General features: G+C 42.4%; 11 protein-coding genes and 1 long non-coding RNA gene across 16 annotated transcripts; 6 read left to right on the top strand and 6 right to left on the bottom strand.

Moving 5' to 3' along the window:
* Positions 1-29474: 29474 nt before the first annotated feature.
* Positions 29475-31340, bottom strand: LOC135494019 (uncharacterized). The gene is made up of 2 exons (XM_064781759.1): positions 30658-31340; positions 29475-30046 (listed from the first exon to the last, which is right to left on the bottom strand). The coding sequence occupies exons 1-2, from the start codon at positions 31241-31243 to the stop codon at positions 29718-29720; spliced, it is 915 nt and encodes a 304-aa protein (XP_064637829.1). The 5' UTR covers positions 31244-31340; the 3' UTR covers positions 29475-29717.
* Positions 31341-31670: 330 nt separating this feature from the next.
* On the bottom strand, positions 31671-33805 carry LOC135493976 (uncharacterized). Its single transcript, XM_064781683.1, has 3 exons — positions 33658-33805; positions 33340-33515; positions 31671-32455 (listed from the first exon to the last, which is right to left on the bottom strand). Exons 1-3 carry the CDS (start codon positions 33767-33769, stop codon positions 31895-31897), a joined length of 849 nt encoding a protein of 282 aa, XP_064637753.1. The 5' UTR covers positions 33770-33805; the 3' UTR covers positions 31671-31894.
* Positions 33806-38471: 4666 nt separating this feature from the next.
* Positions 38472-44613, top strand: LOC135493812 (uncharacterized). Its single transcript, XM_064781392.1, has 3 exons — positions 38472-38976; positions 39291-40010; positions 44158-44613. The coding sequence occupies exons 1-3, from the start codon at positions 38880-38882 to the stop codon at positions 44397-44399; spliced, it is 1059 nt and encodes a 352-aa protein (XP_064637462.1). The 5' UTR covers positions 38472-38879; the 3' UTR covers positions 44400-44613.
* Positions 44614-45019: 406 nt separating this feature from the next.
* Positions 45020-50677, bottom strand: LOC135493941 (uncharacterized). 2 transcript variants are annotated; one of them, XM_064781622.1, is made up of 6 exons: positions 50247-50677; positions 49222-49822; positions 48493-48627; positions 47872-47992; positions 46985-47284; positions 45020-45845 (listed from the first exon to the last, which is right to left on the bottom strand). In XM_064781622.1, the coding sequence occupies exons 2-6, from the start codon at positions 49758-49760 to the stop codon at positions 45603-45605; spliced, it is 1338 nt and encodes a 445-aa protein (XP_064637692.1). In that variant the 5' UTR covers positions 49761-49822; positions 50247-50677; the 3' UTR covers positions 45020-45602. The 2 variants fall into 2 exon arrangements, with proteins under 2 accessions (XP_064637692.1, XP_064637690.1); XM_064781620.1 differs by having other exon boundaries at positions 50355-50677.
* A 1571-nt stretch (positions 50678-52248) lies between these two features.
* Positions 52249-53729, top strand: LOC135493709 (uncharacterized). Its single transcript, XM_064781237.1, has one exon. The coding sequence runs from the start codon at positions 52316-52318 to the stop codon at positions 53468-53470; it is 1155 nt and encodes a 384-aa protein (XP_064637307.1). The 5' UTR covers positions 52249-52315; the 3' UTR covers positions 53471-53729.
* A 257-nt stretch (positions 53730-53986) lies between these two features.
* On the top strand, positions 53987-55410 carry LOC135493736 (uncharacterized). Its single transcript, XM_064781278.1, has one exon. It carries the CDS (start codon positions 54247-54249, stop codon positions 55375-55377), a length of 1131 nt encoding a protein of 376 aa, XP_064637348.1. The 5' UTR covers positions 53987-54246; the 3' UTR covers positions 55378-55410.
* A 3720-nt stretch (positions 55411-59130) lies between these two features.
* Positions 59131-87506, bottom strand: LOC135493876 (glycine receptor subunit alpha-2-like). Of its 3 annotated transcripts, none has more exons than XM_064781511.1 (10): positions 87129-87506; positions 80372-80469; positions 80045-80112; positions 78510-78527; positions 74371-74588; positions 74050-74132; positions 61825-61956; positions 60997-61197; positions 60592-60782; positions 59131-59726 (listed from the first exon to the last, which is right to left on the bottom strand). In XM_064781511.1, exons 1-10 carry the CDS (start codon positions 87269-87271, stop codon positions 59451-59453), a joined length of 1428 nt encoding a protein of 475 aa, XP_064637581.1. In that variant the 5' UTR covers positions 87272-87506; the 3' UTR covers positions 59131-59450. The 3 variants fall into 3 exon arrangements, with proteins under 3 accessions (XP_064637581.1, XP_064637582.1, XP_064637584.1); XM_064781512.1 differs by having other exon boundaries at positions 60601-60782; XM_064781514.1 differs by lacking the exon at positions 78510-78527.
* On the top strand, positions 62681-74024 carry LOC135493875 (uncharacterized). 2 transcript variants are annotated; one of them, XM_064781509.1, is made up of 2 exons: positions 62681-62784; positions 71728-74024. In XM_064781509.1, the coding sequence occupies exons 1-2, from the start codon at positions 62743-62745 to the stop codon at positions 73717-73719; spliced, it is 2034 nt and encodes a 677-aa protein (XP_064637579.1). In that variant the 5' UTR covers positions 62681-62742; the 3' UTR covers positions 73720-74024. The 2 variants fall into 2 exon arrangements, with proteins under 2 accessions (XP_064637579.1, XP_064637580.1); XM_064781510.1 differs by lacking the exon at positions 62681-62784 and adding an exon at positions 69801-69895.
* A 5779-nt stretch (positions 87507-93285) lies between the features above and the next one.
* On the top strand, positions 93286-101965 carry LOC135493469 (uncharacterized). The gene is made up of 3 exons (XR_010448249.1): positions 93286-93370; positions 99174-101340; positions 101895-101965. It is a non-coding gene; the product is annotated as an uncharacterized LOC135493469 (long non-coding RNA).
* Positions 101966-102018: 53 nt separating this feature from the next.
* On the bottom strand, positions 102019-111257 carry LOC135493468 (uncharacterized). The gene is made up of 6 exons (XM_064780831.1): positions 111019-111257; positions 110262-110331; positions 105813-105893; positions 105159-105191; positions 103847-104713; positions 102019-103411 (listed from the first exon to the last, which is right to left on the bottom strand). The coding sequence occupies exons 2-6, from the start codon at positions 110319-110321 to the stop codon at positions 102140-102142; spliced, it is 2313 nt and encodes a 770-aa protein (XP_064636901.1). The 5' UTR covers positions 110322-110331; positions 111019-111257; the 3' UTR covers positions 102019-102139.
* Positions 111258-114696: 3439 nt separating this feature from the next.
* Positions 114697-119016, bottom strand: LOC135493536 (uncharacterized). The gene is made up of 7 exons (XM_064780936.1): positions 118249-119016; positions 117754-118063; positions 117123-117236; positions 116744-116947; positions 116018-116260; positions 115251-115683; positions 114697-114853 (listed from the first exon to the last, which is right to left on the bottom strand). The coding sequence occupies exons 1-7, from the start codon at positions 118948-118950 to the stop codon at positions 114697-114699; spliced, it is 2163 nt and encodes a 720-aa protein (XP_064637006.1). The 5' UTR covers positions 118951-119016.
* Positions 119017-120351: 1335 nt separating this feature from the next.
* LOC135493782 (centrosomal protein of 44 kDa-like) lies at positions 120352-126948 on the top strand. Its single transcript, XM_064781348.1, has 11 exons — positions 120352-120567; positions 120971-121074; positions 121291-121438; positions 122221-122385; positions 122614-122701; positions 123371-123565; positions 124073-124233; positions 124667-124900; positions 125268-125358; positions 125670-125931; positions 126430-126948. The coding sequence occupies exons 2-11, from the start codon at positions 120986-120988 to the stop codon at positions 126488-126490; spliced, it is 1494 nt and encodes a 497-aa protein (XP_064637418.1). The 5' UTR covers positions 120352-120567; positions 120971-120985; the 3' UTR covers positions 126491-126948.
* Positions 126949-127438: the final 490 nt, after the last annotated feature.

The following is a 127438-nucleotide window of genomic DNA, read 5'->3' as shown; positions in this document are numbered from 1 at the left end:
CTTTAAGAAAAACAAATACGTTTTTCCAGCTTAAAACCACACTGACGACTAAGTTATATTGGTCTACCGCCCAAATCTGAAGTATCAAATTGAATCACAAACTAGAACTAGCTCTATTTAGCTATAGTTGCGTGAAAAATTCGGGTGAGCGACGTACATTCTGTACCCTAGCGGCCAATAATTAAACTACTTTCAGCCGTCTGCTCCGGTCTACCTAATGCGCGTCCGGAACAATCTGTGCGTCCGGAGCGCGTCCGGAAGAGAAAGTGCGCGTCCGGAACAATTTCCTTTGTAAATATGAACCTAATGTTGCATTTGATGGCTTAAATAGCATTTTAATTCCATGTAGAGAAAATAAAATTGGAAAAAATCTCCTTGGCATGCTTGGTGACTTTGTATTTTACAATTTTCAGCGGGGTGATTTGGGTGTTACACAGCCATCAAATCCCAGACAAACTCATACCGACTTAGACGACCACAACAGGAGAAGGCGCGTAAGGAAGTTGGGATATGAGTATGGCATTAGTAATTAACCACCTTGCTGAAAATTGTAAAATACAAAGTCACCAAAAATATTTTTTTCAATTTTATTTTCTCTACATGGAATTAAAATGCTATTTAAGCCATCTAATGCAACAATAGGTTCATATTTACAAAGGAAATTGTTAACATCTATTTTAAAATGCGTTTCGAAAGTGAATGCATGAGGACAACCCATTTGTGTCGTATATCACTGGAAACGCCCGATTCCCGTGAATAAGGTCAATCACAATGTATTACATTACCAAAACAAAAATGTGTCGGAAGGAACTATATGGATGGTCCCATCGCTCCAGCGGTATGACACAGAAGGGCTAGTTGACTGTCCACCGGGGGGGGGGGGGGGGGGTTGGGGGGAGCTTCCCCCCAACGCACTGGTAAAAACCTATGTCGACGGAGGGGGGGTTGGGGGGTGTCCCCCCATTGTAACAGCTGTAGTTGTTAGAGCTTACACTTAACATATGCTCGTAGGGGGGTTCGGGGGAGCTCCCCCGACCTAAAGGGGGGCTCACTAAGTTCTTGACTTTACACATTAAGCCCCCCTTTAGGAGGGGCTCTTAAGATACACGTGTGTGTGGGAGTATATACTGATTTTATGAGAAATAAAGAGAGTAAATATTGTATATCCTACAAACAATTTTTTTTGGTATTTTTCTGAATTAACTCCGTTGAGTTTACCGATTTCTCCGCGATCTTCCGGTGGTGGTTGCTATCCCATTGATTGAAATTAATTTAAATTAATTTAAATCTTCATGGGAATTCGCTACATCATATGCCTAAGAAATTGGCCAATTATATTAATATTTTTATTAGAGAAATATCCGTCCTGAATAATGACAGAAAAGGGTGGTTTATTTCAATTTTGTGTCGACATGATCGAGGTCACGTGACATAAAAACAAAACAATCGCACACACCCGTCCAAAAAAGGCACTTTAAGAAAAACAAATACGTTTTTCCAGCTTAAAACCACACTGACGACTAAGTTATATTGGTCTTCTGCCCAAATCTGAAGTATCAAAATGAATCACAAACTAGAACTAGCTCTATTTAGCAAAAGTTGCGTGAAAAATTCGGGTGAGCGACATTCTGCACCCTAGCGGCCAATAATTAAACTACTTTCAGCCGTCTGCTCCGGTCTCGTTAGGGAGTTTTTCCCAAATGTACGCGATGATGACGTGCCCCATTAACAGGACGTAACATCTATTTTAAAATGCGTTTCCAAAGTGAATGCATGAGGACAACCTATTTGTGTCGTATATCACTGGAAACGCCCGATTCCCGTGAATAAGGACAATCACAATGTATTACATTACCAAAACAAAAATGTGTCGGAAGGAACTATATGGATGGTCCCATCGCACCCCCCCCCCCCCCTCCAGCAGTATGACACAGAAGGGCTAGTTGACTGTCCACCGGGGGGGTTTGGGGGGGAGCTTCCCCCCAACGCACTGGTAAAAACCTATGTCGACGGAGGGGGGTTTGGGGGGTGTCCCCCCATTGTAACAGCTGTAGTTGTTAGAGCTTGCACTTAACATATGCTCGTAGGGGGGTTCGGGGGAGCTCCCCCGACCTAAAGGGGGGCTCACTAAGTCCTTGACTTTACATATTACTTCAGATTTGGGCAGTAGACCAATATAACTTAGTCGTCAGTGTGGTTTTAAGCTGGAAAAACGTATTTGTTTTTCTTAAAGTGCCTTTTTGGACGGGTGTGTCACTGTGTGCGATTGTTTTGTTTTTATGTCACGTGACCTCGATCATGTCGACACAAAATTGAAATAAACCACCCTTTTCTGTCATTATTTAGGACGGATATTTCTCTGATAAAAATATTAATATAATTGGCCAATTTCTTAGGCATATGATGTAGCGAATTCCCATGAAGATTTAAATTAATTTAAATTAATTTCAAGCAATGGGATAGCAACCACCACCGGAAGATCGCGGAGAAATCGGTAAACTCAACGGAGTTAATTCAGAAAAATACCAAAAAAAATTGTTTGTAGGATATACAATCAATAGTTACTCTCTTTATTTCTCATCATTCATTTACATTATCTACTGCCGCACACACGTGTATCTTAAGAGCCCCTCCTAAAGGGGGGCTTAATATGTAAAGAGAAAGCTCTAGTGAACTCACGCAACTGTATGTCATAGATCTCATTAGGGAGTTTTTTTTGTATTCATGCGTGGCCCCCCCTCACCGTAGTTCCTAAAATCATTGATTCCTCGGTCCTCACAGTACGTCAGTGTTGATTCAGCAATTGTTTTGGCAAAGACATATTATTTTTGAGTTTCCGAAACCTCAAGCGCTACTCAATAGGCGGCTAACAAGAAACTACGCATTTACTGTTGTTGCTAACGTATGTGTACACTAAACTTGGAATGTGCGTCGGCCCCGTGTTGAAATGCCGTTCAGTGCCAGTTGGTGCGTTTTTCGCTGATTTGTGCAAAATTCAACATATCTCAAAAGTTCAATGGTTGACCCTCGTTTTTTTTTTTATTTTTGTGTAGCGTAACCAACTGTCTTTCACGGGAGAATGGTCACTGTAAGAATTATTTAGGAAGAAATGTATAATATTTGGGGTTTTTCGTGATTGTCCGGCCCAATTGGCAATATTGCCATTTGGGATGGTGAACAGAGCTAGGAGCAAATGCGATGCTTATGATTTATTTAAAGAAATAAAATGCCCGATTTAACATCCTGCAGAATCAGGGGAATCGGGTGTTTCCAGTGATATACGACACAAATGGGTGTCCTCATGCATTCACTTTGGAAACGCATTTTAAAATACAGTAGATGTTACGTCCTGTTGTTGGGGCACGTCATCATCGCGTACATTTGGGAAAAACTCCCTAACGAGACCCTAGCAGACGATTTTTAAATACATGATGTCCCACACCCGCACTTCAGTGGTGCCGGTGTAATGTTTTTGAGTGTTTCTGTTTTTGAGTGTTTCCCCTCATTGTTTGGGAACGCTCAAAAATAGATTGACAAGTTTTTCTGTGTATCCCCCCTATTGAAAAGTCATGGTCTCTCTAGCTGCCTATTGTTTGGAAACACTGACACATGGGAAACAACCACAGATGTTACACCGGTGTGAATAAATCTACTTGTAAGAATGGTCAATGGCTCATGACGTCATGAAATAATTGCGTCACGAGGAAGGAAACAATGGGATTCACGGCGCCGAGTTCATGAACAACAACAAGGTGATGATCGGCGACTTTACCCATCGGTGTAGTGTTTACTCTCTGGTAATACTGCCACCTTCCGTAGAAAATCTGCTTCAAGTTGCGATGGGTGCTGTCAATGTCCCATGCGTCTGTCCTCCTGTTCCATAAACGCCCGGTGAACACCAGCCCCAGGACCAAATGCACCAGGCCCAGTATCATTGTATAGTCTTGCCCCGGTCTGAGTGCGCCATGTTTCTACAGGGTGGTAGGAAAATGAGAGACTAGGCATGATGCCACGCGGAGCCTAATGGTATCAGGCTAAGTAGCTTCGCGCGATATGCACCATTCTGGGAAAACTCAATGTGGAAGTTTACTCATTAGCATGATCGATTCTTAGCTCCAGCTCGAGGTAATCTTGCGCAGTGTTTCTTCGGCCCAGATCGATACACTGTGGTGGAAAACGTCTAGGTCTATTCCACGAACGCCTGGCTTGCGCCAGACTGGTAAGCGAAGAAGGTCTGCCTGCGCATGACTACTGTGATAAAAATGACCATTGCAGCGACACTGTGACGTAGGCAAATACTTTTTACAATTAAAACTTCTCTCAAAGGACGATAAGGAATGATCATTTGATAACATTTCCTGAACTATATACCTTCCAATTATCACTTTACATAAATAGGTTGGCATTAGGTCGCGTGCTTTTCTTTCCTCGTGACAATATACAGCAAAATAGTTACAACCCCACAATCGCGCTAATATGTAAAGAGCAATCTCTGGTGAACTCACACAACTGTTTGACATGGGGAGCCCCCCCCCCCCCAACCCCCGTCCTTCTGACATATATAGCCAGTACATTGGGGGATGAGTCCCCCAAACCCCCTCCCTCGTTCTCTGAAAGTGACAGGTTTTAGTCAGTTCATTGGGGGAAGGCCCCCCCCCAACCCCCCCCCCATTGGACTCTAAAAATAGAATTCCTTGGAGACGCTGAACAATAAGGCCCCATAAAGAAATAGTCCCCGCCCCGGTAGCTGTCTCATATCTGCTGAAAGAAGCAGCTCTTTGTGGTGAAATAATAATTGAATGCATGTCATGACACCAAGGAGCTTTTTCTCATTTCTGAAACAGTTGCATGGTTGGAATGAATTGCCAAATCAGTCCGTCAAATCTCTATGCAATGAAAATTGAAATGTCACAACTGTATCCACCGACGTTGTCCTGTATGTCCTAGCAGACGATTTTTAAATAAATGATGTGATTGATATACCATTGGAATGAGTTATTTTTTCAATGATATGAAAGTTGAAAACCCTCTGACATGTCCGAGTACAAAAATGCAGAGGCAAGACACATCATGCATGTCATGACACCCAGGAGCTTTTTCTCATTTCTGAAACAGTTGCATGGTTGGAATGAATTTCCAAATCAGTCCGTCAAATCTCTATCCAAATGGAACTTTAAGACCACTCTATAATTGTGCAGTAGTGTTAAAACTGACTTTTTTGAAGTAAAGTACGTAAATCGAGAAGAAGAGGACGTTTGCTTTGGTCTGCAATAAAATGTCACATCTGTCTCCGCCGACGTTGTCCTGTACATATGTCCTAGCAGACGATTTTTAAAATCATGATGTCCCACACCCGCACTTCAGTGGCGCCGGTGTGAATAAATCTACTTGCGTGAATGGTCAATGGCTCATGACGTCATGAAATAATTGCGTCACGAGGAAGGAAACAATGGGAATCATGGTAACTTGCATGGTAACTGTGGTTGCGGTGCGTCGTGAAAGCAGGATCGGCAAGCGCGGCCCGTATGGAATGCAACAAACTGTACCGGAACCGGAACTGTCATGGGTCTGCACAAATTTTTTCAGATTCGATGGACATGATGGATATAGGATATATGAATTTTGTTTACACTTTATACAAACACGTAACCATTACACTCACTACGTTGTGTGAGTTACAAGTAATATTATCCGTGCAGTGCCCTAGTAAGCGCGCAGCGCCTTTAGGTTGGGGGGAAACCCCCCAAACCCCCTGGTTGGGACCCTGCTATAGTTCCTTCCGCCAATTTTCTGTTTTGATAGACAGTTTTCTCCGTGTATCGCTTTAGCAGTAACTCAACTCCATCATCATTAATATCCGGCAAAGAAAGCCCCCCCCCCCCCCACCCCCGTCCTTCCGACATGTTTTAGCTAGTGCATTGGGGGAAAGGCCCCTCAACCCCCCTATTGGCATGGCCTCTCAATAAGTCCTTCTGAGCTGCTTACCCCGGGGCGCTTGAGTGGAACCTCCAAACCTTGATGATGGTGCAGTCCTTTGACACGTTTAACCCAGAGCGAGGAAGAGGTACTCATTTGATGGTACCCTTACTGCAACCCTCAACCATCATTACCCTTCCTTTTCACTGGCATGATATTGGCAAGACTACCAAGAGGTCGTACTGGTGGCTTCCTTGAGTCAATTGCTTGTGGTCGTAATATATTCAAGGGGTCAAGGATCAGGTTTTTCCCGCACCAACATGTTGCCGAATGGTTGATGCATAAAAAATTGGTTGGAAAGGGTTTTTGCAGGCCATAAGACTGGAAGACACTTGACTCTTGAGGAACACCAGACTGATGAACAAAAAACCTGAGGAACATAGAACCCTCTTCATACCTGGGAGCATAAAAAGCCTGCTAGCGAATATTGATTATTCTTTAGAAAAAAACAGAAGATCTGCAAAACCAATGGTACCCCATAAAAACATACATTCCTCCTTAAGGTGTCTTCGGATCCCACCACGGCCCATGTGGAATTCGTTCAAAAGGTTTATTGAAATCTCAAAATAAAATTTTTTTTCCGAAACGCCTGCCCGTCTTTTGCTTCATTATTTCGGGATTATATCCATTTTAAGCATCTTTTGGATATCATTACTAAAGTATCAAAAATCAAAACACATATGTCGGGGGGTAAACCCCCTGAAATTGAAGTGTGATTAAAAAACAGTGTGAATATTCATGTGGTTCTCTCTCGGAGCTCAGAATAGTCGAGTTGCTTCATTCGCGCGTTTATCTCTTCTGGCGGCCATTTTAAGTCAAATTTAAGCCATTTGAAACGAATCCATGGACTTGAGAAACATTGTTTACATTGGATACGTCGTATGCACGTTAACCATAGTAGCGCTTCGCAGAAAAGCCTTCGGCTTTTCTGCTGCGCGCTTATTAGTCCGTAATAAGGCCACGGTGACCCGTTATAAATGTTTCGCCGGCTTCGCTATTTTGCCGTTACGGGGCGCGTTGGGTCCTTGCGTCAAGTTCATATCACTATACTTGTATGTTGCCAAGACGAGGCAGTAAGATTTCTTCAAGGGAGTCGTTTGTGATATGTCTTGATATCAAGGCTTATTTGTTAGTTTGACTTGTTCTGAAATAGCAAGTCAAACCGACAATTTATTCGCTATACTCATACCCGGTGTGCAGGCAAGATTTCCGTGTGGCAAACTTGTATGAGGAATGTGAGGTTTCCCATATATATAGGTACATCTCTACTGGCCTCGCTTCCTATTCTTGAATAAGGCTTACTACGGGATGACCTCGTATCTTGTAGTTGGAGGCTGCAATTGCGCATCTCGAACCTCGATCATTTCCGAAGAAAGTGGCCGCGATTGTGCCGCGGCATCTGTTGGCCTCATTTCCAAGGTACCAGGCTGCAACTGCATGAGCCTTACATTTATAAATGCAATTTCCCTTCGGTCTCTCTTTCGATGCTCCAATATGCGTATGTGTATACGTTCAAGGTCATCACAGACTTTGTCAATGCCATATCATCCCACATCGCCTGGTTTTTTCAATTTTCCATTTGTTGTGACATGATATTACACTGCCAAGGTAGGAAGTTGGCCGGTTGCTGCCAAGCTCATAAATGAGAGGAATCCCACACTATTTCTCCAATGCGATAGATATCAAAGTCGAAATTTCAACTTCGAAATTTGTGTTGAATTTTGAAGTTAAGTTTTGAATTTCGAATGAGTAATCTTCATGACGAAAATGAAACGATCAATATGATCCTCTCTTACCAAAGTCACATTTTGATCTTTCTCTGAAGAGTCTTTATTCAGTTCACAAACACCAGAAAAGGTATTGAAAATAAAATCCGTACATATTGCACCAGTGTGTCGGCACCTCGCTCCTTGTAGAAAGGTGGCGCACTCTAATCTCGCTGCTTGTAAAAAGGTGGCACACTCTAAACTCGAGCGTGTAGATAATGTGGTGTACCTCGTGCCCATGACAACTATTGATTTGGACGTTCGATGGAGGTTTATGGGTTTCGTTAGGACTAAAAAAGGATGTTAAAGTAAGAATTTGAAGTGCAGATTGTATTGAAGAAACTTCTGCAGCCTTTTCGCTAGCAATGTCCGTGTATATAACAAAACTCCCACTGTAGGTACAATGTATATTTTCCTGATCGTAAAAAAATATAGGGGCGCACCTAGCTTTCTGGTCGGGGGGGGGGGGGGCAAAATGACACTTTTTGAAGTGTGCACTGTAGACCGTTCATGACCAGCTATACTTACATGCGCGTATTTGATTAGAGAGACCCTTCACCAACTCCTCTCCCGTCATGAGATGAGAATATACGGCCACATTCGCGATTGGTCCAGTAAAAGTCAAATCCCGCGTCTCATAACTTCCAAAATATATCTTCTCAACCCTTGGGTCCTCAAACGTCTGTCTATCATAGGGCGACAACGTCAGCCCTAGACCATTTAAAAACAAAGTTGCTTTATTCTGATTAAAGTCATAAGCAGCCGCAAAGCTTTGCCATCCAATTTTCTTGAAGATGTCCGCGGTTGGGTGATGAAAAAACATAGACGTTCCGATCACCGTAAATGAATTCCATTTGCCTTGTCTGCTTATTGACGAGAACTTGAATATTCCTGTTTTTTGAGCGAAGAGAGAATATATTTACCCAGTCGTAGGTGATGCTGCCTTTGGTAATTTTGGCGTAGACTACGATGGTGAAACGTTTTCGGTCAAACACTGAACTGGTGGCCGGCGTCGTGGCACAACCTGTGCGATCGCGAAGCTGAAGAACGCGGCCAAATTCTGACGATATGACGTAACCGGCGTTACCAGATATTCTGGAAATGCATTGAAACATATATCCAAGTATAAGCTATTTTCATCAGTCTGTTTTAACTTGGAGTGTGTTCGATTATACTTGAACTCACACCGCACTTCCACTGACACCTAAGAAAAAGCAAGGCCGCGCGCAGTATGGGCGACTTTAAAAACAATGCTGCGCCTACCTGTGTAATGAATTTATGCAGTTATTGGAAGCAAACCTACAATCTTCAACTCACTTTATTCTTCTGTCCCTTCCATCAAGGTGCCATTGCTCAATCGCTGTAAACCACAAGTCGCGTTAGTGGCATCATAGAGATTTTCCGATTTTGATACGACGAGAACGAGGTGGTTTCTGGTTGATTTCAAGTTAATAGTTTTGCAGTATTGGTCCGAGGCATATACCAGACGTACACTCCGGACGCAGTGGACCGGCCTCGTTCCTCGGCCCTAACGAGACCAAATTAATCATGCTGACGCGATGGGCTGACAAGGTTAAACACACACAGTTTCATTGCATTTCTGACAGCAGGGAAAGCGATATCCGTCGTCAAAATGCATCCTGTTCACGTCCTCGTTCTCAGATCAAAATCTAAACCTCTCTATTGTCCTGACATCCTCACTATCAGTATCAAGAACGTGAACAGCTAACATTGTCTTAAGAAAATAATAACGGAGAAGAAGGACTGGAGAACTATCTTCTCAGAAGTTACTGACTCCTTTGCATTATAAGTTGAGTCCCGTTAGAGCATAAAAAGACCTGCATATTTTCTGACAAAAAGGAAAAAGAAAATTGAAGAATTCTTGAAGACAATGGAAACCACTTCATCCTTTCAGTTATGGTCACTGAGAGATTTCGTGGTCGTTTGATATTTTTACACCCCAAGTTTGTCTCACGAAGACAAAGTCATAACCAGAACACTGGGGGAGGTCACACAACACTATGCGGCCTCGTCCTGTCACGACGAAATGGACTGCCCTGGGAATCCTCTGGATGACGAGCTAATTCTGCAGCAATTGGAAACTTACCTTCAAAACGTGATGTACTCTCGACGTAATAATATGTGAAAAGGAAGGAGAAAAGCAAAATCATAGCGGCTCCGATTGGATATACTCCGGACGCAGTGGACAGGCCACGTCCTGTCGCCCGGTAAAAAGACTAGGAAAGAAGATCAGGGATGACGCAATTGACTGCATAGGAGTTTAATTAGGGCCTACTTGTTAGTATAGACAACGACTCGCACATTAGCTGCTCCTAAGCAATACGTTGTTCGATGGCCAGGAGATCTAGATACACTCTTAAAGCAGTGGCGACGTTTACTAAAACGCAGGTCCTTCCTCAAGCTGATTTTTACATCTCATACATGTCAAAACCTCTCAGACATAACTATATAAGCACTGCGCATGGTGTAGCCAGGAGGTTGACTGATATTCGTGAGACAGATTCAACTCCCGGCCAGAAGTATTCAATCCGTATATTTCACTCCGCACATGCGAATATGCATGAAATCCGATCGAGACACCGGCATATACAGTGGAGTCCAAAACTTGAGGACGACCAGGATGGGGAGACCATGAATTTACGAAAGCTGTTGATGAACGAGTGTTGAGTATTGCAAACCAGATTAACCCATGGAGGAAATGTTCCAGCGCTCCTCGTCTAGGAAATCCAGTTTCCAGCACAGTAGCAACGGTTCTACCTCGTTCTTTTGTTCTGGGGGAAACCGTCTCCGGCCTTAGCCATTTCATTATCAACCAGCAGTCTGTGTGATAAAGCAATGGCATTCCCATACTCGCATATCAGGGTTAGTTGTATGCTCCTATGCCATCGTCGGGCACTGGACGAGGATGGGACTGAGGACCGAATGGAAGAGCTCAGTGAGAAACCCCAATGTTACGTTTTTGAGTGATTCCGTTTTACAACTTTTCCCCTTATTTGGGAATGATGCTAAAAAAATGATCGACACGGTTTTATGTGAAAAGTCATGGCCTCTCTAGCTGTCTACGGAAAGACTGCAGTATGGGGAACAAAAACAGATATTACACCAGAGTTGACAAATTTAAAATGCTTTATTAACGAGCATCCCAGCCAGCGCTTAATAGCCAGGTTTCGATAGCCTATTGCGAAGAATGTCAATGTATTTCATCAACGATTTATTATGAAGATTTGATCCGATTCCTCCTATTACTAACTTGAGAAGATTGCCCTTCGGGTTGAGTGTCGCGTAGTAAATGAATTAGAACAGGACAGATGATGACACCAGTGTGCATGCCTTTCGTAGTTCGTCTTACGTGCGGATTGCGAAACCTGCCTCATGCCATAGTGTCAATTCCCTTCCGAAACCGAGACTTTAAAATTTCTGAGGCGTCCATGCTATGGTTTACTATAAATGCGAGTGATGCGTTCGATTTGTTTCGGCCTTTTGCTTGATCGTACGAAAGAGGTGTCGTCTATGGCAGTTTCAGTAAAAATAATAATGCTGATCGATGGATAAAAACGTCACCATTGGTTGAATTAGTCGCTTTGATAGTATTCTTCTTGGCAATACATGCAGATTGGCCTCCGGCATCGAATCGCACTCAATTGTCCACAAAATATATTTGTTTGAATTTTTAGGCTAGACCACGACAAAAGATCTGCATCATATTATTGGATTTTGCATTTGAATGAATGGTCTTTTAGTGACAATTATATTCTTATGAACAGATATCATTCTGCTTTCGGCTTTTTGTTATCATGAAATGCCTGTGTTAGCACTATCAATGTTGGTGGCACAAGATAAAAGTTGTAAAGACACGTACTTACATTACAAATTGATTGTGTAGATGTTGATGGTGGTAGATTACGGTGGCTGGGAAAGGATATCACATGATTTTTTTTTCAACATTCTTTTTTTAGGAAATATCTTTGGGTGGCATGTTGCTGGAAGCAGTTTTGATATATATATGTACTGATATTAAAGTAGTACTTCAGTCAGCGAATACCCACCTCCCATGACGTCCAATACAACAAACAACTCGAATTTTTACTCCCAGCCTCACCCGCAATCAACTCCATTTTCCACCTTTGTTCATTTTAAAATGACGATGGCGAGATCCAAGGAGAAAGTGGTTGGTGTGAGGTGATAGGGGGCATCCTGGACTAACATGGCATACCAGTTGCTACAATAAACGACTCGAATTTTTAGTTCTGGCCTCACCCGAAATCCACCCCATTTTCCATCTTTGTAGCGACTGGTATTGCAAGTAGAGGCGAGACCCTATTAGCAATTTGAAGTAACTATATTTTGCCTATACCTGCCTATCTTGGCTGCTGCATTTAGTCTCGCTTTATATGTCAGATAAAACTGGCTTGATTTTTCAATAAACCAGTCCGGAGTAATTCCAAAATGTTTTAATCCAGTGCGGTCAAATAGCAGGTCTGGATTAAATCTATACTTGCTAGTACTAGCAGTGCCAAGAAGGCTTACTTGGATTATTTGGTAGTACGCATGTCAATGAGAATGCGGCATCGAATGGACAAATGAGCCAGAGAGACATTTGTGCAGGACACATTGACCAGTCGGGCAAAGTTCCCCCGTTGTCGCCAATTCGGGGAGTTGGTTGTCGCCCGACCTTTATTAATCAAAACTCTCCGCGATTCGACTGTGACACGCGCGATCCACGGTGTATATACATGTATAGCTACATGTAGATCGAGGATTTCCACGGAAATCGCCAGGAGACCTATAGTTTTAACTCACAAAACGGGGATCCTTCTCGTCACATTTCTTCTAAATATAAACACAACGGGTGCGAGCTTTATTTATTTCAATGATTTAGTATTTGACCATTAGGTGTCAAAGTAAGTGATGGCTATTAGTGAAAGCAACCACCTGATAAATGTTGTGCTTGGTTTCTATAGCCATACAACTTAAAATTCTTCGAAGTTAAACATTTCTGATAGACACTATTATAAGTGACTGGTTCCTGGCTGACATCCAGAAGTATTAAGGTAGCAGGAAGGGTTGGGCGTTTGTGGTTTCTGAGTCTGAGGGGGTTGGTGTCTGTTGACTGTGCTTTAAGAGAGACCAGGCATGGCGCCAGTCTCTCTTAAAGCACAGTCAACAGGCATTTGGTCTCAGTATTTGGGTTTTGATTGCCATGACTGTACCCCTGTAAAAGTCCGAGGAGGAGAAGTTTGGAATGATGAAAGCATTGAAGAAGAAGAAATGTTATTATTGAGGAAAGCAAAATTTATTATGAGACTAGAAGGCAGTGTCCTGACTTGATTATTTTGAAAATGGCGGTCTGAACACATTAAAAGGTGGAACATGGCATTTTATCGACTTTGAAGTGTTCCGCAGTTAAAGGGAGACTATAGGCAGCAGCTAGGTAGGCAAGATAAAGTCATACAAATTTGCCAATAGGGGTCAGTCATATCTCTAGGCATGGCACCAGTCTCTCTTAAAGGACAGTCAACAGGCGTTTGGTCTTAGTATTTGGGTAAGTACAGAATCAAGGCAGCTCAGAGAGCAATGATTGAACGATGCTGTGGACAAGTCCAAGGATACTGCATCAGTCACGACCAACTTCTCATCAGAAAGCGTCACCACCAGCATATTCAATGTTCAATTCCAACCTGTACCAGTCCAATGCACGCCTGTCATGGTCAGCAGTGGTCAGCTTAGCGCGATATGGAACATTCTTCCGAAACTCAAGCGAGGGAAGTCTGCTCATTAGCCTATCTCGCGCACAGCTCCTTCTTGTCAAACATCGTAGTGAAATCGTGGTACAGTGGGGCGTCCTCGAGGATTGCAGCTGGTCGGACAGACGTGAGGTGGAATGTGGGCGGCTGCACTTCTTCGTTGATGTGCGATGGCAGATAGCACAGTTGTTGCGGTGCATGACAGCTGAAAGTGAATGTGATATCATAGAACTGAGGCGTTTGCAATGAGACTATAGGTGAAGTAGAAGGAAGGAGTGAAATGGGCCATCTTCCAGTGACTAATATACAGAGTAAGGGCACTGGGTGTTGTTAGATTCAGCATTGAATGTATTCCTCGTACAAGCGTGAATAGTGTGGACATACAGTGAGAGGTGAGAGACCCCAATTGACTACTTCTTGTAACTTTATCTTGGATAGTGCCCCTTTATCAAGACTGAAACCCACTGTGCGGGGCTAAGAAATTACCTTTATAATCCTAGTTGGATAACCACTGTGTAGATGATTTGAAGAGTGCTCTGTGGATGTCTGCCTGTAATGTCAATGAAAGTATGATGAGGTGATGACGATAGTGGAATGACGAAATATTGGAAAGAGATCTATTCCTAGAAGAACATATGTCCTGTTTTGACTAGGTGGCGCATTCTAGAATCAGCAGTGAGCACTGTGTGTAACATGGTGGAGGCAGCGGAGATAATAACTGTGCCGAAAGTATTGTTATAGGGCCTTCCCTAGGCCCATGGGGTTAAATTTACAATCCACGATTGAAAAGACGTAGTTTGATCGCATTCAACTATAAATCCATTGAACAGTTGTGTTCCTTTAGTCAACCGATGACCTTTTGTTGGGCCATGATCGGGGATTGTAAACTGTAAATGTATTATGGACTGGGAGACGGGGGAAACACAAGTGAAACTGAAATAGACCAAAACAAGTGATTTTGGGGCTTTGGTTTAGACGCATGCCCCACATGCGCCATGCGGGATTATACGGTTCATGTGAACTTGTTGACATCTACATGATCTAGTGCCGTTATTGGTCATGGTACATGGTAGGCCTAATCATCATGGCTATATGTTTCAGGAAAAGCTCGGAGTAAAATGAACTGCCGATGAATAATGATGTTGTTCATGTTTACCATGTTTGCTAGTACATAGCCATAGGGTATGCACTGGCCAGTGCACTTTCTGCACGTCGTCATGGTCATGTACGTGATTACCTTGCATATTTTGTTTTTTGAATGCGCATGCTTTTTGGGCAAAATCACTTGTACCAACACTAATGAATAATGTCTTCTTATCCCTATGACTCCATACACAGTGAGGGCATTGTCCATTCCCATCAAATGGTAACTTATTGTACCGTATTAGGGTGGAAGTTGGGGAGCAGATACCTACCGTTGCACGCCTGTCATAATCAGTAATGATGAGCTTAGCGCGATATGGAACATTCTTCAGAAACTCAAGCGAGGGAAGTCTGCTCATTAGCATATCTCGCGCACTGCTCCTTCTTGTCAAACATCGTAGTGAAATCGTAATGGAAAACGTCTGGCTTTGCGCCAGACGTTGAGACTAATAAGTGAAGAACTAACAGGTAAAGAACTTCTACTTGCGCGAGACTGATCTGATAAAATTATCATTGCAGAGACTACGGTGACGTACACATATATTTTTTACAATCAAAAATGCCCTCAAAAGACGAAATGGAATGATTATTTTATTGATATTTCCTACTATATACCTTCCGATTATCACTTTATACAAATAGATCGGCGTTAGGTCGCATGCTTTTCTTTCCTGGTGACACTATAAAGCAAAATAGTTGCAACCCCGTAAATGCGCTATAAGTCCAATAATAAGTGACGGTGACCCGTTATAAATGTTTCGCCAGCTTCGCATTTTTGCCGCTACGCGGCGCGTTGGGCCCTTGCGTCCAGAAGTATTAAGGTAGCAGGAAGGGTTGGGCGTTTGTGGTTTCTGAGTCTGAGGGGGTTGGTGTCTGTTGACTGTGCTTTAAGAGAGACCAGGCATGGCGCCAGTCTCTCTTAAAGCACAGTCAACAGGCATTTGGTCTCAGTATTTGGGTAAATACAGAATCAAGGCAGCTCAGAGAGCAATGATTGAAAGATGCTGTGGACAAGTCCAAGGATACTGCATCAGTCACGACCAACTTCTCTTCAGAAAGCGTCACCACCAGCATATTCAATGTTCAGTTCCAACCTGTACCAGTCCAATGCACGCCTGTCATGGTCAGCAGTGGTCAGCTTAAGCTTGCAGCACACTGGACGCCAACTCCGGCGGCAAGGCGCGTTTTTTGCCGCAAGAGTTATGAACGCCTGAAAAATCCGTAGTGTGCTACGGACGGCGTCAGGCAAACGCCACTTGCCGCCACTTGCCGCCACTTGCCGCCACTTGCCGCCACTTGCCGCCAGATATCTAGCATGTTTGATTTTTGACGCCTGTAGCGGCGTCTGAACGCCAGTGAACGCAAGAAGAATCCAGGTGTGCTACGGATCGCCGCCAGAGTTGGCGTCAACCAGCGTCAACAGCGAGGCTTTGGCCAATCAGCTTGCGTCTTGACGTCACATGATATCAAAATGGCAGCCCCCACGATTCTTGGAAGTGGCGGAAAAGACGCTACTGGACGCCAATTCTGAGTAGGTGTGCTATGAGCGCGATCCACTGCCGCCAACTCTGGCGTCGAGCGGCGTTCAGTCGCGTTCAGTCTGACGCGCCTTGCCGCCGAAGTTGGCGTCCAGTGTGCTGCAAGCTTTAGCGCGATATGGAACATTCTTCCGAAACTCAAGCGAGGGAAGTCTGCTCATTAGCATATCTCGCGCACTGCTCCTCCTTGTCAAACATCGTAGTGAAATCGTAATGGACAACGTCTGGCTTTGCGCCAGACATTGAGACTAATAAGTGAAGAACTAATAGGTAAAGAACTTCTACTTGCGCGAGACTGCTGTGATAAAATTATAATTGCAGAGACTCCGGTGACGTACACATATATTTTTTACAATCAAAAATGCCCTCAAAAGACGACATGGAATGATTATTTTATTGATATTTCCTACTATATACCTTCCAATTATCACTGTATACAAATAGATCGGCGATAGGTCGCATGCTTTTCTTTCCTGGTGACACTATAAAGCAAAATAGTTGCAACCCCGTAAATGCGCTATAAGTCCAATAATAAGTGACGGTGACCCGTTATAAATGTTTCGCCAGCTTCCTTTTTTTGCCGCTACGCGGCGCTTTGGGCCCTTGCGTCCAGAAGTATTAAGGTAGCAGGAAGGGGTGGGTGTTTGTGGTTTCGTAGTGTGAGGGGGTAGAGTGCTTTAAGAGAGACTATGCATGATGCCAGTCTCTCTTAAAGCACAGTCAACAGACATGTGGTTTCAGTATTAGGTCTTTCATTGTAGCAATGCGAAAATGTAAGCAGTTTTGGTTAGGTCCGTCATAACATAGAGTGACTCAACCACTCTCTTGATTACAGCGGCCGCCTCAGCGCCACTATGCGGGGCCTATTGGAATCAGGCTAAGTAGCTTCGCACGATATGCACCATTCTGGGAAAACTCAATGTGGAAGTATGCTCATTAGCATAATCTATTCTTAGCTCAAGCTCGAGGTAATCTTGCGCAGTGTTTCTTCGGCCCAGACACATTGTGGTAGAAAACGTCTAGGTCTAGGACAATGAACGCCTGGCTTGACCATTAGGTGTCAAATTAAGTGATGGCTATTAGTGAAAGCATCCGCCTGATAAATGTTAAATGTCTAACCCAGAAGTATTAGGGTAGCAGGAAGGGTTGGGCGTTTGTGGTTTCTGAGTCTGAGGGGGTTGATGTCTGTTGACTGTGCTTTAAGAGAGACTAGGCATGGCGCCAGTCTCTCTTAAAGCACAGTCAACAGGCATTTGGTCTCAGTATTTGGGTTTTGATTGCCATGACTGTACCCCTGTAAAAGTCAGAGGAGGAGAAGTTTGGAATGATGAAAGCATTGAAGAAGAAGAAATGTTATTATATATTGAGGAAAGCAAAATTTATTTTGAGACTAGAAGGCAGTGTCCTGACTTGATTATTTTGAAAATGGCAGTCTGAACACATTAAAAGGTGGAACATGGCATTTTATCGACTTTGAAGTGTTCTGCAGTTAAAGGGAGACTATAGGCAGCAGCTAGGTAGGCAAGATAAAGTCATACAAATTTGCCAATAGGGGTCAGTCATATCTCTAGGCATGGCGCCAGTCTCTCTTAAAGCACAGTCAACAGGCATTTGGTCTTAGTATTTGGGTACAGAATCAAGGCAGAATCAAGGCAGCTCAGAGAGCAATGATTGAACGATGCTGTGGACAAGTCCAAGGATACTGCATCAGTCACGACCAACTTCTCATCAGAAAGCGTCACCACCAGCATATTCAATGTTCAGTTCCAACCTGTACCAGTCCAATGCACGCCTGTCATGGTCAGCAGTGGTCAGCTTAGCGCGATATGGAACATTCTTCCGAAACTCAAGCGAGGGAAGTCTGCTCATTAGCCTATCTCGCGCACTGCTCCTTCTTGTCAAACATAGTAGTGAAATCGTAGTACAGTGGGGCGTCCTCGAGGATTGCAGCTGGTCGGACAGACGTGAGGTGGAATGTGGGCGGCTGCACTTCTTCGTTGATGTGCGATGTCAGATAGCACAGTTGTTGCGTTGCATGACAGCTGAAAGTGAATGTGATATCATAGAACTGAGGCGTTTGCAATGAGACTATAGGTGAAGTAGAAGCAAGGAGTGAAATGGGCCATCTTCCAGTGACTAATATACAGAGTAAGGGCACTGGGTGTTGTTAGATTCAGCATTGAATGTATTCCTCGTACAAGCGTGAATAGTGTGGACATACAGTGAGAGGTGAGAGGCCCCTATTGACTACTTCTTGTAACTTTATCTTGGATATTATATTAGTATTGAACTTCTAGCCATGGATTATGAAGAAATTGAAGTTGTAGGCATGGAATATGAAAAATTATTCAACGTTGAAAGACATTATTCCATGAGGCTTTGCCGTGATCGCAAAGGACGCGACGCGATTGGTTCACATGCTAATGAGGTATGATAATGATAATTACCTCTATAATGCTACTTGGATAGCGACTGTGTCGTTGATTGCAACAGTGGTCTATGTCAATGTGTGCCTGTAATGTCAATGAAGTATGATGAGGTGATGACGATAGTGCAATTGACTAGGTGGCGCATTTTAGAATCAGCAGTGAGCACTGTGTGTAACATGGTGGAGACAGCGGAGATAATAACTGTGTCGAAAGTATTGTTATAGGGCCTTCCCTAGGCCCATGGGGTTAAATTTACAATCCACGATTGAAAAGACGTAGTTTGGTCGCATTCAACTATAAATCCATTGAACAGTTGTGTTCCTTGGCTTTAGTCAACCGATGACCTTTTGTTGGGCCATGATCGGGGATTGTAAACTGTAAATGTATTATGGACTGGGAGACGGGGGGATTATGCGGGATTATACGGTTCATGTGAACTTGTTGACATCTACATGATCTCGTGCCGTTATTGGTCATGGTACATGGTAGGCCTAATCATCATGGCAATAAGTTTCAGGAAAAGCTCGGAGTAAAATGAACTGCCGATGAATAATGATGTTGTTCATGTTTACCATGTTTACTATACATAGCCATAGGGTATGCACTGGCCAGTGCACTTTCTGCACGTCGTCATGGTCATGTACGTGATACCTTGCATATTTTGTTTTTTGAATGCGCATGCTTTTTGGGCAAAATCACTTGTACCAACACAAATGAATAATGTCTTCTTATCCCTATATGACTCCATACACAGTGAGGGCATTGTCCCATTTTCATCAAATGGTAACTTATTGTACCGTATTAGGGTGGAAGTTGGGGAGCAGATACCTACCGCTGCACGCCTGTCATAATCAGCAGTGATGAGCTTAGCGCGATATGGAACATTCTTCAGAAACTCAAGCGAGGGAAGTCTGCTCATTAGCATATCTCGCGCACTGCTCCTTATTGTCAAACATCGTAGTGAAATCGTAATGGAAAACGTCTGGCTTTGCGCGAGACTGCTCTGATAAAATTATCATTGCAGAGACTACGGTGACGTACACATATATTTTTTACAATCAAAAATGCCCTCAAAAGACGACATGGAATGATTATTTTATTGATATTTCCTACTATATACCTTCCAATTATCACTTTATACAAATAGATCGGCGTTAGGTCGCATGCTTTTCTTTCCTGGTGACACTATAAAGCAAAATAGTTGCAACCCAGTAAATGCGCTATAAGTCCAATAATAAGTGACGGTGACCCGTTATAAATGTTTCGCCAGCTTCGCTTTTTTGCCGCTACGCGGCGCGTTGGGCCCTTGCGTCTAGTGCTTGGTTTCTATAGCCATACAACTTAAAATTCTTCGAAGGTAAACATTTCTGATAGACACTATTATAAGTGACTGATTCTTGGCTGACATCAGGTTCATATCGCTACTTGTATGTTACCGAGACGAGGCAGTGAGATTTCTTCAAGGGAGTCGTATGTCATAATATCAAGGCTTTTGTCAGTTTGACTTGTTCCGAAATAGCAAGTCAAACCGACTATTCATTCGCTATATTCATACCTGGTGTGCAGGCAAGATTTCCGTGTGCCAAACTTGTATGAGGAATGTGAGGTTTCCCCTATATATAGGTACATCTCTGCTGGCCTCGCTTCCTATTCTTGAATATGAGGCTTACTACGGCCGAATCGGTAGATGTCGTCCTGGGTACCCCTAAAAGTTACCCAGGACGATCCTGGGTACCTTTTAGGACACTAAAAGTTACCCAGTTTGAAATTCGCGCACTTTAGAAACCTGCCGACGAGGTTCTTGAAAACGGTACTTTAGCGTTTTGCCGTCCACGACCTCAATTATATTCTTCTTAATCTCCCTTCCCTTTGAAACAAATTTCCCATCTCTAAACGACGTTATTGATTGTAAATAGCCATCTAAATCATCGGCAATAACTCGCATTTTGACAACGTGTATTTTGACAGGTGTCAAAAATTCCAATGAATTCGTGCACTGCAAAACGCTAAAGTACCGTTTTCAAGAACCTCGTCGGCAGTAGTTGGAGGCTGCGATTGCGCATCTCGAACCTCGATCATTTCCGAAGAAAGTGGCCGCGATTTTGCCGCGGCATCTGTTGGCCTCATTTCCAAGGTACCAGGCTGCAACTGCATGAGCCTTACATTTGTAAATGCAATTTCCCTTCGCTTTCTGTTTCGATGCTCCAATATGCGTACACGTATACGTTCAAGGTCATCACAGACTTTGTCAATGCCATATCATCCCACATCACCTCATTTTTTCAATTTTTCCATTTGTTGTGACCTGATATTACACTGCCAAAGTAGGAAGTTGGCCGGTTGCTGCCAAGCTCACAAATGAGAGGAATCCCACACTATTTCTCCTATGCCTTAGATATCAAAGTCGAAATTTCAACTCAGAAATTTGTTTTGAATTTTGAAGTTAAGTTTTGAATTTCGAATGATTAATCTTCATGACGAAAATGAAACGATCAATATGATCCTCTCTTACCAAAGTCACATTTTGCTCTTTCTCTGAAGAGTCTTTATTCAGTTCACAAACACCAGAAAAGGTATTGAAAATAAAATCCGTACATATTGCACCAGTGTGTCGGCACCTCGCTCCTTGTAGAAAGGTGGCGCACTCTAATCTCGCTGCTTGTAAAAAGGTGGCGCACTCTAAACTCGAGCGTGGAGATAATGTGGTGAACTTCGTGCCCATGACAACTGTTGATTTGGACGTTCGATGGAGGTTTATGGGTTTCGTTAGGACTAAAAAAGGATGTTAAATAAGAATTTGAAGTGCAGATTGGATTAAGAAACTTCTGCAGCCTTTTAGCTAGCAATGTCCGTGTATACAACAAAACTTCCACTGTAGGTACAATATACATGTATGTTTTTCTGATCGTAAACAAATACAGGGGCGTACCTAGCTTTCTGGTCGGGGGGGGGGGGGGACAATGACACTTTTTGAAGTCTGCACTGTAGACTGTTCTTGACCAGCTATACTTACATGCGCGTATTTGATTAGAGAGACCCTTCACCAACTCCTCTCCCGTCATAAGATGAGAATATACGGCCACATTCGCGATTGGTCCAGTAAAAATCAAATCCCGTGTCTCATAACTTCCAAAATACATCTTCTCAACCCTTGGGTCATTATACGTCTGTCTACCATAGGTCGACAACCTCACCCCTAGACCATTTACAAACAAAGTTGCTTTATTCTGATTAAAGTCATAAGCAGCCGCAAAGATTTGCCATCCATTTTTCTTGAAGATGTCCGCGGTTGGATGTTGAAAAACATAGACGTTCCGATCACCGTAAATGAATTCCATTTGCCTTGTCTTCTTATTGACGATAACTTGAATATTTCTGTTTTTTGAGCGAAGAGAGAATATATCTACCCAGTCGTAGGTGATGCTGCCTTTGGTAATTTTGGCGTAGACTACGATGGTGAAACGTTTTCGGTCAAACACTGAACTGGTGGCCGGCGTCGTGGCACAACCTGTGCGATCGCGAAGCTGAAGAACGCGGCCAAATTCTGACGATATGACGTAACCGGCGTTACCAGATATTCTGGAAATGCATTGAAACATATATCCAAGTATAAGCTATTTTCATCAGTTTTTTTTAACTTGGAGTGTATTCGATTATACTTGAACTCACACCGCACTTCCACTGACACCTAAGAAAAAGCAAGGCCGCGCGTAGTATTGGCAACTTTAAAAACAATGCTGCGCCTACCTGTGTAATGAATTTATGCAGTTATTGGAAGCGAACCTAAAATCTTCAACTCACTTTATTCTTTTGTCCCTTCCATCAAGGTGCCATTGCTCAATCGCTGCAAACCACAAGTCACGTTAGTGGCATCATAGAGATTTTCCGATTTTGATACGACGAGAACGAGGTGGTTTCTGGTTGATTTCAAGTTAATAGTTTTACCGTATTGTTCCGAGGCATATACCAGACGTACACTCCGGACGCAGTGGACCGGCCTCGTTCCTCACCCTAACGAGACCAAATTAATCAGGCTGACGCGATGGGCTGACAAGGTTAAACACACACAGTTTCATTGCATTTCTGACAGCAGGGAAAGCGATATCCGTCGTCAAAATGCATCCTGTTCACGTCCGCGTTCTCAGATCAAAATCTGAACCTCTCTATTGTCCTGACATCCTCACTATCAGTATCAAGAACGTGAACAGCTAACATTGTCTGAAGAAAATAATAACGGAGAAGTAGGACTGGTGAACTATCTTCTCAGAAGTTACTGACTCCTTTACATTATAAGTTGAGTCCCGTTAGGGCATAAAAAGACCTGAATATTATCTGACAAAAAGGTAAAAGAAAATTGAAGACTTCTTGAAGACAATGAAAACCACTTCATCCTTTCAGTTATGGTCACTGAGAGATTTCGTGGTCGTTTGATATTTTTACATCCCAAGTTTGTCTTACGAAGACAAAGTCATAACCAGAACACTGGGGGAGGTCACACAACACTATACGGCCTCGTCCTGTCACGACGAAATGGACTGCCCTGGGAATCCTCTGGATGACGAGCTAATTCTGCAGCAATTGGAAACTTACCTTCAAAACGTGATGTACTCTCGACGTAATAATATGTGAAAAGGAAGGTGAAAAGTAAAATCATAGCGGCTCCGATTGGGTACACTCCAGACGCAGTGGACAGGTTACGTCCTGTCACCCGGTAAAAAGACGAGGAAAGTAGATCAGGGATGACGCAATTGACTCCAGAGGAGTTTAATTAGGGCCTACTTGTTGGTATAGACAACGACTCGCACATTAGCTGCTCCTAAGCAATACGTTGTTCGATGGCTAAGAGATTTAGATACACTCTTAAAGCAGTGGCGACCTTTAATAAAAAACACATACCTTCCTTAAGCTGATTTTTACATCTCATACATGTCAAAACCTCTCAGACATATAACTATATAATAAAGCACTGCGCATAGTGTAGCCAGGAGGTTGACTGATATTCGTGAGACAGATTCAACTCGCGGGCCGGAGGTATTCAATCCGTATATTTCACTCCGCACATGCGAATATGTATGAAGTCCAATCGAGACACCGGCATATACAGTGGAGTCCAAAACCTGAGGACGACCAGGATGGGGAGACCATGAATTTACAGAAGCTGCTGATGAACGAGTGTTGAGCATTGCAAACCAGACTAACCTAAAGAGGAAATGTTTCAGCGCTCCTCGTCTAGGAAATCCAGTTTCCAGCACAATAGCAACGGTTCTACCCCGTCCTTTTTCGTTCTGGGGGAGACCATCTCCGGCCTTAGTCATCAACCAGCAGGCTGTGTGATAAAGCAATAGCATTCCAATACTCGCATATCAGGGTCAGTTGTATGCTCCTATGCCATCGTCGGGCACTGGACGAGGATAAGACTGAGGACCGAGTGGAAGAGCTCAGTGAGAAACCCCAACAAAACGTTTTTGAGTGTTTCCGTTTTGCAACTTTTCCCCTTATTTTGGAATGATGCTAAATAATTGATCAACACGGTTTTATGTGAAAAGTCATGGCCTCTCTAGTTGTCTACGGAAAGACTGCAATAGAGGGGACAAAAACAGATATTACACCGGAATTGACAAATTTAAAATGCTTTATTAACGAGCATCCCAGCCAGCACTTGATAGCCACGTTTCGAACACCTATTACGAGGAATGTCAATGTATTTTATCAACGATATTTTATGAAGATTTGATCCGATTCCTCCTATTACTAACTTGAGAAAATTGCCCTTCGGGTTGAGTGTCGCGTAGTAAATGAATTAGAACAGGACAGATGATGACACCAGTGTGCATGCCTTTCGTAGTTCGTCCTACGCGCGGATTGCGAAACCTGCCTAATGCCATAGTGTCAATTCCCTTTCGAAACCGAGACTTTAAAATTTCTGAGGCGTCCATGCTATGGTATACTATAAATGCGAGTGATGCGTTCGATTTGTTTCGGCTTTTTGCTTGATCGTACGAAAGAGGTGTCGTCTATGGCAGTTTCAGTAAAAATAATGATACTGATCGATGGATAAAAACGTCACCATTGGTTGAATTAGTCGCTTTGATATTATTCTTTTTGGCAATACATGCAGATTGGCCTCCGGCATCGAATCGCACTCAATAGGCCACAAAATATTTTTATATGAATTTTTAGGCTAGGCCACGACAAAATATCTGCATCTTATTGATGGATTTTGCATTTGAATGAATGGTCTTTTAGTGACAATCATATTCTCATCAACAGATTTCATTCTGCTTTCGGCTTTTTGTTATCATGAAATGCCTGTGTTAGCGCTATCAATGTTGGTGGCACAAGATGAAAGTTGTAAAGACACGTACTTACATTACAAATTGATTGTGTAGAAGTTGATGGTGGTAGATTACGGTGGCTGGGAAAGGACATAACATGATTTTTTTTTCAACATGAAAATTCTTTTTACAGGAAATATCTTTGGGCGACATGTTGCTGGAAGCAGTTTTGATATGTATATAGTGATATTAAAGTAGTACTTCAGTCAGCAAATACCCACCTCCCATGACGTCCAATACAAGAAACAACTCGATTTTTTACTCCCAGCCTCACCCGCAATCAATTCCATTTTCCATCTTTGTTCATTTTTAAATGACGATGGCGAGATCCAAGGGGAAAGTGGTTGGTGTGAGGTGATAGGGGGTATCCTGGGCTAACATGGCATACCAGTTGCTACAATAAACGACTCGAATTTTTAGTTCTCGCCTCACTCGAAATCCACCCCATTTTCCATCTTTGTAGCGACTGGTATTGCAAGTAGAGGCGAGACCCTATTGCAATTTGAAGTAACTTAGTCTTGCCTATACATGCCTATCTTGGCTGCTGCCTTTAGTCTCGCTTTATATGTCAGATAAAACTGGCTTGATTTTTCAATAAACCAGTCCGGAGTAATTCCAAAATGTTTTAATCCAGTGCGGTCAAATAACAAGTCTGGATTAAATCTATACTTGCTAGTACTAGCAGTGCCAAGAAGGCTTACTAGGATTACTTGGTAGTACGCATGTCAATGAGAATGCGGCATCGAATGGACAAATGAGCCAGAGAGACATTTGTGCAGGACACATTGACCAGTCGGGCAAAGTTCCCCCGTTGTCGCCAATTCGGGGAGTTAGTTGTCGCCCGACCTTTATTAATCAAAACTCTCCGCGATTCGACTATGACACGCGCGATCCACGGTGTATATACATGTATAGCTACATGTAGATCGAGGATTTCCACGGAAATCGCCAGGAGACCTATAGTTTTAACTCACAAAACGGGGATCCTTCTCGTCACATTTCTTCTAAATATAAACACAACGGGTGCGAGCTTTATTTATTTCAATGATTTAGTATTTGACCATTAGGTGTCAAAGTAAGTGATGGCTATTAGTGAAAGCAACCACCTGATAAATGTTGTGCTTGGTTTCTATAGCCATACAACTTAAAATTCTTCGAAGTTAAACATTTCTGATAGACACTATTATAAGTGACTGGTTCCTGGCTGACATCCAGAAGTATTTAGGTAGCAGGAAGGGTTGGGCGTTTGTGGTTTCTGAGTCTGAGGGGGTTGGTGTCTGTTGACTGTGCTTTAAGAGAGACCAGGCATGGCGCCAGTCTCTCTTAAAGCACAGTCAACAGGCATTTGGTCTCAGTATTTGGGTAAGTACAGAATCAAGGCAGCTCAGAGAGCAATGATTGAAAGATGCTGTGGACAAGTCCAAGGATACTGCATCAGTCACGACCAACTTCTCTTCAGAAAGCGTCACCACCAGCATATTCAATGTTCAGTTCCAACCTGTACCAGTCCAATGCACGCCTGTCATGGTCAGCAGTGGTCAGCTTAAGCTTGCCGCACACTGGACGCCAACTCCGGCGGCAAGGCGCGTTTTTTGCCGCAAGAGTTATGAACGCCTGAAAAATCCGTAGTGTGCTACGGACGGCGTCAGGCAAACGCCACTTGCCGCCACTTGCCGCCAGATATCTAGCATGTTTGATTTTTGACGCCTGTAGCGGCGTCTGAACGCCAGTGAACGCAAGAAGAATCCAGGTGTGCTACGGATCGCCGCCAGAGTTGGCGTCAACCAGCGTCAACGGCGAGGCTTTGGCCAATCAGCTTGCGTCTTGACGTCACATGATATCAAAATGGCAGCCCCCACGATTCTTGGAAGTGGCGGAAAAGACGCTACTGGACGCCAATTCTGAGTAGGTGTGCTATGAGCGCGATCCACTGCCGCCAACTTTGGCGTCGAGCGGCGTTCAGTCGCGTTCAGTCTGACGCGCCTTGCCGCCGAAGTTGGCGTCCAGTGTGCTGCAAGCTTTAGCGCGATATGGAACATTCTTCAAAAACTCAAGCGAGGGAAGTCTGCTCATTAGCATATCTCGCGCACTGCTCCTTCTTGTCAAACATCGTAGTGAAATCGTAATGGAAAACGTCTGGTTTTGCGCCAGACATTGAGACTAATAAGTGAAGAACTAATAGGTAAAGAACTTCTACTTGCGCGAGACTGCTGTGATAAAATTATCATTGCAGAGACTCCGGTGACGTACACATATATTTTTTACAATCAAAAATGCCCTCAAAAGACGACATGGAATGATTATTTTATTGATATTTCCTACTATATACCTTCCGATTATCACTGTATACAAATAGATCGGCGATAGGTCGCATGCTTTTCTTTCCTGGTGACACTATAAAGCAAAAGAGTTGCAACCACGTAAATGCGCTATAAGTCCAATAATAAGTGACGGTGACCCGTTATAAATGTTTCGCCAGCTTCGTTTTTTGCCGCTACGCGGCGCTTTGGGCCCTTGCGTCCAGAAGTATTAAGGTAGCAGGAAGGGGTAGGTGTTTGTGGTTTCGTAGTGTGAGGGGGTAGAGTGCTTTAAGAGAGACTATGCATGATGCCAGTCTCTCTTAAAGCACAGTCAACAGACATGGGGTTTCAGTATTAGGTCTTTCATTGTAGCAATGCGAAAATGTAAGCAATTTTGGTTAGGTCCGTCATAACATAGAGTGACTCAACCACTCTCTTGATTACAGCGGCCGCCTCAGCGCCACTATGCGGGGCCTATTGGAATCAGGCTAAGTAGCTTCGCACGATATGCACCATTCTGGGAAAACTCAATGTGGAAGTATGCTCATTAGCATAATCTATTCTTAGCTCAAGCTCGAGGTGATCTTGCGCAGTGTTTCTTCGGCCCAGACACATTGTGGTAGAAAACGTCTAGGTCTAGGACAATGAACGCCTGGCTTGACCATTAGGTGTCAAATTAAGTGATGGCTATTAGTAAAAGCATCAGCCTGATAAATGTTAAATGACTGTCTAACCTAGTCCTTGGTTTCTATATAGCCATACAACTTAAAATTCTTCGAAGGTAAACATTTCTGATAGACACTATTATAAGTGACTGATTCCTGGCTGACATCAAGTTCATATCGCTACTTGTATGTTACCGAGACGAGGCAGTGAGATTTCTTCAAGGGACTCGTATGTCATGATATCAAGGTTTTGTCAGTTTTACTTGTTCTGAAATAGCAAGTCAAACCGACAATTCATTCGCTATACTCATACCCGGTGTACAGGCAAGATTTCCGTGTGGCAATCTTGTATGAGGAATGTGAGGTTTCCCCTATATCAAGGAGGATACCGCGGTGACGTCAGATCACGTGATCCCGACCCATATTAGTGATCGCTATGGCCAATCAGATTCAGTCTACTGACAGCACCAGCACTGAACACATCTCCACTTCTCACTGTCTGGTGCGCTCCTGTACACAAAAACACCAATAGACATGAAATATTGCAATACCTGGTATGGATTCTTCATGTGTAAAATAAAATTTACAGAGCAGATTAACTTCCACGAATAAAAAAGACGTTTGGCGTGGCCAAAGTGCGGAAATAATGTCTCCGCTAAAATACACTACGAAATACACTAGGCAATGCACTACGCAATATACAGTAGAGATGCAGTTGAGTTTGTTATTGTTTTGACTTAGAAGCCCGCCCATTACATAATATATTCATGTATTCATGAAGTATGAACTCATTTCTGTCCCATACAACTCTAAGAACAGTCAATTTCTCCTTAAATCATCACCGAAACCGCGATATCCGCAGGAAGATTTCGTTCTAGTGTCCGAAAATGCATGATCTTACAGGGGCGCTAACTCGACAAATAGAGGGGATCTATGGGGATCTATGCGAGTTTTAGGTATTACAGGTCTCGAACTTGTAAAATCTGTAAACATGCCTCCAAATCCCATTATGATAATGAAGAGATTGCCCCATATCTGGGAGACTGTTTTGAAACCATCGCTAATTTGGAAGATCGGTGCCCGGCTATTTGGTTTAAAAAACCCTATTTTTCCCCATCAAAACAGCACTTTTCATTATTCAAATGATAGCTTATTGTCTGAAGACTTATTTCATAGCAGAAAAGTACTAATAACTCTGATCTGATGCGAAAAATCTAACTTTTTTGATGACTTGATTATCCCTTGGCCGTGGATCGAGTTTGTTTACAATATGCAGGGCCATCTTGGAAAAGCCGTGACGTCACCGCGGTATCTATATATAGGTACATCTCTGCTGGCCTCGCTTCCTATTCTTGAATAGGAGGCTTACTACGGGATGACCTCGTATCTTGTACATGTAGTTGGAGGCTGCGATTGCGCATCTCGAACCTCGATCATTTCCGAAGAAAGTGGCCGCGATTGTGCCGCGGCATCTGTTGGCCTCATTTCCAAGGTACCAGGCTGCAACTGCATGAGCCTTACATTTGTAAATGCAATTTCCCTTCGCTCTCTGTTTCGATGCTCCAATATGCGTACGTGTATACGTTCAAGGTCACCACAGACTTTGTCAATGCCATATCATCCCACATTGCCTGGTTTTTTAAATTTTCCATTTGTTGTGACCTGATATTACACTGCCAAGGTAAAAAGTTGGCCGGTTGCTGCCAAGCTCACAAATGAGAGGAATCCCACACTATTTCTCCTATGCGATAGATATCAAAGTCAAAATTTCAACTTCGAAATTTGTTTTGAATTTTGAGGTTAAGTTTTGAATTTCGAATGATTAATCTTCATGAAGAAAATGAAACGATCAATATGATCCTCTCTTACCAAAGTCACATTTTGATCTTTCTCTAAAGAGTCTTTATTCAGTTCACAAACACCAGTAAAGGTATTGAAAATAAAATCCGTACATATTGCACCAGTATTTCGGCATCTCGCTGCTTGCAGAAAGGTGGCGCACTCTAATCTCGCTGCTTGTAAAAAGGTGGCGCACTCTAAACTCGAGCGTGTAGATAATGTGGTGTACCTCGTGCCCATGATAACTGTTGATTTGGACGTTCGGTGGAGGTTTATGGGTTTCGTTAGTACTAAAATAGGATGTTGAAGTAAAAATGTGCAGTGCCACATATATATATGTTTATTTCGTACATCAAAAAGGTACATATTTATAGTGCAATGGTGTGCAAAGTGCTGGGTGCAATTGTTACAAGTGATTACAAGTCTATTTCGATATCAATTACATAATATTACAACGGGTGCCAATATGTGTTACATTACACATAAATATTGGATTATTTCCTCCCTTTCAATGGTTGTCAGTATGTCAACTGCATGTCTCCTTAATTTTATTAACTCTCTTATTTGCACTGCAACCTGTCTTTCTCTTTCTGTGGCCTGTAGGAAATTAATATCACTCATTAAACCAAGTGTATTTCTGCACACCTCAATAGAACCTTCTTTATCGAAGCCGTATTTGTGACTGATGTGCTTCAGACTATTTCCCAAGCCACTGTTGCTGCCCAGTTTAAGTATGTCATTGTATATAACAAAACTCCCACTGAAGGTACAATGTATATTTTCCTGATCGTACACAAATACAGGGGCGCACCTAGCTTTCTGGTCGGGGGGGGGGGGGGGGGGGCAAAATGACACTTTTTGAAGTCTGCACTGTAGACTGTTCATGACCAGCTATACTTACATGCGCGTATTTGATTAGAGAGACCCTTCACCAACTCCTCTCCCGTCATGAGATGAGAATATACGGCCACATTCGCGATTGGTCCAGTAAAAATCAATAACCGTGTCTCATAACTTCCAAAAAACATCTCCTTAACCCTTGGGTCAAAAAACGACTGTCTACCATAGGGCGACACCGTCACCCCTAGACCATTTACAAACAAAGTTGCTTTATTCTGATTAAAGTCATAAGCAGCCGCAAAGATTTGCCATCCATTTTCCTTGAAGATGTCTGCGGTTGGGTGATGAAAAACATCGACGTTCCGATCACCGTAAATGAATTCCATTTGCCTTGACTGCTTATTGACGAGAACTTGAATATCCCTGTTTTTTGAGCGAAGAGAGAATAAATATACCCAGTCGTCGGTGATGCTGCCTTTGGTAATTTTGGCGTAGACTACGATGGTGAAACGTTTTCGGTCAAACACTGGACTGGTGGCCGGCGCCGTGGCACAACCTGTGCGATCGCGAAGCTGAAGAACGCGGCCAAATTCTGACGATATGACGTAACCGGCGTTACCAGTTATTCTGGAAATGCATTGGAACATATATCCAAGTATAAGCTATTTTCATCAATCTGTTTTAACTTGGAGTGTGTTCGATTATACTTGAACTCACACCGCGTAAGGCCGCCGCACACGGGCAACAAAATATTGAGTTTTGAGGTGTAATGTAAAAAAATCATATTCTAAAACATCCCTTATTCTTAAATTTCAGGGGAAAAGTTCGAAAGTCTGTCCTTTCTGTTCAGAGTTGGAGAAAGAACAATACCAAACATCGTGAAAGAAACAACAGTGGCAATATTTGACGCTCTCGGTGAAAAGTACCTCGAGGTAAGTTCCTGTGTCTCCAGTTGAAAATGAACGTAGAAATTATAAAAACCATGACAATAGCAATACAACGACTGAGGAGACGCCAACATTAATGTATTTAAGCAGAATAGTACATTTTTCACAAATATATGCCGGTAATTTCGAAAGGAAAAGGTTTGATACATACAGAACAAGTTGTTGAAGTCATAGCTCACAGGGAGGTTAACTGGAAGGGCCTATCCGAACTCTCATAGCCAGCGTTGTCATCCTTTGAAAATTGCGTATCGGGGGAAGAAACTATAAACTGGGGGAAGTTGGGTTTATTAAGGGCAGTAGGCACCCCCGGAACGTATTGGTGCCGAGGTTGGGGAAACGGGCTACCCGTTGTTAGGGTATCGAATCTGGCAGCAGGAAAGTAGGCGGATGGTGGAAGCATCCCACTGCTTTGTGGAGTGGGATGATCAAAACAATGCCTGCACACAAACCACTATACTCGATGTCAAACACGACATTTTCGATTTTGTGTACTGCCATCATCTGACCACGCCTATCCAGCCTTTTGAGTCTGAAGGAGAGATGGCGACAGAAAGAGTCCATTTCGTCCATGTCCTGATTAAGTTTTGCAGGTGTCTCACAAGGGTTTGTAAGTTTTTTCAGCAGGCTCAACTCTTCTTCTTCAAACTGGTTCATTTTGCCCTTCCTCAGTGTCTTGGTAGTCCTCCCGTTCTTAGCTTTGTCGGCTGTGGTGGACCGTTCGGCAGGAGAAGAGCTGCGGCGTTTGGTCGACGGACCTTCCGATGTCATAGGAGGGACCTCTGGGTCATCCGGCAACTTTTCACGGCCTTCCACAACCTTGTCCTCTTCAACCATATCACCATCTGAATCATCGTTTGAATCTTCTTTTCTTTCCAATCCTTCTTCAAAATCATTAGGGGTGTTTGCTTGTGCCTGAAATGAGAAAAATAGGCATATCAGTCTTCTTTTTTTTCATTTCAGATGCCCGAGAGCCAGGATGAGTGGAAAATTGTTATGTCAGAGTTTGAGGACAAGTGGAACTATCCGCTTTGCCTTGGAGCTATAGACGGCAAACATATCAGCATCGAGAAGCAAGGAAACACCGGATCAGCATATTTTAATTACAAGCACTTTTTCTCTGTCATACTTCTTGCGCTTGTTGACGCAAGATACAGATTCCTGTACGTTGATGTTGGGGCCCCGGGTCGCGCAGGGGATGCTGGAATATTCCATCAGTCCACACTGAAATTTGGCATGGATTACAACACATTGAATTTTCCTCCAGATGCAGAACTTGGAACAAGTGGAATACTTGTCCATCCCCATATTATAGGGGATGCTACCTTTCAATTGCGACTAGATTGTTCAAAGCCATACCCCGATAGAACTCATGATATGGCCACAAAAATCCACAACTATCGATTGAGTCGTGCAAGGCGCACCTCAGAAAATTGCTTCGGGATTTCCGCTCACAGGTTTAGAGTATTTCTAACGACTATAAAGCTTGGACCAAGAGTACTTGAGGACATAGTTTTTTGAGCTTGTTGTTTGCACAACTATTTGATAGATAACCAGTCCACCTTTCATATCAGACGAGGAGACGTAGACCGAGAAAATGCTTCTCATACGCGGATGGACGGAGCATGGAGAGGTGCGCAAGAAAAACAGCTGACGCCGCTCAAAAAAACAACCAACGTGCAAACTGAACGCAAAACAACAAAGGGATGCTATGCGTGACTACTTCATGTCGCCAAACGGGGAGGTTTCATGGCAATACGATATGCTGTTCGAATGACATTTCAAGACGTCATAAATACCTTGAGATTCGTTGACGTTTTGCCTATGTTCATATAGGGCAACAAAAACTGTAGGTTTTCTTTCACCCATTCTTGTTTCTTCGGCAGCTTCTTCCGGGAGCTTCCGGATGGAGGGCACTTTACAGCTCGAGCGAGCATCGTGCGTAAAGATTTCATTTTGGTTTCTACTGTGGGCACTGAAATAGGCGTGTATAGAGATTGTCATGAGTACGCTTAATCATAACGAAGTGATGATAACTGAAAATAAAGGTGAAATAAAGGTGTACGTTTAATTTTCAAAGTTTGTTTGTTCCCGATTAACCCCGAACATCAACTTACCGCTGCCAGCGATTTCCTTGCCGATGCTCTTAAGAGCGGCAGCCTTGTAGTCAACATCCCTGTATTCATTACAAGTTGTCACATACAACCCTGGATGCTTCTCCCTCTCCATTGTCAGTTTAACAGCGACGTCTTCATGTGCATCGTCTTCCACTTCCATGTCCATGTTGACCAATGACTAGACCTACTGAGGAACGGACGTTTATATGCAGTCGGTCATGTAATCGCCCAAGTGTCCGCAAACAGTGTGATGAAAGCACAAGCGATTAGATAAGAGACCACATTCAGTTGTCACTCAAGGCAACGATCTGGCGCAAACAAAGCAACTAAAACATCAAAATTCCAGTGGCTCAGGCAGTTGACAAGGCAATCGCGAAGAAAATCGCTCCAAAAATCACCCGTGTGCGGCGGCCTTAAAAAAACCAAGGCCGCGCGCAGTATGGGCGACTTTTAAAACAATGTTGCGCCTACCTGTGTAATGGATTTTGGCGGTTATCGGAAGCGAACCTAAAATCTTCAACTTACTTTATTCTTCTGTCCCTTCCATCAAGGCGCCATTGCTCAATCGCTGCAAACCACAAGTCGCGTTAGTGGCATCATAGAGATTTTCCGATTTTGATACGACGAGAACGAGGTGGTTTCGAGGTGGTTTCGAGTCCCGTTAGAGCATAAAAAGACCGGAATCTTTTCTGACAAAAAGCAAATAGAAAATTGAAGAATTCTTGAAGACAATGGAAACCACTTCATTCACGGAATCTCTCAGTGACCATAAGGTCACTGAGAGATTCCGTGATCGTTTGATATTTTTACATCCCAAGTTTGTCTCACGAAGACAAAGTCACAACCAGAACGCTGTGGGAGGTCACACAACGGCCTCGTCCTGTCACGACGAAATGGACTGCCCTGGGAATCCTCTGGATGACGAGCTAATTCTGCAGCAATTGGAAACTTACCTTCAAAACGTGATGTACTCTCGACGTAATAATATGTGAAAAGGAAGGTGAAAAGTAAAATCATAGCGGCTCCGATTGGGTACACTCCGGACGCAGTGGACAGGTTACGTCCTGTTGCCCGGTAAAAAGACGAGGAAAGAAGATCAAGGATGACGCAATGGACTGCATAGGAGTTTAATTAGGGCCTACTTGTTAGTATAGACAACGACTCGCACATTAGCTGCTCCTGAGCAATACGTTGTTCGATGGCTAAGAGATTTAGATACACTCTTAAAGCAGTGGCGACGTTTAATAAAACGCAAATTCCTTCCTCAAGCTGATTTTTACATCTCATACATGTCAGAACCTCTCAGACATAACCATATAAAGCACAGCGCATGGTGTAGCCAGGAGGTTGACTGATATTCGTGAGACAGATTCAACTCGCGGGCCGGAGGTATTCAATCCGTATATTTCACTCCGCACATGCGAATATGCATGAAATCCGATCGAGACGCCGGCATATACAGTGGACGCCAAAACCTGAGGACGACGAGGATGGGGAGACCATGAATTTTTCTGGGGGAAACCGTCTCCGGCCTTAGTCATTTCATTATCAACCAGCAGGCTGTGTGATAAAGCAATGACATTCCCATACTCGCATATCAGGGTCAGTTGTGTGCTCCTATGCCATCGTCGGGCACTGGACGAGGATGGGAACGAGGACCGAGTGGAAGACCTCAGTAAGAAACCCCAACATAACGATTTTGAATGTTTCCGTTTTACAACTTTTCCCCTTATTTCGGAATGATGCTAAAAAGTTGATCGACACGGTTTTATGTGAAAAGTCATGGCCTCTCTAGTTGTCTACGGAAAGACTGCAATATGGGGAACAAAAACAGATATTACACCGGAATTGATAAATTTAAAATGATTAATTAAGGAGCATCCCATCCAGCACTTAATAGCCAGGCTTCGATAGCCTAATGCGATGAATGTCAATGTATTTTATCAAAGATTTATTTTGCAGATTTGATCCGATTCCTCCTGTTACTAACTTGAGAAGATTGCCCTTCGGGTTGAGTGTCGGGTAGTAAATGAATTGGAACAGGACATCCACCAGTTTGCATGCCTTCGTAGTTCGTCTTACTTGCGGATTTCGAAACCTGCCTAATGCCATAGTGTCAATTCCCTTCCGAAACCGAGACTTTAAAATTTCTGAGGCGTCCATGCTATGGTTTACTATAAATGCAAGTGATGCATTCGATTTGTTTCGGCCTTTTGCTTGATCGTACGAAAAAGGTGTCATCTATGGCAGTTTCAGTAAAAATAATGATGCTGATCGATGGATAAAAACGTCACCATTGTTTGAATTTGTCGCTTTGATAGTATTCTTCTTGGCAATACATGCAGATTGGCCTCCGGCATCGAATCGCACTCAATTGTCCACAAAATATATTTTTGTTTGAATTTATAGGCAAGGCCACGACAAAAGATCTGCATCTTATTGATTGATTTTGCATTTGACTGAATGGTCTTTTAGTGGCAATTATTAACTCACATAACGTAGTGAGTCTAATGGTTACGTATACACTGTATGTAAAGTGTAAACAAAATGCATATATCCATCATGTCCATCGAATCTGAAAAAAAATTTGTGCAGACCCATGACAATTCTGGTTCCGGTTTTTCGTGCACTGCTACCGTCCCCTAACGCCCCCTAAAGACTCAACAAAGGAATGCACCGAAGTACCGGCAGCGTCTGGAGCAAGTGGCGGCGGCAACAGAAAGGAACATTCAAAAAGGGTTAATAACAACCGATAACAACTTGTTCATTTCCACACTTGCCGGGCAGCTTGTCTTTTGAAGCAGTTAATTGTTTTTATTAACAAACATGCAAATTGACCAGCGAGTGGATAACTTTCTGCATTTGTCAATTTATCTGTAAACTACCCTCAGTGCACTAAAATCATTATATTTGTTCTGCAATTGATTGTTTGGTGATGGTGAATGTTTGGTTTCATTGTGTACCACAGGGTGTCTCCCAAAAAAGTATAACCACCTCATTCATTCATTTCCGATGAAAAGGATTGTTCATGGTTGGAGTTAGCACAAGCATCAAAATCAAAAGTCATGGTTGTGTTACTATAGTATGAAAAGGCTGGGTAATTGTTGGAGTTAGCGATAGCATCAAAATCAAAGGTCATGGTTAGAGAAAGCTCTAGCATGTATGACTATGAGAAGGATGTGTCATGGTTGGAAATAGCAAAGCTTGAAAAGGAAGGGTAATGATGGTTGAGATTAGCGCACCACTATAAGGTGTCAGAAGGACTCGAGATGGTTTGGGGTTCCATTCCATCGCCTCGGCGGGATAAGCGTCTCAGAAGGACTTATTGAGAGTCCAATGGGGGCCGTCCCCCCATTTTTCTTGCTAAAACATATAAGAAGGATGAGGCTTTGGGGGACTCCCCCAATGCACTGGTTTAAACACGTCAGAAGGACGGGGATTTGGGGGGCCGGGGGGGGGGGGCTCCCCATGTCAAACAGTTGTGTGAGTTCACTAGCCTGTCTAAGACTTGTACTTTTACTCTAGCATGAAAGTTATTTGATGAATTGACAGTGAAAGGTATCAGTGCCCCTAGGAACGAATCTGAAACTTCCGCGCTCGTCACGTCATGAGCACATTGAACTGCTGAACCGTACTGAATATGTACCGGCTACCGCTCTCTTGTCCAATTGTGCTTCGGTAGCTCAGTGGCCTGAGGCGCAGACCTGATTGGTTTTTGTTTTTGCGCTGGTTCGAATCCCACCGCGGAATCTTTGAGAAATAAAATGTATCACGCTGTGATACATATAGTTCTTTCCGCACCCGCTAGACGCAAGGGCCCAACGCGCCCAGTAGCGGCAGAATAGCAAAGCAGGCGAAACATTTATAACGGGTCACCGTGGCCTTATTATGGACTTACAGCGCGATTGTGGGGTTGTAACTATTTTGCTGTTTATTGTCACGAGGAAAGAAAACCACGCGACCTAACGCGCCAACCTATTTATGTAAAGTAATAATTAGAAGGTATAGTTCAGGAAATGTTAATAAATAATCATTCCTTATCGTCTTTTGAGAGCATTATTAATTGTAAAAAGTATTTGCCTACGTCACAGAGTCTCTGCAATGGTAATTTTTATCACAGTAGTCTCGCGCAGCCAGACCTTCTTCACTTATTAGTCTGGCGCAAGCCAGGCGTTCATTGTACTAGACCTAGACGTTTTCCACCACAATGTTTCTGGGCGAAGAAACACTGCGCAAGATTACCTCGAGCTGGAGCTAAGAATAGATCATGCTAATGAGCATACTTCTAAAATAGGTCTCCTGGCAATTTCCGTGGAAATCCTCGATCTACATGTAGCTGTACACACCATGAATCGCGCGTGTCATAGTCGAATCGCGGAGAGTTTTGATTAATAAAGGTCGGGCGACAACCAACTCCCCGATTTGGCGACAACGGGGAACTTTGCCCGACTGGTCAATGTGTCCTGCACAAATGTCTCTCTGGCTCATTTGTCCATTCGATGCCGCATTCTCATTGACAAGCATGCGTACTGCCAAGTAATCCAAGTAAGCCTTCTTGGCACTGCTAGCACTTGCAAGTGCAGATTTAATCCACACTTGCTAGTACCAGAGCCCCTCTAGAAAGGCTCTGCTAGTATATACCAAGTTATCAACAAGATAAAAACTGATCCGTACTGGATGTATATCCGTTTAAATATTTCATCAGACACTGTACGCATCAGCAATCGAACAATTTTATTGCAAAATGCACTCCAAACGTCCGCAAATAATTGATTCTGTGCGTGTTGTCAGCAGATTTGTCATGCTGATTTACGTCTCTCTGAACAGCAGATTGCGAAGTGACAACTACTGAACAATTCGCCAGAGTTGTCAGACGTCAACATTCCTGATTTATACAACAACATCCTCTGCTCAGAGTTCGAGTCGTTTCTTAGTTTTCAATGTGTGAAATTCGCAAAAGAAGACTACGCAGGGAAGATACAGTTGACTTAACTGTAGGATGTGTTGCGGATGACAATTGCTTATATGCTCTCATGGAGTGGAGCAGTTTGATAGCAGAAGAAGAATTTTGAAGAACGTTAGTCGTTGTGAATCATTGATTCCGCTAACGGATTCCATTGCAGGTGGACAAAAACTGACGGAAATTCTCCTGAACGTCTCGATCATTAGTTAAACGATCTTATTTTTTGGTGATAAAGATTGGAGTTAATCCTGGACTCCGTATGAAATACGGCAATCGATTTTTGTTTTGTTTTAAAAACATGTTCAGAGCCGACATGATCGTGATTGTTATTTTTGCCGTCATAGGAATTACGGCAGGTACGACATACATGTTTTCTTCTTCTTTTCTTGAATAGAAAAACACATTCTTGAGATGCAGGCCTCCGTCGTCGTTGTAGCCCTCTCAACTATATTTGTCACCTTCCTAATTTTTTCATCGCAGGGAAAGTTTCTAAAGTGCCTCTTACTTGTCTTGTCAAAGATTATTCACACATGTCATTTGACAGTTTTGTTATCTATCTGTATCACTGAAATGATGAACAATGGTGTTTCTGAAATATTCATGTGCTTTACACCCGAACTGATCTTTCTCATCAACAACAAAAGTCACTCTAAACAATTTTTTTCTTCAGCAACTGACATCGTCTCGCCGAAGCCTGTCGCATATTGGCCACTGAACTATGATGATCATACTAAGGATGTGAGCGGAAACAAAAACGACGCCATTGCACATGGCGTGACTCTGACCTCCGGTCTCAACGGCAAGGTAGACGGCGCTTATCAATTCGAGGGAAAGCCCGGTTCCTATCTCAAAGTGACCATGACGCCATTATTGGACGTTGGGAAGACCGGTTCCTTCTCCTATGCCGCATACATCTATCCCCAGGGGTCGTCTGGTTGTTTATTTGAGTGGAGCATTAACCCCTACGGAACAAACATTTGGTTGATCGCTTCAGCGGATAACGTACCGGAAATTCTTGTCACCATAAAAAATAGTATCTCCAACGACGCGGACTCCAGGGGATATGACAAAAAGCTGCCTCTGAAACTCAACGAATGGAATTTTGTGGGTGTTGTCTACGACTTCAAAGAAGGGGTATTGTCGGTAATGGTAGATGATGCGACAATTACCGTCAATAGGGGTAAGGTCAAAGCCCTGACCAATGTTCCTTTCATCTATATCGGGGTCCGACCACCACCGCAGCTACTGTCAAGTACGAGTCCCTTCTCCGGGAAGATGACGTGCATCATGCTTTGGAACCAGGCACTGACGGGAGAGGAGATGACGCGGGTTAGGGAGTTCTGCTCGGATAGGGGTAGAATTGCTGCCATAGATGACTCGTTCCTTCAGTGTAAGTATCGCTAGGACCGACTTTACTGTCAACTCGGTTTGGTGCCGAAATGGAATATCTTGACGTGGTCCGCCCATTGAGAATGTTATGACGGTCCTCCACTTATTTTACAGTTGATATAATGCAAAAATGTTTGCTGTTGATTATTGTATAGAACAGACTCGGAAGAATCAGCAGAAAAACATGAGATGACTTCTAACGAAAGCCCGGGACCCGTTATTTACATGTACATGTATGTATATTAGATAGGTCTTCCTGTATAGCATCCTGAGATCAGGTTCTTGTTATACTCCTACCACTTATACGTTTGAAATATCCAGAAGTATTAGGGTAGCAGGAAGGGTTGGGCGTTTGTGGTTTCTGAGTCTGAGGGGGTTGGTGTCTGTTGACTGTGCTTTAAGAGAGACTAGGCATGGCGCCAGTCTCTCTTAAAGCACAGTCAACAGGCATTTGGTCTCAGTATTTGGGTTTTGATTGCCATGACTGTACCCCTGTAAAAGTCAGAGGAGGAGAAGTTTGGAATGATGAAAGCATTGAAGAAGAAGAAATGTTATTATATATTGAGGAAAGCAAAATTTATTATGAGACTAGAAGGCAGTGTCCTGACTTGATTATTTTGAAAATGGCAGTCTGAACACATTAAAAGGTGGAACATGGCATTTTATCGACTTTGAAGTGTTCCGCAGTTAAAGGGAGACTATAGGCAGCAGCTAGGTAGGCAAGATAAAGTCATACAAATTTGCCAATAGGGGTCAGTCATATCTCTAGGCATGGCGCCAGTCTCTCTTAAAGCACAGTCAACAGGCATTTGGTCTTAGTATTTGGGTACAGAATCAAGGCAGAATCAAGGCAGCTCAGAGAGCAATGATTGAACGATGCTGTGGACAAGTCCAAGGATACTGCATCAGTCACGACCAACTTCTCATCAGAAAGCGTCACCACCAGCATATTCAATGTTCAGTTCCAACCTGTACCAGTCCAATGCACGCCTGTCATGGTCAGCAGTGGTCAGCTTAGCGCGATATGGAACATTCTTCCGAAACTCAAGTGAGGGAAGTCTGCTCATTAGCCTATCTCGCGCACTGCTCCTTCTTGTCAAACATCGTAGTGAAACCTTGGTACAGTGGGGCGTCCTCGAGGATTGCAGCTGGTCGGACAGACGTGAGGTGGAATGTGGGCGGCTGCACTTCTTCGTTGATGTGCGATGGCAGATAGCACAGTTGTTGCGTTGCATGACAGCTGAAAGTGAATGTGATATCATAGACCTGAGGCGTTTGCAATGAGACTATAGGTGAAGTAGAAGCAAGGAGTGAAATGGGCCATCTTCCAGTGACTAATATACAGAGTAAGGGCACTGGGTGTTGTTAGATTCAGCATTGAATGTATTCCTCGTACAAGCGTGAATAGTGTGGACATACAGTGAGAGGTGAGAGACCCCTATTGACTACTTCTTGTAACTTTATCTTGGATATTATATTAGTGTTGAACTTCTAGCCATGGATTATGAAGAAATTGAAGTTGTAGGCATGGAATATGAAAAATTATTCAACGTTGAAAGACATTATTCCATGAGGCTTTGCCGTGATCGCAAAGGACGCGACGCGATTGGTTCACATGCTAATGAGGTATGATAATGATAATTACCTCTATAATGCTACTTGGATAGCGACTGTGTCGTTGATTGCAACAGTGGTCTATGTCAATGTGTGCCTGTAATGTCAATGAAGTATGATGAGGTGATGACGATAGTGCAATTGACTAGGTGGCGCATTTTAGAATCAGCAGTGAGCACTGTGTGTAACATGGTGGAGGCAGCGGAGATAATAACTGTGTCGAAAGTATTGTTATAGGGCCTTCCCTAGGCCCATGGGGTTAAATTTACAATCCACGATTGAAAAGACGTAGTTTGATCGCATTCAACTATAAATCCATTGAACAGTTGTGTTCCTTGGCTTTAGTCAACCGATGACCTTTTGTTGGGCCATGATCGGGGATTGTAAACTGTAAATGTATTATGGACTGGGTCTGGGAGACGGGGGAAACACAAGTGAAATAGACCAAAACAAGTGATTTTGGGCCTTTGGTTTAGACGCATGCCCCACATGCGCCATGCGGGATTAGGCCTATGCGGGATTATACGGTTCATGTGAACTTGTTGACATCTACATGATCTAGTGCCGTTATTGGTCATGGTACATGGTAGGCCTAATCATCATGGCAATATGTTTCAGGAAAAGCTCGGAGTAAAATGAACTGCCGATGAATAATGATGTTGTTCATGTTTACCATGTTTACTATACATAGCCATAGGGTATGCACTGGCCAGTGCACTTTCTGCACGTCGTCATGGTCATGTACGTACGTGATACCTTGCATATTTTGTTTTTTGAATGCGCATGCTTTTTGGGCAAAATCACTTGTACCAACACTAATGAATAATGTCTTCTTATCCCTATGACTCCATACACAGTGAGGGCATTGTCCCATTCTCATCAAATGGTAACTTATTGTACCGTATTAGGGTGGAAGTTGGGGAGCAGATACCTACCGCTGCACGCCTGTCATAATCAGCAGTGATGAGCTTAGCGCGATATGGAACATTCTTCAGAAACTCAAGCGAGGGAAGTCTGCTCATTAGCATATCTCGCGCACTGCTCCTTATTGTCAAACATCGTAGTGAAATCGTAATGGAAAACGTCTGGCTTTGCGCCAGACGTTGAGACTAATAAGTGAAGAACTAGTAGGTAAAGAACTTCTACTTGCGCGAGACTGCTCTGATAAAATTATCATTGCAGAGACTACGGTGACGTACACGTATATTTTTTACAATCAAAAATGCCCTCAAAAGACGACATGGAATGATTATTTTATTGATATTTCCTACTATATACCTTCCAATTATCACTTTATACAAATAGATCGGCGTTAGGTCGCATGCTTTTCTTTCCTGGTGACACTATAAAGCAAAATAGTTGCAACCCCGTAAATGCGCTATAAGTCCAATAATAAGTGACGGTGACCCGTTATAAATGTTTTGCCAGCTTCGCTTTTTTGCCGCTACGCGGCGCGTTGGGCCCTTGCGTCGAGAGGGGGAGTATATTGAAAATCACTGGTTACGTCAGGATGACTGTATAGTGACTACTCAACAGTCAAACCTGGCGTGGTCAAACCAGTTATCAGTCTGGAAGAGGACACGTTTCCATACCTAGATTTTTGGTATGGATTTGCAAACTTGGTTCTTTGATATAGATTTCCACACGTGTGTATGACAGTATGGACATCCATACTTGAATGCCTACGGTAGTAATCATATGACCATGATAATTCCAAATGGCGAATGCTATGTGTAAACATCCTTATCAAAATGTTTGGTATGAAAATCAATCCCCTTCCAGACTAATTAATGTTATGTTCTGTTTTGGTCATTGGTGGTTTTTTTTAGTTTAATTGCCACTTTTTGATTTCCACCCAGGCAAGAATGAAATAATGACACTTTTTTGAAAAGAGGATAATGGATGATGAATTATTCGTAGGGTTTTATGCCAAATGAATCAATCCTGGGTACAATAGAATGAACTCTCAAATTTCCCAAAGGAATACGCAACATACTTAACATAATTAAATTTATAGCAGTACCGAACCAACGGTCTATATTATAGCACGAACATAATTAATGACTGAAGTCTGCAAAACATGAGTTATGAGTATGACATCAATAAGCAGTGTTTTTGTTGACGACTGGATATGTTTATTGCACCTTGCAATGAAGGCCTTGTCAATGTATTATTGTAGGCCGGGTCTATTTGGCAAACCGCTCGCCGAACAGGCATCTTTTTTGTCCTGTTTGGAGAGCCGCTTGCCAAACAGCACTAAAAAGCCACCCTGTTCGGCCAGCCGGGCTTGCCAAACAGGTAAAAAATCTACCCTGTTTGGCGAGCTGGAGACTTTACTTTGATATTAATGAGTTCGGCTCTCCATTCAGGACAAGAAAAAATTGCTGTTTGGTAAGCCGGGCTTGCCAAGTAGTCACTTTCTATATTGTATCATCGACAGTCCCCGACAACAGCATCGATTAAAGCGTCATACCCCATGCAATGAGCAGAACACTGAATGATAATGAACGCCTTTTTAATTTACGCGTTTTCAGATCATCCCTTCCAACTACAAACCACTGGAACTCACATGACTCTTGTCCCAAACGCTGTGATTGATACACAGAGTGACGTGACCCTGGTCACGTGCGCCAGCGCCTGCACGACGAGGCTGGACTGCGTCACCTTTGGGTACTCCGAGGCTAACAAGGAATGCAAACTGAGCAACCAAGCGCCCTACAACGATGTCGCATTACCTGGATATGTCATTTATATGATCAAAAAATGTGGCAGCTGAAAAAACAAAAGTGTCTGTCATACTACAAATCTCCCACACCATAGCTTTTTGATGACCGACTGTGACACTCATTTTTAATGCCAACCTTGATCAAAACATTTGGGTGTCTATATATATTACATGTATTCACTCTCAAACACTGTCAAAAGAAATGTTTCAAAAAAGGAACATGTCTGCAGTCGGTCCACTTTTAGAACACTCTGAATTGATGACGTAAGCGATGGGGAGAGGGGGGTGGGGGGGGGGGGGGGGGGGTGCATCCCACCACTGAATGAGTTTGTCTAGGAATTCATAACAAACATCTGAAAATCAACGGACACCTTTCTATTAAGGACAACCTCTCTATTTAGGACACTAGTTTTGGTCCAAAATTGGTTGTCTCCATTCAATTTCTCCTCTCTAATCAGGACACCTCTCTATTTAGGACAGCACTTGTCAGTCCCAATGGTGTCCTTAATAGAGAGGTTCTACTGTACTTAAATGCAGTGTAACGGAAAACCCGCCCAGAGAGGTTGATGTTACACCAAAGACATGGGACAAAGTCACAATCAGGAAGACAAAGTCACAATCAGCAACTCTGGTAAAAATAGTCAAAGGGAGCTGGGGCCATGCTGAGGCTATCAGGAGATATGAGTCATGAGATTAAACACTCTACTCTACCACAAAGGAGAGACACTTATATTCAATTATATCTGTTTTATTTAACCAACAAGTAACTTCAAGGACATGACAAATATTTACAGAGAGACAGGCGCACAATTTAATATTTTCGTCGAAACATCTCACTGCCTTCACTGTGATATATGCCCAGGGGGTCTGCAAGGTACATGGCTGAAACTGCCAGGTTTTTTATTACCGCACCTGTGTCCTTGGGCATCACATTTCTTTTCTTGTAGTAGCTCGAATAACGGGTCATTTCTAGTTTCACATTATACATAACAATATCAATATACCACACTCCCAGTTTTCTTCATGAATTTCACTTTTGGATGTTTGGTCAGATTCTGGCAAAAAAGCCGATAGTAATGAATAATCCAATGGTCTTGTAGATTCTTCTCCAATGGAACTAAGTGTCACCATCACCTCCACTAATTCTTTTCTTGTAGTAGCTCGAATAACGGGTCACTTCTAGTTTCACATTAAACATAACAATATCAATATACCACACTCCTAGTTTTCTTCATGAATTTCACTTTTGGATGTTTAGTCAGATTCTGGCAAAAAAGCCGATAGTGATGAATAATCCAATGGTCTTGTAGATTCTTCTCCAATGGAACTAAGTGTCACCATCATCTCCACTAATTCCTCCCAATCGTTCTTGACTAACATATCCCAAGCCGCAGTGTGATAGATACGTGCAGAACTACCCTCTTTCAGTGGATGAAACTTCAGTTCCCGGAGCTGTTTCATGTGGTCTTCCTTAATCTCGAGACAGGTGAAACGAATCTGAAAATACAAGGAATCAGATGTAAGGGTATTTGCATGAGATGCCTCTTTGTCTTCAAACCTTCCACAAATCAATACCATATGCAGGTGACGGCAGAAGTATTGTGGTCGTAACTTGGCCATTGTCAGCACGGTGATCTTTGAAACTGTGCCAAACTTTTACTTGATGTGTACCTATTGGCATTATACTGACACGTGCTGGTGTGGGCGCTGTCATATAGCACTGTACGTTCAGTGTACAAAAGTAGTGACTGCCGGTGTGGGCGCTGTCATATAGCACTGTACGTTCAGTTTACAAAAGTAGTGACTGCCGGTGTGGGCGCTGTCATATAGCACTGTACGTTCAGTGTACAAAAGTAGTGACTGCCGGTGTGGGCGCTGTCATATAGCACTGTACGTTCAGTGTACAAAAGTAGTGACTGCCGGTGTGGGCGCTGTCATATAGCACTGTACGTTCAGTGTACAAAAGTAGTGACTGCCGGTGTGGGCGCTGTCATATAGCACTGTACGTTCAGTGTACAAAAGTAGTGACTGCCGGTGTGGGCGCTGTCATATAGCACTGTACGTTCAGTGTACAAAAGTAGTGACTGCCGGTGTGGGCGCTGTCATATAGCACTGTACGTTCAGTGTACAAAAGTAGTGACTGCCGGTGTGGGCGCTGTCATATAGCACTGTACGTTCAGTGTACAAAAGTAGTGACTGACTGAGCTGTGCTGTAACTGTGAGGGGCAAGTGAAGAGCCCGTACTGAAGAGTGAAATAAGATGACCAAAATCTTCATGAGCTCACCTGACTTTGGTCAGTTTAGTAAAAACTGAAGTGCCAGGTTTTCCCTTTTATCACTTAGTCGTTAAGAGGCCCAAGGGCCAGGCGCTCAGCTAAAGTTTGTAAACCTGTCATATAAGGTGGTGGCCTGCCTAACTAAAAGTTGAACATCCCATCTGTGGTATTTTGATGGAAAAGTATGTGTAATATGATTATAAAGTTTATTGCATTCGCTGTAACACTGCTCACGTTGGGTCACCCGTAATGCCTGGACTTTAAAATCAAAGATGGCCGAAATCCCCGCCAGCAATAACATCATCTGATTGGCTGATCTTCAAAAAATGGGTCACTTTTTTCACATGATTTTTTACTCACCTTTGTAGCCTGAAGGACTAAACCTAACACACATTTTTTGTCAGGAAAATGACGTTGAATAGTGAATGGTACTTCAAGGAGCAGTTCTGCAGCATGTCTGCCCTTAACACTGGATGGAAAATCAGTTTCCCTATCATCATCATCATCATCATCATCAACATCATCATCATCTTCATTTTCCATTTTCATTCGTTTGGGTGGCGGTGGGTTGCTGCCAATATCTGATCCAGTGGCACTTCGAGCAACAAGACCTTCAGGTCGAGCAGAAGCAGCCTTCTTTTTTGGAGCATACTTCTTTACCTGAAAATTACAAAAAGGTGGATGCTTGAAAAACCTTTTTTCCTCTTATATCTGAATTTGACGAGTAGTCAAACTCTTCACGCATTAGAGCAGCGCCGTTACCAAACTGTACCAAGACCCTACTCTTCTCTACTCATCATAAATGCTACACAGGTTGACCTCTGGTCGATCAGAACGAAATGGCTGCTGTTTATCTTCTGTTGGTTGATTATATCACAGGCCCTTGAGTACATGTCTTTATACCCCTATTTTACCTATGCTAGCCTAGTTCCTGGGCTTATACCCCTATTTTACGCCTATTTTACGCCTTCTACCCCTATTATAAAGACATGTACTCAAGGGCCTGTGATTATATAAACGTTCAGACACACTTTTCATCCTAGAGATAGTTACTTCAACATGTTCATGAGAAAATACAGGGTAGAACAGAAATGCCCATCGACCCATGCTTTCGGCGAAAAGTAAAGCGATCTCAGGCAAATCGGACGGGGTAACCCTTTAATAGAAATCTACCCGATTCTAAAAAACAACTGGTTCTTTAAACAATTAAGCATGCAATAAATATCTTTATTGAAATGAAATCCTACCTCAGCAACGGATACAAGTACAACCGGATATTTGGAATCATATTCATAACGAAGGTCTGGTTGGCATGTAACTTTGTTGCCAAATATTTTCATCTCCCGGGCTGGCGATATGTTCCCAGGGCTAAAAATATAATTTCGAGTAAAATAGGATTTCTTAAAATTTTTGCCTTATTAGGATTTGGAATGTAAATCATAATATCTTTTGGCTTAATACTGATTATACTGCGTGTGTATTTTTCATAACTCTACAATGGAGTATATGGACACTTCTCATGGACAATACATAAGGAAAACATGGGCTGGGCCGGGGGAAAATGACAGTAGGAATCTCTCAGACAATGGCTCTCTATGTCATATCACCACCCTCAATTTGATTTTGATGAAGTCTTTGGTGTTTTTGTGAATTAGACATGCAAGATGACTTTAGAATCTGTATTTTTTACCCATTTGAGTATGTACTTGGGTTGAAGAATCTATCATACCACTGTGTTATTGTGATCTGGTTCAACAGCACGTGCAGGTTATACGAGAGTTGTTGGGGCAAAATATCATTGCAGTCCTGTGGACCAACCTTGTCCCCAGACTGTGATATTGCAACGAAGCCAAATGACGACAACTCACCTGAATGACAGCATAAATATCCTGGCAAACAGGACAAACAAATGCTGAAAGGCGGCTTCAGTCGGGGCAACGCCAGAACAAAATTTGTTCAGGATGATTATGAGACCGTCCAGGAACATGCAAACATTAGGAATGCTGAAAAGTAGAAAATAAAGCAAGGATAAATTTGGTGATCTGACAATTAACAGTAACATTTTAATTTCAGTTTACATTTGACCTCAATCGCAAGATCCTGTGTGAAAATGTACTTTGTGACCCCTACGACCCTTACGAAATTTCACCATGCTTACACCATGGTGAATTATTTCACCGTCTCTATTTGTAATGGTGGAATGGAGTCAGTTTTCCATGGTGAATTGTGGATATGAATGATGGTATGGTTTGCGCGTAACTGACCAATCAGCTAATCAAGCCAGCAAATGACATAAATCATGCATAATCACGTGCGCAATGCAGTATTTTCTTTGAAGGAGATATCCGTTAGAGGTCATGTCTTTTATGCGCAAACCATACCATCGCCATAACTGGGACTGAAGTTCCGAAGTGTCATAATACGACACCCAGCTTGGTGATGCTGATAATATAGCACCAATATGATCAGACGTTACATCATATCCTAGCTGTGCGAACAACTGCCTACAGTTCATGGGCAGTCGGGAGGTTGGCGGTTAATTGGACGACCCACACGGCCACAGACATAACACTAGAGGTAGGCCCTTTTCAACTTACAATAAATGCAGAGATTTCTTGGCTCCAGTCCTGCGAATCATCTCCTTCGCAACTCGCCTCGACGAAATCTTTTCACGAACTAATCGAACATAATTCAGCAGATCCCAGATAGTACATTTATCTTTCCCAGACAGTTCCTTCTGGCATTCAATAGAAATCCCAGGTGTTATTTTCTTTCTCAAAATTTTCATGACATCTGAGCTCGAGGCAGGCTGGATGTTCAGTGGAACAGAGTCCATCAGCCCCTTGAATACATCAGTAATAGTTCTCCATTCTTCAGTTTCCGAGCGGTTGGGCTTGAGAAAATCAAACTGGGCCGTTATTGAACGCCAGTTCCTGTTATGGTATGTGATATTGAGCTCACGAGCATGCTTTTCGTTCCATTCCGAGGCAGTACTCAGGAACTCTGGTGCTACATTATCCCCGCCTGCTTCCCCAGCAAACGAACCTTGTCCTTGAGAACCAAGTGGAGTGGCGGGAGGCGGGTCCATATCAATATCAAGCTCGTCAGAATGACACAAAAGTCGCTGTTCTGCCATGTCTGCGCTGCACGCTCCTTTGCTTCAGTTTCCTGCAAGCTGCATATGGGCACATCCAGGCACTGTTGATGGGGTAGAGAGAGAGAGGAGTGTTTACAGTATAACCTTACATGCTGATGGATATTTATTATCGGATTATGTCCACTAAAACAGTGACACTCAGCCCACTCAGACAGTGGTGACACAGCACACTATAGATCCATGCACTTGATTGGGACCAACGTTTACGAAAACGTCGCGTCTCGTCACGTTACAGTATGTAAAATGCATGGTGACGTGACGACGGCAAACACTACGTCATGTAAACGTTGTTCCCAATCAAGTGCATGAATCTATCGTGACTCAGTGACCATGGGGCTTGACTGCAGGATCCCTTACAAAACATTTTATGTCAAGGGTTAGGGTTAGGGTTAGGGTTAGGGTTAGGGTTATACTTTTTGTAAGGGATCCTGCAGTAGTTAGTAGTAGTCAAGTGTGTGTACTAACTATGTAGGTCTAAACTGTGTGTACATATAATACAATACAGAAACGGACATTATCAGTGAACGAGACGATGTTTCCCCACTTTGACTATAAATCATCTAGGCCCCCTACCTCATCGACAGTGCAGTGCATGCCTGGAAGCAAGGGGACGCGATGCAAAGTATGGGTCAATATCAAGTTGGGGTCCAGGGTGGGCAGTGAACACATCCCGGGGCCTAGGAAAAAAATCCTAGCGCTATATAGTGGTATATATGGCTAGGATTGTTTTTGAGTTCACACCATGCCCAAAGACAGGGGACAAGTCACAATCAGGAAGACAACTGAATTCCTTTGCCTTTTGGTAAAAATATTCAAAGGGAGTTGGGGCCATGCTGAGGTTATCAGGAGATATGAGTCATGAGAATGAACACAAAGGACAGACAATTTTATAACCATTCATATTAGGTCTAACCCACATTTTGCGTCACATCCCTGTGCCTAGAAGGACTCTGATAAATGTCATGCACGTGTACATGTCACCCTGGCGATTTGTTACATCTTCCATATAGCATCGAGGGATGTCAGTAACAATAGGTGACGCTACCATTAGATCATAAGTTCCTAACGCGGGAAATACGAATGCGCACGTGTGGTTAGTTTATAGTGCCATGGCCCATGCTGGAGGTTTTTAGATAAAAAAGGGATGGCACTCTGTAGGATTCGTGGGGTCCTGGGGGGGGGGGGGGGGGGTGTTCCCAGCAGCCTTGAGCTTTTGTTGGCGAGGATTCATACTGGTGATAAACCATTCAATGGAAACCCAAGTTATTGTGATCACCTGAGGGATATGGATTCATACCGGTGATAAGCCATTCAATGGGAACTCAAGTGATCAGATCACCTGATCGAGGATGGATTCATACTGCAGATAGACCATTCAATGGGTACTCCAGTTAATGTGGTCATCTGAGGGATATGGATTCATACTGGAGATAGACCATTCAATGGGAACTCCAGTTAATGTGGTCATCTGAGGGATATGGATTCATACTGGAGATAAACCATTCAATGCGATGACAAATTATTTTAGTCCTCAGAGGATTGATGGATATGTGAACTCTGTTTTATACCCAATATTAATTAATCCCTAGATAGCGTATACACAGTGTATTCCTCTGGTTCACAAAAGTTTCTCAATGTAGTGTACACATTCTGATCATGGAGGTATAAATATTTATACCTCCATGTTCTGATAAAGCTTGTAGAATCGACAGAAATATATTTATTTTGATGATTTCTAATGGATTTTAACATGTTAACAAAACGAAACCACGACCAGAAAATAAGAATCAATAAATAGTCTTTTTGCAATCTATTCTGGGCAAACTGCCTGGAGTCACAGTCGATTAGTTTCATAAATTATCATTTGATGTGATTCATTAAAGTTAGTTGTCACATTACTCAATCGAAAATGAGGTAGATTTCATGTCCACTAGTGTAAATACTAGATTTCATATCCACTACATGTTCTCATTTTCCATACATGCTCTGTTCTTGTTACTGGTGACACACATCGAACAAGACAATCAACTCTAACAATGCTGACCGCTCTTCAAGAGGAGTGCAGTTACTTTCCTTGAAAACGAATCTCACCCCGGCACAGATAAAACTTTTTTGTAGCCTATATGACTAAAATTCAAGAAGAAAAGTATGCCGATTGATTTGTTCAATTTGACAATTTCGCAAGTGTTACCAAAGTGGGCATTTTCAAAAGTGGTCATATCATCTAAATTTTTCGAACATTGCATTAACGACAGGCTGTGATAAAACAACTTGATTTGAGGCGTGTGTACATGCGTACTTTCCTTTCATTTACATTTGTCATAGGCCTTATCGTTCTGCACAGTAGGCCTGGCACACTATACGTATTGCAATGGAGTGTATACATCGAGCAGTGACCTATATCATCACCATTATATAATCTATTTGGCACAACGATAAACCGATAAACGCTGGAATGATTCATAGATCTTTAAGAACAATGTTGCAATACTACGAAGTTCTGCCATTCTGAAAGTCTACTGAGGAAAGTGACCATGAAGCTTGCGCTCAAAATCACAACCTGCAACATTAATCTTCAAACTCTTGGAATGTTCCTGTTCTTGGCGTTCCATCTGACTCATGGAAGTTACTACAATCCACACGTCTATCCGGAACGAGGTCCGTTCTTTGAAGGATGGTATATCAGGATTACAGATCACACGGATAGACAATCTTTGGCCGTGCTTTTTGGGAAGGTCTTGAAAAAGGCTCCCTCGTCCACCCTCTCACCGGCATTGGTTTCAATCCTCCACTCCAACGGGACGCGTCCCTTGACAGCGTACAATGCCTTCTTCGATGAGGACGCTGTTGAGATGACTGTCGATAGTGGTAAGCCAGTCACGAAGAACCCAAACCAACGGGGTCCAGCGAATTTCAAATGGGAAGCAAAAGGATGCGGATATCTTCTTGTCAAACCTGATTCGGCGTATTTTAACTTCACTGTGCAAAGTTTTACATTTTACGCAAATATATCTTCCACATTACCATGGGGCCCTGATGGAGTTGGGCCAGAGGGTTGGCTCTCAAATTTTCCACTACCGTTGGATTGGTTTGTTTACAACACGGGATCGAACGTAACTGATTTCGGCTGGGCGAGTCGAAATCATGGACAACACTTGAAGGGAAGTGCTGGCCGGCATGCAGTGGCACATATGGAGAAAAATTGGGGCAAATCATTTCCATCCGCTTGGTACTGGGGACAAGGAGTGACAAGCAAAGGAGTTTATTTCGCAATGTCTGGAGGACCAGTCGATTTTGGTCCGATTACTGTCAACGGGCACCTTATAGGTTACAGAAATCCCGCAATGGGGATACGGCTCGACTACAGACCTGATAATTCTTTCACGGAAATAAACATGGATGCCTGTGCAGGCGTCTTCAATATTACTGTGAAATCTTTGCTTAATCAGTTACAAATGAACATAGTCGCACCTGTGGATTCTCTAAGTGATTGCCTGTACGGACCGGGGGAAAATGGGTTCCATCGGGTGTGTACGGAGAGCTTTGTAGCGACAGCCAACATCCGGGCCTACCGACGTAAGCTCGGTGTGTTCGGGAGATTGGTAGAAGTAGACAGGCAGACGGTCCCTTCCTCGGCTCTTGAATTTGGCGGTACTTTTGTGTGTCATCAGAAGTGTCATAGGTTCTAGTGAAAAAGTGTAGCTTGAGATGTTTGAATCCTTGCTAGGTGCTAGTTATTAAAAAATACTATTTTCGCCCAAATTTCTGAATGTGCTGTTTCAGGTCTAACAATGTGGGCCATTACTTTTCAGACGGTGTAGAATAAGAAATTTCCCCCTGGAAAAAGCGTCCGGCCCTATTGTATTCTGACGGACTATGTTATATCGTTTTATAGAGGTTATGCCTGTAAATACTTCAGAGATTAAAAGCCATAATAGAATCCTCCTGTGTTCCCCAACATTCTATCATTTGAACTCAAACTTCTACACTTGCCCTGAATTATTCCTTCATCGTAGACGGCTGATATAAACTGGTGATTTTTTGTTTGTTTTTGATACAAAAGGTGTTATGAGCTCGTTCAATCGGTTGAATTGAAAATCACGAATTTGGGGCTGATCAAATTGTGATAAGACACAAATCAGAGCGACAAACTGCTGTTCTCCCACGTTGCCCTTTGTTATAAACAGTAAAAGGTACACAACCAATTCCTGTACCATGATACCATCAAGACCATCGCTGTAAATGGTGACCTGCAGCCACAGTGTTACACAGTTTCAAACAGAAGAAGATGACACCTGAGCGATGCATTTCTGGTAAAAGTCCACTCGAGAGGAGGTGGTAGTGACTACAACGGGGTTTTGAACGATCGGACTCTGTTCTCTCAATATGAAGGTGGCACTTGCCTTTTAATAAACACCGAGCTGCTCATATCGGCCTCGGAGTTCCAGCCTGAGAATTCGAGAACATGGAGTCGTCTCTCCTATCCACGCTTTTGCTTTCCGCGTTCATGTTGGGGATAACGGCTAGCCTTTACGACCCGCATCTGTACCCAAAGAAAGGCCCATTCTTTGAGGGCTGGTACATCAGGATAACTGACTACGAAAAAGATGAATCGCTTGGTGTCCTGTTCGGGAAGGTTCTGCCACGAGATCCCACTACCAGCGACCCCCCAACCCTTGTGACCTTCCTGAAAACAGATGGACAAAAGCCGTTGAAAAGTTACGATCGGTTCTTGGCGGCAGACGACGTGGACGTTTTCGTTGGACCTCAAAATGGTAAGGTCATTTCTGATCCGTTGGTGAAATCACCTGCATATTTCTCATGGCAGGCAAAAAATTGTGGATTGCTGAATGTGACTCCCAGTGGCGCCTGGTTCAACTTCACAATCGGGACAATTACTTTTAATGGGAGGATAGAAAAGCCTGTTCAGTGGGATCCGGAGGGCAAGGGGCCTGAAGGGTGGCTGCATCACTTGCCACTTCCTCTAGCATGGTTCGTCTACAGCCTGGGTTCTGATGTTATGTTCAGCTGGCACGACTCCCGAACCGGCGAATATTACAACGGGAAAGGTTTGGCCCACATGGAAAAGAACTGGGGAAAGAGCTTTCCAACGGCGTGGTTCTGGGCAGAAGGGGTCCGCCACTCAGATAGGGTGAGTTTCGCCATGTCCGGAGGCCCTGTCGGATTTGGACCGCTCAGCGTAACCGGCCACCTCATTGGCTACAGGAATCCTCTCAAAGGCATTTCGCTGGATTACCGTCCCGATAACTCGTTAATGAGCATGGACAGGGATGCATGCAACGGCGCCTTGAACATAACTTTCAGATCTGTAATGCACAAGTTATCGGTATTCATGAAAGCACCAGTTGGCACCTTTAGCGGCTGCTTGTACGGGCCCCAGGCAAACGGCTTCCAGAAAGCGTGCTCTGAGAGCTTCAAAACAAGAGCAGAAATCGTCGCGTACGAGAGACCGCTGATTGGCAGTTACAAGGAGATGGACCGGCAGGTCATCGAAGGAGCCGCCCTGGAGTTCGGTGGTGACTTTCTCTGTAAGGAACTGTGTGACCCATCTTATGATGGATCTGAAGTTGATTAAATAACCATTGTCTGATTTTGGCTTCATATCATATTGAACATGACTTACGTTCCGCAGTGGAGGTGGTATGCTGCTGTTGTTGTTGTTGTTGTTGTTGTTGTTGTTGTTGTTGTTGCTGGTGGTGGTGGTGGTGGTGGTGGTGGTGGTGGGAGGGGAGGGTCATAAAAAATTCGTTCAATAGCGCTACGTTTTTTTGTTGTCGTCGGCGTTCCAGGAATTATTTTAAGTATAGCGTAGCGTTTGAAGGCCTACTCGGATCATATGCCACCGCAATTTTTTGACAAGATCCTGAAGCACCACGCAAACGAGCGTTTAAATCGACTGGAGGAAAATATTAAAAACAGTTATCCCGTTATAATCGCTGATGCGCGACAAAAGGATATCTCATCTATCAGAGTGCAGATCAAATCAGCAATCGCTGGGCGAATTTTGATATAGATTCGGCAGTGCGACCCGGCACCGAATCTTGTCGCAGGTGTACATGTACCTGAGATTACCGATGCAAACAAGAGGTCATCGTCGCATGCGATATAAATCACAGGTCACAGCGATGTTAATTGCTCGTTAACAAAAGAAGAAGCAGCGCTTTATTAAAAGAACAAGCATCCTAAACTTTCAGCGCAAACTATTTTTTTTTAAATGTTGACGAAATCATGGATTCTGCATTTAAAGCGGTATATAGCGTGTTTCGCCCGTTGAACATGTCATCCACGTTTCATGAAAATCGCTTGCGCGTTATAAATGATTTATCTTAATAGTCATTAAATTTATTCGAATAGCCAGGTTAACCATATTGGTTCGGACTTAAATATATAAATGCATGTAGCTAATAGTGTTTGTTGGCAATTTGCTAATGCGCGATCCGGTTATCTCTCCATTCTAATACCATTGTAAAAATAATTGACAACAATTGTGCTATATGATGGGCGAAAATAATCATTAAGTTGGTGTTCAATTTATTCAGCTACTCTTACGGAATACGTACAATTTGTTCGACTGCAACCAATCATGCTTTGGTTACAAATGACTACAGTCCACTGGTAGCAACTCCTCAGACCAGACTGAACCCGACGAGAACGAGAGCTAATTCGGAACGTCATATGATTTCTCTTTGGGCCTGCATCTAAAATATGAACGCAAAAATACTATTTGGTTGTTTTTTGCTGGCTTCGATGCTGGGATGTTGGAAAACTGCTGTCGCAGATGTAGAGCTCTACCGTCCCAATGGTAAGTATCACGATCATTCATTTCCGCCATCTTTATAAGTATTGAGTCAAGAACACGTGATTAACTTTGACTCATGTTTGCCTCTTTGGACAATTTTTGGGCGATTTGTACTGTAGGAGGAAACCGGGCAGCCGCCGGCTGAAACCTATGCTGTCGAAGAGTCGCCTACTCTATCTGATGCGTAACATAATACCAGGATCGACCGGAAATCGAACCTGGGACTTCCGAGGTTACAGGCACCGCTGATTTATTGCACCGCCCCAACTTTACTTCACTAGAAAATCACCCACGTTACGAAAGGAGTGACCCAGTGTCAGCTGACGTGACCCACAAAGGCTTACATAATCATACGTAACAGTAGCTGTTGCGAACATTTTGATGGCTTATTCAAAAATTCCATTTTTGCAGATGTCCATATTTCTTTTGCAACAGTCACCTTTTTTTCTCTTCAATACACGACAATAAATCCATCGTGGTAATAATTATCATCTTTTTCCGTTCAAAGTCATTCTTCCAAACTGCTTCATGTTTCGGGAGCAGAAGATGATCGAGGCGGGACGAATGGAGAGACTATACCGCAGCATAAGCAACTTCCCTAATGGGGCAACACTATGGAGCGGCTATGTCAAGTTCAGCGTCGATTGCGCCAGGAAATGTACAGACTTCACACCACCTTGCATGATATTCACATACACGGAGGACCTGCTTGGAATCCAGTGTAAGCTGTACAAAACCTTTACATAGATGAAATATGTCGCCCCTCTTTTTCGGGTATATCAACCAATGAGGAACCTGCAGAACTAAAAATCCAGATGGCAGCACCAGTACTAAAAGGTATACTTCCAGTGCAATTTCGATTAACATAAAGTTTTGTTGATTTTCTCCCTAAAACCCATCAAAATAGAGTTAAGGACCAATAGACAACATTTTTGGTGCTATTTCCCTATGTAGAGTAATTAAGGGATGAAATATTCAATAATAATTATTGACCCGGGAAATGACCATGGTCCAGGGCCTCCTATTGGCAGGTTTTGTTTTGGCATCAAATTCGCTTGCGATCATCTATAAAATGTAACAATTTAATATATTGTTGATGTGAGGTTATTTTGATAACATTTATCCTTTCCTTCTTCCTAGTATCTCATTTTGCTCCTATAGAGCTTCACGCTTCACTCCTCACGCTTCATGCTTCACGGTTCACTCGTGACGCGAAGAATTTCCAAGGCATTTCAACTTAGGCCCTCATTTTTTCCTTTGTAACAGGGCTGATTGAAATACCTTGTTAATTCTTCGGTTCACGAGTGAACCGTGAAGCATGAGGCGTGAGGAGTGAAGCTCTATGTAACGTCTGCCTAAAGGTCGTTTAATACACGAGTTCAGTCAATGACACTTAACCTTTTTGTGTGTGAAGAATTTAAAACTTTATTTGTGAAGTTCAATTTGCACAGTACACAAAGCAAGATATATGGCCACGTACCTGTAATAAAGTTTTAAGCCGTTTTCCCTTTAAAACAGTACTTTTCACATGCTCATAACTTTTTCCGAGACGTAATCTGGGAGGAACGCTTTCAAAGCCAAATAGACCTATCCTAGCCTGTCAAACCATGAAATTTTCGTTGTACGTTATGCATGATAATTTCAGGGTTTCGGGGTTCTGAACAAAGGGGGGGGGGGGGGGGTGACGGCTTTTAACCCGCGAGTCGGCTTTTTCACGACGACGGATTAAATGGAATCTCAAAACCACATAAGTAAGCCAATTGGACTGAAACTTCATCATTTTCTTCATTTTAAACACACCTCTTTCTCAATTTAAGAAAAAGTCTGATTTTATATCTTAAATGGAAAATACCCTTCAACTGGCGTGGTGAGACTACGCATTGATCTCAAACTGAACTATTTTCGGGTACAACCGCGTGCTGATTGGTTTAATAAAGGTGCGTGACCATATGTTATATACGCAAAGTTTTCTGGTTTTTAGTACATTTGTATCTGCTTTTGCGTACGGACGCAAGACAACCATGAGTCATATGCCAATGCCACAGTTCATGTCGCTGTGCTGAACTAGTTGTAATAGCATTCCGCGATAATGAGGTCACTGCAGCTGCTGCCCTCTATTTCCCCATCGCTGAATTACAGGCAATGTCGGACAATGCGGTTTCGTAATGGATTCAGGCTTTCTAACTTGGGCAGTTAGATTCAATCTGGCACATGTCCGAGTGTTGGAAATACTACATAATTGTTCTGAATATTTCTCTCTCTCTGACTCTATGGTGTCATTCATGCTAAAAACAATGCAGGGGCAAAGATAATTGACTTTGAAATAAGCTAAAATGCGTAGCAATAAGTGTCGATGTCAAACTGTCACGTGACTAAAACGTCATCAATATCTTATGCAAATGACCTTGTGAGCTATAAATAGTAACTTCGCGGAATGCTATTGTACAATGTATTTGTACCACATTACATTACAATGTAAATTATGAAAACACAACGAAACCGTGTTTTACAAATGAAATGATAACATTCGAAAAAAATCGTCAATAAACCGTTATGAATACTAGCCTGAATGACTTATCTTTTTTTATATTAAGTGACATGCTACATGTACCATCAAATTTGAATATTCAAAATAGAGTACAAATTTCAAACAGACATGAAATTCCAGATTATATGCTTTAAAATCGATGACATCATACAGTAAAACAAGAAGCCTTTCAAGTAATAAGAAAATTGTTATAAAAATCCATTCCTTATTTCATTACTGCAAACCGCCAAAGTTTGCATACCGCAAAAATGAGGAGGCGCGAACAAATGGCGGCTTACGGTATATCAAAAAGTTCACCCTGTTATGAATTAAATGACACTGTTCCGGTAGGTAGAGCCTTGAATGTGACCCAATATCCAATGTTAAGACAGATAAAGGCAACAGGAAAAACAACCCTGGACACCATGTCGAGAATATGAGCTTTTGGCAGTGGCGTTGTCTTCTTCTTCTTGGAGTGGCCGAGGTCACGAAAGTCATTGAGCCTTGGGTCGACGAAGCGCCGTCTCATACACGACTGGCACTGTGACATGTTGTCTGTGAGTGATCTCTCGGACATGGCCAAATTGCCATTTGAAACCTGAAACGAATAAGATCCAAATCAAAATCCGCAATCGTCTGACAGGCGCGGCTCTTCGGGCGTAGTCAGTATTTGGCCGAGTGACCGAGTATACATGTACAATATACACGTATATGAAGGAGAGTCGCATGCGCAATCGCACGGGAACGACCCATCTGAAATAATGGTGAGGTACAGCTTATGCCCCGGTACAATTACCAGTATATTACAGCCCATTTAGTGTTGAATACATAGACAGTACGTACTGGTATGCGCGCAAGACTACCGTGTAGTTGTACTAATTTGGCTATAACTGTATACACGTATACCATCTTGACCCTTGCTCGGCTTCCAGACAAGCGCGTCAATATGGGCGGCGGCTACGAATGCAATACCGCTGGAATTTCAGCATGTATTACTGTACCGCTTCACAACGTAGCACGATTCCTTTTTGAAGCAGGATTAGATGTATGCTCGGTATGAGTGTTCTCATTGAGACTACACGTAGGTGTAATGTTTTAGAGTGAAATACGGGTTGACACATGTTTTCGGTGTTTCCACCTGTTGAAAGTCGTCGTCTCTCTAGCTAGCTGTCTATTATATGGAATAACTGAAATAAGGGGAACAACCCGCAGCTGATATACACGCGGCATATAGTTTACTTCTAATATGACTATAGATGGCAAGTCATGACAGTGGAATGCCACGTGGAAAAAAAACTCCGCTACGGGCCGTGCTTTTTGTGCTTGCTAAAAAACCCTAAAATATTTTTCTAAATGTTCTACAACCTTCATTTTTAAGAGCGTAAAACATCTAGATCTTCTGAAGGTTCTAAAACCTTCCTTTTTTAAGAGTGTATAGTAATTAGATGACTAAATTTCCTGACCGTATTTACAATAGTGCGCTGCCTGTTCACGAGATCCTGTTGCGCCGCTTCCCTCTTCGCACGCCTCTCCAGCATATACCGCGCCATCGAATTGGCTATGGCGAACTCGACCAAGGCACAAAAGGTGAAGAACATACAGGCCGCCATCCAGATATCGATGGCCTTGAAATACGAGACTCTTGGGGTTGTGCCTTAAAAGGAAAATACAATACAAAATGAGCAAGTAGGATCATACACCTCTCCCCTTTCGAAATTCGAAGCCCGGTTGTTCAAAAACACGTTTTGTCACTAACGCTGACGTTAATTTAACATGGCGTTAAGTCTAAGATTAAGTCTAAGTCTTTTGATTTTACTTTTTTCTTTCTGAAATTTTACATTGTTTCTAATTCGTGCACGATCCCTTACTTAAAATGGACATTGTCTGTGTGGTCTGCGTAAGAACACACAGGACCCCGAGCGAGATCCGGGCAGGAACTGCGTGGACATCGAGCCAGAAGGACACCCAGGACAGACAGATGATGAGGACGCTGGAGATGTATACCGTGAAGATGTAATGCCCAATGAGACGTTCGAATTCGAAGGTGATTTCAAGACGAGCGAATTCTCCTGAAATCATCAAAGTACGTATTTGTGTTATGATATTTACGCTGTGGCTGCGGAGGTTCGATCATGGTCGCAAAAAGCAATGGCTACAGGATTTTGAGTTGTTCAAAGCAAAAGAAGTCTCAAAATTGAGGTTCAAGCATTGTTCCCAAGAGGGTCCATTGGTCCCGTGAACACCAGGAAAGGGAAGAACCGGGTGAAAAAGGCATTAAAAGATGACCTGTTTACCTGGTAAAACTTAGATTACAATTTTGCTATTGTACCAAGGTCAATGAAAGTCATCATCTCGTTTATGTTACCTCACGGAAGCGCTCTCCAAGCCTACATTCTAAACTTAAAACTGTTAGCAAGAACGAACAAGTGGTATATTTCGGCATACTCTGTTGCGAGAGCGAGAAAGCAAACTTATCTGTACCCATACATGCTTGTACGGTGTACTTTTTTTCGATACTGTTTACAAACAGATCTGGCCAAAGGTACTTGGCTAACCGCTTGTCACTAAAGTGTAATTATAGTGTGACCTATCCTTGGGATAAGCTATGTTATGCAACACCACTATCTTTTGGTAAATGTGATCTGGTGACATTCCTGAGTTCAACTATGGCCAGAACGATATGAAAAACACTTTACCAGTGGAGAGGTTCCTGACAGACACTTCAGATTTAAAGTCTGTCATCTTGAACTGAGCGATCTGGATATCCTTGCTTACATCGATACCTTTCCCCATCGTCTCGAAGAGGATATCGGAGGTGGTGTGGCCATCTGAAACAGAAATTAAGTCAGGAAGTGAAAAGAATAGTTGAGGTTAGTAAGTATGGGCAACCATGCAGACCACTCGGCGCGAAAATATCAGCATGCGAATTGTTTCAGTACATACAGTAGATACATGTATATTTAGTTGTGCTCGGCTCAAAAGTTATCAAACTGTAGAGATGATATTTTATTCCTACATGTATGCGACACTCTGTAAGAGGTTGTTACCAAGTGTCTTGGCATGACGGTATGTATGCGGCGGCTTAGACCAATACTTCGTCCCTTAGCGAATCGAATCTATTATACATGCTTCCCGAAATTTCCCCCTTGTCCGTCATTAAAGGCATTCAAGTGTGTTGGTCAACCATGACTATCTCCTTTGTCCCTCCACCATAAGGCCTAGTTTCCCCTTATGACATCACTATTTCGGACACTCAGCGCCCCACATCTGGAAAGGTGTATACTGTAACATGTAATGGGGTTATCGGAGAATTTGCATATTTTGTGCCCTTCCCCTGATTCTTATTGCTCCTGTCTCCTTCTTCTCTCAGGGCATTTGACGCATGGTCAATCGACGCGGGAAACCCAATCAGGTTAAAAAACATTTTCAGCAAACAGATTGTTTCTATGCGATATTTCTTTGAGATAGCACGTTGACATTATTCGCAGATTTACATACAAATGATAAGGCATTAGCCAACCGAACACTCGGTATCCGTTCAGGTAAGGTTCACATTTCGCACTGACCAGATCGCCTGCAAAATCCCTGGACTCAAAACAACTCGAGTGACACGAATGACGCACTTTGACTACTCAAAAATGCATGAACCATGTGAGGTATGATATACCAGGCACGAATATGACAGAGTCTACATTCAGCATGTTCAGTGATCAGTGGTGGTTTCAAGTGTCAGAAAATTATGCACAAGCGATTGTGGACTCAGAAAATCAATGGAGGACCGCTAACTATCAAGGCTAAATCTGACTTTCTATTGAGCAATTTCTGGCAGAATGTCCCTGGTTGAAACGTTGGGTCCTGTAGTTATAGACCCCACATACAACAAATGTGGGGTCTATATTGAGATTACTAGGAGAAGGTACTAGGCTTCTGCCTTCTTCCCAGGTTATATTATGGAGGTAGTCCAGCAAAACTGCTATTTCAACTGAAAAACTGTCACCCCTGTCCCATCAAACTAAACTCGATCTAGTGCACCTGGCAAAGATTTTTTCGAAATTCGGATTATTTTGATGACTTTGAAGCGTTTTTATGCGCCGATTTTCCGATTTGCTTTCAAATCTCCGGCACGATTCTGTCAATCACACGTATATTAGCATAAGCTCCGCCCCGTAATGGTGACGTCATATCCTGATGCATCATGGCGGCGGTATCTCTTTGCCGAAGTGGCGAGCTGTCGAGTATTTTGAGCAAAGAACGACGGTTGACATGGTTGAATGTGAAGGAATAAAATAAAGGAATAGCCTTAAATGCTTATCGATGATCCATCCTGCCCATCTGAAAAGGTTAGGGTGCTGTTTAAATGTTACTGAGCGTGTGATTTTGAGAAAGCGCGAGCGTGTTTGTCCGGAAATAGATCATCCGCGAAACGGAATAGACTTCATTCCTCCATACGTGTACTGTGTGGGCCCGTGGGGGCTATCAAATTTGCTGAGAAGCAAATTTCAAATTTCTAGTTTAGATTGATCTTGATAGCATATCATTTCAGGGTTGCCAAGATAATTTGGTATGCTACGCCGGCACTTTGTGGTCCAACCATCACTTTAAGTGAATAAGGATTAAATAGTGGTTTCTTTTTCACAAGAACCTGGCCACAGTCATCACTACCGCCAACAATCTTGAGGAACAAACACAAGGTTAAATATACATATGTACTATCCTTGCTTTCTTTAACATTGGGGTCGTATTACAAATTTAGAAAGGGTGCGACTATGGCCTGCATCGATTGTATACAAAACTACCGGTACATGTATAAACTCCTAAACTGATAAGGGCTTTGAGCTTCTAAAAAGGTTTTTCCGCCAACACAAAAGTACATGTATACACCCCTACAAGGCTTTTCCAGAGAAATGAAAAAAAACTCTTACAAAAGCCCCAAAACCATTTTTTTTCATTTTCCTGTAAAACAATGTTGGGGCCTGCATTACATCTGTGTCGGCCGAAAAACAATTACCGGTAAATATTTTTCCTAGCTCAAACACCATTACTTTTAGGGGGTGAACCATACCGTGCATCGCCATTTTGTGAAAGGCATTGACTATTTGGACCCGGCGGCGTTACCTTTGAGATACATTTTTATTACAACCGAAAACATTGTCGGCTTGATGGATAGGCCCATCCGTTTTACATGGATTTTAAATCTCGACAACCAAATTCGTACCTAAACTATCAGTTCCTCAATTATCTTTGTCGGGGACATCATGACATTCTTCATCATAATATGTTAACATAAATAGCATTCCGCCACGTTACTATTTATAGCTCACAAGGTCATTTGAATAAGATATTGATGACGTTTTAGTCAAGTGACAGTCGGACATCGACACTTATTGCTACGCATTTTGAGCTTATTTCAAAGTCAATTATCTTTTGAGCCTGCATTGTTTCATAGATTCAGAGAGAGAAATATTCAGAACAATTATGCAGCATTTCCAACACTCGGACATGTGCCAGATTGAATCTAACTGCCCCAGTTAGAAAGCCTGAATTCATTACGAAACCGCATGTTTGTCCGACGTTGCCTGTTATTCAGCGATGGGGAAATAGAGGGCAGCAGCTGCAGTGACCTCATTATCGCGGAATGCTATTGCAGGCTTCAAAAGCCCTGGATTTGGACATTGTTTAAACGATGAGAGTAGTCCAGTTCAAAGGAATTAGATCGGATTATCAATACATGTATTCCCAAAAGATAACAGATCACATCAGGAATTTTCTGTTCATAGGACTCGATCATAAATGATTACATTTTTCAAAAGGAAGCATTACTGAAATTCCTGTCCCAAACATTGATTTAATCCACACAAAACATGATTAGGCCTCTATCGTTTTCACTCTGTGACGAACAACGCCGCGGCTTTGTCCGTCTGTGATAACGATATAGCGTGCTGTAACCATGAAATACAGGTACATTACATGTGGCTGCTGTTTGAGCGCGTTTGCGCAGAATATACTGACCATAGCCCGAAACGTCTTGAAATCTTCAAGTGATAGTTGTAGCCGTATATACTAGTACATTGTGTACTATTAGCACATTCTGGACACTCATCAACAAGCACGCCGCCCGTAGACAATCATTAGTAACGCTATGCGATTGGACGTGACATCATTCCCTTATAGATATAGTTCTGATGAGCAGCACAGCATTGCAAATAGATATCAGATGAGAAAAACAAGATGTTTATAAAAGTCATTGGTCTAATAGCTCACGGCCCATGAATTCAGCGGACAAACCAACACATTTTATGCAAATCACAATACGTGTACCAGGCACAACTCTAGGTGTCAAATTTCGATAAAGAGAAGGTCGTCAATTTTGACATATTTATTTATTGTGTTGGATTACACTAATACTATGTTCACTTTTACAAGGTCAATGGCATAGTCGGCTACAAATCAACTTACCTTGAAAAGTGACAATTTAAAGAGAGTATTTACACCTGTCCAGTGAATGTACAACTGCAATACATTCTATATAATGGAACTACAGAATGAAAATACAATTTGGTGGCCAGTCAACGCTTTCCAAAGACCCTGCTCGAACAGTAGTTTGAACTCTCCAGGAAGACGCTTTTCAGCAAAGGATATCAAAAGAGTATTGATATAACGGTACATGTATTAGGTCATGCTTGACAAATTTGCCAATTCTCAGTAACAAACAGCCCTATTAGTCACGAACAGACCTATCAGCCATCAATGGAATTTTATTTGCAGTTCCTTGGTACAATTTGACCTCCGCTGTGACTCGGCACACAGGAGGGCATGTATACTGCTTTTACGCTACTCAGATTTGAATGAAGTTGGTGCTGTTATACTAAATGACCAATAACCGAGTGTTTAGTTCGTCGGGCCTCTCTGCCGCCAATGTCCTGTTTGTAAATCCAACATGTAGGCCTAGACGTATCACCAGGGAGGAGAATGGAATTGTCGATTCGGTAAAAACCTTATGTGCCAATCTAAACCAGAAAAAACATAAACTATTGAAGCTTTTACTTTCACCCTTTTGATCGCTTTTTTTCTATTCGTTCTCTGTGTATGATTCTTATTGCATATTTGTGTTGTCTGCTCCTCATTAGGAGGTTTTTTACAATAAATTATTATAAATTATTAATGCATGACAGTTTGAGCATTATCTCATCCTTATTATGAGACAATGATCAGCATGAAAATGTCATACACTTTCCCATTACAAGAAAGTTCCGTAAGCCTGCTCGTTAACTACACGCCACGGGCTTTCCAGAAGCAAACATTGGCTTGGATTCATTACCCAATTGTGGCATATACCAAATCCTTAACCGAATTTACTCAGCCAATTTAAATATTTTCGACGAGGTTCTAAACCCTTCACAGGAGGGCCCAAATTTGAAATTTAATCGACCTGAGCAGGCTTTAGTATGAATGTTAGAGACTCAAGCCTATGCACATATTGATAGCTAAACAGAAAACATGAAATGTGTTTAAATTGTCGTCAAAACATGCCCTACGGCACATGCCAAACGTACTACCATATGGTCTACTCGAAGATCGAATTTAAACGACTGTTAAGCTTACAAATATATTCCTAGTCTCCTACAAGCAGTTTGCAAGCGAGAGAAGCTTTTATTACTGGGACCTGGAGCAACCAAAGTTGGCTAGCCGAAATTATTAGCACTCATGGTCCACAATTTTGAAAGATGTTTATATACTGTGTTGATGAAAAATTGGAAAACAAACCCATTCAATGGATATGGTTGTAGACCTTACCTGACCTTGTCTCAAAGCATATAAAAGGGGCCATAATAGCATAACCTTATACCAGATTGACTATGTTCTGTCTGAGGCTTATCACTCAAGGAAAGTCATATTCATACGTTATGCAAGCGCAAATAAGTCATCTGTCTTTACTTTAATGCAGCTAAAGAGTTTAATTTTTGATACGAATCATCTTATGTGATATCAATAAAAATTTGAGCGGACTGCCGAAAATTAGTTTTTGATACGCAAACGACGACCCGGTCAGAGAAATCAAGGCATTAGTCAGTGATATTCATACAACTGGAGCCAAGTGCAACACCTGAAGTCCAATCACGCCCCGTTCTATTGTCTGCGTCGATCGGACAATGTTCCTCGTAGATGATGAATCGAGGGCCTCATAGAACAGAGCTCGGAATAAATTACCGGTAGGATGAACATTACATGGTCATCGTTGAAACATGGCCTGTCCGAAATGTCCACCACAAACGTGAGAGTGTTGTTTAGGTAGGTACACTGGCGTCATGTTAAGGATACTCGACATCTAATTTAAAGTTCCAAGATCCAATGGCACTTTTTAAGCCAAATTTAAGCCATATAAAGTTAGTCAGAAATGTTACACTTCAGTTATCGTCAAACATGATATCAACGAAATTGTTATCCTGCTTCTCCAAATAATTCTTAAGGACATCATACATGTACAGTATGTATGCATCAGGACACGCAATAAATGACATGAACCATTTGTTTGAAAACGAATTCTACGGAAAAATCTGACAAGCTTACAATATATCACACAAAATTTGTCTCTTTCCAGTCTTCGCCACCAGTACCTTTGACGCCTTCACACGTGTCATAAGACGACAGCACAAACATACATATTACTTTGAAGTAACGTAATATGTGTTTGCGACAAGCAAGTGGAATGCGAGTCAAATTCATATGTACCAAAGAATCCCTATGCATGTATGAAGACTTAGCAATATCAGATATGTTTAATGCTACATCTTTTGCCTGGCTTCCTGGCTACAGCAATCATTATTTTTGCCATGTATTTTAATTAATAAGCTGGTTCATCAAGAACGAATTGGATGGAGGAGGAAAAAGCAGAAGCCTTAAGCTGACGTCTTGACCTTCAATGTATTGACATTTCTAAGCTTCCAGACAACGCGCGTCAATAGTATGGGCGGAGGCTTAGGAGGCAAAACCGCTGGAAGTTCATGTAGTACGTATGGGCAGAGACATGTATTCATCCACGACCGGAAGTGTGGCACATAGAGCTTATCAAAATGTCAAGTTGTGGTAAATACATGGCTGGGATGGACCAAAGTGGAATTAATTCTCAATCTGTGGTTGATTCTTAATCTACAGAGTCAGGCCATCACAGAAATATGCTTTTTGATAATATATTTGAGAAAATGTGGTCTCACTGGTCAGTTTAGAACTTGTACTTTGACAGGGCCATATCAATGCGCCAGTGACGTTTTGATGGATATGGTGTACGGAAATCTCTTTTTCTCAGGTAATCGGTATTGGAATGTTTTTAAACTTTATTACGCTATTGGCAAATGGTTCTTCTTGACACATATAAAATTTTGTGCAGATTGATTGGTCCAATGTGTACTTTTTTTACCAAAACCTATGCACAACAATGTACACGTAATGTACACAGGTTTTAATAGAGGTCTCTGGCCGTATGTTGACGACGGACCGTCTTCATAAAAACACAGCCAATGCATTATGAGTACATTCTGTGTTCAATAGGATTCTCCTTTGGTCACTGACCAAGAAGCTCAAGTGAGTGGCCACCATTCTCTGTTTCCCACGTTACTGATATCAATTAATATTTGCTTATTGGTATATCGACGGATGGAGAGCACTTTTCCATGGTATATATAATTTCAATCAAACACACCTGGTTGTTGAACAACATGTGGATTGTAGACAAAGGACTTAAAATTGTCAAGTCGGCTTAAGTCTATTCGATACACTGTAGTGCACAACAAAATTGCAATGTGTATGGAGTATGTCTGAAACGGCAATGACTTGTGATTGCATCTACATGTATGATGGTTTTAATATGCATTTCTAAAACTTGCCACAAATATTTTCTTTCCTTTGAGTTTATTTCAAATCACGACATATCAAAATGGAGAAATCGGCGCCCTATTTGGAACGATGCTGTGTGAAGCTTGTCACTCTGATCTCCTACGGATACCTCGAAATATACCTACCTGCCAATGTACTGAAGAGGTCCAAAGACTTTAAAACAGTGCATGATTGCGAGGGTGGTTTTTTTGTATATCTTTATTCAGAAAAACTGATTTATCAATGATAACATATAAATCGTTACTTTATACATTTAATAGAAACCAAGATCTACATTCTTTTGAGGTGTTATTTTATCTCTCGTCTTGGGAGGATTGAGATTCCGGCCAAGTCATTACAGGCAACGGTTTTCACGAAAATCTTTCCATAAGCTGAGTGCCTGTTCCCGACATATAAGTTTAGAAGGCCCTCACACCAGTGTGGATTATATTTTGGAAATACAGTGTACATTTAATATCAGCCAATACTGAATTAAACCACATTAAGCAAGACCTATCAAAGCCATAAATCTCCTTTTAAATCAAGTAAATCACACAACTTTATGCTTTCTAAAATAGGACCTTCACTTACATCACAAAGATTAAAAGAAATTAAGTCAACAGAAATCCCATCAAGCAAACACAAAATCATTTTATTAAAGCATACCAGATAATATATTTTGTTATCCACTTTAAGCCAGGTTTATATTTCCATTTATTCGTAGTCAATTAAGCATTCCGTAAATGGGACGTATACTTGGTCATACTGTGATATCTCATTCATGATCCCAGCAAGTGCCTGGTCATTAGTTCCCAGTTTGTTGAGGCCATTATAAGTACTAAGCCGCATGAGAGACATTGCCGCTAGAAAGGCGTCGAGTGCAGACGGACGGCGAAGGTAGGTGGGAGTCTCGATTTTATAATAGCGTTGAAACGTGATGGAAATTTGCGTGGATGGCAATTCGTTTCTCTGTATTTGCCAAGATCTTCGAAATGATCAGCAGTGCGTCAGGAATTCTCTAAAACTAACTGTGGGGAAAGGAGAAAGTGATGTTGACCTACCCATCATTTCAGTCGAAGAATCGATATCTTTGAAACGTTCGAGGTGACATTATGTTCCCTGTACAGAGTACCTTTGGATTGAGAAATAATTGTCCGCGCGAGTTTGGTGTATTCACCGTGGAAAGGGGCGTCACAAGCACACCCTGCTATACATACAGGAAGAACAGTCCAATGGTTGCGGTCTTTGTTATCTAGGCTGAACTAGTACAGATTTTCGTGCCGCGGGTGTAGAGCCCTTATAAAAAAACTGGCCGACAGGTGAATTATTCCGCAAAACAAAGTATACCGGCAATGGACCTTTCTTCTTTGGTGTATAGCCCGGTTCGTTTGTACACATTGGTATCGTATCCTCGAGTCAATACGCGCACATCTGCAACTGCTTTCGAATCAGTCTTACAATGGTGGCGTCATCTTGGTATAATTATAGGCTGGGCCAATAGGCGTTTGATTTTAAGACGGTGCTGACGCTGAGGGTACATTCTTGGAGCAACAAACCGTCTTCATCTGTCATGAATGTTCTTGTCAGAGTCATTTATTTGTATACATCTTTAGAACATTTTTGTCATTTCTAGTCAGTGATCTAAAGGTTTCTTGGCTAAAATTGTCTTTTCATTTCTTTATCAGGCTAAAGTTCATACCTCAGTCAGACCCGTGACTTCAAAGTGGTTATAAAATGTTTATTACTATTTGCCGTAAGGCTCTTTCAATAATACCTCAACAGGCCCACAAAATGAAAATCATTCACAAAAGTTCCCATTGAATGATTATTATTTGATATTTAGGTTCCCGACCTTTGAAGTGCATAAGACTTGACATACCACATTCACGGTAGCAGGAAGACATGGGTGACATCATGAACGAGTGGTGACATTGTTTCTTTCATACCACGACATGGCTTCATGAAGGGGAATTCAACTCAAAAGACCAATAGGCCTTCAACTCTGTGCACTTAAGTGAAAGATTGAAGGTTCATGCAAGTGTTACGGGGAGGTGTTGATATTGATGCTGTCTGAGCTAAAGAATGGGTCTATTTTCCCCTGTTGAGCGTCTTTTTATAGTTTTCCTCTTCACGCCAAAATATAGTCGAGAAGAAGACGATGTAACGACACTCAGCGAACCAACCAAACCTGGCAAGAAAGTGTTCTCGTCTGATGTGATATCTCTGATATGACGCTGATTATAATCAAGCCTATTTTTCTCCCAAGAGAAAATATCCGTTTTAAGTTTACATTTCATTTCATTTAACTCGAGGCAAACTGGGTTTTTGTTGGTTTTAGCCTTCGTATACATTTGTACAATGTCATTGTAACAAAAGCATTTGCTATTTACTGGGAATAAACAGCATAATCCAGCCGAAGGCCTCTTGGGCAATGATCCAGGTAGATAGAAAAAGTGTATCGATTTAACCCTGATCCGGAACGAAGTTGACCACATGGAATACAACTTTCACCGAGTCACCACCCTCTATGGTATAATTAATCATTCTCAAATGGCCAAAGAGTGACCTTGGAAATATTAGCAACATAATGTATAAACAACAACACTGATGACTATCATTTCTATTTTTTCCAAGCAATATTACAGATAGCACGATATCATGCTTTTATTTCATCTTATTTTTCTCTCAAATCTTGCTCTCAACTCACTTACTATTTCCCATTGTTTCAGAAAATTGCCAGTTTCAACATGAGTTCATTTCTCGTCCCGACCTGTAAGATCTGCGAACGAGTACTCGACGATGACGAGAGCTTCAGCGTCTGCGTCCAACAGCACGTGACTTGCAACCGGTGCGGGACTGCTTCCACTGTTGGACCCGAAGGACCAATCAAAATCTCCGCCAACGACTGCCGGGTTTGTCACAGAAAGATCATCGATCCGGCAGGCGAGGTATCCGGATTCCCGCCAAAAATCCAAAAGGCGTTCCTCCTGCAGAAATTAATCAGTGACGTGTTTTCTGTTTGTGAAGTCAAAGCCCACGCGCGGAAGTGTATAGCTAAGTTCTTCTGCTCTGACTGCACTGTTTACTGCTGTGAGGAGTGTATTCCTCTGCACATCCGGGACAGTTCTGAATCTCCCAAGCATACGATATGTAGCTTGGAGAAAAAAGTGTATAAGAAGGAGAGTCCAGGATGTACAGAATGCAAGGACGGGGATGCCAAGTGCTATTGCGAGAACCAGACTTGTAATGCACTTCTTTGTGGAAGGTGCTTGAAGTTACATGACGGACATGACGTCATACCTATAGGAATGGCGTCGTCTGCGATGACTGCCTTTTTGGAACAAAGTGGAAAACATGTAAGGGACTCGTACGACAACATTGGATTTGAAACGGATGGGTTAGATATCGAAAGGAGGGCAAGGATATCGGAGTATGAACTGCTCGAGGACAAGATTAGAGAATGGGCGGCGAGTCTTCGAGCGAAGGTTGATCGTGATGAGCAGGCATTGTTGGAAGAGGTCGGATCCAAGATGGAGGCTACGGAGGAGAAGTACGAGTGGCTAAATGGACGTATGGTAGAGGATGCCACAGCTCTGGCTTATTTTGAAATGATCCATGACAAACTAGAGCAGTGCAGGAACTCTGAGGATAAGCTCATCGATATGTTTACGTTCGTCCGCGCAAATGAGCAAATCGTGAACGGAGGGTGTGCGTCCGTTTCCAAAAACGGCAGCGGGAGTATTCATTGCGAGAAGTTCGAGTTCAAGTTCAATGAGGAGGTAGAGACAGTGTTGACGGCCATGGGTCAAGAAAGTAACTTGATTGGCCAAGTCAAATCATGTGGGCAGCCGCGCTTAGTGACGTCATTGAGCAGTCGATGCGACTCGGACAAGCATTCGCAAAGACTTAGTGGGATTACCCTTCTGCCCAATCAGAGGCGAGTAGCTGTGATGGATTCTGGGAACAGAAAAATCAAACTTGTATCCGGTAAAGAGTCTGTGGTGGCCTTCAACGCAGATGTTGAAGACAACGATCAAGAGGATGGGGAAATCCAAAATGGCTTCCAAAATGGAAGACATGGAAACGGAAGTGGTAATGGCAATGGCAAATTGGACATCATTTATGACGAGAGAAAAAATACCGTGATTATGAACAGAAAATCAAGAGGTCAAATCATCGAGCTGACATTAGAGGGTAAACTATTCAGGGTTCTGAGAAAAATAGAAGACGCTGTATCGCTGTGCATTTGTAAAAACAATCTTCTCGTCGGGCGCGAGATTTCAGCAGACGAGACCACAGAGGGTGCCATTGACACATTTGACAGAATTACGTGGACATTCTTGGAAAGTAAACATATGCCTTTTGTGCCACACACACTGAAAGCAACATTTGGCGGGAATATCGTATCGTCAGACATGCGCAATGGCAGTGTTTATATTCTGACGCAAGAGTTACAAATCATGGCATGTATTCAAGGGGCAGTCGACGGAGTGCGCATGAGCAAGCCGACGGGTTTGTGCGTCACGAACAGAAATCATATTCTTGTTTCAGATTCGGCGAATAACCGCATTCTTGAGTACTCGTCTGGGGGGAAGTATCTAAGGACGCTACTGAAGGACGTCGATGGGTTGCGGAAACCCACTAACCTCACTTGTGATGAGAAGGGAAATCTATTTGTTTTAGACGCCGCGAACATTGTCAAAGTATTTTCCCACGTTTGAAATCTGAAGTTTGCCAATGGATTAAGTTTCTACTAGGTAGAATTGCGGAATATTACGGACTAATACTTCGGGTAGAATCAAAGCTGTCGAGGTGAAAGCGGTGATAATATTGTAAATGTTTATATCCTCGCATTAGGGGCCGTTTCAGAGGTTTGCCAAAAGCTGTTCTAACCTACTCAAAATATCTCATCCCATTTGTTTGTGTAACCTTTTTACTTCGTACACGTGTGTATGCATGTACATGTATCTGCATGCATGGTTCATATCAGCAGGCCTATGTCATTAATTTCTGATACAAAATATGATGAAAATAAAAAAACGTCTACTTACAACTTTCAACCAGAAGTTTGCAAGTTTGCTTGTCCAGAGGAAAATACGTGAGATTCATCGGGCAGGCGAAAGGCACTGTAATTCTGAAAAAAAAGATGGAACGATTGATTTAAAGATACCCCCAAGTGATCAGCCATACTGTCTTAATTTAAAGTTAGGGTTTACAGTCTGATATCACCTACGGCCAAGAATGATTTGTTCTGCGTTCTCATCCAAAAATAGGTCATAAGATGTCTCAATTTATTGAATGAACACCCAGCCAAGAACATATACGTCGTGGAACACTCGCATCGTGGGGTAAAAACCATTTGATACATGTACCTTTGGCTGTAGAAAACGTCTCCGTCTGGTGAGACTCGAAAGAATCGATTAGGAACAGTTATCGTTCCTCTCGCCTCCCCTTCCCCATTTACGAAATACGGATCGGGTAGCCATATAAGATTTGCCAGCTCGTAGTCCGTGACCACCTCCGTGGTGTGGCCGACTTTTAGACGCCGGTCGTGCCATCGCATCCGAAAGAAAACGCTCATGGTGACCATCTGAAAGACAGAAACGACTTAACACCAATTGCAGAAGAAGAAATGAATATTGTGTAAACCTATCATGGCCTTCCGTGAGCTCTTACTCGGGAACTACAGGCTGTTGTTACAATGTCAATGTATATTTATCGTTATCTGATTTATTGTCAATGGTAAACTAGACATTTTCAGAGAATCTAATAGGCTTCTGCACGGTTACCAAACCATAAATTTCAGTACACTGAACAAACTTCATCCCTGATGTGTTCAGAGTACGGGTGCCCCTGCAAATCATCTGGACTAAGTTCAACACGGAAGGGTGGGCGGGCAGTGTGTTTATCGTAACTTTTAAATACCACGGGGAGCTGTTGCTTTGCCTTTCAAAAATGTCTTTGTTTTAAAAAAGAAGTAAATTTCGGAACCTGGTAAATACCATCCCGGTCCACCTTTTCAAACAGTCTTTTCAATGCGCCTAAGAGTCCTCGAGTAATTCTTATGAGTTGATATGGTTGATTGATTGATTGATTAATTGAACAACATATACGTCAAAAATGTACACAGAAGCATGCAGATGCACACTTGATACAGGTTGTCCCAGAAATGGATGCAAGGTCAACAACTATTCGTCGGTAAACTAGAAAAGTAATACGTGTAATTTCGAAGCAAAGTCAGTGGCTTTGGTCTGAACCACTGTTCGCCTCGACTTTAAACTTACTGTGTCAATCTTGGTCCATTTAGAATACACTTACAGGGTCACCGAAAAAAATGTTAACATTATTGATAATTACTGAGGTTTCAGGGTCAGATCTTGTGCTCATTATCTCCAGTGGATGCAGGCATTTCACACAAAGTGTTAAGCCTCAAACGGTGCGCTCAAACAGTCTTTGTGGTAGGCAATTTCAAAATCAATGGGCAGACCAGATCTGGATCTAGATCTGAATCCTAAGTAATTATGAAAAATATCAACATTTCTATGGGTTGCATATTTAGGGTCACCCTGTACGTTACCAAATGCACCAAATATATTCGTGGGTGATCATGAGTGCAATATGATAGGCCGCAACAAATATTTATATCATAAATAACTCTAGTATCAATGCAACTTGGTTACAAGCCAAGCCTTGTAATTGGACTAGGCCTCTTATGTCGGCAATAACAGATCACTAGAGGCGTTCGGGAGTTTGCAAATGCGTGAAGCAGCTGGTTTTAGTCAAAAATTGTTCATTTGAAAAGCACTTCAAAGGTCGTTTTAAATTGCACTTATATCTCATATAATAACAACTTCACACATCCACTATGAAAGCTTTTAACTTTTCGGGATGGGCGTATAACCCGTATATTAATCATTTAAACCGACCGCGATTTGAAGTGGACAGGCCATTTAAATTGTCAGTTTTGTATAAATAAGTTGATTTTCTTTTTTGTTACTTCGATAATGAAGTATTAAATACGTGTTATGTTTCATCGGCTTTGGATATGTGATATTAGAGAAACGTATTAACAAAGGTATGAGAATTCAAACAAGAATAAAAAGGTTGGGCCTCTCTGCCGACCCTGGACCCCCTATGGTCAAAGATGCTATCGGGGCATTTGCTGCTAGATATAAATACATGTATATACATGTACATGTACATGTATATCACTGATAATTCTTGAATCTCTGGAACATTGAGGGATGCAAAGAAGGCTCGTTTTGGAGCAAAATTGTAACTACATCTACATTTATACTAAAAAAGGGTTTTCAACTGACCATGGATTACAAAATGGTGAAAAAAGACTCGGTGACCAAGTTACCCAGGCCAATCACCCGCTGAAGTTTCTAGCCACTTTGGCTTCGAAACGACTTTGCTATGCGTACAGTTACCTAAGGTTTTATCTATCATAGCTGGTCGATTTGTCAACAACACGCTTCCCGGAAGGACCTACATTTGAAATATGTATGTAATTGGTCCTCAGTCCATGAACTGAAGTGGCTGACTGCATGTATTCACACTTGAAGGGTCTCATTGATGGCGACATGGTCATTTAAAGGACTTTGGACTATATGCATCACAATGCCACGCCCTGTTAAAAGGTTTTTGGGCATTTAACAAACTTCTAAGGGTTTTTCAGCAAACACAAAAGTGCAACCCAAGTAGAGGCTTTCAGAAAAATGAAAAATCCAAAGGGTCTTGGAGCCTCTAAAAACCTCATTTCCTGAAAAACCTCCACGGGGCGAGTATTAGTGTTGGCTGTAAACTCTAAAAGGTTTTTCAGAAACCCAAAAACCTTTATTTTTAAGAGTGCACCTGCGATTCATACGCCAAGTTCCTAAAACACCGTGGTTGCAGTGTGCCACTGTTTACATATATAATGCACTGTGCCGCATTTCGGTGGCAGCATGCAGTTATGGTTAGAAGCACTAGGTTGGTACAAAACATGAAAGCTTAGTAGGCCAAGTAGTCAAAGTGTCAAAATCACATTTTCATGTTTTGTTTGAGATGTTTAGAGTAGAAATTGATACCTCTGTCCGTATTGGTTAAAACTTATCCCGGAAAATTTGGCAAGTTTCGCAACCCACACGAAGAGCTACGGACGACGAAGTACGGAGTATGTAAGTGAACTTTATTGACGACTTTTTTCGAAAGACATTATCTCGAGCGATCAAGATAATATCTCGAGCGCTTGAGATAATAAGTCCATCGATCGAGATACAGTATTTCCTGAAAAAAACATTTTCATGTTGAAAACAAAAAGGAAGTGACTATTTGGCAAGCCCGGCTTCCAAAACAGCGACTTTTTTTTGTCCTGAATGGAGAGCCGAACTCATTAATATTTATAAATGCCCAAGGGCTCATTGATATTCATAAGTTAGTAACACTGTAACCTCGTAACCAGTGTAACACATGAGCAGAAATCCCAATGTAAAATGACACGAGAATCCCTGGGGACGAGGTTGCTGACACCGGGGCCATTCGGTTATCTGAGACCGTGTGCATCTGTCAGTATTTTCAGATTATGCACAAAAGGGTTTTCAGATTATGCACAAAACTTCAATGATCGAACGTACGCACTCGGCAATCGAGTGCCATTGCCGTCATTTCGCTTCAGAGGAATTTGGTTACTCTAAAGGAAAAACCGCAGTAACAGACCATTTTCAGATCAATACGCCATTATGCATATTCATGAGTAGGCGTGGTTTATTCATCGGCTTGCCAAACAGGAAAGAAATTTTGCCCTGGTTGGCAAGCCCAAACAGGGTGGCTTTTTAGTGCTGTTTGGCAAGCGGCTCTCCAAACAGGACAAAAAAGATGCCTGTTCGGCGAGCGGCTTGCCAAATAGACCCGGCCAAACAAAAATCATGTGATGTCCTTTCCCAGCCACCGTACACGACAGACCTTCGTCGTTCGTACCTTTTCGTTAATAGGGTTGCAAAACCTGCCTTTTATCTCACCAAACATCGCTCGGAGCTGTCACTTCACCCACAATAGGGCTCTGGTCTACATTATTAGCTCAACCCTCGCGGTGTTTCAGCGAGACAACAAATACCTACAGTGCGGTATCAAATCCTTAAATCATACTTCACGGGACACGTTCGATAATAGCTATGCATAGTATAAGTACGTGAGTGGCCTGGGAATCGCCAAAGTCCACCAAATAAACTGCGCATTTATTTATTTTTATGGTTCTTCTTGGGTTTGGAGAACCCGGTGAACGCAGCTTGCACGGCCATACGACTCCACGTTGTACACTCAACGTCGTCGGGTCTCTTGTTTCAACAGGCGAACGTTTTTCCGACTGACATCTTTAGTACACAACATTTTCTTATCTGATGCAGGAATCTTCTCTTTCAACTGGGTCCATGCATGCACACGCCATGCACTAAGGCTTACTTACCAGGGGGAACAGAGAGCGAGGAGTATTGTACTACGGCATAGCACACGTGTACATGAATTCACTCACCTGCTGTTTTCCTGAAGCCTGAAAACAGTTTGTGTCATTTAAATTATCTGAAACGCTTCAAGATCTGTTCATGAGCGTCTCTTGGGGTAGGTCGAGTTATGGGGTCAGCCTCCTCTGTTGAGTTTAACACGATCACGCCAAGAAACATCAAATGCTGACCCCATAAGTCGGCCATTTTGTTTCCCTGAAACAGATCGAGCTCCACCACAATCAGGGCTTATCAGGAAAGAGGCGAATTTACTCCATGTTACGATTTTTGCAAACTTCCAATTTCATGTTCTTGTGTTATATATCTATGTTTCTCCTCAAAAGTAAAGAAAATGGCATCCAAGAAAGAATGCTGGGTCCGTATCCAATTCCTTACCTTTTTGAGAGCGACTCGCAAAATGGTCGTTCTTGCGCTACCACCGGCACGCGCGACGTGGTCATTTTTTGACGATGGCACAATCAGGACTTATTGACCTACCTTGAACATGGGACAGAGGCTTAACATTGACAGAGGATATCAAGAAATGACCTTCGCGACAGATAACAGAAATCGAGCAGCCATTATAGGAAAGCTTTCAACTAAGAAATTTGAATTGAGTGCTTTTAGGGAAGAAAATGTGACGATAGACCCTGCATTCTATCTGGGACACCCTATTGAGCCAAAGCGTTATTAAATAGAACCTGTCAACAAATGAATAAATGCTGAAAGATTCTGTTAAAAAGAAGTAACGTAAAAATAAAAATAACTTAAAAACAGACTGGATGCTGACAAAATTAGAAGTGCATGATATTAGAAAATTATTCAGCGTCTGTGCACGCACACTAGGCTATATTTTTCATCATCAAAACCTCAACCATTATAGAATTCTGCCACAGCGGTTGATATTTTGATCTAAAGCGGGTGAATATAAAAGTTATGCAGATTTAGTACAGCGGAGTGGTAAGAAAAAAGCTACCAAGCGATCCATCAGTGGCTATACAAAACACGTGATTTGAAAGTATCTTATTTGATCGGAAAAAGCACACGGGTGATAAAGCCACATTCAACTAAAAGAAAACTTGTCACAAAACGGCGTGATTCAAAAAGATATTTCATTCAAAACTATGTATGAAAGACTATGTTTTCCCACCCTGTTGCATCAAATGAAGACACCCCGCCACATTATTTAAACGCCCCATCCAACGCATTTTGATCAGCAAGGTTTTGCAACCCTGGCCACATTACAGGGGGTATAGACCACGACGAGGTTTAGGTTGCACCCAGCGAGGAAAAAAGTTATTATTGTTAACTCCTAGTACCTACATAAAGTCCTAAATTTGGATGCCAACAATATGTTATGTGTCGATTCCTCACAAAGATGGCAAACTTCCTGTGTAACTAATCGACCTCAAAGCTATTTGCTAGCCGAGTCTTTACTCAGTTGCCAGTAACCACGCAGTTTTTTTTATATTTGTTGCACTACTATATACTGCTATACATGGAAACCATAACCGCGAGCTACGTGTTCGAAATCTCCGTACGATAGATGTAAATTGCACTAACTTACCATTTGCATTTCATTAATCTCGCCGACACTCTGAACAAATAAATCCATCTTCAAAACCACTGGATTACCTGTGGACAATGTGAGAAGGAGACTATTGTATAAAGAGAAGTTTAGTTCATAATAATGGCATTCAAAATTTTGAAAGGGACGATTTGCTGCACAGCCTCAAACGGACCTCCTCCTACACAACGGACTTCTTGATACAGGTGCGTGCACCTGATGTTTCCGAACCCGTAGAAGGTAGATGTATTCCAAACGACAGAACATGGCTGGCCTAATAAATTGATGACTGCTGGGCCTCTTTCGAACGCATGGTCATCTACTCACCGCTTCCAACAGTCGGAGGTATCCTTCTATCATATTTGGAATCATTGAGATTGTGGTAAAATATCTCTATATCCGTCTTCGGTCGAGTGCTGTTGGACCTAAAAGAAAACAGTTCAAAACCAAACAGGATTTTAAACTTTTTGTAACCGTGGCAAAGAAATGCCGGATATTTTGTTTTATGTATGTGTGTACACTGACGTAGTGCATTGGATTTAAACATCCTCTGCTCTGTACGGTTTAATTGTTGACCAATCTGGGTGAAATGTTTAGGTTACTAATTGTTCGTGTCCGTCTACGCATCCGCCCCAGAGCTCCAAAACGTTGCGGACAGAACATTGAGAAATTGACTAATAGATAAGGTATTTTGATTCAATAAACTACTCTCATATCCTATTTTATCGCATTACCACCAACAACATCAATAAAGCATCGCCTGGTGGAAGGATTTGAATAGTTATCGAGTAACTTTCACGTGTTCTGATGTGATAACACGCCTGATAGATAGGATCAATGGAAGCATTCGATATGTTTACCAGTATGATGAAGGTTCCCTAAAAGCCCTATGGATTTTTACACATGTTACGGGGCAAATGCACTTAGATATTGATATTTCGCTGAAAAATCGTTAGAACTCAAATTTGACACACCCAACATAGACAGATTCAATACGGACCTTGAACGGACTTGAGATACTACGTGTAGAATGTCTGTGGAGGATGACCGCATATTCATGCATTGGAATTGATCCCTCAATTTGACAGTCAAATCAAAATTAACCCATTCAAATGAAATTCGGTCTTAAAGAGCTAATTTTAGTTATTGATAGGTCTATTAATCATCTGTCAAGACAGTAGACTGTTCCTCAAGCTAGGTACGCACTTTTTCTCCCTCCAATCAATTACTTATAATTATGCTAGTAGATAAATGCGCTTAAAATGGACAAACTGAACAAGATAATGTCTATACTGTACCGACTATAGGCACGATTTACCCATGGACATTATAATAAGCATCAAAATCACCGTCAGAACACAGCGCGAACGAAAAAAACCAGCTGACTTAAGTAAGACGTCTGGCTAACATCTGCAGTAACATAATCGAATTTACCTGACAAATATACGATAAGTTTATCGGTGTAGTGAACATAAATCTTTAGGGTTTGTTATCCAAGCGTTCCACATCAGGGGAAGAGAAGGCCGAGCTTTTGATATGTTCCAAAATATCCGAGAAACTATCAATTAGAAAAACATGATGTTGCTCCGAGCGTATTCCTTTTGTCATCGTGATCCAAGCTCACTTAAAAAAAGTCTGAGAACTCAAGAGAGTATTTTGCCGAAGCAACGCATTTTTGGAATCCGTACAAGTGCAACCGTCGAGTTGCTTATCCCTTTGCGAGTTGACCATGTTATTGCCTTGGCGGAAAGATCTAACGCATCACTGATATCTGCATTTCAATGTATTCATCCTGGCTTTGTACTCAGCAGAGGCGACCATTACTATTGAGGAGAATTCGGTACAAAGAGAGTCTTTCAAATGATTATTTGAAAGACTCTGGTACAAACCAATTTCAAACTGATTTATTTTTTTATTTTTTCCCCGATAGGCCAATGGGCCTGGCCGAATATCGATTTCTCCTGATGCTGCCAGTTTGGGGCATGTCATATGGAGATGACCAGCTTCCTATTGCTACATGTAGCTGTCGCATTTCCACTTGCTGTTCGGTTCGTGAATTTCAAACCTGCAACTTTCGACAAGCAGGGGTACTTTTCAGGGGTGGTGCATTGAAAATGGGACCAGTGGCGAGTTTCAGAGTCGCTCCAGACGTCTACTCCAGGTGTCGGGATGGATAGTGCTGCTATGCTATTGACCTTTCTTCTGATACGGGCCGGACGTACTGTGCCATTCGCGAGTCGACTGGTGGCCAAATGAATAAAAAAATCGGAAGAGAGTAAACATTAGCTCATTTCGTCTAGAATCTCAGGACCTTCTCACTTGCAGGAAATATAGATTGAAAACATTTGGACGTCGAGCATTCGCCACTTTAGCACCTCAACTGTGGAACTCTCTTTCCCCCACCCTGAGAGCTACATCGGATGTCTCAACCTTTCGCAAAGAACTCAAGACACTTCTTTTCAATAGAGCTCACCAGCGCCGGTGAACATTTGTTTCAAGTGATACAGGCGCTTTACAAATAACAATTTATTATTATTATTTTTAATTTTCTTTCGAATGCACTTGGCCTCGAGTCGATACAACCGATAGCAAGCGAGTTATGGGTAAAAATAAACATTACCCCGTGAACTTGTGGTATGCCAGGAGTGCCCAAGGGGTTGATGGATAGTCTCTTGTATACACTGTCCTCTAACTGCCTTTCTCCTATCTCTCAGACTGATTTATAGCACTATCTAAACTGTTCAGCAAAGGCAACACCAAGGATTAAGTGATATGTCAACATCAATGTGAGCACTCTCATTATCACACTAAGACGTCATTTCACTAACAGCAATATACATGTATATTAATATCAATCAATGCCGCTACTGGGAACCATTCGCTATGATAACCATGATACAGGCCACACAGCCCGTCACAGCACGCCGATTACTGAATATTAATCACCTTCAGAGGATAGGATCAGTAACGGAAATTGGTTTCTATCGAATTTCTTTTTCGGCACAAATCGAATGTACAATCGCATTTCGAATCATGCGCCGTGTAAAAAAAGACGACTCGGAGATAAATCGCAGAACGCGTGATTTCTTGTCAAATCGCATTCTGTGAAAATTTACCCTTAGGGAGGCTTTCATTCCTTCGACATCATGATCCGGAGCTCGTACAATAGGATAGTCGTTCGTGTCGGCGTTTCGGGGGGGGGGTCACCAAAATGGTAGGCAGCGAAACAATATCATTCTGAACTATTTCAGGATGCGATGTTGTCATTGGTGCAAATGAATTGTAGTCAAGGTTGATTATCTACATGTCTGATTAGAATTGGAACATGTCATCGAGAAAAAAGACAATCGATAAAATGCACTTTTAATTGGTTTTAGCGGGTTCGAAATAATGCAACCCAATATGACTTTAATTGACAATTATTTGCCTTTTGTATGTTTTCAAAAATAGGCCACATCGGAAAAATTTAATTTGACATAGTGGCCTACATGTAATTCATTTCAATATCAGTAATTGATTTCTGTGATCATGTAATCAAAAATCAAGTTTTTTTTACATGTGAAATGAAAAGAGCATACTGTTGTAATTTTCAAATAAGTATATTGCCAATCGTTGATGGCAGTACGTTTTTTTCTTTCTTGATGTTTGGGTAAAAGTACATTTGTATATAATATACCTGTATTTACTGTGCGTAAACAATAAAAATTGACATAACATGTGCAATGAATACAGTAATCCACGCAGAGAGCAGCTTAGTTTTCGTTCTGCCGCGGCAGTTGCCAACAAAAAGGCTGCGTACAATAACAAAAACGATACGAAAGGTCTCCGAGCACTTACATTGAGCGAGAACAGACTAAAGCAACAGTAAGTGCACTTATGCATGCTCGATGAGGTTCAGATTCGGAGATGATTGCCTCGTTGGCGTGTTTACAATCAGGGGCAAACGAAACGTATTCGAGAAATAGCCGGAATCATTGCATCAGGTACATGAACAATCAGACCGATATACAAGTACACTGCGCGAAGTGAAGTAAAACTTCTCAGGAAGCATTATCTTCGAAATCACTATCACCAAAAATTATTGACTTTACTTGAAGTAACGTAAAGTTGGTTCGAGATCGGTGGTCTGGGTCTAACAGCAAAATCAAAATATCTCTCCAGGCGTATCCCTATCCATAACGAACATTGTATGATATAACGTAATTTGTGACGCAGTCATACGTATAAGATACATTGACGTTATACGGATACGTCCGCCGGGCGCGAGTGAAACTCTATAATCTCACCGTATTACGAAAAACCATACATCATATTTCTTGACAATATTTGACGAGTGATTTCTGGTATAGGAATAACCGAATTAAAATATGATTCTTGCAGTCAGTCAGCGATAGATTACGATCGAATGGCATGGTATACCGTCATCCATTAATACTTCGAAAAGAGAAGGGAGGAGGTCACGCATCATTTTTAGTTAGTATTACTGCTACGCTAGGTTTGAATCTCGGGGATATATCAATTTGCATACGTATGTTTGTCTCGGCGTGCACTCTTAAAATAATGGGTTTTAGCATTACACAAATATGCACTCCTGAGAGATCTTTAGGAAGAACTCTTGAAAAACCTCAAATCGATCTTGCTTTACCTGAAAAACTCCTTGAGGTCTATGCATATTTGTTTTGCCTTGATGCTTTTCAGAAGCTTTTTTAAGAGTGTGGGCGGGTGCCACTTTGCACGGAAACATCACAGTCGCATGGATATTCCTCATCCCCTGAGAAATTCATAGTGGGCTTTCAGCCACCGCGTCATGTCTTCACGCCTGGGAAATACTCGCTTGCATCTGCCTCGGACTCCGAGCATCAGTACGATGATTGCTCAGCAAAAAGAAAACAACAGCCGCATCGAACAGCCAGAATTGGTGGTCCCATTCTCAACCAGAGTATCATTAGCTACAAATTATTCTGGGTCCACTTTTGAGGCTACGGAACGGATACATTAATCGAATACTATTGCTATGCTTACACACTACGTATAAGCAGACACTACTTATCATCATTAAACGAAATACACCATTGTGTTTCTTCATGTGGATAGACAACGATAGTGCCAACATTTAACGGCTGAATTTCGGCTTTTTCGATATTCTGTCTCGGCTCCTTGGTCTCGGCTTGAGGCGGAAATGACACATGTTCTAAAACAGGCTTGTTGTAAAATATATTTCGCCTCGACTGTCAGCAGTGGTTTTGGTGTACAAATCATCTATTAACTCCTGGAGTCGATGCAAAAATATGACTTTGAAAAACCAAAGTGATGATGCCGAGATGGCGATTCATGACTCAAATGTTAGACATTGCTACTCCTACCTCATATACAAAACATATCGAGAGGTGGGGTATATCGGAAAGCAATGGTGCCAGGATGAATGTTAGTATGCTAAACAGCAAACTTTTAAGAAATTAATGCAAAACAAACTGTATCCGATTGCAAGTGTACAAATCATACAACCTATGTTGACCGAACATTTTAAACTGCGAAAACGATAGCACGACACCATTATTGATAATTCACTATGTGCAAATGAACAAGATACGACCTATTGACCGAACACCAACAGTGGTAACGATAGCATGAGATCATCATGATTATCGCCTACGAGTGTCATAATGGAAATTGCTGCCTTTAATTTTGAGATTGTTATCTTTTAAATTGTTGTACGTTCTATTGAGAGAGCGCAAGCAACGGTTTAGGAATAAAATGTCTGTTTTTGTAAAACGTGCAGCTCATGGTAGATCTGAAGGTATAGGTCAGATAGATACTGCCTTTTATAAACTGCTGGTTACATTTTATACCTGGTCAGAGACGCTTTATTTTTCGCGTTAATAACCCTCGTTATCATCGGCTGAGCAGAGTGAGATCAACGGTCTTCAGCGAGAGAAAAAAACGGAAGCTATTGCACAATGTAGCGGCTATAATGTTTCGTGGATCTGACTGAAAAATTGCCAAATGATAGACTATATAGTTCAAGCGTAAATGTTATGTCCGCATCGTTTTAGGCTCTGGAGGGCGAACTACTTCTCGGATTTCTTTCAAGATAGGTTTATATCGGTCTTCGCCTTAACACCAAACAGGTTTTCTTTTTCATTTTGGCATTCAGCAATGATTTTTTCGTATGCATTTGTATACATTGACGTAGTGTATTAAATATGGACATTTTCCACTCTGTACGGCATTTTTCTCGACCAATCCGGATAAAATGTTGAGGTTTTATTTTTTGTTTGTGTCCATTTACTCATGTGTAACAAGTTACAGCAAATTCGTATGCATAATCATTGTACTACGGCACTGTGTATTTCCTGGACGGCTTATTATAAACCATGAGATGCGGAATGCGAAATCGCGAGATGCCAACCTCGGTGAGAGTACCATGCGCCACAGGATGTATTGCAAATATTGAACCTGAAAAGGCGAACATTCATGAGACCGAGGCTGTAGTAGGCAGATATACTTGTTTCGATTGGCCCATTGAAATAGACTCCGCTGTGCGATGTGTGTAATTTAACCTAATTTATAGCCTAGTTTCGAATGGTCAGACTATCCCGCGCTAATTTTAGGGATGACCAGACGTTCACCAAGTGCATGCCCTATGTTATCGGTCAATCATTGTGTATGGTGACTTGTGCCGCCAGGCGTAACGGGAAAATAATCTTGGTACATGCAGCATCCAGAACCTCGTGGTATTATACTCACAGTATATCTTGATAAGTTGCAAAAACCTTTGTTATCAAGATGAACACGCACTTGCATGTAGCCTTTGTATTGTCTTCGGCCCTACTATCATTGAATGGAGAAGTGGACAGCAGCATCAGAAATGGTGATTGTCATTGTCCAGGGAAGTAGAAAATCTTGTGGCAGAAAATAATGATTACTCATCTCGCGATTTCGCGATTTCTCATCTCGCGGTTTATAATAAGCTTTCCTAGACCACCAGTAATTACGAATGGCGTACCCATCTACATGCAATAGTTGAAGACCAAAATTCTCATAGCAGATTTTAGGTCTCAACGATCTATCTACTCATACTTACTCCGAGTCTGACTGGCCTGACGAGTAGGAGATCTTACACAGAAGGTATAGAAGTTCCCAGAGAAATATATGTATTTTCCACAGAATCACCATACTCCTTCTGTTCTCGATAATCCTAACTACACGAATATAAGCATATGACATACACTCGGTTCAGGCTGCATATACGGGTGCATTTTACAATCAATGCCTAAAACCATCACAGATAATCACGCAACTGACCATTTAAATAATCCTCAACTCCAAGATAGAACGAAAATCCAACTGAATCGGTCATCCTAAAAATCACGTCTTTTACGACAGCTTCTAGTCGTTCCAACGAGTTTCTACGAAGTTATAATCTTGTAGCAGACGATCGACTGCAGCAATTACCATGACTGTTAACAATCACTGCCAAAAGGCAGCACTGGCATACAAGGTACGCGCGAGCCAACATCCCTTGATCAAATAGTAACGCATGCAATTAAGTGTGAACGCACCATGCATCTGATTGGTTGATTTTAAGTTTTTAATTTCGAAGACGATTTCTGGAATTTCGAAGTCGAAGTCGAGTTTTTAATTTCGAAGTCGATTTACGAAATTTGAATTTCGGTGTCAACTTTTGTTCTTCGAAGTCGAGTTTTGAATTTCTTCTTATAATGATAATAATAATGATAACATCCAAGTCTTATATCGCGCTTATTCAGCTACTAAGCTGCTCTAAGCGCTTCCGAAGCGTCCTTTGAAAGGTAATGTCTTTGAATTTGACAAAAAGTAGTTCTTGTCCATGTCTTTCATATTTTCGAGGATTGCGCTCCACGGCTTTGCTGCAGCAACAGCGAAACTGTCATCTCCATACTTGTTTTTGCCGGTGCGGTTAACTAATTAAAACAAACATTTTGAGTCTATTTCTATTTCTTGTTCGTGTTCTCCTCCCTCAAGATAAGTGCCTGAAACTTCACAATGAGTAAAGCCGCACTTATAATTGGTAAAATTGTTTTGTGCCTGAGCCATTTAGAAACTCAAGATTAATAGCTTAGTCGAGATGGTGCATGATCATACGTCAGTAGCAGAATTTAAACGGAGATGCTGGTATGGCAGGCCTATTGGAGGTTGAAAATAGTGAAGAAATAAACCCGGAATAACGTGAATACCATAGCTGATACCTTCGTTTCAGATTATAAAAGAAGCCATCTGTGAATGTGGTTTCTCTGAACAGACGCCAGAACACATCCCGACGGAATTTCCTCTGATTACCAACCGAGGAGAGGAAGGCCGGAGTCCACATCTCTCCAATGAAAGCTTTGGGGAACAGATGCATATTCGCGTCACACTGCCACGTTCTTTAGGACCAACAATGTAAAGGTCTGACCAGTCGAACGCAAAGAATCAGAATAAATGACTCGTTTATTACCAAGAGAACGCCCAGTAGATGGATCGCGACACCCGCGGATCGTAACAATTAAGTCGGGGATTATCAGTCTCGGTGAGCGGGTAGCCTTGCGAATGTCATCTCGCCGTTTAATGATCTTCATACTGCCAATCTGAGGAGCAATCAACAGTTTCTACAGCATTGGTGCTACCTATCGTCATCGTGCCAATCCAGTGTAACTCTGGTTGAATATTGACGTCAGTCGAACATCACATCAGCCGAAAACAATTAAAATGGGATGTTGGTGTTATCAGGTTGGGTCTATTGAATGTTGAAATAGTTTACAAGACGTAAACAGGCTGATCAGCGTCAACATTTGTCCGAAACGTTATCAGATGCAATCTTTCCCCGTGCGTTCCAGCCGGCCACCGACTTATCTTCGGCCATCATCGCACATGACGGAGCAGAGTCTTGTCAGTCGCCACATAACGGATAGGCAGCTAGCTACCATCGCTTCGCCTGAATCCGTTGTTGCCAGCGACAGCGACATCTAAAAACCAAGTTAGGTTCTAAACTGTTTCCTTTTTGGTGACCAGCGCGGAAAATTACACTTGGTCGAAGTACTTATATAAAATACCAGCTGGTGAGTTTAGCGCCATCACTTTCGCTCTTCGCCAACTAGACTAACGGGTAATTTAAATTCCCAAATACTATAGTTGGAGCCAGGTAGGTTTGCACTTATGTAGCAAAAGTGTCTCGTCGTCTAAGATCATCAGCTACAAATTTTGCTGTAAGAGGAAAACCGTTAGACTTTTATTGGTGAAGATGGGAAAACGGAACAATTATTCAGTCGTCACTTTCCTCATTGTTGTAGCCAATTTTTTTAATTTTTCAATTTTTAGTTAAAATGGTGCAATATAATTGCTTATAAGCCAAGATACATGTACGTTCAAGCCGCAGGGCCAATTTTACACCATTTCATGAAAATAGGGGTATAAGTACATGTATACTACTACTGCGTGTGATCCACGCGATCGGGAGAAATGCATTTTATATACGAACACATGACAACAATCCTATTCTTCTAGTGGTGCAGCCATTTTGAACGATAATCAAGTAGACCCCAGATGAAGAGGTTGAAATGGGACCACTGATAGCAGACAGGTAGCCTCGATCTCCACTCGCCGATTCGAACCATCCGATTGAGTGGCCCACCTCGGACGCCAGGAATCAGTGTGAATTTCAGTTTGTTTTGTTCGGGCTCCGGGGCGCCTCCATCATGCAATGTCGTCTCCAAGTACTTATTGCACTTATTTTAAGCCAGGAACGAGGTTATTCCGGTTAGATCTTGCCAGAACTGTTTACAAACCAAACAAACGCCTGAGACTCGGCGATCTCCTGGTGACCTTGGATTGGCAGGGATCGGCATCCATGCGCAGGGGGGACATGTTTCATGTGTTTTGCTGCACGGACCACCTTCTTTCTCATGCCTGGCATCCTGGGACACGCATATGCAAGTTGTGTTTCCCCATATATATCTGGCCATAGATTATGCTCTTATAATACATGCGTAGACCCTGAATACTCGTGTACGTCATATCCAATCACATCGCTCGTCACTGTCAGAATCTGGGGGTGACGTAGTAAGTTTGACCTATGACCCGTCTATTCGGGCACTATGTGTCAGCACTGTTTCAACATGACCAAAAACCGTTTTTAGCCGATCAAATAATTGTAAAATTGACCAATTATCTCAGGATGTAGACAGATAAAGAAGCCTTATAATTTAATATACAAATAAATTATCGAAAGGGATTTTGAAATAATATTTCACAGTGCTCGCGCGATTGGGTATTGTAACACGTGCTTCTTCGGTTCCATGGCCCGACTAAATGACGCAATTTTCTTGTAGAGGCAATTAATTAATTTTTTATATCAGCATTAGCTCATATATTATCCGTGTCCATGAAGATCTATTATGCCGCAATTGATTTGTGATCGCATCAGAGTAAATGGTTATGTAGACTGATAAGTAGCCCTTTTTCCCGATTCAACATGAATATGCCAAGTGTCAAAACAATATTTACATCTAATTTGCATGTCAAACGTTATTCGTTGACCAATCAAATATGTTTTAGCTCAACGTGCAAGTGACCATAGGAGCACGCTATGACCCCTGGGTAAACGAAGTTGGTCCCATTTTGTCACGCGTACGTTAAGCTGAGATATACCAAAATAATGATGTGAAGAATATTTGTCCAATTTCAACGGCTCCAATCCTAAACTCGTAGCAGACCTTTTCCTTGCTCTGCACGTTTTTCATTGAATGAAAAGATGCCCGCAACCAGTGATTGATCCATTGATTTTCCATTAGGTTTGGATCAAGGGTCCCGATGATACCCTCAGTTATATTTCATCAATTTTATTCCGAGGTATTGTCTCATTTGTTTCATTTTCAGGCAGTTTCCTAAGCTCCATGGTGGCAAACATGCACTAATTGTGCACATTTTGTACAATTCTCCTTTTTGAAGAAGAAAACAACTAAACTAATGTTTCGTTTGCATATAAACATCGTTTTTGCTGTTGACGAACCTAAAACATTGTATCGGCCTACACGAATCAATGACCTTTCTCGAAACTGGTTGGGTTCGTGGTAAAATAGTAAGGCGGCACTTGTACACAATTAATACATCCGTGTAATATGATTAATATTGAGGGGCTACTTCAGAGAAACCGCCTTGTGAACACGAGACTCCTATAAAACATTCCAAGACAAGCCAATTGCCGACAGTAAACATCCAGAGGTGAAGTTGCTTTGAGTTGTTTAGGACTCGTCCTGCCAATAACTCACCAGTGACTCATATAGTGTACCATGAAGGGTAGCATCTGTGAGTGTTTCCCAAGATCAGGCCTCGATTGGTTGTTGTTCGGTTAGAGTGGTCGCTTTCTCCGTGAATAGGAGAAGAACCTAGGGAAACACTAAAATTGTGGAATCACTGACAGATGGTACACCAGGGCGGTAGTTTTGAGTGTAATGAATGTCACCAATCAAAATCGTTGTAGTGTCTTGATTTGTGTACTTGTATGTACATGAGTATTTATATCAGTCCGCCTTTTAATAAATTGTCTTATCTCATCTTATCTTATCTTATCTCAATGGTTGATATCGCTCCTGCTGTCAACCCGACTGCCAATCATCAACAGTATTCACTGTTTAAATATTTGCAATGTTCTCCTTGTAAGCAATAAGTCACATACCCCCTCCGAAAGCGACTACGACTCATTGTAACCAGGTAAGGATACCAGTTTTGAGAATTATTGTAAGTAGTAAGCTGCGATTTTCTAAAAATAGATTTGTTCAAAAAGCACACATCTGCGCATATCCTTGTTGATTTCATCGATGAACTCCAAATTTGCTCTGTAAATATATTGGTTTACACCACTGTACTTGACAATTGGTAAGATTTCGTGAGAAATCGCGCTTCTATACATGCTTCCCGAAATTGGTGGCTCGCATTGCAACTAACTTTTCCCCCTTGCCCGTCATTAAAGGCATTCAAGTGTGTTGGTCAACCATGACTATCTCCTTTGTCCCTCCACCATAAGGCCAAGTTTCCCCTTATGACATCACTATTTCGGACACTCAGCGCCCCATTTCTGGAAAGGTGTATATGGGCATTCAACCGCGTGTCGGCAAAGTAGATTTACGTCGTGATATATCCAGGCCATGGCATGGTGAAATCGGGGAGTTTTGAGGGGATTGTCCTGACAACTCGCAAGACCGAACGCAAAACCTTGCTTGACTGGTCACAGGCGGGGAGAATGTATTGGACCAAATATTCACTGTCGAAACGGAATTCTTTAGGTGGAAAAGTATCGAATTTGCGGTGTGTACCCAAACAACTAAACAGGCTAGTAAAAGGTGGTAGAGATGCATGCAACAAATTCTTGAAAATTAGTAACTACGAACGGCGTACTCCTTTAAGTCGACATCGACGAACAGGTGGTTGCACTACTCGGCAAAAGTAATCCATTCAATTAGTTTGAAACCCAGGATGATGGATTACTGCGCGCGTCTTCTAAGCACGGATTATTTTCTCGGAAGCGGCTGTGGGTAACTGGCAGCTTCTAATAATATGTGTTGGCGTCATTTGAAGAAGGGGAGCGTTACTGGAAGGGTAATTCGTTAGCCAGGTACAAATATCACTTTGTTCTCCCTTCTATAAAAAGCGGTTGGGAGCATTTTCGCGGCCAATATACGTTCTGGATAGCGCTGATGACGATACGAGATTTACAAACCGCGGACTTTCTTTTCAATATCTAAAACCGGGAGAACAAAGATAACGATACCACCAACTACAATAACAGACTGTCTTTTTCTGTAATTGACATAGGTATCAAGGATTATTTATTAAGTCAGAGGCGTTCGCCCAAGTGAAGTGCTTCGTGATATGAGCAGATATTTTTCTGGATTGCCTTCTGGTCCTTCATCTACGGCAACAGATCAGGAGCGAGTTTGACAATGCGGACATATGTGTTTCGGAAAATGACCGTTGGTGATATTGGGCGCGAGTGATATTGGGCGGTCATATTGTAAGAAAACGACGTATCCCGCAACGCTTGGATATTGAGAATCAACTCCACCAGTCGATCTTCAGCCTCTCTGGGCTTGGACAAACGAGGTGGACTTTAAAAGGTCATTATATGAGAAGCAATTATATAATTGTGAAGAATATGTACTTTTGTAGATGACTTTCAAGGAGAATAAGTGCCGTTTTTTATACATCTAATCGCACCCACCGTCCGGTGATTTTAATCCAGGACCGAAGCTACGTTGAGAGAAGTGAGTGTTCCGCGCAATACATCATCAACTAGCGGATATTCCTTCATTTGTAAGCAATTTACATTAAATTTATGTAATCTGTTTTATATTTTGTCGAAATGATTACTGAAATACGAAGCCTTTGTTTGGTATGTGTCATCCCTGTATTACGAAATGATTTTAAAAACGTAATTTAGTAGCGTATTTGCCCTTACTATACATGTAGCTTTGTAGGCCCGACTGGCCCCCATCGAATGCGTTTCGTGGGGTTTGGTATTGTCAATTGACGACCCTTAGATAAGCACAACGTTCACACACCCTTACTGTAATAAGCCCGCAGCACACTAGCCGCCAATTTTGGCGACAAGAAGCGTTCGGCACACGCCTCTCGACGCCAAAGTTGGCGGCCAGTGGATCCCGGTCAGAGCACACCTGCCCAGAATCGGCGTCCAGTAGCGTCTTTTCCGCCACTTTAGGCTGCCATTTTGAAATCATGTGACATCAAGACGCATACTGATTGGCCATAGCCTCGCCGCCGACGCCAAGTCAGGCGGCCATCCGTAGCACACCTGGCTTCTTCTTGCGTTCAAACGCGGCGACGTTAGATATTTGGCGTTTAGTTGCGGCAAGTCGCGTCGAGTCGCGTTCGCCGACGCCGTTCGTAGCAGACTAGGGATTTTTCAGGCGTTCAGGACTCTTGCGGCAAAAAACGCCGGTGAACGCCGAAGTTGGCGGCGAGTGTGCTACGGGCTTTAGGACTATCGACCCCCACAAATCATGTTTCATATGGGTCGATGTTATCAGTGAGTTTGCCCTGATGATCCTTGGCATTGGCCGTTGAGTTTGTTTATCTTGGGGACTTTCCTGCCCGCTCCGAAAAGAGTTATACATGTTTATACAATCTGCTGTGATGACAGTACGCAAACAAATGTCCATCGCAAAGAGCTTTTTGAAATTTTTATATTGACTAAAAAATAACCATTGGGGACCTCCTGCTTTATTTTTTTATGAAGTCGCTTCCCTGTGATGATTTGCCAGACACAAAATACACAGCTCCCAAACCGACTGATGGGGTGAAAACCTAATCAATTACCTAAATCTTAGAGCATCAGCATTCAGGCAGAGTCTTTCAAACAAAATTTATTTGAACGATTCTGATACAGGCAATATTGTTTAGTGCATCATTTAACACAACATCAATCAATTTATCAGTCTATTTTATGGGAACACTAAACAAATGGGAAAACAAGCACAATATGTTGCAGCGGCCTGCAACCACAACATCGGGTAAAGCTAAATCATAACATCACCTTTGAACAAAACAGGCTTCAAGATCATTGCAAATGCTTGTTTATGACTCTTGGGGTAATTGCCATACATTTCTTTTTATCAGAGAGATGTTGTCAGGTATGTGATCAGGAGTTGAACATGGTTCTGTTATCCGATACGTTTGACCAGCGGTAGTTAACAAAATGTTTGTTGTTATACTACAAGACTTGGGCTTGGTTGCTGATCAGTTGGCGTTATAGTAGAGTCAATTTATGAAAAATAAGGCCTAACCTCAAAAAAATTGCAAGCAAACGTTTTATGGTTGTTTATTGTAGTATTGGGTCTTGTAAACAACATATCAAAAGTTTACAAAAATTTAAGTCCGGGAAAGGGTCAAAAAATGACGTCAAAAACAAGATGGCCGCCAAATCATAAAAGTGGCTATATCTCACTTCATATTTGACATAGAGTGAAAATATTGGTGCCTAGGTATAGGTTTTAGGGGTCAAGGAATCCATTAAGCCTATTTATGAGGTTGTAGGAGAATTGCATAATGGGAAATCCAAGATGGCCGCCACGACGGCCCCAGATTATGTCTTTGGCCACAACTCAGTTCATACTAAACGAAACTGACAGTTGTGTGGTGTCTTTTAATAGGTTTTAGGGGTCAAGGAATCCATTAAGACTATTTATGAGGTTGTAGAAGAAGTGCATCATTGCAAATCGATGCTGACCGCAATACACCCAAGACTTAAAAATAGCTCAGTTTATGTTATTGGTCATCAAGCAACAAAACATGCATTTTCTCCACGTTGGAGTACGTATGCAACCTAGCCGCTAAGCAAAACATCCCACCAATCGTTACATTCGACCAGCCGCTCTTCTGGAAGGCATCGGAGATCGTAAATGAAGTACCAGACAATAGTCCGATTAGAAATGTTGTGTTGTTACTAGGCAGATTCCATACCTTCATGAATCTTCTGGGGGCAATAGGAACATTAATGGATGGGAGTGGGCTGAGACAGATCCTAGAAACAGGCTATGGAGAAAACGCGGTTGTGCATATGATGAGTGGTAAATCTGTACATCGTGCATTTCGTGGACATCTTCTTGTGGATCAATGCCCTACGCATCAGATAGTGGCTAAAATCATCAAGGACGAGCCTGGTTTTGAAAACGTCTTGAAAGAGCTTGAAACGCTCTACGCTCTTACGGAAACTGGTGAACGAGAGATGGAGTCGTTGCTGAAGTCGGATTGCATCGCAACAATCGCTGATCAGCTCAAATCGAAAGAATGTGAACTATCCAATGATTCAAAGACAAGTAAACTGTGGATAAACTATCAGAAAATGTTGGGAGTTGCACGCGAGCTCATTGAGGCTGATCGCACTGGGTCATGGGAGATGCACCTCCATGCCATCGCAGATTGTTTGCCAATATTTGCAGCAGCTGGACACCCTAACTATCTCTTGCGGGTTTTCTGTATCTACAGAAGATGAACAGCTTAGAAGCTGAAAACCCTACTGTTCATCAGAAGTTTATGAATGGCTTCCATGTCATACGCCGCAGCAACCAATACTGGGCTGGCCTAAGCTCTGATCTTGTTATAGAGCAGACGCTCATGCGTTCTCTTAAAAGCACAGGCGGGCTAACAAGAGGAAGTGGCTTCAGTGAACACCAAAGAACACTTTGGACCATGTCTCGCCCTGTAACCTCAGCCTACAACTATGCCATGCAAGAGTTCAGCTAGATGGTATACACAACAAGTGAACAGCACAAAGAGGCTACGCCTTCAAGGATGAACAGAGATAAAGCAGACGGAGAAAAGCTAATAGAAAAACTTGCAGACTTTTCTCCCTTTACAGGGGATGCCACCTTGCGCAACATTATAACAGGGATAAATGCTAATGAAGATGTGAACGTGCATGATCTTTTCACGGTTGGCAAAAGCGTAGTAAAAGCAATGGAAGGACAGTCTATATTTTCGTATTCGCACAAGAGAAATACTAGAGTGAAGACATTAGCTACTGCCCGGGCCATCAAAATAACTGGCGATCGAACCATCGACCCAGCTCTGTTGTTTCAGAGGTTCTTGGTTGTGTCACAGTCAGGAGAAGATCTTAGTCTAAGTGAGGTGATGGACTATGAACTCAGCCCTCATCCTCCATCGTTATTTGAAGCAAAGCACTGCTTGCGCTAACCAGACAAGGTACAACTGATGGAAGCTATAAGAAACCATGTCACTCCTAAATCCGAGGATGCCGTGCTCGATACAATCCCAGTCACTGATCACTACGTTTTAGACGGGGGCTCACTTTTGCATAGAACGAAATGGACCGAAGGGTCCACATACAGCTCGATCGCCGAGGCATATGCAAAGCTCACTGGTGATTTATACGGACATGCCACAGTTGTCTTTGATGGGTACAGCGGAGGGCCAGGAATTAAGGATAATACTCATCAGCGACGAGGTGCTAACAAGACTGCAAACAAGGTCGATATATCAGATGCTACCAAGTTCGTTGGAAAAAAGGAAGACCCCCTCTCAAATGTGGAAAACAAACAGGCTATGATTGATCTAATCGCAAACTGTTTGCGACAGAAAGGCTGCAATGTCATTCAAGCTGAGGGAGATGCAGACGTGGACATTGTAAAAGCTGCAGTTTCGATGTCTAGGTACAAATCTACAACGCTCATTGGTGAAGATACCGACCTGTTGATTCTCCTCTTGTATCATGCGACAGTTGAGGACAGCCATGAGCTGTACTTCCCGTTCAGACAAAAGTGGTGATAAAACAAAACATGTGTACAACATCAGTGTTCTGAAACATATATTAGGTGATGACATATGCACTGATCTGCTGTTTTTGCACGCATTCACGGGTTGTGATACGACTTCAAGAATCTTTGGCATTGGAAAGAAATCCGTGTTCGAAAAGATTCTGAAGGGAGACACCGTGTAACGCTCATGTTCAAAGGTGTTTTGTTCCCCTGACAGAGACAAAAAAAACTGTCGAAGGTGCTGGCTCTAAAGCAATGATTTCATTGTTTAATGGGAATCAAAGCGAATCTCTAGCAGCCCTTAGGTACAGTTTGCTCTGTAAGAAAGTTTCAAGAGCCAAGGCATTTGTGACACCTGAACGACTTCCACCAACTGCTTCTGCCACCAGATTTCACTCACTTAGGGTGCATTACCAAGTGCTTGTCTGGATGGGCATGAGTGAGGACATGGTTCCAACTGACTGGGGATTCAAAGTCCAAGGGGATACACTCATTCCGATCATGATGGATAATGACCTTGCTCCCGAGGCTCTCCTCAAAATGATCCACTGCAACTGCTCCGCTACATGTAACACACTAAGGTGTACCTGCAAAAAGCATGGGCTTGAGTGCACGAATGCATGCGGATCTTGTCAGGAGGAGAACTGTGATAACATGACTCTGGACCCAATACAAGACGAAGAAGACGTTGATGAAGAACAATGAGATATAGAGGCTATTTCCACAGTGACTAAAAATAAAATATTACTATGTACATATAGTCGTTGCTAAATATAGTTCTTTAATATTCCCAACTTACGCACCATATCTGGTGGCCATCTTGGATTCCCTATTATGCACTTCTTCTACAACCTCATAAATAGTCTTAATGGATTCCTTGACCCCTAAAACCTATGAAAAGACACCACACAACTGTCAGTTTCATTTAGTATGAACTGAGTTGTGGCCAAAGACATAATCTGGGGCCGTCGTGGCGGCCATCTTGGATTTCCCATTATGCAATTCTCCTACAACCTCATAAATAGGCTTAATGGATTCCTTGACCCCTAAAACCTATACCTAGACACCAATATTTTCACTCTATGTCAAATATGAAGTGAGATATAGCCACTTTTATGATTTGGCGGCCATCTTGTTTTTGACGTCACTTTTTGACCCTTTCCCGGACTTAAATTTTTGTAAACTTTTGATATGTTGTTCACAAGACCCAATACTACAATAAACAACCATAAAACGTTTGCTTGCAATTTTTTTGGGGTCAGGTGCTATATTGACTCTACTATTAGCAGTAACGCTGGCGTTTGTTTCTAACGCCGACGATGATAAAAGACTAAAGGTATCTGCTGTGGAGAAATCGAGAAATTTCGCTTTTGCGAGTGCATCTTATTGAGAGTTTAGATTAACTGGCTTGATGATAATTCCGTCATCATTACTCAGCCTGAGAGAAGTCAAGCTGGGCTTCTCGTCATTATGAAGCCAGTAAATAATTTACATTCATTTGTCTCTTGTGACTCGTTAGATAGTTTCTAAAACATATTAATGTGTGTGAATTCTAACAAACTCGTATAATTGATCAAATTTGTAACGACCTCGTCCTCTTTTTACAGAAGAAGACTGCAATGAATTTCTCTTGGCTGAATAGATATCTAAAAACTTTGCGTTTATGAATGTTTACAGCTCTATTATTTATATAACGTTGCCGAGTGTCGTTGAGCTAATGCAAGGAATGTCAATCGTGCAATGAAGGAACGCAATTGCTGGTAAGCTGATAATTACAGTGCAGGTTTAGACACTTGCTCTAAATATTTCATTCTTCTTTCTAGGTGCACCACAGAAGAGCTACAAAATGAACGCTTCTCTTGATATACCTCCGAACAATTCCAGCTACCACGCCGACTTCAACATCACAGTAACTACCATGTCAAGGCGCGGCGTGGCGCCGGATTTTTCCCAGACAACACAGCTTCTAGATGTAAGGATTGCTGTCCAGGCGGCAATCCAAAAGTACAATCTGACAGAGGTCACTGACCACTCGCCAGAGGACGCGGATAATGCCACAACGTCATCGCTTACACACGGAATGTACTTTTTCCGTGCGTATATCAGTCCGATAATAATCTTATTAGGAATAATAGGCAACTTACTAAGCATTGGAATATTCCTCAGTTACAGAAAATGGGACCAGGCTTCAATTCATTACTTATTCTACCTCGCGTTATCCGACACTGGGAACCTTCTTTTCAATGGAGTCGTGGAATGGTTTCACGTCGGCCTCAAATACGCCACGAGAGAGAGCTTCTGGATTGACATCCCTGCGATGAATCTCGGAACATGTGTGTTCGTTCGCTACGTGTGGTTACATTGCGCCTTTTTGAGTTCGTGGATTCTCGTCTTTTTCACCATTGAACGATTCATCGTAGTTTGTTTTCCATTACGCGCCTTCAAATGGGTAACTGTGGGCAAACGGCGGCGAATTCTCGTGATATTGACGATAGTCAGCGTGATTTCCTGGTTCCCTATCCCTTTTATATACGATGTTTACAAAAAACACGGATTCAGTGTCTGTCTTCCAAACTCTGAAAAATCAACTTGGATGTCGTATTATTTTTCCTTTCACTCAATGGCGACGACTTACTTTCTGCCATGCGTGTTGCTGGGACTTTTTAACACTTTTATCATCATCGGAATTGCCAGGACGAGCAAAGGAAGGCAGGAAATCCGAGGAGTGAAGAAAAGCAGAAAACAGGACGTGATGATTGCTGTAAATCTCCTAGCCGTCTCCTCAGTCTATTTGATTCTGACGATTCCATTTTGCTTGGCGTGGGGACTATGGTTCTATTGGGAGTCAACGGGATTTGTGGGGAAGACACTGCAGAATATCAAGGAAGGGTTGGAAGTAAATCGATTCATTACAAGTATCAGTATTATCAATTACTCCGTCAATTTCTGTATATACACCGCGCGGCTGACGTTTTTCAAAAGGCGGGTGTTGAATTTGTTTAGGTGCAAGAAATACACGAAGCTTGACTCCACGAACAACAGTCAAAATGGATCCGAGTCTCCAGGAAAGAGGACGAGAATGGTAAATTTGACCTAGCTGTTAGTGAAGAAGAGGCGTAGCTGATGTACAAACATGATTTGAAATACACCATCCACTTCGCCATTCTCCAACTGCAAGCAGATCGAAATGACATCATCAATAAATCTGCAGTGCAGTTGATCTCGGGTTGTGCAGGAGTCTGCGACTTCCTCAAAATAGGGCCTCTCGTGATTGGCTAGTCATTCGCTGGTGACATAAGGATTACTAAAATTACATATTACAAATGCCTACAAATGACTTATTTCAGAAAGTGCCGTAGGAGAAAGTGAGTAGGATTCATACACGTCACGTCTTTGATTTTACTCAGCTCCGATCCGCTATTGACAGACGTTGAAACGAGATTTCTCGATTTTTGAATACTGTTGCACATGCGGACACCACATTGCGCTACACGACTATACGCGTGTGCAATCGGGTAAAAAATCTGGAAACTTGTTCCAACCTCTTAGGTTGAGATTCTTGTATTTAAAAAAATGACGAAAACTAGATTTGAGAGCATTACACGTATTTCTTAAAGCCAAATGATAGACGCAACAGACATGATTGCAATACCTCGGAGAGGTCAGCTCTTGATCTGGTCTCACAGACGTGACCTGATGACGCACGGAGACATAACACTATGTGTGCTTGTAGCTTTAGAAACAAAATATATTTTTCGAGCAAAAAAAGATCTGTATTAGACATGAACGACTCTGCTTGCTTATTGGGAATGTGGCATAGAACGAGTCAACCACACAATAACAAAGAACAAATTACAAGTACTCTGTCACGAACTGATGACGTAAACACATAAACTGATGGACGTGAACATATAAATGATGACGTAGGTCTACACTCTTAAAACAAATGAGTGAAAATAACTATGTGATAGTAACTTTTTAACTATTCTGGTATTTACGGTGGCCCATAGAGGACATGCGTTTATTTTCAATATAATAGAAAAATTTTCTTTTTACAATGCGTTTTTTTTCTCTCGAATTACAACCGCCGTCGGATTTATTTCTCACCGCCGAAAAAATAATTTCCACCGCCGGGTAAAAAATAATAATTTCCCACCACCGCGGTGGAAATTAATATCGACCGCGGTGGAAATTAATATCGACCGCGGTGGAAATTAATATCGACCGCGGTGGAAATAATATCCACCGCGGTGGAAATAATAGCCACCGCGGTGGAAATAATAGCCACCCGGTGTCAATAACGAATTAGCTCCCGCGGTGGATATTATTTCCACCGCGGTAGATATTAATTTCCACCGCGGTGGATATTATTTTCTTTGGCGGTGGTGGGAATTATTATTTTTTACCCGGCGGTGGAAATTATTTTTTCGGCGGTGAGAAATAAATCCGACGGCGGTTGTAATTCGAGAGAAAAAGAACGCATTGTAAAAACAAATTTTCTATTATATTGAAAATAAACGCATGTCCTCTATGGGCCACCGTAGGTATTCCTATTCCACCGACTATGAAATTAGTTGTTTTACGACCATCGAAAAATTAGTTGTTGACCATTTTAATGCAGGGTTATTTTTTACTGCTTTTTTACCTAGAGCAGGTAAGTTTCACGACTAAATTTTGACAGTTCAGTTGCAGTTGGTGGATGAGTAACTATGCAGATTATTAGTTTTTGCTAATTAGTTGAATTGGAAGAGTGTGTATATTGACACAGTCTACGTTTTCTAAGTTTGTTTTAGGCTTTTGTTCTTAAGTCGTCTTTGAGAGCTTCCCAATTTGGACAAAAAATGTATGGAAAAAAATAACAGAACGCCGCGTTGCCACAGCTATTTATCCTTGATTCACAGATTACTTCCCAGTGATTACTCCAAGAACGCGATCCGATGATTTGCTGTATGAGTAGTAACACAAGGATCACTAAAAGAACGCCTTGTAAAATGCAAGCGTGGTGAATTCGAGGAAAATCAGTGTAACTGTCAACAGTGGTGTAGTACGCTGGTATAACAATCGTGAGGAATACCGCAAGAGGAGTTAGTATAGCTACAATGTAGGCCCGAGCTTTCGTAAAGCCTTGAAAACCTTCTCTACCACACACCTCGGGCAGAAATTCATAGCGGTTACCATCTGGTGCTCTCCATCGCCAACCGCCACCAGGGAAAGTTAAATATGTATGAAAAAGGCGCAAGTTCTTCTCGAGCGCTATGGAAAATATAGCATTGGCACTGATAGTTATCCCGCTGAATAATAATGGTGAATTGATGAAAAACTGAACAAGTATTGAAAGGACAAATGCATGGGATTTGCAGGAACTGACTGTAAAAACTGGAACATCAACCGGTAAAAGCAACGGGTCGTATCGCCAACTGCCATACCCTAAAAACAACATCTCCAGAATAAATCCTACGATGAAGTACAATAACTCGATGAAAGGGATAATGTAATAGATCCTGTAAAGGGGATGGATTTCCCTATTTCCTCTCTTTTTCAAAAAAAATAGTATGCAAACTAATAATTGACACGCTAGTGTGAAAACAGATGACTGGCCCGAAACATAGCAGGCAAGTAGATACGGCTTCACGGGGATGTTGTTGTCCGACCGAGGGATAGTATCACCATCCTCCAAATACATATAACACCACAAGAACATGTAGTAAGAAAGCAAGGAAAATGCAATGAGGATTGGGAACAAAGTACTCTGCTGAGAAACGTAAACGCCTTCAGATTCCTTCAGCTTTTTCAAAACTCTCCGACTCTCAAGGTACGATCTATCTGCCTCTCCCATGACGTCATCGCCGAGGAGGAATGGACACTTGAGTCGATGACCCTGACCTCTTCCTTCGACTTCCTTCAGGACGTGAATCACGTGTTTGCCCAGATCTTCCATATGCCATTTCACACCATCCTGACAGTCTTTCAGCGCGATGTCCATGAATGTCATCTTGATAGGGTAGGAAGGCAGGATGCCGTCACCGTACGGGTCCTTAATGTCAACTTTGTCTCGGACACACTGAAATAAATAAGAAATACGGCGTCTGTTTGCAAGCAAGGCAAAGAACACAAATTACTGTTCGGTTTTTGCTCGTAGGGGAGGGGGAGCAGTATACCGTGTCAGTGGGCAGAATATCATTTTCGCCATGTCATTTCTATTCCAAATTTGCATGGAAAAGAGGGTAAATATGAAATGACAATAATGACTTACTATCGTAGCCCTTCAACATGCCAATATTAAGGTATGTGTGTGTACAATACAGAAGAACATCGGCTATGTTTGCCTGCATCGACGTGATCCAGGTGTTTCTACACGAAGTTGCTCACCGTGTTGACTTCATGAACAGCCGGGAAGACATGATGCAATATCCAGCCGCTCTCGACTGGGAGTAGGGACTTTTCCAAGGCATCCTCAGGAGAGCTTTCAGTGAGGGCATAGAAAAAGTGATCTTACCTTTATTGCCCTGTAACATGTCATCTTGAAAACATCTTCCTCGCAGATCTTCCTCATCAGCTCTTGCTCCGTCTCGACAAACGATATCTTCCAGTAATTATGGGCACACACGAAGTGACATTTTAATGTCAAATTCCATGGCAGCGCTGAAGCTAAAGGGGTCAACTCCTCTTTTTCAAACAGTTTGTCGACATCTGCTCTTATTCCGAGAGTAAGGTCAATCTTAACGAAGCATTCCGGCTTGCCATACCTCGTCTTTTTCCAAAGGACTATCTTCACAGCAGGGCCAGCCTTCTTCAGCAAGTGACCGTACTTCAAGTCCTGTTTCGAGAGTCCATTCCCAACCTCATCTTTAAATTGAGTGTGGACATCTTTCGGGAGAAGTTCCGTCTGAATGGCCTCATCAGCGTCATTGATCTCCGCCACTGCAAGGCTGAAGAACGACTTTGTAGTTTCGCCAGAAGATCTCGGCTTGGTTCTTAGGAGAGGCTTCCGAGTCGCTCTGTAGTTGTTTAAGGAAATCAAGTACTGGAAGTCAAATTCATCACAACTACTGACTTTGGTTCCCTCTTCGACACTGCCGCATCGTTTCAGTTCTCCACCCCTAAACATCATGCTGCCTTCTTCGTTGAGATATTGAGTTAATTCCTTGATGATCGTTGAAACTTCCGCAGAAATCAGATGATCCGACGCCAGTTTTTTCCTGTCAGTTTTATGCATATGCTCGTGTTTGTCGTTGAGGATTCTCTCCTGGTTCTCGACGAATAAAAGGTAGGGGGTCAGGTAGTACCTCATGGTGACTTCGTCGAAGTTAACCTGCTCTCTCGGAAGCAGTACATCTTCGCTTGGCGATGCTAACGATTCCTCCTGTGAGGTATTAAACAATGATATTGGAGCACTAGGAAAATGTATTTGATGTTGTTTTTACATTGATAGTGGGTATTCTTATGATTCTGTAACAATAAGATTTTGGCGAAATACATAGGGGATTGAACTGATGATCAGGTAGTCATGAGGTTCGGATCGATCATCAGATTCAAAAATGATGATTACTGTTAGAATAGTGTGCAGATTACATAAGGCATGTTAGAGACTGCCGTAAAAATAGTCGCAGCCTTGTTTTAACCCATGAGAGCCTACTCAAGATCGAAGTCCAAAACTGTCCAATACTCAATGCAGACAACAGATATTAACATTTGGTTGATATTTTGATGGAAGAATCTTGGAGTAGAAAGAAAATGTGTTGGCAGTCACTAAACGACGTCCCGTCATCAATAAATCTAGATCTGGGCTGCGCAGGAGTCCAACCTACCTCTTTTTCATCTTCTGTCACGGGGACTAACAACTGGAAAAATGTTTAAGAATATCTCACTACCACACACGATACGTGTAAACAGATGTCATATCAATAGTGAGGTACTCGTAGACCTGCTCACGTCAGTCTTTGTCGTAAAAAGAAGGCGTTTATGGGTCGGGTGGTGAGACATTGGGCACCATGCACCTTAAATTTTCAGTCCTTGTTGGAGACCTTTGTCGTAGTACATGTAGTTTCTGTGGACTGACTTGCTCTCGGGCAAGGTGATAAAATTCCGCGTCTGAACTTGGTCGTGACGTTGCATGCACTGTGTGCATGTACATGTACAACTTCCTGTACTTCGTTTTGGCGGCAGCGGTTATGCAAAGGCAGCCACTAACTACTGAGCTGATGTAGGATATGAAGACAACCAAGGACATATCCCAGCGTATAGTTTGAGGTGTTTTAAAATAAGAATTGATGCCTCACCGACTGATCACAAAACAGACTGCTCTGGTGGTCATTTCGCTTCGTTAACTATCAAACTGATTTTGTACCTGGCCACTGTCCGGTGAAGTGATTTCCTGCTTTCTCTATTAGCCGTGTGAAAAGAGTTCGTCAGCTCGGTTCTTGACGTCGAGTACTTTTATCACAAGCAATAAGGATAGTTACCTTGACTAGACATTTCATACAGGCACTTTGGCTCTCACCGTGACTATCGCTGACAGGAGTCGTGTTCGTTGGTGGCGTTTCCTAAAAATAAAAGATTTGGGATTATTATACAGAGACGAAGTCTGAAAATCAACAAGGTTTCACTCAAGAGGATTGTAACATAGGGATAAGACGTTCTTTTCACTCTTCCGTCCTTACTAATTAATTTCAAATGCAAGTCTTTCCTTACGCACGCCACTGCCAGAACTCAGTCTCATTGATTGGTAACAGAAACAACGCCGATTGGCGACCGATCGGTACCGACCAGAGTACCGACTAGTACAAACCAGAGTACCGACTGGTACCAACCAGAGTACCGACTGGTACCGACCAGTGTACCGACTGGTACCGACCAGAGTACCGACTGGTACCGACCAGAGTACCGACTGGTGTACCGACCAGAGTACCGACCGGTACAGACCAGAGTACCGACTGGTACCGACCAGAGTACCGACTGGTACCGACCAGAGTACCGACTGGTGTATCGATGGGATATTAGGAAATGAGATAGGGGTAAATTCAATTAGACCAATATATTAAGGGACGGACTGTCCCTTCGAAATGGAAGGTTTTCAATCGCCAAGCCGAAAGTAAACAAAATTTATTCTTGACACTTGACGTCTCACATCATAATAGCATTCCGCGAAGATGACGTCACTGCAGCTGCTGCCCTCTATTTCCCCATCGCTGAATTACAGGCAATGTCGGACAAACATGCGGTTTCATAATGGATTCAGGCTTTCTAACTAGGGCAGTTAGATTCAATCTGGCACATGTCCGAGTGTTGGAAATACTACATAATTGTTCTGAATATTTCTCTCTCTGAGTCTATGGTATCATTCATGCTAAAAACAATGCAGGGTCAAATATGATTGACTTTGAAATAAGCTCAAATGCGTAGAAATAAGTGTCGCTGTCCGACTGTCACGTGACTAAAACGTCATCAATATCTTATGCAAATGACCTTGTGAGCTATTAATAGTAACTTCGCGGGATGCTATTCGGGTTTTGATTGAACATGTGCTCATCGCTAAAAATAGCCCCGGGATTCCCCATGTACGCTCCGAACAGCTGTCCTCCGACAAAGCTCCAAGCACCGGCAATACACAGGATAATACATTAGTCTAGGCTTCCGCTTGCGCAGTAGACTATATTGTGATTACTGTGGGACTCCCCCATCCCGGATTCCCTCTGGAATTTGGGAAGTGATAGAGTTGCCGATCGGTGACTGATGGAACGGTGTTTTTCCGGTGAACGTCTCATTGATTTTCCTTTCGAAGGAGCCGGCTAACATTATGCCGATTCCAATAGCTCGCCTTGGGACGTATCCCAAATATGGACATATCACGTGTCGAATGCCCATGCACACCCAAATATACTCTGTCCGCGAAGGCTGACGAAATTAGACTCCCGGGTAGTTCATTACGTCACCCTAATTGGATCTCCTCGCGAGGGACGAGGCCGGTCCACTGCGTCCGGAGTGTAGACGAAATTAGCTGACATTTACCTCTTATAGTGGGACGGGCCAGCCCCGGTCTAACCCATCAGTGAGACAACTGTCATTGCTCAGTGTGTACTCGACGCAAGGGCCCAACGCGCCGCGTAGCGGCAAAAAAGCGAAGCTGGCGAAACATTTATAACGGGTCACCGTCACTTATTATTGGACTTATAGCGCATTTACGGGGTTGCAACTATTTTGCTTTATAGTGTCACCAGGAAAGAAAAGCATGCGACCTAACGCCGATCTATTTGTATAAAGTGATAATTGGAAGGTATATAGTAGGAAATATCAATAAAATAATCATTCCATGTTGTCTTTTGAGGGCATTTTTGATTGTAAAAAATATATGTGTACGTCACCGTAGTCTCTGCAATGATAATTTTATCAGAGCAGTCTCGCGCAAGTAGAAGTTCTTTACCTATTAGTTCTTCACTTATTAGTCTCAACGTCTGGCGCAAAGCCAGACGTTTTCCATTACGATTTCACTACGATGTTTGACAAGAAGGAGCAGTGCGCGAGATATGCTAATGAGCAGACTTCCCTCGCTTGAGTTTCTGAAGAATGTTCCATATCGCGCTAAGCTCATCGCTACTGATTATGACAGGCGTGCAACGGTAGGTATCTGCTCCCCAACTTCCACCCTAATACGGTACAATAAGTTACCATTTGATGGGAATGGGACAATGCCCTCACTGTGTATGGAGTCATAGGGATAAGAAGACATTATTCATTAGTGTTGGTACAAGTGATTTTGCCCAAAAAGCATGCGCATTCAAAAAACAAAATATGCAAGGTATCACGTACATGACCATGACGACGTGCAGAAAGTGCACTGGCCAGTGCATACCCTATGGCTATGTACTAGTAAACATGGTAAACATAAACAACATCATTATTCATCGGCAGTTCATTTTACTCCGAGCTTTTCCTGAAACATATAGCCATGATGATTAGGCCTACCATGTACCATGTCATGACCAATAACAGCACTAGATCATGTGGATGTCAACAAGTTCACATGAACCGTATAATCCCGCATGGCGCATGTGGGGCATGCGTCTAAACCAAAGCCCCAAAATCACTTGTTTTGGTCTATTTCAGTTTCACTTGTGTTTCCCCCGTCTCCCAGTCCATAATACATTTACAGTTTACAATCCCCGATCATGGCCCAACAAAAGGTCATCGGTTGACTAAAGGAACACAACTGTTCAATGGATTTATAGTTGAATGCGATCAAACTACGTCTTTTCAATCGTGGATTGTAAATTTAACCCCATGGGCCTAGGGAAGGCCCTATAACAATACTTTCGACACAGTTATTATCTCCGCTGCCTCCACCATGTTACACACAGTGCTCACTGCTGATTCTAAAATGCGCCACCTAGTCAAAACAGGACATATGTTCTTCTAGGAATAGATCTCTTTCCAATATTTAATAATTGCACTATCGTCATCACCTCATCATACTTCATTGACATTACAGGCACACATTGACATTGACCACTGTTGCAGTCAACGACACAGTCGCTATCCAAGTAGCATTATAGAGGTAATTATCATTATCATACCTCATTAGCATGTGAACCAATCACGTCGCGTCCTTTGCGATCACGGCAAAGCCTCATGGAATAATGTCTTTCACCGTTGAATAATTTTTCATATTCCATGCCTACAAGTACAACTTCAATTTCTTCATATTCCATGGCTAGAAGTTCAATACTAATATAATATCCAAGATAAAGTTACAAGAAGTAGTCAATAGGGGTCTCTCACCTCTCACTGTATGTCCACACTATTCACGCTTGTACGAGGAATACATTCAATGCTGAATCTAACAACACCCAGTGCCCTTACTCTGTATATTAGTCACTGGAAGATGGCCGTTTTCACTCCTTGCTTCTACTTCACCTATAGTCTCATTGCAAACGCCTCAGTTCTATGATATCACATTCTCTTTCAGCTGTCATGCAACGCAACAACTGTGCTATCTGCCATCGCACATCAACGAAGAAGTGCAGCCGCCCACATTCCACCTCACGTCTGTCCGACCAGCTGCAATCCTCGAGGACGCCCCACTGTACCACGATTTCACTACGATGTTTGACAAGAAGGAGCAGTGCGCGAGATAGGCTAATGAGCAGACTTCCCTCGCTTGAGTTTCGGAAGAATGTTCCATATCGCGCTAAGCTGACCACTGCTGACCATGACAGGCGTGCATTGGACTGGTACAGGTTGGAACTAAACATTGAATATGCTGGTGGTGACGCTTTCTGATGAGAAGTTGGTCGTGACTGATGCAGTATCCTTGGACTTGTCCACAGCATCGTTCAATCATTGCTCTCTGAGCTGCCTTGATTCTGTACTTACCCAAATACTAAGACCAAATGCCTGTTGACTGTGCTTTAAGAGAGACTGGCGCCATGCCTAGAGATATGACTGACCCCTATTGGCAAATTTGTCTGACTTTATCTTGCCTACCTAGCTGCTGCCTATAGTCTCCCTTTAACTGCGGAACACTTCAAAGTCGATAAAATGCCATGTTCCACCTTTTAATGTGTTCAGACCGCCATTTTCAAAATAATCAAGTCAGGACACTGCCTTCTAGTCTCATAATAAATTTTGCTTTCCTCAATAATAACATTTCTTCTTCTTCAATGCTTTCATCATTCCAAACTTCTCCTCCTCTGACTTTTACAGGGGTACAGTCATGGCAATCAAAACCCAAATACTGAGACCAAATGCCTGTTGTCTGTGCTTTAAGAGAGACTGGCGCCATGCCTAGTCTCTCTTAAAGCACAGTCAACAGACACCAACCCCCTCAGACTCGGAAACCACAAACGCCCAACCCTTCCTGCTACCTTAATACCTCTGGATTACCGAGTAGGAGGGTGCAACATGTCAATACTTACAGGCGTTTCATCCACTGCTGAGATGGTCGCTTCCATCTGAATGCGGACGTTTGAGGCCATCTCTACCAAACTGAAAGTAGATACTTTGATATCACTTCTGTGGGCTGCCTTCCTTCTATCCCACCTCCATCCCATCGGCCACACTTATGTAGCCTGGTCTTCTCTAGGTGAGAGAGACCATCTCTTTATTCGACTTGACTTCGTTCATTGTTATCGAAATGTGAGGGGACCAGTAAAACTACCTGCTGTATATTTAAGGGGGTCTCCATAAATCATGGGTGACAGTGTTTGGGACGTGCATCACTAAAATGACCTGGTTTATGCTCTAGCGATCTCCTCCCCTCCCTTGAGTAATTTATTCTAGAAACAGTTTAGCTTAAAGTATTTTAACTGACGGGAGACTGAGTAACACATTGCAAAACCTTATACATGTACCTTGTCCATGTTTAAAGTTGTGACATGAATGCCCGATATCATGGAAAATTAATTCACCTGTGAATGAAATGCACGCTCATTATCTCAAAGACGCAAGAATTATTTCGAAAGCTTATTATTTCTCGGGAATTTCACCGAGGGGGGTTAATGTTCGCTTCTCCGGCCCAAGTGTGTGCAGTGCCATAGAAGTGAAAATTGATCTGCCCCTGATTTCCTAAAGGATGGGATTTCACACGAGTCATGAACGCTCTACGATCCCCCCCCCCCCCCCCCCCTCACCCGAGGAAATTGGAACGTGCACGCGGGGGGGGGGGGTACTTACCCAACACTATGATCTGTAGGCTTATTGTATGATGTGTTGTAGGGCCTTGTTCCACTAACAAACGGCCTATACCATGAAACAGGCCTGTCGCGGCCGGACTTAGTGTAATTAATGAAACTGCGTTGAGTTCAGGCTACTGCACTATGCTTTTGGCATGTAGCCGAGATTGGAGGAAAGAACATACTGGAAATCCCCTTCACTCCATCAAGGAAGTTGTCATTTACTCGGAAATTGCCCGCGCCTTCGCGCGGCCTCCGCGGAATAAGACAAAAACCGTGTCGAGGTACTACGGTCGTGCACTCGTTCGTGAATGGTCTCTATTCATTTCCTGAATTTTCTTCCTTTCTTCTACAATAACTCATTGAATCTCTCGAAATGCCCACGGTAAAGATTATATTGTGTTTTGTAGGATGAACCTATTCTCAAGGTCGTTGCCGTTGGTTATCGGCTACCAGTCCTTCACATTCTTGAACTTAGTGGTGAGGGTCGAACCCTGCTTAGCCAGAAGCCACTGACTTGTGGAGGGCCGATGTTGCCACTGGCTGACTGAGCCTGCGGAGTCGCTCAGTGAGGCCTCTTTGTTTTTCCGTGCATGATTGAGAATGACTGGCTTTACCCCAATAGAGGCCCACACCAGGTGGAGGAAGCCTCTGAAGGCCACAACAAACAAGCTGCAAACAAAAGAGCGCATGGACTGGACCATGGTCGCACACCACATGATCTTATGTTCGTTGTGCCTATATTTAGGTTTGTTTGGGCCCGCAATGACTTCAGGGCTGCGTACCTGTACGGAATGGCCGTATTTTGGTACGACTGAATTCCCGACTTTACGGAATACGGTTTTTACCGTTATGGTACGGCCTTTACAGTGCTGAAAATACGTTTTTTTTCAACTTAAAAATACGTTGTAAAATGTTTGTATACGGTTAAATTCTTGAAATAAACATTCAAATTTCTAGTTTCATTTAGTTTCTTAGCCTTTAAACCCGATATCTGATCCTGGCGGGCCCGATATTAGAAGTTCCCACGCCCGTTGCCAAGGAGAGTTTTTCTTTATTCAGTACGCAATATACTGATTAGTCTCGCGCACCGCGACACCGATCGTAGTTATCACCCTATTTTGAGGATCTGGAAACTTGTATCACATGTGTACAGCTGCTGTGCGAGACTACCCTGCATAGAATAATGGCGGCGGCCAACAGCTTTGAAATTTACACTATGTCATGATACTACGGGAACTTATGGCAAAATACAGGAAAATTTCAGCAATATAACAAGAAAAATTATTAGAGGGTAAGCAGCCCTGTGACTTCCTCCGCTGGCCTGGTGACGCTCGATCAGACAATGGAAAATGTTTGCTTCAAACATACTAAGCCACAGGAATGTTGTGAAGCAAGTTTTGAAGGTTACTGAGTAACAAATCCTGAAATCAAATTATAACCCAGCATAATTGTGCTTGCTATAGATGAACTGATGACTGTGCAATATTTTTTGTTCCAGAAGTATGAATTTGAAGTTGAAATGACCTGTGAGGGTTGTTCAGGAGCTGTCAAGAGAGTCCTGGAAAAGAAACGCAAGTTCATTTCTGATCATTCTGTCGATGTCTTCTTCCCAAAAGTTTTTTGCCGGGTGCTGAACAATATTTCTTGATAGAATTTAGATAATTCCTTTCAGTTATGTTCAGTTAGGCAGCAAAAGATCATGATGTCTTGTTGCTCTAATAGAAAAACCACCACCATCTTCATGAATTTGTCCAGGTTCTAACTTTTAAATTGTTTTGGCACAGAAAATAATGATAACTTATTATCATTATTAACTTAAATAATGATAAATTATTTGTCTGGGTTGTCCATCTACACAAAAAGCATATTGATGAACTCTGTATGTCATTCGGAATAATTTCGCACCCCAATGAAACTTGAAAAATTGAAATACAGAATTCAAATAACTGCCTTGATATTACTGGTCGAGCTGAAATCTTCCCCAAAACCTTCACATCAGTTAGTGCACTATGCGAATTCATACTCATAGTCATCCTTATCTAATGATGTTAAAAAAAGGTAATAACTTGGAATCGAGATGTGCTATTTTCAAAATTGCAATGTTTTTTCAGAAATTTCCGATTACACAATTGATATGGAAAAACAGAGAGTGTACGTCACTTCCGATTTGCCTTCTGATGATATCCTTGCAACTCTTCAGAAAACAGGAAAAAAGTCTACTTATATTGGAACAGTATAGTGTGAGTGTTCAATACATGATCATCAAAAGGCCAATGTAATTTGATTTCTTGGTTCTCGTCCGCCACTTTAAGCAAATGGATGAGGGTTTCCCTTCATCTTTCATCATCAATAAAACTGATTTTCCGATTGAAAAACACAAATTCTTTGAATAGTTTATCGGCCAGAAAAATCAAAAGTTGGTGCGGCAGTGTAAAGTTGTCATCACCAGGGCTTAAACTTCACCCCCTTCATTATTAATTATGTTTTTCTGTTGCTCTGGTCTTGTCCACAAGACAGTCATTTACAGTGGAACCTCTCTTAGTGGACACCTCTCTATTAAGGACACCACTTTGGTCCCAAATTGGTTGTTTCCAAGCAATTTGACCTCCCTAATCAGGACACCTACCTATCAAGGACAGCACTTGACAGTCCCAGGGGTGTCCTTGATAGAGAGGTTCTACTGTATAACCGGTAGTGAAAAGTATTGTTCATGTTGTATGAGTCGTGTAAAAGTGACCTATTTCGTTGCAGGGTTGGTTGCAGGACATTCCAGGACACCGTTATTTCCATTGACTTACATATGACGTGTTCGGTTACCTATTCAATTATGGTAGACCAATCCTTCATTTCTGAAACGTAGACTGGATACATCCATTATTTTGCTTGATGGTAGAGTCAAGTACCACTAATACATGCACTTCTGATGATTTGAGAAAAAAAATTTGGATTTCGTGAATTCTATTTATATTTTTGTTTTTATTCGACCTTGATATATGTAAGTTAATAAAAACAAAAACAACTTATCTTTGGCACTTTTTCCTGAAAATACTTTTAGTCAAGGTCTTTTAAAGTATGCATTTGAAGTCACTGCAATCCTGGTATAATGTATAATGTGTCTAGTATTATTACACAATTCTATGTTTATTTCATAATTTCAAGCAGTTGTTGAAATTTCCCCTATCATGTCATCATCCATTGAAGGAATAAAATGTGATTTGTGCAACTGAAATCTTGTAAAGGCCTCCATTAGTTTATGTGTTTTTCTTTTGGCACAAAAAGTAATTAAAGGTTTTATAATCATTCTGAACACTGATCTATCGATATATTTATGTATTTTAGAGTTCCATTTGCCTGTTGTGCAGGTGTGGCATTCTTCAGTTGAATGAAACTTGCCTCTTGTTGGTGGCGGAAAACAAGAGAATGATAGTCCCCATTGGCTATTTATTGTGCCCAAATTGAAAGCGTAACTACAGTGAAACCTCCCTTAGCAGACACCTCTCTATTAAGGACACCCTCTCTATTAAGGACACTAGTTTTGGTCCCAGATTGGTTGTTTCCATTCAATTTTACCTCTCTAATCAAGACACCTCTCTATTAAGGACAATCGTTCAATCATTCCTGAGGGTGTCCTTAATAGAGAGGTTCTACTCTAAAATGTTTTAAAATTGAGCTTCTTTTACAATTCCTCCAGAGCATTTGTCAGTGTTGCCATGTGGTCAATATTCGTCAGGCGAAGGTTCTCTTCGATAAATTTATAGTAGCTTGATGGCGCATCCTGCTTCATTCTCCAGAGGAAATGTAGGTGGCGTCCTGTCAGATGACCCAGTTTTTCCCTGAAAAAAACACCATTCTTTTTAACTGTTTTGTTTTTAAAATAAAGCAGTTGAAAAGAAATAAATTATTCGCGTCAATGGAATTGTGTCGTCAAAGACAAGAACACAAAGCAAAGTGTTTGTTTTCTATTTCATGTGTTTTAAAATGCGATTTTTAAAACCTCTGCGATAAGATCTTTAAGACAGTTTTATCTGTTTTCAAGTTGAAAGGGTCTTTGCACTACTGGTTGACCAATTGGTCTTCAAAATTAATACTTTTGAGGGTAGTATTGATAAATCGGGCCAACTTACTAGAATCCTTTTTCATGATGATTGTGGCTCAACCTCCTGGTATTAAATGATGACTCTTTTTATAATGAGTTTGGGAGGACAGTGGTCACAATGAACCCAGATTTACCTATCCAGACTGCTTTCCTTCATCCAGTCCGACACCATTCCAGCGTCCCAGCCCTTCACGCTGGGGGTCTGTGATCCAATATGTTCCCGCCAAAAGGCACAGGGTTGATGATGCAAAGTTGTATAAGGAGAATTTGAAGCCATGCTACATGCATTTGATGCTGTCGACAACAATTTGGTAGAAATCGTCTTGTCTTCTTTCCCATCTGTAACATTTATAGCAGTGTCGGGACCTTCCTGCGCCATCCTGGACTGCTGCCCGCAGTCTAAGGCCTTGCCCAACTCGGCCATCTTGTCCGCAATGATGTCCTCTCGGCTGAAGTCGTAATAGAGTTTGACTCCCAGCATGATTCCAAGCCATCCATCGGCAGCGTAATTTGGCTCCACCAGAACGGGGATGAAGGGTTTCTTAGTCTTAAAAGTGTATTCGGCCTCTGAAAACGACCAAACGCAAAACTTTATTATGATACAGGAAGTAAAAGACCTTTGCCCCTTTTGAGCTCTTGGACCTCGTCTTACCCGGGTGATTTCATCAAGGAATTTCTCTTGGAGGGGGAGGGGGAGTGTGAGGCTGCTAAAAGGTCATTTTGACGGATCGGTCATGCCAACGCACTACTGTTCCCAATATGTACTCGGCCACTGTGATTTACTTGGTCGGATTTGGTCGAAAAATCTGGTTTTGACTTCTTGCAAGTACCACCAGCAATTGCGATATACGACTGTGACTCTGTAAGTTTAAAAGAGACATACAGTGATTTCGTGTAGTACCTGCTCTGCAGTTCTGGCTATCCTTGTACCGCTTGGAGAAGAAGAGCAAAACTACATGCGCTCCCTCGACTGCCCGGGCCATCGCCTCCAGCGTGGAGCCCGCCATCCTCTCGACGTCTATCCAGACATTGTAGCCTCGTGACCGCAGCACGTCTCTCACTCTCAGGACCAGCTCCTGGCTATCCCATTGATAGCTCATCATGATGTACGGTTGATTTGACGAGTCGGTTTTATCGAAATTGTCTGAAAAGCCATTCAAATTTGATTATAGATTGTTAGTGTTGCTTGATCGTGGGTATCGCGACTTTGCCTAGAACTTGACATAAGCGATTAGAACTTCAAAATAAAGTAAATTCCAATTTCACAAGGCTGGGAGTCTGTTCTCTTGAAAACAAAGAACCTACTCCCACCCTTGAAATTGCGTGGCATTTACTTCGTTTTCAAAGAGTTCCAATTGCTTTGTATTTCAGTTCTAGCCTAAATGGCGGTACCTATATATTATGGCCAACCCTTAAATGACAGCAAAAACTCGGCCAAGAACTATTGCGACCGTCAAGATCAGACACCACCAGGAGTTAGTGATAACTCTATAAGATTTACGACAGCTCTTGTTGGCGAATGGCGGGATCTCGTGATGCGCGGCTTGGTCTTCATTTTGACACTGAAAGCATACACTTACTAGTTTAGTTCTCTACTTTAGTAAGCACGTCGCAATCTACCCATTACCTTCAATATCCTCCTGGGGTACCGCGCATGCTGGGCAACCTCCCCTGATATTCCATAGTATGCCTTCGGCCGTCTTCTTACAGGGATGACTCTCATTGGACGCCAGGCGTCCGAACAGACCAATCGCTTCCTTCTGGTTGCCAATCCCAGTGATGAGTCTGGCAGTCTCGTCGAAGGATAACGTCCAAAGGATATCCATGGCTTCTGGGAACATAATAAGCATCAAGGAATTAGTAGTAATGTTAAAGATTATTAACTTGCGATCGCCCCCGCATACCTAGAGCCAGCGAATAATGGTTGCGGTAATCCGCATGTCTCGTGGCTCGTGATTTTATTGCCGACCACCAAGAAAGCACATACATCCCCAGACAAAACTTACCAAACTGCTCATCAGGGTAACGATCCTCTTTGGCCATGACTAGAAGGATAGGAACAAACTCAGCGTCTGCGATGAGGGTTTTGTTGGCATCATTTAACGCAAGACGTCCTAGCCCTGAAGAAGGAATGAATGTGAAGTTGTTTAAAAAAGTGAGTTTGGGTTGTTCAATCGGAATTGCTGATTTTGTCAACCGGCCCAGGCATGAGATGGTCGCGTGCCATTTGTTAATGCCTTGGTCTGGTGTAGCATGTGTGGTTGTTCCTCACAATTCAGTGTTTCCTAACTATAAACAGCTGGAGAGACCATGACTTTTAAATAGGGGAAACACAGAAAAAACGTCGCAATAGTCTTTCACAGTTCCCAAACAATAATTAAGGCTAAACAATCGCAAACTGAAATACTCAAAAACGTAACAACGGGGTTGGGGGCATGGAGGGAGGGTCATAATGTCCTATATCGTTCCAAGGAATATACTGATACGTTCGTCTTCTATGTCTTCACTCAACACAAGAAATGTTTCAAACTCGTTTTCCTAAACTTGGACTACGGCTGTTGCGTTTGCGCTGACAATAACAACTAATTAATCCGTGTTCTTCATACTTTCAATTTTGATGCTGGGGGCGACTCTCACCTTTGAGGAGTTCTGTAGCATGCCAACCCATAGAATCCCGCTTGTCAACATCAACGGCAGCCTCTCGGATTCGAGACAAGAGCAGGCGCATCGGCGCAACATTATTCGCCCGGAAGACCCCGCTCTGTTCCTCATCTGCAAGATAGGCGACGCAGAGGAGAGCCACCAGGGCCATTTGATGGTCCTTGGACTCCATGAAGGGGATGACGGCTTCGAGGACTCCCGCTCCTCGCAGGCGGTCCCTGTTCGCGTAATCCATGGAACAGTTGTAAAAGAGTTGGATGATAAGAAGAAGAACGAATTCGGTTGTCTGAAACGGGTCAAAATAAGCAATGTGAATATATTGTGAACTCGGCCCGTCGCGTCTTTCTTGATAGCGTCGCCTCTGTGAATATTGTATGTATTCGAGTCGCAACGCTGGAGTGCTAAAGGGTTAAATATCACGTGATACGAAGGGTAACTAAAATAGTTCCAGGTTAAGATTTCTCTACTTACATCTTGCAGTTCATTCCTGAAATAATTCTTGCCTTTGGAGTGTACAAAAATGATGAGAACTTCCAACAGTCTAGGTTCTCCAATCAGCCCCTTCCCGAAATCTACGTCACTGTCCGTCCCATTGACCATGATAAGCGAGATATGAGAGGCCAACAGCCGCGAGTACTCTTTTGTTTCCTCGTCCGACTTTTCATGTCCCCACCCAGAGCATAGGTGCAACTCCAACATTTTTCTAAGCGTTGGAAATATATCTTTTTGAGTGGCAAACTTTTTGAAAAGTCTTCTCCTGTTTGAAAATTGTGTCTCCCTCGGCAACCCGTCTTGCACTGTCGATAACCTTTCACTAAGAAGAATCAGCGCTTCCTGGTATCGTGTGTCATCCAAAGCAGTTTCCGAATTCAAATCATTTGAAAACAGACCAATCAAATAGGATAACGTATTCGTGAGCCAATCGGTGTCGACCCCACACGACTCTTCCTGTTGGGTTGGCCAATCGGATTCGCTGAGGAGTCGATTATCTTTTCTGAAGTATTTGAATGATTTCTGGTGTTGTTTTTCCATGTACTTGATAGATGCTGTTTTGTCGAAGTGCGTGGAAGGTTCCAGGGACTCGGAGGACATCACTTGGTTGTGACCTTCGTCAATATGACCGTTTTTATCCCTAACAATCGATGACACTTCTCCATGTTCTTGGGACCTCATTAAACGCTTTTGGAACCTTTGGATGAAAAAAGCGGTAAGAAGAGAAATGATCCCTGCGTTTTGCAATTTTTAGTAGTCCATGTACATAGTAGTATTTACGGTACACTGTGATGTGTATGATTTCAAGTCTCCAATTCCTCAATCGTATGAAATATACATGTATAAAGCAGATTTAGCTAAATTCGTGCAGGACTTGGTGACACCACGCACCCAAGTCGTTCGTAGTGGTTGCGAAACCTGCCTATTCCGGCTGCAGCAGCCACGCGGAGAACTCGCCTCGCAATGCTTTTAGCACTCAAAATAACTTGCTGTTCTCCTGCCTGCCATAATAGGCACACCACAACGGGGCCGAGACGCGGCGGCCGGGACAATAGCACATCGTTGAATTAAGACAATTATTTGTCGTCACGGTTTTGAAATCTGGGTTGCTTGTGGTCTCTTGACCTAGAGTTTTACTTACCATTTTCCAATGCGTTTAGGAAAACGGCCACGACGTTGTTTCTCTGACATATTTTGCCCATGAATGTGAGCGTTTATGTTGAGTTCACGACCCCGTGTGGCCGATGGGCATTTTGCAGCTCGTGATGCAAGAAATATAACAGTTATGTCATATCCAGTCAAAGCTTGAAGAGTGTTGAGTTATTAGGCCTAGGCCTATCGTTCGAACGGATGATAACACTTGTATTGGCACATTGTGAGAATACGCAATATGTACAATTTGTCACATTCAAGGTTCATGTCGGCCACTTCTTGTCCAGTTGTCTCGAAAAGCAAATATTTGTAAGTGCTCTCTTTTGGCATATATATATATTTGACTAGATCAAAGGACGACGGTGTAGGCCTAATGTAAATGGTATAATATTGATGCATTATATTGCAACTGTCAGAAATTACAATTTGTTGGCTTTCGTTGAACGTTATTTAGCTTTTCTATCACCATTATTTTCCTCTCCCCAATGTTGCCTAACCGTAAACGGTTGGAATGTTTCTCGTACCAACCTGAGATCAGGCTTTTCTTACTCGGACTGTCGTTTGAAATATCGACATCAGGCGGGTATATTGAAAACCACTATACTGGTGCCAGGGTCCGGCGCTGTGCCGGGGCCGCTGTAGACTCCCGGGGCAGTCCATTGCGTCATCCTAATTTGATCTCTTAGGTGAACCTGGACGAGGCCGGTCGAGTCCATTGCCTCCGGCCGGATCCGGAGTGTAGGGCGCGTTGTCTTCGGAAGCTTGTTCCAGCCTTTTTCACAAAATTTTCAGCTTTCTCTCGAGATGACTCCCACTTTAGAGCAAAGTAGGACAAGAGCAAAGCAGTACAAAAGTATTACAAAAGTATTGACCTGGATTGGTTACTTATTCGTTTCAGCACGACAAAGCACAACCAATGTATTTCTCAGAGACAGCCTGGATTTCTCCGGATGTGAAAGATCTTGTTCTCAGTGTTTATTCGCAACGACGATCACAACGAATGTCGTTGTGTCGACGTCTTTCATTAGCCAGTATAAATTTGGGTGATAAATTTGACCAATTAGAACAGTCGTAGTAAATAACGTTCGGTAGCGCGACATTAGAGTTGGAAATTTTTGGTTTTTTCACACTTTTTGGCTGATTTTGGTCAGTTTTCGTGAGGTTTTTTCCTTGACAACGTTATTCTGGTGTATATATATATCTGTAATGCTATATAATGCTATATTATTTAAAGAAAGAAAGAAATGAAAAAAAATGGATAGACCTATGAAACTTCAGATGAGAATCTAGGCCGCTGCGATCAGGCCATAAAAGGCATAGGCCTAGGCCTACATGAAATGAATGAATGAGTATAGGCCCAGTAACAGTAGGCCTAGGCCCTTCTCCTAGTAAGAGGCTTACATATTTTCCATCTCGCACCACACATCAATCTAGGCTACAAAGAACTCGTGCAAAGGCCGCGTTGGCAATGGTCAGACAGAGTTAACTCAATGATTTTTCAAATCGACAAATGTCATCCTTTTTTGAATGTTTCTTCTTTCAATTTCAGGACCTTACTCTAATAATGGCTACTGGTGATCTGAACAATAATGTCCGGAAGTTGCAGGGAATGTTAAAGAAGATAAATTACGAAAAAGATGCAGATATAAAAGGGTATGCTCCTTACTCATAGAGGCAGCAAAGTGGTTCAGACCACTGATTTGTTTGGTTGATGTAGCTTAGTCAGTTGGGTTCTACCTTGGTACCTGGTACCTTGGTATCAATCGGCTATTGTAAAATTCCCCATCCCTCCTCAAAGATTAGTACGGTAAGGATTTAAAAGGTACACGTTAGAAGCAAGTGAAGACATTCCTAATGTCTATTTTTCAGGCTAACACAGGGTCAGTCGAATTCCTTCTTCCCAATCTATCATTATCTGTTCGTGAACTACAGCCAGCCGTTCTCACAGAAGATTATGGAAATGAATATAGAACTTTATGGCAAAACCGATTTGCGATTCATTGAGTCTATGTACAAGGTGGGTGCAATACTTGACTTGCCAAACTCAGAAATGCAGCGCCACTCGCGGACAAAGATAGAACAACTCGACATTTTTTTCACCGGTTTTCGCTGCGCATGCGTACCAGCCGCCATTATTAGTTTCCGGATGGCTGGTACGCATGCGCAGCGAAAACCGGTGAAACAAATGTCGAGTTGTTCCATCTTTGTCCGCGAGTGGCGCTGCATTTCTGAGTTTGGCAAGTCAAGTATTCGCTTATTTTAATTGATGAAGTTGAATTCACCTGAGTAAAAGATTGACAATGTCAACATGTCAACTTGATTTATGACACCAGTCCATCTGAAGCAAGCTTTGCTAGTATTGCTGATAAAAACTTTGGATTCTCTCCCAATAATGATGTCTGTATGCACTGCAAGTTGGTTCGGCATACTATGAGTCCATTGCAAGACTTCTTCTTCAGCGTTCGCTCTGCACTTGGAGGTGTCATTCTCCTAGGAGTAATCCTCCTCCAAGGCGGGATGAGCGTATCCTGCGTGCCACTACGGTTAGGCGCCAATTGGGTTTATTGGCCTAGTGGTCCGACTTTGGCGAGAGAGATAGAGTCCACGCAAGCTACTCATGTTTCTCACTTGGTGGGGTCTTAGCTTGCCCCGGCATAGACACCAGATACAAGGTCAAGGAACCTTGGTTTTGAGTCTCATTCGAAGGACTGTGAAGAGCCAGGAATTTTAATTGCAAGACTGAAATTTGTGAGTGCGTAAAATCTTAGGTATCCGTATATTTGTTTTTGTACATTTCAGATTTTACGAGATATGTTCCATTACAAATCACCAATAACAAAGGAGCAGTTCTTTGCTGGCGGCTTCATTGAGAAGAAGGTTATTATGTGCACAGACATTATGAGGCTCGTGTTCGAAAAGCATCAATCTTTGAAACCCAAGCAGGTCAAGGCATTCAAAGTTCCAGTAAGTATGTAACTTGACTCGCTTATAGTCCTTTGAATGAGACGTTATACCGAGGTTCCTAGTCTCTGGTGTCTATGCCATGGCCAGTTGAAGACCCCACCAAGTGAGAAACTTGAGTAGCTTGCGTGGACTCTACCTCTTGACCAAAGTCGGAGTCGCAGAAATAAGATACGATTGAATTTGAAGTATCTAGTTTGACATGTTTTGAATGAGTTTCTGTTTTTCCAGGGCCCATTTGCGTACGGCAACACCAAGCCTGTGAAGAGTGGCAGTGCCAATAGTTCAGTTGATAGTACTTGTAGTAGCAGTAGAACTGGTGAGATATTGTCGCTTTGTCTTTCCATTCAAAACTCTAGATTTCTAATAGGATTCTATAGTTTGTTTCATGGCAAAAAGAAATATTGCATATCGCTCTCATTCGCATATCTGCTATGCCACTGATCTCTGCTGGCAGAAATGTGAAAATATTACATGTTCTTGATTGTCATGATGCGTTGCACTCCTACAACTTGACATTTCTATGTCAACGGTGCACCCGCACCCCTCCAGGCAATACAGTCCTCAGTCGTCTCTGACAACACCTCCCTTGCAACTCCTGCTCTCTCAGCATCATTGGCTACAGCATCCACTTGTCTTAAAATCTGTGGAGGAAACTTTCGAGTGACCTATCCTCCAATTTGAGTAACAGAGTTCAAGTCCACGTAAATCAGGTTTGATTTGTAAAAGTATATTGTACAGTAGAACCTCTCTCAGCGGACACCTCTCTATTAAGGACACAATCTCTATTAAGGACACTAGTTTTGGTCCCAAATTGGGTGTTTCCATACAGTTTGACCTCTCTAATCAGGACACCTCTCTATTAAGGACAGCACTTGTCAGTCCCGAGGGTGTCCTTAATAGAGAGGTTCTGCTGTATATTATTCTCGATTTCCCATTTGCAGCTTTGTACAAATGTATGTCACATGTACTAATTTTTTGCTTTCAGATTCCAAAGAGAAGAGAGCTGCCACCAAAAAGCCACATGTCGTCAACGAACTCCGCAACCCAAAGAATAAATATACCGCCAGCAAATTTAATGTGTCTGCTCCTCATATTCCAACTAATTCGAAATCCCATTCCATGCCCTCACCGATCCATAAGCACTCCAAAGACCTGTCGCACAGCTCTCCTATCGTTAAAGGTAAAATAACACCAAAACGTACACCTAATTCTAAGGTCGGTCCTTTAACTAATCCTGTTGCAATGATCAGTCCATGTCGCCAGCAGCATCTAAGTAACGAGGTGCCTCCAATGAGTCATGTTGAAAGTGGTTGGATGGAGTTTGTTTCGTTCACAAGGGGTAAGCGTTTTGACTGGAGACCAGCATGCTCGCACAAAATAACGTATGCACTCTCTTTGACGCCAAGTTGTCTGTGTGATTTCGAGTGTCCTACTGAAGGATTTTGTTGCTGTGATTTACAATGAATCGTCTTATCCTCATGTAACCTGCCTGGTGCACATTTTCAACCCTGCACTTCAAGACCTTTTGTTTTTAAAGAACGATTCTGCCTAACATTCCTTGTTTTGAGTACTTACTTCAAAGATATAGAAATTATCACCAGCTTGGCTTGAAGTGGTACCCAATGTTTCATCCCAGTAGCTACATGTATGTGGTTACCATTTGCTAACTTGTCACTACTTACTACAGGGGCTGACAAATCAGTTCACTACCGCGTACCACATGAGGAGGCCGCTGAACAGAGCCTGGATCCTATTGACATCATCGCCATGACCCCTGGGGCCAGTTCTCAACCTGGTCCTGTACCGCGCTGCCGTTCAGTTCCTGAGATGGTGCAGGTCGCAGACTCTGTGAGTATCTGAAAGTTCCCCTCTGTCTAATCGAAGCTGTTGTGCCTCAAAAGCTGAAGTTGTGATCGTAACGTTAAATCTGAACACAGAAGAAGAAGAAGAATCTAAACTGCTGCTCACATTAACAAGGGAGGACTCTGCCTCTCATTTTTCCCAAGTGCTGACGTTTGTCATAGATGAGGGTCCTACAGATATCTCAAGTTTTACGGATTTGTTGAAAATGGCCCAATGAATCATTTTTTGGACTTCTGAAAGCGAACTTGTGACTCTTTAATGCCCCGAATGTCATTTAAAGTCCCGAAAATCTGATCAAAAGGAATATTTCTGTTGACGTTGACTCTCATCGTTGCTGAACCTGTCCTTAAGGGGAAGGTACCTTGTATTTCTTATATAGGTATCACTTGCTTGTTATTGTGTACTTATCCAATTTCAGATGGCGAAGAACCTCACAGACCGGTTGGTGTCAGTGGAGTCCAAGCTGAGTGGCATTGAACACGTCATGGAACGCCTAGCGGTATTTGAACCCCGTCTCAACACGATAGAAAGGTCTGTCAACTATCTTGAGGAGCGCAACGCAGAGACACCAATTTTCACCCCTTCACAATTGGAGAATCTCCTGGCCAGGCTCACAATTCTGGAGAATAAGGTCGCCATAATGGATTCCCAGGTAATTGAATTCATTTTCGAAAGAGAAAAAATAATTAAGGGGCGAGGAAAATTTTGTTTACTGTGGGTGTTTGATTCAAAAAAACTTACTAATATTTCACTTATTTTCACAAGGGTTTTTGTCAGGCAGCTTGTTTTTGGTAACTAAGTCAGCTGTCCTAGAGATTTCAGCCCAAGACCCCCAGAGCTTTGTGGTCAGGTTGGTGTCCTCTGGCCAGTATTCCTCTATTCTTCATCAGGGAGAAGGTCTGGTCTCCAGAGCCACATTTAAATTGTGCAAAGTCCATTCTCTGAAACTAATACCACAAATTTTTTTCAAAAATAAAACATACACAATGAGAAGTTTTTCTTCCATTTTCTCCTTCCAGTCGTCCAGGACTTCAGTTCCTAGTGCTCCGTCCCCTCGAACTGAAGGACACATTGGTGCCAAAACCGGCTTGGCACAGGGGGTCTATGAAGGTAGGATTCTTGTGTTTCACTTGACAAAACTACTCACCAATTTTGGTGGCGATCCGCCTGTCTGTAAAGGAGCAAATCTATAGACGCACTTTAATCATGTTCAATTCCTGTTCATATTGAAATATTGTGGTATACATTATCAGTGCTTTTCAAGTTTAAAAATCCTTGAGTAATAGCTGTTTAGGTAAACAAGTATCAGCTTATACATGTACCATAATCCGTATTCCTGCAAATTTGTCGTTTTCATAATCAGTGGTTGTATGAGTCTAAGACAAGTACTGACATGTTTTCATTTGTTTGCCGACTCTCAGGGTCTCCAACTACACTGCCTCCACATTCGCCGCCTGTGAGGGATCCATCCGATGTCCTGTCTCCGATTAGCGTCATGGCGCGGGACAACGTAGGCCTGCCTGGTTCAGTCATGTCGCCGGACCTGTCCCTCGTCTTGCGAGCAGAGGAGGAGGCCGGCACCAGGTCCAGCACCCCAGAGGAAAAGACGAAGAAGGATGCGTCGCTGTCGATTCATTTCGTTGATACTCCGACTTGCAACCAGGCTAAGCGAGTGTTTGAAATGTGAGTCATGTTGGCATTTGCGTGCCACTACAGTTTGGCCTTAGTTGGGGATATTGGACGAGTGTCTCCGTTAAGGAAGGAATTCCATTTCACAAATAAAAAAGTCATTCCGATTTTTGGTGATTTTGCACAAGAAATGAAAAATATTTCGATAGGCCCTTTGCCAGATACGTCAGTACCACCTAGGGTCCGAAAGACAAACCATCTTTACAATAGATCTTCAAGGTATAAGATATTTACAAAGACTAGTAAAAGCTTTTACTACAGTTTTCTACAGAGATGGCCAGTGTAAATGTACATGAAGTTTAAAGTAAAAGCATTTACTAGTCTTTTATAAATACCAGTCATTGTCTGGCGTTTTTGACCGTAAAAACCTATTGTAAAGGTAGTTTGTTTTGTCGTCCCTAGGTGGTACCGGCATATCTGGAAAAGGGCCTATTCTTTATTAGAGAGCAGAGACAAATATTCTTACCTTTTTTAATTGTATCTATTTTTCAGGATTCGAGATACAGAGGGCCGTTTGTCCAAGGATGAAAATGAACCACCGGCAGACCAGTGAATCCTGGTTTCGTGTGAAAATGAAAATGCAGACGTTGACTTCTATCTGGTCAGTTTTGATGATTGGTTAATCGGGGATGAATTCGATATTTGGAATATCATGCAGTAAATCAGATAGACAATTTCGTTAACCTGGTTACTTAGTTAAATTTGTGAAATATTTCTATGTCGGTGTTTTTAAAAATATAGTATCAAATGCTAACTAAAAAATTCACAAATATTTCAACTCTTATGCGTTTTTCCAGTTAAAAGCTTTAAGTTTTTCAACAAAGTGCGATATTTAGTTTACCACCTGTCAAATATGAGCAAATTTGCCAACCTTTAGCTTTGCTTATTTTACACAGTGTTAGCTTGATGTGTAAGTTGGCTTTCTTAAAAGGTCTCAAGATTAGCATTGTTGAGTTTGAATTTGTATTTCAAGAGAAAGGCATAGGAAATATGCCTGTGATAATGTAGGTTCATTTGAATTGATTTCTCTATTACGCATTTGTACTGGTTTACAGATTTTGTGTTCAGTTTGGTGTAAATTAAGTTAGAGAGATTACAGGGAGACGTGATGGGACACCCACAAGGGAGACTATAGAAAAGAGCCAAGCAGGTCACGTTACTTAACACAAAGTTGCCTATAGGGGTCTCGCCTTTGTCGGAGGACATCAAAACTTCTCGCGCTATAAGTACAGTGGAACCCCCTATTAAGGGCACTCTCGGGACTGACAAGTACTGTCCGGAATAGAGAGGTGTCCTCATTAGAGAGGTCAAACTTAATGGAAACAACCAATTTTGGACCAAAACTAGTGTCCACAACAGAGTGTCCTTATTATAGAGGTATCTGCTAAGAGAGTTTGAACTAGCCATTTGAAGACTTTCAGATTGAACACCCAGCTCCTGCCTATACTCCCCCTTTAATAAATTCGAGGATTTGCAATATCTCAATTGATTCTTCAACTCA

The sequence above is a fragment of the Lineus longissimus genome, chromosome 9 (assembly GCF_910592395.1).
Source record: "Lineus longissimus chromosome 9, tnLinLong1.2, whole genome shotgun sequence".
Taxonomy (NCBI): Eukaryota; Metazoa; Nemertea; class Pilidiophora; order Heteronemertea; family Lineidae; genus Lineus; species Lineus longissimus.
The sequence above is the reverse complement of the archived record's forward strand: the minus strand, read 5'-3'. Positions and strand labels throughout refer to the sequence as shown.

What these genes read in the sequence shown, in the direction of transcription:
- LOC135493709 (XM_064781237.1), top strand. Translation starts at nt 52,316, where the DNA reads ATGAAGCTTGCGCTCAAAATCACAACCTGCAACATTAATCTTCAAACT.
- LOC135493736 (XM_064781278.1), top strand. Translation starts at nt 54,247, where the DNA reads ATGGAGTCGTCTCTCCTATCCACGCTTTTGCTTTCCGCGTTCATGTTG.
- LOC135493941 (XM_064781622.1), bottom strand. Translation starts at nt 49,760, where the DNA reads ATGGCAGAACAGCGACTTTTGTGTCATTCTGACGAGCTTGATATTGAT. An exon ending in ATATTTATGCTGTCATTCAG is followed by an intron (nt 47,993 to 48,492) that starts GTGAGTTGTCGT and finishes TTATATTTTTAG; the next exon opens with CCCTGGGAACATATCGCCAG. An exon ending in TAGTCCTTCAGGCTACAAAG is followed by an intron (nt 45,846 to 46,984) that starts GTGAGTAAAAAA and finishes TTGTATTTTCAG; the next exon opens with ATTCGTTTCACCTGTCTCGA.
- LOC135494019 (XM_064781759.1), bottom strand. Translation starts at nt 31,243, where the DNA reads ATGTTCCAATGCATTTCCAGAATAACTGGTAACGCCGGTTACGTCATA. An exon ending in CTCTAATCAAATACGCGCAT is followed by an intron (nt 30,047 to 30,657) that starts GTAAGTATAGCT and finishes ATCCTATTTTAG; the next exon opens with TACTAACGAAACCCATAAAC.
- LOC135493875 (XM_064781509.1), top strand. Translation starts at nt 62,743, where the DNA reads ATGACGCACTTTGACTACTCAAAAATGCATGAACCATGTGAG. An exon ending in AAATGCATGAACCATGTGAG is followed by an intron (nt 62,785 to 71,727) that starts GTATGATATACC and finishes CCATTGTTTCAG; the next exon opens with AAAATTGCCAGTTTCAACAT.
- LOC135493468 (XM_064780831.1), bottom strand. Translation starts at nt 110,321, where the DNA reads ATGGCCTCAAACGTCCGCATTCAGATGGAAGCGACCATCTCAGCAGTG. An exon ending in GTATGAAATGTCTAGTCAAG is followed by an intron (nt 105,192 to 105,812) that starts GTAACTATCCTT and finishes ACATTTTTCCAG; the next exon opens with TTGTTAGTCCCCGTGACAGA. An exon ending in TGACAGAAGATGAAAAAGAG is followed by an intron (nt 104,714 to 105,158) that starts GTAGGTTGGACT and finishes AATACCTCACAG; the next exon opens with GAGGAATCGTTAGCATCGCC.
- LOC135493812 (XM_064781392.1), top strand. Translation starts at nt 38,880, where the DNA reads ATGAAATACGGCAATCGATTTTTGTTTTGTTTTAAAAACATGTTCAGA. An exon ending in CGTCATAGGAATTACGGCAG is followed by an intron (nt 38,977 to 39,290) that starts GTACGACATACA and finishes TTTTTTCTTCAG; the next exon opens with CAACTGACATCGTCTCGCCG. An exon ending in AGATGACTCGTTCCTTCAGT is followed by an intron (nt 40,011 to 44,157) that starts GTAAGTATCGCT and finishes ACGCGTTTTCAG; the next exon opens with ATCATCCCTTCCAACTACAA.
- LOC135493536 (XM_064780936.1), bottom strand. Translation starts at nt 118,950, where the DNA reads ATGAGGTCCCAAGAACATGGAGAAGTGTCATCGATTGTTAGGGATAAA. An exon ending in ACCCCAGGAGGATATTGAAG is followed by an intron (nt 116,261 to 116,743) that starts GTAATGGGTAGA and finishes ATGGCTTTTCAG; the next exon opens with ACAATTTCGATAAAACCGAC. An exon ending in TAGCCAGAACTGCAGAGCAG is followed by an intron (nt 115,684 to 116,017) that starts GTACTACACGAA and finishes GGTCGTTTTCAG; the next exon opens with AGGCCGAATACACTTTTAAG.
- LOC135493876 (XM_064781511.1), bottom strand. Translation starts at nt 87,271, where the DNA reads ATGTCATATGCTTATATTCGTGTAGTTAGGATTATCGAGAACAGAAGG. An exon ending in TCAGGCCAGTCAGACTCGGA is followed by an intron (nt 80,470 to 87,128) that starts GTAAGTATGAGT and finishes GTTTTCTTTTAG; the next exon opens with GTCCAACAGCACTCGACCGA. An exon ending in ACAGACAATGTCCATTTTAA is followed by an intron (nt 60,783 to 60,996) that starts GTAAGGGATCGT and finishes TTTCCTTTTAAG; the next exon opens with GCACAACCCCAAGAGTCTCG.
- LOC135493782 (XM_064781348.1), top strand. Translation starts at nt 120,986, where the DNA reads ATGGCTACTGGTGATCTGAACAATAATGTCCGGAAGTTGCAGGGAATG. An exon ending in AAAGATGCAGATATAAAAGG is followed by an intron (nt 121,075 to 121,290) that starts GTATGCTCCTTA and finishes TCTATTTTTCAG; the next exon opens with GCTAACACAGGGTCAGTCGA. An exon ending in CAGCTCTCCTATCGTTAAAG is followed by an intron (nt 123,566 to 124,072) that starts GTAAAATAACAC and finishes TACTTACTACAG; the next exon opens with GGGCTGACAAATCAGTTCAC.
- LOC135493976 (XM_064781683.1), bottom strand. Translation starts at nt 33,769, where the DNA reads ATGGAGAGGGAGAAGCATCCAGGGTTGTATGTGACAACTTGTAATGAA. An exon ending in CAAGGAAATCGCTGGCAGCG is followed by an intron (nt 33,516 to 33,657) that starts GTAAGTTGATGT and finishes CGCCTATTTCAG; the next exon opens with TGCCCACAGTAGAAACCAAA. An exon ending in AAACGTCAACGAATCTCAAG is followed by an intron (nt 32,456 to 33,339) that starts GTATTTATGACG and finishes TTCTCATTTCAG; the next exon opens with GCACAAGCAAACACCCCTAA.